This window comes from Schistocerca serialis, chromosome 4, assembly GCF_023864345.2.
Source record: "Schistocerca serialis cubense isolate TAMUIC-IGC-003099 chromosome 4, iqSchSeri2.2, whole genome shotgun sequence".
In the NCBI taxonomy this organism is placed as follows: Eukaryota; Metazoa; Arthropoda; class Insecta; order Orthoptera; family Acrididae; genus Schistocerca; species Schistocerca serialis.
This window is the reverse complement of record NC_064641.1, coordinates 554,241,185-554,385,363: the sequence shown is the minus strand read 5'-3', so window position 1 is coordinate 554,385,363 and position 144,179 is coordinate 554,241,185. Positions and strand designations below refer to the sequence as shown.

At 40.4% G+C, this 144,179-nt stretch overlaps 1 protein-coding gene across 1 annotated transcript; it reads left to right on the top strand.

The window, feature by feature from the left end:
* Positions 1–38,926: 38,926 nt before the first annotated feature.
* On the top strand, positions 38,927–137,654 carry LOC126475285 (alanine--glyoxylate aminotransferase-like). Its single transcript, XM_050103042.1, has 7 exons — positions 38,927–39,199; positions 64,382–64,574; positions 85,559–85,724; positions 93,438–93,593; positions 99,556–99,657; positions 111,565–111,813; positions 137,150–137,654. Exons 1-7 carry the CDS (start codon positions 39,044–39,046, stop codon positions 137,298–137,300), a joined length of 1,173 nt encoding a protein of 390 aa, XP_049958999.1. The 5' UTR covers positions 38,927–39,043; the 3' UTR covers positions 137,301–137,654.
* Positions 137,655–144,179: the final 6,525 nt, after the last annotated feature.

Sequence of the window (144,179 nt, the reverse complement as noted above, 5' to 3'; positions counted from 1 at the left end):
GAAAAATGACTGCCTATATGCCTCTGTACGAGCCCTAATCACTCTTATCTTATCTTTGTGGTCTTTCCCCGAAATGTAAGTTGGCGGCAGTAAAATTGTACTGCGCTCAGCCTCAAATGCTGGATCTCTAAATTTCCTCAGTAGCGATTCACGAAAAGAACGCCTCCTTTCCTCTAGAGACTCCCATCCGAGTTCCTGAAACATTTCCGTAACACTCGCGTGATGATCAAACCTACTAGTAACAAATCTAGCAGCCCGCCCCTGAATTGGTTCTATGTCCTCCCTCAATCCGACCTGATAGGGATCCCAAACGCTCGAGCAGTACCCAAGAACAGGTCGTATTAGTGTTTTATAAGCGGTCTCCTTTACAGATGAACCACGTCTTCCCAAAATTCTACCAATGAATCGAAGACGACTATCCGCCTTCCCCACATCTGCCATTACATGCTTGTCCCACTTCATATCGTTCTGCAATGTTACGCCCAAATATTTAATCGACGTGACTCTGTCAAGCGCTGCACTACTAATGGAGTATTCAAACATTACAGGATTCTTTTTCCTATTCATCTGCATTAATTTACATTTATCTATATTTAGAGTTAGCTGCCATTCTTTACTCCAATCACAAATCCTGTCGAAGTCATCTTGTATCCTCCTACAGTCACTCAACGACGACACCTTCCCGTACACCACAGCATCATCAGCAAACAGCCGGACATTGCTATCCACCCTATCCAAAAGATCATTTATGTAGATAGAAAACAACAGCGGACCTACCACACTTCCCTGGGGCACTCCAGATGATACCCTCTGTGGTGTCACCGCCAGACACCACACTTGCTAGGTGGTAGCCTTTAAATCGGCCGCGGTCCATTAGTATACGTCGGACCCGAGTGTCGCCACTGTCAGTGATAGCAGACCGAGCGCCACCACACGGCAGGTCTAGAGAGACGTACTGGCACTCGTCCCAGTTGTACAGCCGACTTAGCCAGAGATGGGTCACTGACAACTACGCTCTCATTTGCCGAGACGATAGTTAGCATAGTCTTCAGCTACGTCATTTGCTACGACCTAGCAAGGCGCCATAGCATTTGATATTATTTTATATTGTGGTTATAACATGTACCGTCAAGAGAGATGTTCTACAATTGTGGATTAAAGTTAAGTATTACATCAACTACGTACATTATTTGCTACTATTAATTCCTTTAACTGTTCCATACCTCACGCCAATCCGCGTGAGCTTAACGCGTGCCTTTCGGCTTCCTCTCATTGTGACTTGGCTGTCTTGCCAAGTCACAACATTTTTGGCGACGAGTCTCAAAAGAGGATTTAGAGTTCGTATTGCACTAATTTACTTGTGTCATGGCTTCGCCACAATCTCCAGATGTACTGTCCGAATTTTATCGCTTGCAGAATCAGCAGACGCAGGCCTTATTGGATGCCCTTGGAAAGCTCGTCCAGGGTCAACGTGCAATGCAAAACGATGCGGCAGCCGCCGCTCCACCGCTACCGCTGCCACAACATGCAGTTGCACCACCTTTTCGTCATTTTGATGCGGCACTGGAAAGCTGGACGGAGTGGTCACGCCAATTTGGATTCCATCTCGCCGCCTACAGAATTCAAGGTAACGAGCGGCAGCTTTTCTTATTGTCCTGTGTAGGCGTCCACACGTACCGAGTGATAGTGAAATTATTTCCCCGACGCGACGTAGCAACTCTGTCCTAAGACGAAATTTTGTCTGCATTAGATGCATATTTCAAAGAATCAGTCAATGTAGTTGCCAAACGGTATACGTTCTTTCGTACCAAACATACGGCCGGTCAAACTAATCGGGAGTGTGTTGCAACTTTGCAAGGCCTTACTAGGGATTATGCTTTTGAGTGTGAATGTGGACTCCCTTATTCAGATACTACGGTGCGTGATGCAATTGCACAGAACGTTTCTGATGTTCGTATACGGGAGCAAATTTTGAAACTAGTCAATCCCTCCCTTCAACAAGTGATAGACATATTGGATAGGCAAGACACACTTGACTTTGCTCAGGAATCATTTGCAACTTTGCCAGCCGTGTGTCACGTTAACCGGCCCACCGGGCGCGCTGCACGGAACAGTACACAGCCCTCGCGCCCGTCCGCGCAGCTGCCGCCAAGCTCTCCGCTACGCCTGCCACGCAAGCACACAAATGCAGTGCTAAAATCATGCCCACGGTGTGCTACTAGACATTCGCGTAAGAACTGCCTGTCACGCCAAGCTATTTGCTTTTTCTGTAATAAAAAAGGACATGTTCAGAGTGTTTGCCAGAAAAAGCTCAGATCGGACACTCAAAACCATTCCAGGCCCTTTGCTTCGCGCCGGAATCGGAATCGAACCAAGAACACTCAGGCTCGTGAACTTTCGCCCATGGATATTCATGCAGTTAATTCCACTCCGCCCAGTGCCACTCTCTCTAACAGTGACTATGTTCATCCCAGAAATAGTGTGTGTCGACATCGACGGAAATCCCGTCACGTCGCAAGTGCTTCTGTACCAGTGTCAGTTCACGTTGCACGAGACAGTCGCTCTTGTCGTCAGCAGGACAATAAACTTTTTGTAGATTTGGACGTTCATGGCAACGTGATACCATTCCAGCTCGATACCGGAGCTGCAGTTTCACTAATCAATCACGACACGTACAAACAACTGGGCACACCTCGCCGCAGAATTTGAAGCAGCTACAGAGTGTGCTGGGAAATATTAATTATTACAATAAATATGTTCCACATGCCTCTTCTATTTCAGGTCCGCTTCATCGCTTACGCCGTAAAGGTGTTCCGTTCGTCCGGACGACGGAATGCGAACGCGCCTTTCGCCAGTTGAAATCGGCGTTGCTTTCCAATGCTTGCCTTATGCCATTCGATCCCCAGAAGCCCCTTTTGCTGATGGTGGATGCATCGGATTTCGGGATCGGTGCTGTGCTTGCGCACAAAGATGGATCGCACGATCGCCCTATTGCCTTTGCGTCCAAATTGCTCTCGTCTGCGCAAAGAAATTATTCACAGATCGAGAAAGAAGCATTGGCTCTCGTATTTGGTGTTACAAAGTTTCATGATTTCTTGTATGGTCGTCACTTTACCATCATCACAGACCACAAACCTTTGACATCGATTTTTCATCCGAACAAGCCTGTACCTCCACGTACAGCGCAGCAATTCATTCGCTGGTCTATTTTCCTCTCGCAGTACCGCTACGATATCTTGTATCGGTCCACTGCTAAGCACGGAAACGCCGATGCGTTGTCCCGTTGCCTGTTGCTGAGGATAGAGCATTCGATTCTTCCGAACTTGCTTGCCTGTTCATTGATGCGGAAACCGATGACGTGGTCGAATCGTTTCCGACTGATTTTCATCGTGTGGCTACAGCCACAGCTGCTGACCCTGTCCTTGCTACCGTTTTGCGTTTTCTTGCTACGCACTGGCCCTTGTCAAAGTCACGGATCGAGGATACGTTGGTTCGCCGATTTTTTGCTCACAAGGAGACTTTTTGTTCGACGTGGTGTTTTGCTGTTGCGTTCTGATAATGATCAGTCCAGGGTCGTGGTCCCACGTTCGTTACAGTCCTCTGTCTTACGGCTTCTCCACCAAGGACATTGGGGTATAGTGCGAACGAAACAACTTGCTCGTCAGCACTGTACTTGGTTCGGAATCGATGCTGCGATTACGAATATGTGCTCTTCTTGCATGGCGTGTGCCGGACACCAATCCGCACCGCCGCGGAAATTCTTTGCATGGCCGAAAGCCACTTCCCCTTGGCAACGCTTGCACATCGATTTTGCTGGTCCATTCTGGAATGCTCGATGGTTGGTTGTGGTAGATTCATTCAGTAATTTTCCTTTTGTTGTCCGGATGTTTTCCACAACGTCATCTGTCACCATCCACGCGTTATCCGCTATCTTTTGCATAGAAGGTCTTCCACAGACTATTGTTTCCGACAATGGCCCACAATTCATGTCCGCAGAATTTCAGTCATTCTGCAAGGCCAATGGTATTCAACATCTGACATCCGCACCGTTTTCGCCTCAGTCAAACGGTGCCGCTGAACGATTGGTCCGGCCTTTCAAGTCACAGATGTTGAAGTTGAAAGAGTCGCATTTTCGGGAGGACGCGTTATTGCTCTTTTTGTCCTCGTATCGCTATCAGTCCCGAGATGGTCGCTCGCCGGCTGATTTGCTCCACGGTCGTTCTCATCGAACCTTGATGTCTTTGCTGCATCCGCCGCATCAGGTTCCTGTGCTGCGGCAGCCACCTGCTTTTACTCCAGGCGGCGTTGTATACTATCGCAACCATCGAGGTTCACGGCGTTGGCTCGCAGGGCGCATTCTTCGCTGCCTCGGCCGCGCTATGTATCTGGTTTTGGGGGCCTCTGGTGAGGTGCGTCGGCATCTCACTCAGCTGCGCCTCTGTCGTCGCACGGGTTCTGCCGCTCCCCGTCTGCTTTCAGCGACTGTGCCGTCCGGTCAGCGCCCTGGGGACCCATCTACTGGCTCGCCTCATCTCCAGGTGTTACCGACACTGCCTTCCATTTTGCCCCATGGCGACGCGCCGCCGCCGCCGCCGCCTGTTATGCCGCCGGCGACGCCTGCAGTGGACGCTTCGCTGCAGCCGCCAAGCGCCTTCCTGGGTCACGCGCCGCCGATCGCTTCCCGTGACCAGCTGTCCTCCAACATGGAACTCTTGCCCGCTCCGGACCAGATGGCGTATTCGCCCGTCGGGTACCCCGACGCGATGGAGGTCGACCCTACGGCCCCTCCTGTCTCTTTACGGGCGCATACACCGCATGTTGGCGTGCACCCTGGACTAGGTTTTCAGGCGTTTCCTAGCTCCCCTCGGACCGAATGGCCGGGTGCGGGTGGCACAGCCTCGCCTGTTGTTAGGCTCCCCACCTCGTCGCATCGTCAACATGGGGTCCTCCCCACGGCGGGCGGAAGCCTTATAACACAACCGTTCGCCGATTTGCGGGGGAGGAATGTGGTGTCACCGCCAGACACCACACTTGCTAGGTGGTAGCCTTTAAATCGGCCGCGGTCCATTAGTATACGTCGGACCCGCGTGTCGCCACTGTCAGTGATAGCAGACCGAGCGCCACCACACGGCAGGTCTAGAGAGACGTACTGGCACTCGCCCCAGTTGTACAGCCGACTTAGCCAGAGATGGATCACTGACAACTACGCTCTCATTTGCCGAGACGATAGTTAGCATAGTCTTCAGCTACGTCATTTGCTACGACCTGCAAGGCGCCATAGCATTTGATATTATTTTATATTGTGGTTATAACATGTACCGTCAAGAGAGATGTTCTACAATTGTGGATTAAAGTTAAGTATTACATCAACTACGTACTTTATTTGCTACTATTAATTCCTTTAACTGTTCCAGACCTCACGCCAATCTGCGTGAGCCTAACGCGTGCCTTTCGGCTTCCTATCATCGTGACTTGGCTGTCTTGCCAAGTCACAACACCCTCACCTCCGATGAACACTCACCATTGAGGACAAGGTACTGGGTTCTATTAGTTAAGAAGTCTTCGAGACACTCACATATTTGGGAACCAATCCCATATGCTCGTACCTTAGTTAGGAGTCTGCAGTGGGGCACCGAGTCAAACGCTTTCCGGAAGTCAAGGAATATGGCATCCGTCTGATACCCTTCATCAATGGTTCGCAAGATATCATGTGAAATTTAACCATTAATACGCGCTTATTTGGAGACAGTTTGGGTCGAAAGTCGAACGAAGGGTAGCGGTTTGAAGCGCAGAGGAAAAAAAGTGTCAAGACAAGAGCCAAGGGAAAAAAAACCTCTGCGATAGTTAGGTCGGGTGGTAAGAGCAGTAGCGGATGTCTTGCTGCCTGCGACAGGTCATGCAAGGATAGGTTTTGTTAGTAGTGGATTGGTTTCCATTCAAACTGTTTACCGCGTCCCACCGACACGCTTTATACTAGTATACTCTCCACTGTCAGTGCAGCCACCTTCCGTCTGAGTGGTCATTGCCCGTTATCGTCGAACTTAGGCGGTCTTCGCATTAATGTGACAGGACCGTGTCATAACTGTTGTTTTTTTGTCATCCTGTGCTGCCTTATCGAGAATGTAAATATAGTTCCTAAATTTTAATACCATCCAGTGTTTCTTCAGTTGCCTATGTACAAAAGAGTACAAATATCAACCAAGGTAACGTATAAATGCAACAATATACAACAAAAACAAATTTTCAAAGGTGCATGAAGTCAAGTTATTTACCATTATTCTTCTAAGATACGATATCTGTCACTTTAAACAGATGTAAAGTGCCAAAGACTGTGGTCGCTGACGCCCTATGCTTGTACTGAAATGACATTTTTCTCTATCTTTCTTGTTAGTGTTTGAACATCCGCCATGAATTTACATAATGAAGAGCGAACGGCACAGAATAAGCAAGCCAGAGATTGTTGTACCATTTAGAATATTGCTGATGTTAGGCTAATCCGCAAACGATTAGGAAGCCTATCTCGTTTTGTTTTAAAATGGAATTCGAACCAAGTTGCTTAATAGCTCTCTTTTCTCCGCACAATACTATACCTTTTGTGACAAAGTAATTGTGGTAAATGGAATATTGTAGCACTGTGTTGAGAGACAGTAACAGAAATTCAGAAGTATTGTAACATGAAATATTTTAATAACAAGCATCAACAAATTCAAATCAGTCTCAAACAAAATCAAAAGGGTCCAGATGATTTGCTTACGAAATTGTGCTTCTGGAGTTAAAACATACTTGCAGTCAGCAACACAGTGACTGAAGAAACTGTGACTGTCACATGTTAAGATTACATTCAAAAAACGCAAAATAACTGTAAATATTTGCTGATAAAACGCTTTGAAAACAGGTGCAGGATAAGCACGTATCACAATGATGCATGGGCTTTGGGTGCTTTGCGTAGTAACTAGACCTCGCAGCAGACAGATTATTTCAGCAAATAACAGTGCGCACACATTTCTGTCACGAGTGTCTCGATACATAATGATGACTTTTGTGTGATAGTTGCAACCCCTGTTCGTTAGCTACGTTAGTGATTTCAATCACTGATCTTGGTGTTTCATATTTTAGCATGTTATACAATGTACCTCAGTAGCAACAGCAAAATTCTTCTTACAGAAACCGCATATCATTATAGAGCACAATAATTTTTGTTTCTCGTAGTTCCGTTTGACCGTTAGTACGAGCATGTTTGTTAGCTATTGTTCTGTTCTTCAGTTCGCAGAACTACACGATGCAGCTGTCCATATGAATCTATCCTACACAAGTTGCTTCATCTTTGCGTAACTACTACAACCTACATCCGCTTGGACCCTTAGTCTCCCCTAACAATTCTAAAATATTCTTCACCCTCACACTTCATTCCATTCATTACCAAATTGAGTATTCCCTGATGCCTAAGGACGTGGTCTATCAACTTTACCATTCCTTTAGTCAAGTTGTATCATAAAGCTTTTTCCTCGTCAATTTGATTCAGTCCTACTTCGTTATTTATTCGATCTATCCGGCTCTATTACATAGTGTAATTATTTCTTTCTATTTATACTAGTTATATACTACATTTATCCTTGATAGATAAAATGTGACTGAAAGCTATTGTGGCAACATTTCAGCTTTTTGTATCCCTCTTACATATATGAAAGGCATATTCACCCCACCAAAGCTTTTTTCAGCTTTTAAAAAATACTTTTGTTTTATTTCTACATTTCTACCAGGGTACTGAGAGAAGTAATGGAAGTTTTATTTGTATCCATAGATCATTACATTTCTGCTATAGGTTTCCCGTATAACCTCAATGAGCAGGGAAATGGTATCTTTTCTATATTCATAACTGTTAAGTGGTCTTGTGGCTAATTATAAGGTTGAAAATTCTCATTTCCTTGAGTAACAACCAAACGGCTACAGAGAGTGACGTCAGCCGTTTCCTCGTGATTATTTTGCGAGAGGTTATGGTGTATCATTCCTATAAACAAGATTTTTTATTTTATTTTAACGATAGCCTATTTATCAAAGGAAGACAATATGGTGCAGCCTGTAACTACTATGGCTTTCACACATGAAGTAAAGCCACGAAATTAACAATAACACGAATTATGGATAACGAGCAGCGATATATCTCCTTAGACCATCCCAAACATGCCTTATGGGATTCAGATTGGGAGAGCAAATTGTCCGCTCCATACAGCGACTTATTTGTTCCTGAAAATGCCCACCCACAAGGCGACTGTGATCATTCGAGATTTGTATAAAGATATGGACGTCTGTGGTGCCAAACAAAGATATGCTACCGCTGAGAAGACATGTTTCAATTCTTGAAGATATACCAACCCATTCAAAGACATTAGCTAGTTCGATGGCGTCTCTTGGACGGATGTTTGATTGATTTATAAGGGGTTACTACTTCGCAGAAAATTATAGCACTTCTGTCACCCACCACCTATGTACATAAAAACTCATTTTCAAGAGAACAGTCGTCCATTCATCTGCTGTTCAGTGTGCATTTTGACGTGCCAATTCCCAAATATCCCTCCCTGTAGCGAGGATTGGTTTGAGTATGAGCAATCATTTCGAGGCCTGCGAATTGTCGGCAGCCGTCGCTCTCTCGTCTGTGTCAACTGTTCGCGATTCGAAGTGCAACTTGTGTTGCCAGCGTCATCAGATGAGTAGAATGACTTTAGTATCTTTATGAGCCAGTTTTCCTACTAATTTTCGGAAACTTTTAAACAAAAAATTAGGAAAACTAATTCAAAAACAACTATTTTCATCAGCTGAGATAGTGACCTATTGCTAAAAGTAGCTTTTAGATTTCTAAGACTGGATTTCATAACTTCCCAAACAAATGTTAAAATGGAAGTTCTAGTAGTGTAGTAGTCTTGTGCGTAAATATATACAGACGGGCCTAAACTTCTTGACCATCTGCTGAACAGTTTGTTGGTCCACCTTTGGAACACAATACGGCAACTATTCTGCGTGGCTTGGATTAGACAAATCCTTGGTAGATTTCCGAAGGTAACTGCCGCCAGAATCACGAAATTCCCGCAAATTACAGGATGGTGGTTTGTGGGGGCGGAGCTGACGCCTAATAGCGTCCCAGATATATTCCATCGGGTTCAGGTCAGGTAAATTTGGTGGGTTGATTTCATGTTCCTCAGACAACTGTTCTGGCATTGTGATACGAACAGCTATCCTGATCGAAGATGCCTTCCCTGCCGGCGAAGACATCTAGCATAAAAGGATACAGGTCTTCCGCAATGATGTTCACATTGTCTGCAGCTGTTGTGGTGCTTTCGATAAATACAACAGATCCCATGGAAGGTCAGATGAATGTCGTCCTACTATTCCTGTCGGCCTGCGTTCGTGGGGCATGTTTCGAACCGCCATTTGCTTGGATGATGGCGTGCCCAGACACGGATATCGACCTGGTGTAATATGAAACGTGATTCATCCAACCAAGCGATTCGTATCCAATGAGCTACAGTCCAATCTCTATAACCTCGACCCCACTGCAATCACAAGCCCATCGCACAAAAAACACGCACAGATGAATCGTTAAGCCTTAACAGGTGACACACTACCTCTACATGAGCATAAGGAGATAGTGATCAGCGAGACAGCTATATTTCAAACGGACATTGTACGTAAAAATGGGTAGTGTAAGGACGTGACAGAGTGGCAAAAAGGTGCAGTCGTACTTGGCTGTGACGACGGCCACACAGTGTGTGGAGTTTCTGGGTTTGTTGGTGTTTCACGGCAGATTGTTCAGCGTGTCTACAGGCAGTGGTGTAACACACTTGGCCACGAAACGTGAAAGCAGAAGGTGATCTGACGGATCACCTTTTTGCCTATATTCAAATGACGCACGTAGTCGAGCGCACTGAAGGCCAATTGAATCATTGCGAATTGAAAGTATGCAAGGTCAGGTTGAAGCTGAAGGTGGGCCCTTGATGTTCTGAATGACAAGGTGTTGCCTTTCAGGCAACATCAGTATGATGAGTATACTATTGATACCCCTATTTTTCAAGGCGATAAAAGTAGATTTCATAGGACTGGAAGTATATGTGACTGGTTTCCTGAACACTCCCCCATCCTATTACATATTAACTGACCCGTAAAATCACCTAACTTGAATCCCATAAACAGGGGGACATGTCGGAGCAGCGCGTAAAACGCCACCGACATCAGCAACTCCGAATACTGGTGGCACTGCGCGATCAAATTCTCGCCTGAGATCCTGGTTGCTACGGACCTGCACAATCTTGTGTACTCACACACTAACCGTATCCACGCTTTTATCGGTCCTGGGGCGGAGTTACACGGTATTAAGTGATGCATGAAATGATTTCTCTAAGAGCAACTAATTTCATTGTTCGATGAACTTAACTGACCATGTCATTCAGACAACATGGGAACATGTTTGTCGTCTGTTGCGGAGTCCCATGTTCAAGAATATGCGTGAAACTTGTCCTTCGAACACTTGCGTTTGCACCAGTTTCTACTCTGTTGTAAGATGTGTCACTGATCGCCACAGGTCCTGCATTACAGAGACTGCAAACCTCAGAACTCCGCGTCCTGTGCTGAGGGTGACGTCGAACACCTTGTCGCGTACTCTTGGCTTCATCTCCATCGACCATTTTCCAGATCTTCACAACAATAGTACGCGAACACCCGACTGTCTTCGAAGTTTGCAGTATGGTCGTTCACTGGCGCCGGATCATAACAGTCTGCCCAAAGTCGCTTATATCAAACGATTTAACCTGATTCATTGATTGTGATTATGACCATGGCTATATACATTGATGAGCCAGAACATTATGACCACCTACCTGATAGCCCGTATGTCCACCTTTGACACGGATAACATTAGCAACACATCGTGGCATTGAAGCAATGAGGCCTCAGTAGGTCGCTGGAGGGGGGTGGCATCACATCTGTAGACACAAGTCACATAACTACCGTAAATTCCGGGCAGGGGGCGATGATCTCTGACGGCACGTTCAGTCACATCCCAAATGTGTTCGATCGGGTTCAAACCTGTGTTCCTCTAACCATTCCATCATACTCCTGGAATTGTGACATGGCGTGTTGTCTTGTTGAAAAATGCCACTGCCATTGGGAAACGCGAGCGTCATGAAGAGGTATACGTGATCTCCAACTAATGTACTATACTCCTTGGCTGTCATGGTGCTTTGCACGAGCTCCATTTGACCCATGGATGCCCCCGTGAATGTTCCCCAGAGCATAATGGAGCCGCCGCCAGCTTGTCTCTGTCCCACAGTAGAGGTGTTAAGGAGCTGTTCCCCTGGAAGACACCGCATTCGCGCCCTCCCATTGGCATGATGAAGAAAATATTGGGGTTCATCAGACCATGCAACGTTCTGCCACTGCGCCAGTGTCCAACGCCAATGGTCACGCGCTCATTTAAGATGTAGTTGCCGAAGTCGTGGAGTTAACATTGGCACATGCATAAGTCGTCGGCTGTGGGGGCCTGTCGTTATTAAGTGTTCGGGGAACTGTGTGCTCAGATACACTTTTACTCTGCCCACGATTAATGTCTGATGTTAGTTCCGCCGCAGTTCACCGTCTGTCCTGTTTTACCAGTCTACCTAGCCTGCGATGTCCTACTGAGGGTTAGCCACCTAACTCCACGGTGATTGTACATGGTTTACCATGGTTTCACTACGTGTTGAAGACACTCACTACAGACCCCCCTCAAACATCCGGCACGTGCCGAGCCTCTGGGCCATCACAATCCGCCCTCGGTCAAACTCAGATGGATCGTGCCCCTTTCCCATTCTACACATGGACAGCACACTCACTGATTCTACAAGCACCGTGCATGTATCTGACTAGCAGGCTTTCCTGTCCAGATGACGCTGCTATCGCCTTGACGGGTTTATATCGATAGTAGATCGATGGTTATGATATTCTGGCTGATCAGTGTATTCATACAAGAAGAGTGTCGTACAAGAAATATAATCTAATATCTGGCAAGAGAATTGATTTGATAATTAGAATCACTAACTTTCAACGGCATAATTGCTAATCACTTTTATGTGAAAATAAAATTTTATATTTACTAACCAGTTTTGAGTTGTATTTCTAACTGAACCTGTAATATTAAAGCACGCTTTTATTTTGTCGATCAAGGGAGTTATATACGCATCTCTAATGCGGTGTTTATATTAGGTGATCCGATTGCCTACCCAGAGGTCAGATCAAAAAAGTGATTCGCCATTTCCGTGTAACGGCCTGAGATAAAGAGTATTTTAAAACAGTGTCAAATATTCATACAGGAGGGAGTATTGCCCTAGCAGAAAATCCTTGTAACGATATATCCGGAATATCTATTGAAAAATGGGCGCTTTGCTTGTGATGAGTAATGCGTAGTATTTAGTTGTGTAGGCATGATTCTCAAGAGAGGGCACGGCAGATTATCACACTACGCACGTCTTTTCTTGACCAATACTACGTTCTGCAGGAATGTGTGACACTTTGTTTGAAAAAGCACCCTGTATAGTTTGCTGAACACAATTTTCGTGTACACTATCCGGACAACTATTAGTGGACGTTAATGTGGGGTGTGTCCATACTTTGCCTTTATGAGGGCTTGATCTCTGCTAGGGACACTTTCAGTGAGGTGTCCTAATGTCTGTGGAGGAATGACAGCCCATTCTTCTCCAAGACCCGAAGCCAGAGAAGGTAGTGATGTTGAGTGCTAGGGTCTGGAATGAAGTCGACGTATAACGTCATTCCAAAGGTATTCCATTGGGGTCAAGTCAAGAATCCAGGCAGGTCAGTCCATTTTAGGAGTTTTATTGCCTCAAACCATTGTCTTATGGATTGTTTAAGGACAGGGTGTGTTGTCATATTGATAAGAATAATCGTGGTCTCCAAACTGTTTCTCTGCTGTTTGCAGCACACTACACAGTAAAATATGTTCATATGCTCCCGCATTTCACGCAAGAGGATCACACCTTGACCACGAAAAACACCTCCTTATCGTAACACCAACTCCTCTGTATTTCACTGTTGGCATTACAGTCAAGGTTCTCTAGGCATTTGCCAAACCCAAGCCACTCCACAGGATTGCCATAGGGTTTGATTCATCGTTCCAAATCACTTGTTTCCCGTCTTACACTGACCAGTGGCATCGCTCTATACACAAACTCAAGTGTCGCTTAACAATGGCTATAGAAATATGTGGCTTATGAGGAGCTGCTCAACCATTGTACTCTATTCTTTTTAAATCCCTATGCACACTTATTCTGCTAGCTCGACTGCTGGCATCACGACTCAGGAGTGAAGCTTTCCACTGATCATCCTCCACAATGCTCGATGATCCCTCACTCCCAGTGCACAAACTTTCCTTGTCTTTGTTTAGCTGCGGTTGTGCCTTCGCGTTTCCACTTTACAATCACCAGCATTTGACTTGAGGATCCTTAGAACTTTTGATCAAATATTGTATGTCAAATGTTGAACACAAACTGTTGGTGCCACAAATATTCCGATTGACTCCTATCTGTACCCCTTTGAAGTGGAATATTTGCCTGACGTTAGGAAATCTTTATGCTGTTTTTTTTTTTTTTTTTGCATTCCTTGGCACTAATTATGGCTTTAGGAATTTAGGACCGTTTCGAAGGGTCTCCCTAGTTTGGCTGCGCTTGACCCTTTGCAGAGTCGCTTGTCTCTTTGCCCACTGCTACTGAGGGACCAACATTTTTCAATTCATCAAGGTGCATATTTTATTTTAAGATCACCACCACGTTGTCACCAATCAGACATGCATTACAATTATGCCTTTGGCTGACACACGGACTGTACGAACTTTCCTCCACCGATTTGATTCATATTGACAGGATGTGAAGAGAATGACTAGAATTGGAACATGTGTAAACAGGAACACGCGACTCTCAACCGTTATCGAGAAAATCATGTTTGAATGTTTCAGGCGTCGTTGTATGCTTTGTATGGTCCCTAGGACTCAAGGAGTCCGCAGCCGAATGAGGTCGGCACAGTAGCTCAGCATGTTCGGTCAGAGGGTTAGGTGCCCTCTGTAATAATAATAATAATAACAATAATAATAAAACTGAGTCACTGGATGAATGATGAACTTGAACAACCATCATGGGACGTCCGCCCCAAACAAACAGAACGAACAAAATGAGAAAAAAAGAGTAGGTGCTTGGTTTCATAAGTGCGAGCTCTCTGGATCAAAAGTCGCTGCTGGTATATTTTTTTCATTTTCACGTAATGCCAACAACAGATTTATTATTTTCATAATCTTTATCCTGAAAAAATGAGAAAAAAATTTTGTAAGGCTATTGGAAACAAAAAGATGATTTCCAATAACTTTCAATCAAATCAGTATACTCATTTTAATTACACACGTTAAAAAAAGTTTTGCACCACCTCGATTCCGAGAGTTCCAGAACCTGCTCAGAAAACTGGAATAGAGATCAACATAAACATCATTTCCGCCCTTTTTATTACTCATGAAAAACATGTTGTACCACCATACAGCGAGACCTTCAGAGGTGGTGGTCCAGACTGCTGTACACATCGGTACCTCTAATGCCCAGTAGCACGTATTCTTGAATTGATGCGTGCCTGTATTCGTCGTGGCATACTATCCACAAGTTCATCAAGGCACTGTTGGTCCATATTGTCCCACTCCTCAACGGCAATTCGGTGTAGATCCCTCAGAGTGGTTGGTGGGTCACGTCATCCATAAACAGCCCTTTTCAATAAATCCCAGGCATGTTCGATAGGGTTCATGTCTGGAAAACATGCTGGCCACTCTAGTCGAGCGATGTCGTTATCCCGAAGGAAGTCATTCACAAGATGTGCACGATGGTGGCGCTAATTGTCGTCCATGAAGACGAATGCCTCGCCGATATGGTTGCACTATCGGTCAGAACAAGGCATTCACGTGTCGTACAGCTGTTGCGGCGCCTCCTGAACGGCATGGCTGTGTACTTCGTGCGGCTGCCTCGAGTTGAATGAGCATGCTGTTGCCTCACGAGTGAGATATACAGTCCCGTGACGTCATAGCGCTAAGCTTATCAGGGCGTGGCAGGAAGTAAGCCCGCTCAGTAGCGTACGTCGGCCCCACATATTGCCACCCCAAAACAGCAGGGAACCTCCACCTTGCTGTACTCGCCCGCTGGACAGTGTGTCTAATGCGTTCAGCCTATCGGGTTGTCTCCAAACACGTCTCCAACTATTATCTGGTTGAAGGCATATGCGACACTCATCGGTGAAGAGAACGTGATGCCAATCCTGAGCGGTCCATTCGGCATGTTGTTGGGCCCATCTGTACCGCGCTGCATGGTGTCGTAGTTGCAAAGATGGATCTCACCATGGACGTCGGGAATGAAACTGCACATCATGCAACCTATTGTGCACAGTTTGAGTCGTAACACGACGTCCTATGACTGCACAAAAAGCATTCTTCAACATGGTGGCGTTGCTGTCAGGGTTCCTCCGAACCATAATCCTTAGGTAGCGGTCATCCACTGCCGTAGTAGCCCTTGGGCGGCCTGAGCGAGGCATGTCATCGACAATTTCTATCTGTCTTTATCTTCTCCATGTCCGAACAACATCGCTTTGGTTCACTCCGAGACGCCTGGACTCTTCCATTGTTGAGAGACCTTCCTGGCACAAAGTAACAATGCGGACGCGATCGAACCGCGGTATTGACCGTCTAGGCATGGTTGAACTACAGACAACACGAGCCGTGTACCTCCTTCCTGGTGGAATGACTAGAATTGATCGACTGTCGGACCCCCTCCGTCTAATAGGCGCTGCTCATGCATAGTTGTTTACATCTTTGGGCGGGTTTAGTGACATCTCTGAACAGTCAAAGGGACTGTGTGATACAATATCCACAGACAACGTCCCTCTTCAGGAGTTCTGGGAACTGGGGTGATCGAAAACTTTTTTTGATGTATGTATATTGTTGTATCTATATTTGTGATAGCTATAATGTGTAACCTTCAGAGCAGTACACGAATGAGGATGGTACCGTTCGTAGAACATGGAACCTAATATTTACTGCGATAGTGCACATTTAGTGAATGGTGAGTTTTTGCGTGTGCACGGTCCTTTCAATGTGGTTCTTGCAAAACAAATCTTATTTACATTCGTAAACGGTTCTCAGTCATCACAGTATTCTGTGGCGTACCACGCACGTGTGTTGTTAGATTTACGTGAAAAAAAAAAAAAAGTAGCAGCAGCGATATTCGAGCCAGAGAACTCGCCCTTATGAAACTATGCAGCTGCTCGCTCGGCAGTGGACTCCTTGAGCACTAGTGACCATACAAAGCATACAATCATACCAATAATTTTCAAACTAGATTTTCTCGAAAACGGTTGGGACATGCGTCTTCCAGTTTGCATATGTTGAAGTCCTAATTATGCCCTACACACCCTGTCAATATGTATCAGATCGGTGAGGGGACGTTCGCACGGTTCCCTTGTTTGAGAGAGAAGAGGTAGCATATGAGGGCCGGCCGAAGTGGCCGTGCGATTCTAGGCGCTGCAGTCGGGAACCACGAGACCGCTACGGTCGCAGGTTCGAATCCTGCCTCGGGCATGGATGTGTGTGATGTCCTTAGGTTAGTCAGGTTTAACTAGTTCTAAGTTCTAGGGGACTATTGACCTCAGAAGTTGAGTCCCATAGTGCTCAGAACCATTTGAACCATTTGAACCGGAATGAGGCTCATCATACCCACTATTCTTCCTCGTCAACCCATAGTGGTTTTCTTGGTGTCCTTACAATCTCCCCAACCAACTAATCTCACCAAATGCTGCTCAACACATTTCTTCGCTACATGAGCTACATGTAGTAACCACAATCACTGCAAACCTTGCCCCATCGAGCCGTTCTATAACTAACTGTTTCATTCTTTTCAATCGTAATACAAGTTTCATAACTGAAGAGTCAACTGTAAATCAAACTTTTATTGTCGCATCCAAATCACTTATTATTTTCACGGCAGAGTCACAAAAACCGTATAAACACAACACATGGTTGCCGCAGTGTAAGAAACAGCACTGAATATGAAGCAAAGCGGTGGCCCAGGACGTCGTGTTGTACCTCTTTACTATTGTAGTATTTGGCGTAATGCCTGAGAAGAAATGAGAACCTATGTCATTGTAGTAAAGCTGGACTGTCGAAGCGCTCTGTGCAGATCCTGAGAAGAAGGCAGAGAGCTTCATATCTGTAGACAAGTCGAATTAAGCAAAAAAAAAAAATATCGTAATCCAAACTACCTAACGTCCAAGGAATTGCAATTTGAAAAAAAAAGTTGAAAAGAACTTATGTCGCACAGTTAACTTAAGAATTTCAGTGGTAACGAACTCTCATGACTTCGATGACGCCATAATTTACACAATATAAAATCGAGGTATGCACTAGCAATCATCAGTATTTCATCAAGCACTACGATTGTGAACACCGTTCTGCAAACTATGGCTTTACTAGCCTGTAAATGAGGGGAATGTTGTTTCTTTCAGTAGTTCCTGACTACGCACAGGAGGTTAACGTTTATGTTGGTTATTTTTCTTACAAGGGGAAGGCCTCAGACAGGGCCAACCTATTCAGCTCATGTTTGGAAACTCACTTGTGCACAATTTAAAATGAAAGACTTTTTTCCATCAACAGGGTCACACTGAAAGTAGTGAGCCACAATTTTTAAATCTCTTAATATTTACTTTTTAAAGAAACCGAGTACATCATCATCATCTTTACAATTTTCTCTCAATTTTCAACATAGTCACATTTTCTTTACCCACTTTTTTCCATCGTTCTGAAAGTCTGATGACAGAAATCCGTACCAGCTGCTTGAAGACACCGTCGCATTGCTTTCGGAATATTCTCTACAATCTTGTAATGTTATCCTCGCATCTGTACATTTACAGCTTTCATTGCCACACTCGTCAAAATATCGTCACCTTCATTCCGAAGTCTCTGAAGAAGATTTTGGCTGATGGTTCTTCTCTGAAGTTTTGTGGTCATCGGTCAATAAACGTCGGACCCAATTGGCACAAAACATTTCGATCACCTAAGTTTTGAATCAATTCTTGCGCTGTGCTGTGTCCTGCTGCAGGCTTAGCAGTTATTTCATCGCCTGTCTTATCTAATGAGCTCACCAACTCTTTCCTTGTTGCGTTCAGCGGAGACAGCTAGCGGACGATTGCTACCAAGCTCACCTTGGACACTCGTTTTCCCATAATTGAAATGCTACACCAATCTCCTTACACTGCTGATATCTGCTTAGATAACTGCATAGGCACGTTGAAGTCTGAGGTGAATTTAAGCATCAGAGTTTTCCTCTTTAACGATAAATTCAATGATAGCACGTTGTCGATACGAAACAAAGGTTCACAATGAAACATTGGTGTCAGCCGTTTTGGAAGTACTTCCTATGAACACATGAGAGACACTAGTAACGTCACAATATGGCAACATGTGACGTTAAGTCTGTAGGTTACGATAGCCTACTGCAGTCGCTTTTGTTACGTTGCTGGAATTTGAATTTTGACAATGGGTTGCGCATGACTTTCGGTACATGAGCTGCACAAAGGTGTATTTTCCTAGAAATCGAGAAAAGAAACTCCTTCGACCGCCACTTTGTGTACGCGCTGATAAACGGAAGCGGAACTGGCGTAGTGAACAAGGAATCTGTGCTCGATTCCCAGTTGCGTCCTGCAGTTTTTTTCACTTTTTCCCGCATGTAAACTGGTAGGAGGTTAATAAGGACGTAAATCAATAAGGAATAATAACCAAGTAGGCAGGTAAATTTATCAAAAGACTTGGATTAGTAAAGAATTAAATTTTTCTTGCTATAGCTAGTCTGCATTTTATATCCTTTACGTCTGCCACGTGGCTCATTTACCAGCCTAGTTCTAGTACTATCACTTGACTTAATTCGACTGCATTCCATTACGCTCGTTCTACTTTTTTTTATATTCATCTTATGACCTATTTCCGACATCACCCACTCTGTTCAGCTGCTCTCCCAAGTCCTTTGCCGTTTCTGACAATTACCCTACAATCTCATCTTCAAACCTCAAGGTTTTCAATTCTTCTTCCTGAACTTTAATTTCCTTTCCAAATTATTCCTTGGTTTCCTATGCTGCTTGCTAAATGTACAGATTGAATGACATGGGGCAGAGGCCACAGCCATGTCTCACTCACTTCTCAATTACTATACTGCCTCACTTCCATGCCCAGCAACTTTTATAACTGATCAACTTTTTGTATAAACTATACGCAACTTCTTGCTCCACGTACTTTACTTCTGCTGACTTCAGAATTTCAATGTGTATTGCAGTTAAAATTGCCAAAAATGTTCCTTAAATCTACAGATGCTATAAGCATTGTTTACCTTTTTCAGTCTATCATTTAACGTAGGTTGTAGGGTCAGTATTGTCTCACATGTTCCTGCATTTCCTTGAGATCAGATTGTACCAATTTCTCCATTCTTTTGTAAGTAATTTGTGTTCAGAACCAACTACACTACAAATCGACAACCAGAGTGCAATGAAGTTGTCAAAAAATCATGAATATCACAAAAGCACCAAACATATAGAAGTACGCTATCATTTTTTATGTGAAAAAGAGCAGTGTAAAGGGATAGAACTTGTTTATGTGTGTATCAATGAACAACTTGCTGATTTATTGACAAAAGCAATAACCAAAGAAAAATTTGTATATTTGTGCTCAAAGCTCAATGTTGTTAATTGGTAAATACAATCATTAAACAGAGGGAGTCTTGGAAAGATTTTGCACAATTGAATTTCCGTGTGTTCTCAGTTCTTGTTTATGCTTACATTCTGAGAACTAGTGCATAGAGTTTATTTATGTGAGCGCAGCTATTTATCTTTGTCTTCTTTGCAGTAGTAGTATCCTTTGTATTTTTTGTTGCATGTGAAAAGTCAGACATTGTAAAGGAAACCAGTTATTTTCATTCATAAAATAAGTTCATACACATCTTTATTAACCTCTCATAGTAAACCTCCACCATCCGCATCAACTTCAGTTATATTTATGTGTTAATATGACGTGTGTGTTGTGTTACGACTTGGAGAAACCTGTGGCACTGTTTCCAATGGTCGCAGGGTCGTTTCTCTGTCGCAATACATCACATATAAACTGTCACATTTTGTAAACACTATGTAAACATAGAATATTGTTAGCGATTTTTTTTCTAATCAACTAATAAATTTGTTATTTCGCCCTTTTCTTTACTGGCGTGTAAGCTATTAGAAGCTCTGAGTTACTCTCAATACAACTATACAACACTTTTCTTTCTCTCGGAATTATCGCAGTATCAGGAAAGCTTCTGTATGAAGCTTGGATAGAATGAGACAGGTATTTACAGAACAGAAGTTGTGAGTCATGGTTCTATTGCCCAGGCAGCAAGAGTATTGCCTGCCATCAAAGCCTCAGCCCATCTCCCACTTTGACACAATCTATAATTATGTACATTTAGTCCTAAACCCCTCACCTAATATATCTCCTACAAAGGCAATGTCTTATTGTATAGCCCTAACCTTCAGTCTCACACTAAAACTTCATCACATTGTCCTAAGTACGACATCTTCTCGTCGCCTGTACTCCCAAATGAATTCCACTTCAACAGAGGGATTGGAACAGCTCTGACCCAAATATGGAAGGGATCCTCCTCCTCTTCCTCAAACACTTCCCCTCCAGGCATTCAGGAATTCAACACTTTCTATTTAGTCATGGTGACATAAGTATGGTTTCTCCTCATTCACCTGTAACTGTAGCTAGAAATTTCACTTCATTAGAGTGACTGGAACAGTTCTGATCCAAATACGGAAGACATCTGCCTTTTCTTTCCCAAACAATCCATCTCCAGTCATTTCAGGAATTCTTTCAATTCCACCAGTTTTTCCCAAATCTTTCTAAAATATATCTCAGAAACCTGCAACAACGGAGTCCCAAGCAATCTCTGTCTGAAGGCATATTGCCCTATCTTTATTTTACATGGGAACACAGGCTGCACTACTGCTGCACTTGACCTAAGGGAGTTTGTATCAGAGGGGCCTTTCTGCTTCTCAGAAAGCACACGAAACTCTTCTCTTCACCAGCTGCCTTTCAATCAGACCACACTACTCACAAGGTCACAAATCTGTGTTCATGGAACTCCTTGCCGCTTATGATCTGTGCACCCTCTACATACTGTGGTGAACAGTGACCATGATGGAGGGAGAGAGGGGGGTTGGTGGAACAACCCTACTCTTCAGATTATCAGGATGGCGTGCAGCTCTCCCACCGAGTGCTGTGGCTTTGATGGGTTGGCTGAAGGAGACCATCAGAGGATTGATGTGACTGCAGCAAGACAAATGGTACACATCTAAATCCTGTATTGTTTCAACAAGCTTAGTGCAACTAAAGGTAGATGCCCTCATCTGCTGGCACAGCCTGGCATCCGTCCACAGTATCTATGTTCTGTGATGTGGCCAGGTATAATCTCTGTGCCTTCAGAAATGAATGTTGTCGGTAGCTACTATGCTCAGTGCAGCCTGAATGCAGAGTGAGCTTGTGTGCTAAGATACACTTGGTGGTGCTGTGCTGTGTCAGCGGCAGCTGCAGGTCAATGGTGTTGTTCTGCTGCTAGCAAGGTGACCAGTGATGCTGGCTCAATTATGGGACAGAGTGGCATGAACTGGCTCAAGCGCAAGAGAGACTTACTTGTTGGTATTCGACCGGATGTGAGGTGACAAGGGCATCCAGACCATCAAATGGCAGCTGGACTCCATTGGTAGGAGGTCCTGTAGGATGAAAGCAGACCAACAGCAATCTTGTGGTGGAAGCCATCATTATGACTTCAGAACTCAATGACTCATTGATTTAATTAATGACCAGCCTGGCTGGAACGACAGTGTTTATACTTGCCAGAGTGGGTCTGTTGTGGTGTTGTGGCTACTAAAGTCACGTACACCACATCACAAAGTGCCTCTTGGTTTTGGTTTTCATCTGGGCAGGCATCAGCTGAATGTTTTGGAGCAACTGTGGGTCAACATGTTGGCACAACGTCTCCTGATTCATGGCATTGAGCCCATCTACTTATGTTTGTATCTCCACACTCTTCCCCTCTTTGAAGAATTTGGCCCACCAAATTCTACCATTACTGAATGTGGAACTAGTTAATTCTCTACAGTGCACTGTGGGTATGTCTGGTTAATCTTTGGCTCACATCATCTATAAGAGTCCTTCTGTAACATTTTAACAGCTAACCAAGACATATTTGAAATCTCTCCACAGCTCATGTATATGGTTCGACGTCAACGTCCAATAACCTCTCATAGATGGCAGATGGAAACACTAGCGGTGAGGGGTATGTTGGGGAAACATGGAAAACAGCGCAGTCACTGTCAAATGCAGAAATGGAGCAATTTACCTGATGTCCAAAAGAGTACGATCATTGGCTTTTGGGCCAAGGGTGGAAGCATTTCTGAAAGGCTAAGTTTGTAAACTGTTCATGTTCCACAATGGTTTAAGTATACTATATGTGGCAAAATGACATTATCCAAAACGGGTGCCAAGGCACTATGGTGCACCACGGGCCCTAGGCAACAGGGGTGAATGATGGCTGTGGAAATGTGTTTGGGAAACACAGACGTGCAGCTTTTGAGCAACTGACCATCCAGATGAATCAAGGGCTAGCAGCAGCGTCTCTTCAATGGCTTAGCAAAAGTTGCTGCATATGCAAGTGCACCCATGCTGATTCTGTTCATCAATGACGAAGACTAGAATTTACTTGCCAGTGGCGACAGGTGGCCTTTTCAGGTGATTCACGTTTTATGCTCCACCAGGTTGATGGACATTGGCATGTACAGCCCTGCAACAATTATTGTAAGGATCCAGGATGGAGGAGGAAGTGTTGTGGACTGGAGAATGTTTTTATGGCATTCCCTGGGTGGAGTTGTCATTCTGGAACGCATAATGGGTCAACACAAGTGTAGATCTACCCTTGCAGACTATATCCACCCCTACATGCAGTCTGTTTTATCCTCGCATGAAGACATCTACCAGCAGAACAATACATGTTACACAGCTCACAGTGTACATTCGTTGTCTGAAGACACCAGGATGAGTTTACACACGGCCGTCAGATTCTACGGATTTAAGCCCAATCGAGAATCTGGAAGACCACCTTGATCTGGCTGTTCACGCCATGCATCCTCAATCAAGAAATTTAGCGCAACTGGCCACAGAACTGGAGCCAGCATGGCTCCACATCCCTGTCTATACCTTCCAGTACCTAATCGACTCTCTTCCTGCACATCCTTAATGCAAAATATGGTAATTCAGGCTTTTGACAAGAAGTCACATTAATGTGACTGGTCTGTGTAGTTCCAGTCACAAGCACTAGTTATGTGAACAAATAGCGGGGATGTGTTAACAAGCTTGCACTACCAATGTTTAAGATTCCTTACGTGGTTCACTCGCTGCTTCATGCACCACTCTCCGCATCACTGAGGAGTCCACAATTCCCTTTCAGTCTGTGTTGGCAGTTGCATCATAACGTCTAACAGGAACAGCAGTGTGAGTATCCAGGAGGCATCCTACGATAGTATTTCCACTAACATTAAATCCTTCTCAGCCACATTTTTCCTCTTTGATTCTAAGCTTAACATTAAAAAATTTCACTCATCTTCTTCGTTCCAATTACTTCATCTTCACATGACACCCTACCCTAACGACCTTATCACTAGGTCGTAGAAATAAAACACCGAGCTCAGAAAGAACAGCTCATGAACTATTTACAAAAATAAATCCGTGAGAAAGTCACTACAGCCACGTTTATGGTTGTAATGATCGAAAAACTATCAATGATACCCAAACTTCCTCTCATCTCCGAGAGAGCCATCCAGAGTATCGAGCTTCATAAGCTCTGCAATACCACTGACGTATTTACTGAGCCACAAGATCTTGTCTGCGAAACTGATCGATGTTTTACTTTGTCAGAATTGTACCACAATTTATGCCGCTGGAAAGTGAAGGCTAGAGGAAGGGGTGCGGCACAGAAATCGGAAGTATGAAACAAGCTTCACAAGCGACTCAGGCATTCTATGGACGTTAAACGACATATCTACTAGCGTAGATCCCTGGAGAACCATTAAATTCATAATTCACATATCAACACTATTGAGACAAAAACTACGCTTACAATCACCTGCTACCTGCATTGGCCTAACTTTCCTGGTACGCAAGGCCTTCTTTGTCTCAAGCAAGCTCTCTTCCCACTCTGTATTGTGTAATGCCATTTATTCCAGCATATCCAGCGTGCCACATTGTGCGAGTCTGCGCATGGGGCCACAAGGCCTGGTAGGTTGCATTGTGTATTCACAAATGATGTTATTTGTTGATCTCTTGGGTACTTCGAAGGTACCATAACCGAGTCTATATGTGACATAATGATGAACAGGACGGTAGGAAGAGGATAAATGCAAGGAACAGCCATCTGTGGCTATAAAATACTCATGCTGCTACTTATTTGCATTGCCGAAACTGTAATACCTTTGCCAATCCATCTTCTGATACCAAAATATATTAGGTTGGTGAGAAGTGATGGCTATGGGATGGGAGGGGAGGCAGGGGGTGGGGGGAGGGAGAGTGGAGTGGGAGAGCCTTCTTTGAGGTATCAGGATGGCATGCAGAGCTAATATATGGGTTTGACGGGTTGGTGACAGCTACCAAAGACTGTCTGATGAGTGCTGGCCGGGTTGGCGTAGCAGTTCTAGGCGCTACAGTCTGGAACCACACGACCGCTACAGTTGTTGTTTCGAATCCTGCCTCGGGTATGGATGTGTGTGATGTCCTTATGTTGGTTAGGTTTAAGTAGTTCTAATTTCTGGGGGACTGAAAACCTTAGAAGTTAAGTCCCATAGTGCTCAGAGCCATTTGAACCATTTGAACTGTTGGATCTGTGAGGTGGCAGCAGCATGACAGACAGTGTGGGTCTAAACTCTTTATTCTTTCAAAAACCTTAGTGCAACTACAGGGATGTGCACTCATCCTGGTGTCAATCCACAGGGTCTGTGTTCCATGGCACGGCCAGGTTTTGATCGTGGGGCCCTCAGCAATGAGTGTTCTCAGTAGCTGCTATAGTTTGGGTGGTGTGTGTGTGGAGCATTGTTGTGTGCTAAGCATTCCCTGTGGTGCTCTGCTGCATCACAGGCTGCTGCAGGTGACTCATATCATTATGCTGTTTGCAAGATAACCAGTGCAGTGATGCTGGCGCACCTGTGGGGTGGCATTGGGTAACTGAATTTGGCTGATAGTCAGCTGATTGGACACAAAATCTAGACCTGCATCTGGCTGGCGGCAGCTATGATGGTGGATACCTCAATGGACTGGTGGCTGGAAAGCCTCAGTTCGATCCTTGGCCCATTAGGTGGCAGCAGGAACACTTAGTAGGTGTCCTGTCAGGTGATGACAGAGGAGCAGTGCTCTCACAGTGGAAGCCATCATTATGGTGGCTGGCAAATGATGACTACTGATTTAATTAGTGACCAGTTTGGTCAGACAGCCAGTATTTATACATGCCCGAGTTGGTCTGTTGTGTTTTGGGTGCAAAAGTCATGTACCTTAAAAGCCTCCTGGTTTTGGTCATTGTCTGGGTCAGTGCACTGCTGAAAGTGGTCCGCTTTATGACATAAAGCCCAGATCAGCTTGTGTCTCTACAATACTACCCAAAATACACATCCTGACTGTTTCACTGAATCAGAGTTCCAACCAAACATAGCTCAGCTCTGGTAGACAGACTCTGATCTTAGCTAAAACATACCACGCACTTGCTTGTGCAAGTCCATCTCACCCCTCTTCAAACTGAAACCTTACTTGTCACTCTTGATGTAGTTTCTCTGTATACTAAAATTGTACCTCCATTCGACCCTCAGCCACTGAAGAACTGACCATATTGGGGTCAAATGGTTCAAGTCTTATCTCTCTGACAGACAACAGAAAGTACAAATATGTCATGAAGGCAAAGCATATCTTTCAGATTAAAAAAAAAAACTAGCTATGGAGTGCTCCAGGGTTCTGTGTTAGACCCTCAGTTGTTCTTGGTGGACATAAACAATTTGCCAACCCATCTGACAGTTGCAGGAACAGTGATGTTTGCTGATGACACTAGCATTTTTATGAAAGAATACACTGAGGATAATCTACAGCAGAGTGTCTCTAGGACAATAAATTACACAGTAAAATGGTTTAGTGATAATGCTTTGATCATAAATAAAGATAAAACGGTATTGATGAATTTCAGTAATATTAAAAATAAAGCTAGAAGAAGAGTAAAAGCTGAATTAGGGAACTATGTCATTGCACAAGCTCCATACACAACATTCCTCGGTATATGGGTGGATGCGCACTTGAGATGGGAAAAGCATCTAGAAGTTTTGAGTAAAAAATTAAGTAAATGCTGCTATGTGCTAAGAATGCTTCAGGAATGTTGCAACACTGAATCATTGCTGTGTGCCTATTATGCTTACATGAACAGTTTGCTTAGATGTGGTATGATCTTCTGGCGAAATACAGGTATGACAAAACAAGCTTTCAATCTTCAAAAAATGGCTATTAGAATAATGAAAGGGGTTCCCTGCAGAGTGTCATGCAGGGAAATATTTAAAGAATTTAAAATTATAACTCTTCCTAGTTTATACATCTATGAATGTGTATGCTTTCTGAAAACTCACTAGGAATTTTCAACATTAAATAATCAGGTTCATAACCATGAAACAAGGAACAGGAATGATTTTCACAGAGACACCCACAAAGGAACACTCTGGCAAAAAAGTGTAAAGTACCTGCCCAAAATAATTTTTAGTGCATTGCCTTCTACAATAAAGAAAATTAAATAATTTCATAAATTTGAGGTAGATCTTAAACAATTTTTACTAACACAGTTTTTATAACATTGAAGAATATCTGAATATGAAAAAGTAATATTATTTATATATATTAATATAAAATATTTGTATTTATTATCCAAGTTTTTGAAACAAATTAAATATAAGAAACTATATTGTAATTGACTACATCCATACAATGTATATTGTTAACAGATGAATAAAGAGATTGATTGATTGGTTGATGTGCAGTATACTGCTGCTAAGCATGCTATATAGCATGGCTGAGTTGATCTCAGTGCCTGCTATACCACAGAGCTCATTTCAATTGTCTGCCATCCATTACTTGTATCTTGCACCAGTATATCAACTGGTTTGATCTCAGAGTAACACCACATTAGAATTTTGCCATCTACAACCACCTCTAGAATCAAGGAAGTTTGATGTTTCAAAACATGTCCTACCTTCCTATTCCTTCTTCTAATTTGGATTTTCAATACATTCCTTTCCTTGCCAATCCTCAAGCCAACCTCCTCATTTCTTAATTTACCTGCCCACTTAATTTTCAGAGTTCTTCTGTGACACTAAATCTCAAATGATGTGATTCTTTTTTTTTCCATTTTTGCCACAGTCCACAATTCACTTCCAAACATACAAGCTAATGTGCTTCTTACATTCTCCTTGCTTCTTCTGTCATGTCCAAGGTAACACAATTCCTTTACTTGATCTACTATGTGGCCCACAATTTCACATTTATCACTCATTCATTTTTGATACTTCTTAATACTTTGACCTTTCTTTGGTTGCCTCTCATTCCACACTCTAATCTCAACTGACTGTCCATCTCATTTTGTGGGACCTGTGTTTCTTCCTCACTTTAATAGAGGCCAGGAATGTCATCTGTTACTCTTGTCATTGATGTTCATTCACCCTGAAATTTAATCCCACTTCTGAAATTTTCTTTTCACTCCAGAAAAAAAGGAAAGAAAGACTGTTTAAGAATTAACCATGATGTATATGTGAGTTCTCCTACCCTAAGTGTTCGTATTTTCATCTTGGTCCATGTTTGAAAACACATGATGTTGTCACACTGTAGTATTATCATCTAGAAATGATTGCTACCAAATAGATCTCTATTACTAACATAGTTTGTGTCACAGCACTGTGCTTTGTTCACACAGCTGAGAACTACAGAGCTTGCTCATTTTCAGCAAGAGTGTTCTTCCTACTACTGTGCTACTGTATTGTAGTACCTCAAAAGTATATGACTGGGTGCTGAGGCAAATATTCTATTTCTCTAAATGCATCTGATTTTTGTTGACTAAGGACTCAAAGAAGACATGGTGGTGGAGGCAGCAAACAAAAAGTTTGAGTGGGATACATGATTTGCTTGCCCCTCCAACCACAACTTTTGCTGCTCAAGATTTGACTGATATGATCTGCCTGGTAAATTAAAAATAGTTTAAGAATAAGCTTTAAATGCCTGATTAATAATATTACAGGAGTTGTTACTTATTGTGCCTCTAGACAGCTCTGCTCTGTTCATCTATGTTGAATCCTCATGTAAATCTATGGTCTGTCAGTGGTCATTGGCTGCATTTCTCAAGCTTGACTTTGCACTTCAGTGACATAATCAGTGAGTTTGATTCACTCAAAACAAGGGAATCCAACTAAAATTGTAGTAAAAACAAAATTCCTCATAGTTACAGCAGTTTTATTCCTAATTAATAATTTTTGCAGTGTTAATAATTTATGAGAAGTGCATTATAATCTGTTATTTTTTTATCTCATTTATACAATAGTTGCCATAAATAACAAGATATAATATTTGTTTTAATTTCATTTTCCTTAGAAAGTTTGGCCAGTTTGTAATTTAATTAATACAATGCTATGTTTACTACGATGTGTGCAATACTTTTCATCAACATTGTTTCTTTAAGTATTATTTTTTAATAACACTTCATTTTTCTTTAACTTACTTATAAAATTATGATCTTTCTTATATATGCTAACAAATAATTGCAAAAAGGTCATTTTATGGTGGAAGAGCAGCTTTGGCATTTATCATAGTGGCTCAGGATCATCTTGGTAATGCTCTGCCGTATGCCCTTTGTAATGCAAGCACATATTTCTGTGTTCAATATTCCTCCTTGATTCTCATATACACTGCATATTACATGCCCTTTTCTGTAGTGTGTGCCCCTACATATTTTCTGGTTATTTCAAACATCTTTCACCTCTTAATATTGTCATAAGCTTTGTCTAGGACAATATATTCTACAAAAGTGTCTTTATTTTTCTCAAATCTTGCTCCCATTATCAAGTATAACATGAGAACTGCCTCTCTGATGCCCTTACATTTCCCAAAGCTAATTTAATTGTCCTCAAATTTATTTTCTATTCTTCTGTACAGTATTTTTGTCAGCAATTTGAAAGCATGAACTGTCAAGATGTGTGTATGATAATTCTCAAATTTCTCTGCCCTTGTTATCTTTGGATTTTCTATAAGTCATATGGTATGTCTCCAGACCTATAGATCCTACATATTAAATTTAAACATTTGGCTGCCACTTTCCACAATGATTGCTGAAATTCTGAAAGTATGCTATTTATGTATCCTGTATTATTTGACTGTAAGTCTTCCAGGCTCTTTCACTCTCTGACTCTACTCCTGTACATACTCCAAATTGACTCTAATTTCATCTTCTACTGTGCTATTTGATTATGTCTCCTTCTCACTGTAGCTACTCTTTCCACTTATCTTCAAACTCCTTTTTGTTTAAGATGGAAATCACTTTTGCACTCTCGTTGTTGGCATATTTGCCTTTATTCTCTCCAAAAGCTGTAGTTGTAATGATGGAACAAAAATACCCACAGGAATTTCCAGAAGTTAATTTGGCTTTTCTATATCCAGGATTTGTTCTTCTGACAACCATTTCCTTGTCAATTTGACATGTTTTTAGCACTCATTATGCTTTGACAGCCTCACTCTTCCAATTGCTTTTTCTTCCTAAGTGATGTATATTGCTGTATCAGTTTCTTTTCCTTAGTATTTTTGTAATTCCTCCTTTTTCTGATCAGTTGAAGTATTTCTCCTAAGCTCAACTACTTAGTGTGATATTCAGCATTGTGATAAGCACAGCCTCACAGAATTTTATGCACACATCATTACTCAATACCTTAGTTCAACACACAAGCTGCCAAAGTGGCATCAACTAAAAGCACTTGCATCAGGAGACTGACCTACCCAAGGGAGGTTCTAGCCACAAACATGTAAGTATGGCAATATCCCACTTCATCATATATTGATTATTCAGATGATTCTCTTAAACTTCGCCCTACTCTTCATCATTACTAAATTGTTATATGCCCTTGATAAGCCTAACAACTGAGTATCTGGTTTTTTGATCTCTGCCTTACTATGGAGTAAGCCAGCTGGTTTCTTGCAGTGTCACTTGGCCTTTATCAGTTACACTGCTTCCTCTCATAAATTTTGAACACAATATTTTATATTGTAACTGAAATTTATTACAGAACTCAAAGTACCTTATTCCTCTGTCATTCCTGTCACTGAGCCAATATTCTTCTATAACTCTGCTTTCTGTACGTTCCTCTACTACAATGATGCAATCCCTAACAATTATTAGACTTTTATCTCCCTTTATATTTGAAGCACTAGTGTCCCCAAACCATTATAGGAAGATGGCGGAGATGTTGTGTGTACAAGTGAGTAGTATTCCTGCGAAAAACGAAAATAATATCGGTAAAAGTGCAGTGTGTGTGAATTGTAAGGACGAAATTATTAAGTTAAATGAGTGTATTTCTAGCCTTCAGCAAATCGTCAGTGTATTGAGTAGCGAGATGTCAGAACTTCGAAAAGAAATAAGTGAGTCATTAGTCAAACAAACGGCCAGTTCTCTTCCGCAAAAAAACTCTAACGAGTAGACAAATATACCATATAAAAACAGAGGTGTGAATACGAAAGGGAGTAAAAACACCAAGCAGTTGGCTGTTAAAAACAAATTTCAAGTTCTTTCCTTGAGTGAAGAGGCGGATTTAGGCCTAACATCGGTAAGGGAACATGAACTTTTGAACAAACTTTGTAATCAGAATGGTGATACAGGCTCTGAGTTCAGCATTAACGCAAACAATGAAGGTGCGAAATTGAGCATACCATCTATTGTACATAATAATGGGACATCTATTGCACGTAGTAATGAGAAAGACACTATCAATCAAAACGTACAACAGTGCAAAGACGAATGTAATGTATTATTTTTAACGGACAGTCACGGCAGAAAAATGACGAGACTATTCAAAGAAAACACGAAATACGACGCAACAGGTTTTGTAAAGCCAGGAGCAACAGCAAAAAACATTATTGGTGTTGATTTACAAGACAAAATGTCGGGAAAAAATGACTATGTCGTGTGTATAGCGGGTGCAAATGATGTTGCGAAAAACGAAGCAAATAACTGTCTCACTGAACTAAAGAAATTCCTGGAACGCAGTAAACAAAAAAATACGATAGTTGCAACATTACCACACAGATATGATCTAATGTATCACTCGTGTGTAAACAAAGAAATTCGTAAAACTAACATTAAAATAAAACTGATGTGTTCTTTGTTTGGAAAATGTACGGAATGCATCTAAATTATGAAGGAAAAAACTTTGTATGTAAAATGATAAAAGAAATCATTGCGAACAGATAAAGAACGAACAGAAAAATTCCATGTACCGGTGTGGGACCAGTCTCAGCAAAAGAAAAAGAAGCATCCTCAAAAGCAGCAGAATCGTCAGTGGCGGAATCAACAGCTAAAACAACATATTCAGCGGTAACTATTGCCCGTCCTACACGCAACAGAAAACAAACTCAGCGTTTTTTATGGTGAGTAACACGAGAGATGAGGATTCAAAGTTGTGTGAAGCATCTCTCTCGTGTGTTCAATATGAGTTTTCCACACCCCAAGCAATACTATCAACTAATGTACTGAAAAAAGCGGAAATACAGAAGCGTCCGATCTTACCCGTCGGCTTTGACCCATGACGTCACAAATGTAGCGGAAACGACTATAAACGACAATTCCAATATGGCGGATATAAAAACATCGCATACGTATTATCCAATATGGCGGATATAAAAACATCGCATACGTATTATAAACACTGAAATACACAAGTTTCACAAAAAGCCTAATGACTCTAACGGGACAAGCGTGGGAAATTGGGGGTTTTTGGGTGGGGACAAACTAAATATACACAAATGTAGCCACCGACCGCCATACAAAACCACGCAAAATAACGAAATAAATCAACATCACAAAACTGACCAAATACCAAAAAACACATTCCTATCCAGAATCGGACACTTCCCTTGACCTATGTAGCTCAACAGAACCTACCGATCACATCCTCCAATACAAAAAAAAAAAACGAACACTTCCCTTACACCTACATACATCTACAACAGCTCCCAATCACATAAATTACGATCGAACAAAGATAATAATAAACAAGTGGTACTCGAGGCCCGCCAAAAAGAACCTCCCAACCTAACCTCGTATTCAGGGCTACGCTACAGATCAATGTGTAGGTCCCTAACGTCACGGGTCAAAGCCGACGCGTGAGATTGGATGTTTCTGTTGACACAAAACACACATCAAAAACAAAAAAAAACGGAACTTACCTCAAAAAAGTTCCAGCCCCACAAACTAGATTGGCCACCACAATCACACACAAATGTACCCTAACTAACCACTTTCGGCCTATACATTTTACCCACAGCCCTTAAAAAAACCCGAAAAATGCAATAGGCCTCTGGGACACTCTTCCGCCAACAGTACTCATCTAAATGAGACTGAAGGTTGGAAGAGCGCCTCTTCCCCCTCCCAAGAACTGACTTAACCGCCCCCCACATCCCCTCAATTGTGTTAGTGCAAGCCCCAGTATCATAATTCTTAAATTCTAGACTGTGGTTCACTACTAAATGATTAAATCCCCTGTCACCCAACCCCCTATAAAAAGAAAAAGCATCAGAAACTATTGTGGACCCGGGCTCTACATACTCCTCAATTAACCCCACTAATTCAGCCTTCGACCTCCCCTCCACAACCCTAAAAACACATTCAGTACCCCCACCCCCGTGAACAACAGCCCCCCACACCCAAAGACCAGCCACAGACTTCCCCCTCCCATACTTCCTTTTACCAAACTGCGACTCGTCCACCTCCACAAGCACCCCATGCCCACCCAACTTACCCCTGTACTTAATAAATTCCGAGCACACTTCACGACAAAAGGAATACCAGTCTAAAACAGTCCTCTCACTCACACCAGTCTCAAACGCGCAAAAACTCTGTGGGCATCTATAACAAAAATAATATGTAATAAGCACAATCTCACGCATGCCCAATATAGACTTCTCGAACCAGGTACCACGCCTTATAGAACGCCATACGCCATCTTTCCGGCAACACCACATGTATCTGTCGCTGGTCCGAGAGGCCGGAACTTTAACCAATTTCATCGCCTCAAGGCAAAGAGAACACTTAACAACTTCGGCGATTAAACCGAATAGTTGTAAGAACTCGATAAGTTCTAACGCTGTCTCGCCCATCATCGCCCTCAACCGAACACTATTAAGGCGGTCTTTCATATCCATTCCTAAACAAAAAACCACAACCAAATACACTCAATAACAAACTCACCCGACATACAGCAATGAGCATTAAATTAAAACAAACGAAAACCATGAACACACCACCAGAGAGCACCACAAACAAAAACAAGACTAAACTCCGCGCCGTAATGACGTCACACACCACAACACGCTTACGTCACGGGTCAAAGCAGACGAGTAAGATTGGAGGTTTCTGTTGACCCAAAAAAGCCACTCCTAGCAAACATCACGCAAATGCAGAGGTGAGAAAAAATCAAACTTTGTCTTTATTCCAGCAAAGTATATGTTGCCTCAAGAATAAAATAGACCAGTTGCTAATAAATTTAAAAGACGAGTGTGAAAGTGAGCCTGATATACTGTGTTTCTCAGAACATCACGTTATGAATGGGATCCACATGATACAGATTGAGAACTTTAGTTTAGCTACTCATTACTGTAGATCTGTTATGGAAAAGGTGGTGTTGCAATATTTATAAAAAATAATATAGTGTATAAATCAATGATATCAATATAATGGAAGGAAACATTCCACGTGGGAAAAATTATATATAAAAACAAAGATGAGGTGACTTACCAAACAAAAGCGCTGGCAGGTCGATAGACACACAAACAAACACAAACATACACACAAAATTCAAGCTTTCGCAACAAACTGTTGCCTCATCAGGAAAGAGGGAAGGAGAGGGGAAGACGAAAGGAAGTGGGTTTTAAGGGAGAGGGTAAGGAGTCATTCCAATCCCGGGAGCGGAAAGACTTACCTTAGGGGGAAAAAAGGACAGGTATACACTCGCACACACGCACATATCCATCCACACATACAGACACAAGCAGACATATCCATCCACACATACAGACACAAGCAGACATATGTCTGCTTGTGTCTGTATGTGTGGATGGATATGTGCGTGTGTGCGAGTGTATACCTGTCCTTTTTTCCCCCTAAGGTAAGTCTTTCCGCTCCCGGGATTGGAATGACTCCTTACCCTCTCCCTTAAAACCCACTTCCTTTCGTCTTCCCCTCTCCTTCCCTCTTTCCTGATGAGGCAACAGTTTGTTGCGAAAGCTTGAATTTTGTGTGTATGTTTGTGTTTGTTTGTGTGTCTATCGACCTGCCAGCGCTTTTGTTCGGTAAGTCACCTCATCTTTGTTTTTATATATAATAGTGTATAAATCTCTAGATTTAAGCAAATACTGTGATGAACAACATTTTGAGGTGTGTGGCATTGATTTAACAGCAGATAGTGCAACTGTTATTGTTCTGGCTGTTTACAGAGCACCTGCTGGAAATCTAAACGTATTTCTAAGACAAACTGAATCACTTCTGGCCCATCTATGTAGGAAAACTAAATCTATCATTGTTATGGGTGACTTCAATGTGGACCTTTTAACAGAAAATAGAAACAAGGCAGATTTTGAACATTTAATGTACTGTTACAATTTAGTACCAGTGGTGGACACTCCAACTAGTGTAACTGCCAGCTCTAGCACTTTCATAGATAATGTATTTGTAGATAAGGATATTTGCAATAATTTAACCATGAAAAATATTATAAATGGGCTCTCTGATCATGAAGGGCAATTCCTCACTCTAAACCAAATGAATGTACAAAGAAAAGAAAATTTCATTTGGAAAACATTTAGGATTATAAACAGACACACCACTGAAACCTTTAATCAGCAATTACGGCTTGTGGACTGGTCTTCTGTATATGCTACAGTTGATGTTAATTCAAAATTTAATATATTTATCAATGAAGTTACAAGCCTTTTTGAAGAAGCATTTCCTAAAAAAATCAGTGAGAGAAAACCTGTTCAAATCTGGAAACAAGCCTTGGATTACTAAAGGCATCAAAATCTCTTGTAAAACAAGAAGAGAACTATATGCTGCAGCCAGGAGTTCAAATGATAATAGTAGGATTACACACTATAAAATCTACAATAAAGTTCTGAATAAGACAATTCAGGCAGCAAAGAACATGTGCTTGAAGGCAGAAATTGACAACTCGAGCAATAAAGTAAAAACTATCTGGAAATTTGTAAAGAAGGAAACGGCGAAAAATGCAGTTTGTAGTGAAAATATCCAAATCAAAAGTGAGGGTAATCTTGTTAGCGATCGAAAAACAGTTGCAGACACATTCAACTACAATTTTTTAACAGTAACAGAAAAAATAGGTTTACAAGGGTCCATGAAGCAAGCCATCAATCTTTTGAAAGCTAGAGTACCTGGTTTAGTGCAACACATGAAGGTAAAAACAGTCGCTGTTCAAGAAATTGAAAGAGTTATTAAATCCCTGAAAAGTAAAAACTCTGCTGGAATTGACAACATTTCTAACAAATTATTAAAATACTGCTCCAGCCATGTAAGTAAAGTCCTTTGCCACATTTTTGATGCGTCACTTAAGCAAGGAATAGTTCCTGAGAGGCTTAAGTATGCAGTTGTAAAACCGCTGTATAAGAAGGGGGGTAAGACGGATACTGCTAACTATAGGCCAATATCACTACTGACAAGCTTTTCAAAAGTTTTAGAGAAACTAATGATGCCAGGATAGTTAAGCATCTCAGTGAACACAATAGCTTCAGCAAAAGTCAGTTTGGATTTCAGAAAGGTTTGTCAACAGAAGATACAATATTTGCATTTACTGGCAAACTCTTGGAACCTATCAACAAAAACTGAAAGTGATTGGCATGTTTTGTGACCTAACAAAAGCATTTGACTGTGTAAATCACCAAATTCTTTTACAAAAAGCTGCACATCTCGGTATAAGTGGTGCAGCAGGGAAATGGCTCGACTCATATCTGTCAAACAGAAAACAAAAAGTTGTAGTAGATAGTCAGGATGGTGTCCCAATATCTTCAGAATGGGGTACCATCACATGTGGAGTGCTGCAGGGCTCAGTTCTGGGCCCCCTACTTTTTATTATATTTATAAATGATCTTCCTCTCTCTACGGAATATTGTAGATTCACCATTTTCGCGGATGACAGTACACTACTTATTGATAATTCGGAAGATAACCTTGAGGTAACGGCAAATAAGGTTTTAAATGAAACGGTGAACTGGTCTTATTTTAAATTACTGTAAAACAAACTAAATTCAGTTCCACAAAACATCCAAAGATGAGGAAATATTTGTAAAGGTAGGTGAGCAGACAATAACCAGGGTAGATTCCTGAAAATACCTAGGCTTGCATATTGCTAGCAAACTGAATTGGTCCAACCACATCGTGGATCTGTGCAAAAGACTAAGTTCAGCAACATATGCATTGCGCATTGTTTCTTCTTATAGAAATATGGAAACCATGAAGTCAGCGTATTATGGTTACTTTCATGCAATTATGGCATTTGGAATTATATTTTGGGGAAATCAGCCACTGGCTAAAAAAGTACTGTGTGTACAAAAAAGAGCCATAAGGATCATGTGTGGAGTCCATCCTAGAGCCACATGCAGGAATCTTTTTAAGAAGATTGAAATACTTACATCCACTGCGCAATATATATTCTCATTCATGTGCTTCATAAGGAAAGACAAATCCATCTGTAAGCTGAATAGTGCATATCACAGTCACAATACTAGAAGGAAACATGATATCCACTATGAACAGCCAAATCTAAGTATGGTGCAGAAAGGAGTCCATTTCAGTGGCTGTAAGATTTTTAATGCCCTCCCTTCAAGAATTAAGTGTTTGGTAGATGATGATCTCCTGTTTAAAAAAACCTTAAGGCAGTTCCTATTGCAAGGATCATTTTATACATTAGAAGAGTTCCTGAACTACAGTGTTTAACATCTCTTGTATTGTAAATTGCAAATGTATGCCCAAATTTGTATTTGTAATACCGAATATTTTTATTGTAAACATATATTTTGCAATATTTATTTCTCTGTAACACTTATTATTTTGTAATCTTTATCTCTCTCTAAAATGTATTTTTGTAGTGGGACCTAAGTTACTGTTTACTGTTTCTTGTTTTGTAATCTCTATCTATTTCTAAAATGTATTTTTTTTGTAGTGGGACCTAAGTTACTGTTTACTGTTTTTGTTTTGTTTTATGTATTACCATAAATTCTGGCCAAAAGCTTGTAAAATTGACACGTTCCATATCCTGTGATACTGTCACAACATGGATCACAGGAACAAGAGATAAATAAAATAAATAAATAAACTGAGATGTGGACTTTTCCTCCAACATATCCTCTCATTCTGCACTGTCCCTCCTCCTTTCCCAGTTTCTGTTAGCATTTATCCCACCTAACTTTTATGCATGGTACCTATTGAAATGATAACAATTACTTGTTTATATACCTTTCTTTCTACCTTTTTTATGTTTCTCTTCCACTTCTCTTTCTATTCCTTAATTACATTATTTATTTCCACATTTTATTTGCCCTTCCTCTTGAACACTGCTTTACTCCTAACTCTGCCTGTTCTATCACCTGCAAACTGAAGCTGACACAGTGCTTTTATCTCCTTACTCTTACTGATACTTTTTCATTTATTCTTACCTCTCTGCCTCCACATAACCTCCTCTGAATCACGTGACCTCTCATCCCATTGCAATCTCAACCAAACAATACATTGTACCTCTCTGAAGAAAGAAAATACTGTTCTGACATTTGGAGCAGTTCTGTATTTGAAGTGTTTCTACTGGAAGTTGTTCCTACTGAAAACAATTTTTTGCAGGTTTCTAGAAATGTAATTTGCAAGATATGGGCTAGATCTTATCTTCTAAAAATCAGCTGTGTGTAACTGAAATGTCAAGGAAGTCCAAGTATTCTTAACTGTATAATTTTATTTTACTTTGGGAAAATGCAGAAAACAGTTGAAATTTATTGATTAAATATAAAATATGGCTATTTTTAGGGAGCCTTCCATCATTTTCTAAGGAAAACCTATTATGTTACAGTGCTGCTAATGTGAATACAAATGTAGGTTGATAGCCATGCTTTCCCTGTGCAGATTTTATAGTAGACATGTGAATTAATTTGTTTTCTTCCTATGTTGTTTTCATTTTACTATTATGTACACTTGTTTTTCAGTTATACTGGAGGTAAATTTTTACCAGTGTCACAAATTGTTGTTAAAAATGAATTGAAGATACTGAAAACTGAAGTTAGTTCATGAGAGTATGATCTTTAAATACAATCTGTTTTTGTGTTCAGATGGTACTTAACAAAAACTGAGTACTGAGTGTGCATGTACCTATGATAACGTAGAGCTCATCAACAACCATTTGTCAGCATTAAATTTCACATTTTCCTTATCTTAATCTTCTTAGATGCAAGGCAGAAAAGAATGGGTCTTATCTGAAGGACAAATCTGCTGTTACCCTATCAGCAGGCACTATTTCTGCAACTGGGAAGTAGCTGCTCAGCTGTTGTGTAGAGCAGTCAGTTCTGTTGCCAGCACACAGCGATCCACTCCTTCCCACCATGGAATGCACAATACCACCCCCAGACAGGCTCCGCAAACCACTGATTATCCCATACAAGTATATGATGAGTGCTGGCCCTGCAAACTGCACTCCACGTGTTCTTCATGCTCTCTCTCAGGCTACAATTGGTCCTCTTCATAAGGAAGCATATGAGGTAAGTGTAATGTACAAGACAGTAAAATTAGGCAATAGAATTCCTTATTACAGGGTCGAGTTCATGCAAATGGTATATTGTAGCTTTTTGAAATATGTAACTGATAAGCAATTTAAAACTGCATCACTTTTGCTCAGTATGTCTTTTTCCATATGTTTGACTCATTTTTAAAATGATGATAATAATCTTCATTTTCCCATAACAATATATACAATCTTCACTTTATCATCTTTTTTGTATATTTATGTTAGTTAAATGTAAAAAATACCACATTACATACCATTAAATAAATATTTACTACCACTAATGTACTGTAACTGAATAAAATGCCAAAATAGTACTTTAGAAATGAAGTTTAGAAATCTTGGAGCAATTATAAAAATCTATTAATTAATAACTATTTCAATTTGTCCTTAAATACTTCTCTGGTGTTGCTTTGTATCATTAGGCCACCTGTTAAAGAAATGTCTTTGCAGAAACAAATGGGCTGTGATTTCTAGCTTTTTCATAACTCAGATATATTATGATAATCATATCTTGTTCATGTATTGTGATAATTAATGTTACTATTCATTTTTTATGTGATACATTCTCTTTTACAGACATATTTATCCTAAAAACATACAAATAGTACACAGTTTGTAAATTACACTTAATCGAATAGTTCTTAGCAATTGTAACAACCATCTTTTGGGGCTTGAGACAGTTGACTGCCAGTGCCCTTCCTCAAATCTTAGTCTCAAATTGCAAATGTAAGTATGTTCTTTGGCAGTAGATTTGTTTTTGGACAGGAGGAATTATTATGGTTGTCAGACATTTTAATAAGTAAATATTGCAGCTAGTATTTTTACAGGTGCTCTGTTCATTTACTGTATGATGTCAATCATTGCAAGGCATAGAAATGTATGTCAATAATTTTTTTGAAGAGGATGATTTGATATTTACACACACTTGGGAGGGATTATAATGTAAAATTTTATTCATCACAGCTGTTGTATCCTTATTCAATGGGAATTTATTCATGATAAAATATACTGTGATTGGACCAAAGGTTTCTTTACTGTTTTGAATTGCTAATTTTTCAGTACAGTCCTAAGCAAGAAAGAAGATATTATCAGCATAGTTCATTAATTTTGAGTTTTGTGGCTTTGTCACATCACTAATACAAACAAGAAGTGGCAATGGCTTAAGAATGCTCTCATATGGGACTGTATAAATGAAAAACTGAACATTGATTTCACTGTTCAGTTATACTTTTAAGTTTTATAAATATCACATAGGAAGTTCTGGGCAGAATGTAAATAAATTAGCAGTAAATATGACCACTCACCAAATAGCAGAAATGCAAAATTGTGGACATGCACACAAAAAAGAATGAAAACTTCACTAGCTTTCAGATGAATCCTTTTTCAAGCCAGAGGTAGAGGTTACATCCCATTGTATGAGTTATTAGGGTTCCTTCGCATTCCATTCACTTCCATTCACATAAAGAGTGCAGGAGGAATGATTTTTTGAATGTCTGTGTGTGCAACAATTAATCTAATCTTATTCTCATGATCCCTTTGTGAGCAATTAGGGGATTATAGTATATTCCTAGACTCATCATCTTGAAACTTAATTAACAAACTTTTTTGTGAAACTTTATGTCCTATCTTCAAGAGTCTTCCAGTTCAGTTCCACACACTTGAGCAATATTCTAGAACCAGGCACATGAATGATTTCTAACCAATCTACTTTGTGGGAAAAATTATATATAAAAACAAAGATGAGGTGTCTTACCGAACAAAAGCGCTGGCAGGTCGATAGACACACAAACAAACACAAACATAACACAAAATTCAAGCTTTCACAACAAACTGTTGCCTCATCAGGAAAGAGGGAAGGAGAGGGGAAGACGAAAGGAAGTGGGTTTTAAGGGAGAGGGTAAGGAGTCATTCCAATCCCGGGAGCGGAAAGACTTACCTTAGGGGGAAAAAAGGACAGGTATACACTCGCACACACGCACATATCCATCCACACATACAGACACATGCAGACATATTTAAAGACAAAGAGTTTGGGCAGAGATGTCAGTCGAGGCAGAAGTGTAGAGGCAAAGAAGTTGTTGAAAGACAGGTGAGGTATGAGTGGCGGCAACTTGAAATTAGCGGAGATTGAGGCCTGGCGGATGACGAGAAGAGAGGATATACTGAAGGGCAAGTTCCCATCTCCGGAGTTTGGATAGGTTGGTGTTGGTGGGAAGTATCCAGATAACCCGGACGGTGTAACACTGTGCCAAGATGTGCTGGCTGTGCACCAAGGCATGTTTAGCCACAGGGTGATCCTCATTACCAACAAACACTGTCTGCCTGTGTCCATTCATGCGAATGGACAGTTTGTTGCTGGTCATTCCCACATAGAATGCATCACAGTGTAGGCAGGTCAGTTGGTAAATCACGTGGGTGCTTTCACACGTGGCTCTGCCTTTGATCGTGTACACCTTCCGGGTTACAGGACTGGAGTAGGTGGTGGTGGGAGGTTGCATGGGACAGGTTTTGCATCGGGGGCGGTTACAAGGATAGGAGCCAGAGGGTAGGGAAGGTGGTTTGGGGATTTCATAGGGATGAACTAACAGGTTATGAAGGTTAGGTGGATGGCGGAAAGACACTCTTGGCGGAGTGGGGAGGATTTAATGAAGGATGGATCTCATTTCAGTGCAGGATTTGAGGAAGTCGTATCCCTGCTGGAGAGCCACATTCAGAGTCTGGTCCAGTCCCGGAAAGTATCCTGTCACAAGTGGGGCACTTTTGTGGTTCTTCTGTGGGGGATTCTGGGTTTGAGGGGACGAGGAAGTGGCTCTGGTTATTTGCTTCTGTACCAGGTCGGGAGGGTAGTTGCGGGATGCGAAAGCTGTTTTCAGGTTGTTGGTGTAATGATTCAGGGATTCCAGACTGGAGCAGATTCGTTTGCCATGAAGACCTAGGCTGTAGGGAAGGGACTGTTTGATGTGGAATGGGTGGCAGCTGTCATAATGGAGGTACTGTTGCTTGTTGGTGGGTTTGATGTGGACGGACGTGTGAAGTTGGCCATTGGACAGGTGGAGGTCAACGTCAAGGAAAGGCATGGGATTTGGAGTAGGACCAGGTGAATCTGATGGAACCAAAGGAGTTGAGGTTGGAGAGGAAATTCTGGAGTTCTTCTTCACTGTGAGTCCAGATCATGAAGATGTCATCAATAAATCTGTACCAAACTTTGGGTTGGCAGACTTGGGTAACCAAGAAGGCTTCCTCTAAGCGACCCATGAATAGGTTGGCGTACGAGGGGGCCATCCTGGTACCCATGGCTGTTACCTTTAATTGTTGGTATGTCTGGCCTTCAAAAGTGAAGAAGTTGTGGGTCAGGATGAAGCTGGCTAAGGTAATGAGGAAAGAGGTTTTAGGTAGGGTGGCAGGTGATCGGCGTGAAAGGAAATGCTCCATCGCAGCGAGGCCCTGGACGTGCAACAAACTGTCCATTCGCATGAATGGACACAGGCAGACAGTGTTTGTTGGTAATGAGGATCACCCTGTGGCTAAACATGCCTTGGTGCACAGCCAGCACATCTTGTCACAGTGTTACACCGTCCGGGTTATCTGGATACTTCCCACCAACACCAACCTATCCGAACTCCGGAGATGGGAACTTGCCCTTCAGTATATCCTCTCTTCTTGTCATCCGCCAGGCCTCAATCTCCGCTAATTTCAAGTTGCCGCCACTCATACCTCACCTGTCTTTCAACAACTTCTTTGCCTCTACACTTCTGCCTCGACTGACATCTCTGCCCAAACTCTTTGTCTTTAAATATGTTTGCTTGTGTCTGTATGTGTGGATGGATATGTGCGTGTGTGCGAGTGTATACCTGTCCTTTTTTCCCCCTAAGGTAAGTCTTTCCGCTCCCGGGATTGGAATGACTCCTTACCCTCTCCCTTAAAACCCACTTCCTTTCGTCTTCCCCTCTCCTTCCCTCTTTCCTGATGAGGCAACAGCTTGTTGCGAAAGCTTGAATTTTGTGTTATGTTTGTGTTTGTTTGTGTGTCTATCGACCTGCCAGTGCTTTTGTTCGGTAAGACACCTCATCTTTGTTTTTATATATAATTTTTCCCACGTGGAATTTTTCCTTCTATTATATTGATATCATCAATCTACTTTGTGGACGCATTTGCACTTCCCCAGTATTCTACCAATAAACCAAAGTGTGCCACCTGCCTTACCCATGACTTAGCCTATGTGATCAGTCCACTTCATATCCCTACAAACTGTTACACTCATGTATCTGTATGAGTTGGCCGATTCCAACAGTGACTCATTGATATTACAGTCGTCTTCAAGAGTCTACCGGTTCAGTTTCTTCAGCATCTCTGTGAAACTCTCCTACGTGTCAAACAAATCTGTATATATTTGTGCTGCCCTTCTCTGTATTTTATCAATACTCCTTGTTAGTTTATTTGACACATGTCCCAAACACTTGAATAATATCACAGGTTGGGTTGCATGAGTGGTTTTTAGGCACTCTCCTTTGTAGAATGATTGCATTTCCATAGTATCCCACCAACAAACTGAAGTCTTCCACCCAGGTGTTTTTATGAGTTGGCTGATAACAGCTGTGAGTTGTTGACACCAAATTACACATTTTTATGTTTGTGAAAATTTAAAGTAAGTTGCCAATCCTTGTACCACTTCGAAATATTATGAAGATATGAATGAATAAGTATGTAGCTTTTCTTAGATAATAGGCTACTTCATTATAGAAAACTCCTGTATGTTACTATTAGTGTTGTCCACAAAATCACTGATATACAATATGACCAGCAAGAATCCCAGCACACTTCCCTGGGCCACACTGGAAGTTACTTCTCCATCCATTGATGATTTCCCATCCAAGATAACATGCTGCATCGCCCCTGACAAAAAATCCAGTCACCAATTTTGCTTGCTACCTCATATGACCATACTTTCAATAACAAGTGTAGATGGGGGTATTCTGTCAAATGCTGTTTGGAAACTGAGAAATATTGCATCTACTTGATTGTCTTGGTCCATGGTATTCAGGTTGTAATGAGAAAAATATGAGTTGTGTGTCACAAGATCTCTGTTTTTGTAATCTATGCTGGCAGGTATGAAGGAGATCATTTTGTTCAAGACATCTCATGACATTTGACCTCAGAATTTGTTCTAAGATTCTACAACAAATGAATGTCAAGGACAATGTACAGTAGTTTTGTGAATCACTTCTACTACCCTTTTTGTAGACTGGAGTGACTTGTGCTTTCTTCCCACTACTAGGCACAGTTTTTTGTTTGAGGGATCTACAGAGGATTATGGTTAAAAGGAGCGATAACTCAGCTTCAAATCTGATAGTGAGCCAGTCGGATCATGGATATTTGTTTAGTTTTAATGATTTCTACTGTTTCTCAAAACCGTTGACACTAATATCTATGTCATTCAACTTTTTGGAGATGTGTGAATTAAACTGGGGCAATATCCTTGGATTTTCATTTATAAAGAAACACTTGAAAATAGAGTTAGTCATTTCTGCTTTTTATTTTCTACCTTCAGTTTCAGTACCTCTCTTGCCCATGATGTGTCTGGACATCAAATCTGCCACAACGAATAGCTTTTACAAACAACCACAATTTTTTTGGGTTTTGTGAGAGAGATCCTTCAATAATATTCCACTATGGTAGTCATTGAAGGCTTCATGCATTGCTTTCATGGGAGCCAAATGTGTTTCATTCAGCATCTCCCTATGTCATGATTTACGTCTATTCTGTAGTAGCCTCTCCTTCTTTAGAATTTTCTTTGCAGTGTATATCATGAACTATTCTGGTAGGTACATATCAGTCAAGTGCATGTTCAACTACTTTTCTAAATCTGATCCATGGTTCAACTATATGATAAGTGTTGTGATTTTCTTGCTGGCAGATAAACTGGTACTCCTCCCACATCTAGTTTGTTGAAAATATGAGTCCTTCTATTTGTTTTAGCTGCTCTTCATACCTTTGTAATCATTACCGCTACAACTGCATCATGCTCACTGATGCCAGATACACGTGGAAATCCACAAAGAGGTCAGGTCTATGTGTTGCTATTAGATAAAATACATGAACTGTGGCAATTAAATAATGAGACTGATGTCAGGAGATAAAATAAATGAACTGTGGCAATTAAATAATGAGACTGATGTCAGGAATGTGACATATTGCAAACAGATTTACAATTAGCTTTTATCTTCTTTGACATACACCATTGTGCTATCTATAAACTGCTGCATACATCTCTTCCATTGTTCAAAGCAATGCTGCAGGTCATCCATTCTCACTCCCTTTGACAACTCTACTATTTTTGTTTTTGCCTATTCAACAAACTGAAAATGCATTCTCTTCAATGCACTTTTCATTTTTCAGAACAGATAAAAGTCACAGGTGTATCTGGTGGATACAGAGGATGTCTGAGCGCAGGAATACACTTGTCTGCTAAAACATGTTTCACAGATATCACACTATGGGCTGGTGTGTGGTCCTGATTCAGAATCCAAGCCTTATTCTTCCACAAATCTGGACTTTCTACTTCTACATCTACATAGATACTCTGCAAGCCACGGTACAGTATGTAGCAAAGCTTATCCCGTACCCCTACTTTTCATTTCCTTTCCTGTTTCCCTCATGAATAGAGCAAGGGAAAAATGCCTGTCTGTATGCCTCCACATGAGCCCTAATTTCTCAATCTTATCTTCATGGTCCTTACCCACAATGTATGTTGGCAGCAGTAAAATTGTTTGGCAATCAGCTTCAAATGACAGGTCTCTAAACTTTCTCAGTAATGTTTCTCAAAACGTTGTTTACCTTACCTCCAGGGATTCCCATTTGAGTTCCTAAAGCATCTCTATAACACTTACACGTTGTTCAAACCTGCTGGTAACAAATCTAGCTGCGCACTTCTGGACTGTTTCGATGTCTTCCTTCAATCAGACCTGGTATGAGTCCCAAACACTCAAGCAATATTCAAGAATAGGTTGCACCAGTGTTCCATATGTGGTCTCCTTTACAGGTGAACTACTTTCCTAAAATTCTCCCAATAAACCAAAGTTGAGCATTCACCTTCACCTACCATAGTTCTCACATGCTCATTTCATCGCATATCACTTTGCAGTGTTATGCACAGATATTTGAATGATTTGTCTGTGTCAAGCACGTCACTAGTGATACTGTATCCAAACATTATATGTTTAATCTTCCTACTCATCCGCATTAACTTACATTTTCCCACATTTAGGGCTGGCTGCCATTCATCACACCAACTGGAAATTTGGTCTAAGTTATCTTGTACCTTCCCGCAGTCACTCAGCTTCAACACCTGATTGTACACCATGGCATCATCATCAAACAATCCAAGATTGCTGCCCACCCTATCTGCCAAATCATTTATGTATACAGAGAGAACAGCAGTCCCATCACAGTTCCCTGGGGCACTCCTGACAATGCCCTTGTCTCTGTGTTAGGACATCCTAGTAGTGTTTCTGATTAATGGTTTGACCTCAGGCACCCATTCAATCATGATAACTTTCCTGATATAAGAAAAAACTACCAGCATTGCCTTAGTTTCAAGTTGCTCATCTGTACTTTTTTCATTCTTGGCAATGTGGGAGTCTTCCAGTGCAGTGATTGACACTTTGTTTCTGGGACATACTGAAAGAACCATGTTTCATTACACATCATGACATGTGTGAGCATGTCTACTTCTCCATTGAACTATTCTGTGACACCAGAGCAAATATTCTTCTAATAGTAATCTTTATGTTCCTGAGAGAGGTTTTTCAGAACCAGTTTTGTGCAAACTTTTGTCATGTGTAATTCATCATACAAAATTGGTCTTGCTGTCTTTTTGATTTTGTTTAGCAGGTCCATAATCATCTCAATGCTCAGATGTCACTCATTCCACACAATTTCATTAGTTTTATGAACATTTGCTTCAGTTCTTGAACTCTCAGATTGAATGGAATGTTTATCATCTTTCAACCCCTCTGCAACCTTCTGAAAATCATTTGTGCAATTCAAAAACCCAAGGATTATTACCAAACACCTCCTTTAAAATAGAAAACATACTGCTGGTGACTTATAATTTCATCAGGAATTTGAAGTTAATGCACTGTTCAGTTTTTAAGTTCACCATTCTCACGGACTACTACAGAACAACATCCTATACAAACAAGGCTCAAAAGCAAACTAAATCAAATATAAAGATGAAACAGATGGTGATTGATCTTGAAGGTTCAAGGTCAACTGCAATCCAGTACTAACCTACTCCCAGGTGGTTACATTATTGGAAGTGGGCAATTTTGTTATTTAATTGCCGCACCTTGTATTTCCATCAAGAGTGGGCTTTTAACACTTTCTTGACGGAACCCGAGTGTGACTTGGGCTTATTGATATTGCTGAGTGTCCAGAGTCCAAGTGCAACTCGGATGGCAGTCAGCTGTAGAATTTTCACTGTCTTCTAATTTGGTAGGGTTTCCATCACATGTTATTGTGTCCGTTGAGCTTCCTGCATCATGTGCTGCCATCTGTTGAGTGTTTCTTACACTTTTTGCATGCATGTAGGGTGAATTTCGACTTCAAAAATTCCTGCGTTTTTCGCATTTGTATCTACAAATACAAATGCATACAAATGCAAATGTTTTATTCCACCATTGAGCATATTTATGTGCAATTAGTGTCTTCAGTATTAACATAATTATGATAACAATAATAATAATATAAACTTTGACATGACAAATGTTATTAACTGCAATATAATAATCCAAGATGGATGCAATACATATTTGTGCAAATGTCAATAACAACAAGAAGTTTCCTAGTAGATCAATTACAAGATAAATGAATTACGGAGTTCAGTGAATGACAAATAAAAAATAAAACAGATAATTAATAATAAGTACATGAAACAGTAATAAAACAGTTGCGCAGTGTGGCATATGTATAGTTTGCAGTTAATTTATAGTTCATTCTCATAAGGAAAGTGGGTCATTTGTCACATACTCAAGGAACTCTTGAGCAGAGTAAATTACTTTACTTTTGATCCACCTCAAAAAACTACTTTTAAATTTAATTACTGGCACTGTGTAGGCATTTTCAGGTAATTTTTTGAAGTAGACAGGACGAAGATATTTGTAACTGCTATGTGTCTCTGCAAGCCTATCATATGGCATATTAAATGTATGTCCACTTCTTTTGGTCATGAACTGTTCTGCTTAAGTCAAATTTACTCATATTCTCTTTAACAAAGACAAGGCAGTTGTAAATATGCAGGCTAGGCACTGTCATTATATTTAGTTTCTTAAAATAATCTCGACATGATTCATATGGGCTAAGTTCTGCTATGCATCTTATGGCTTCCTTTTGCCTTTTAAACACTAATTTTGAGCCTATGGAATTGCCTCACAATATTATACGAATGGAAGAATGCAAAATATGCATATACCACAACAGAAGTTCTTTACTGACACTGCTCCTCAGCTTGTACAGAATATATATGGCATGTGCCAATTTGCCACATATCTTCCCTGTGTGAGTATCCCAGCTGAGCTTTTGATCTATATGAAAACCTAATAATTTTACTGTTTTGTTATCATGACTGGGAGCATTCAGATTGAATACAATAGTTTCAGTTTTACTATCATTCTTCTGCAGTACATTTGCCTCAAACCAAGTAGTGCACCTCACCATTGCCCCTGCCATTCTGTGTTGCACATTTTCAAGATTTGTATCACATGTGATGAGTGTTGTGTCATCAGCATATAGCATTGCATCACATGGTACAACTGCAGGTGAATCATTTATATAAATAATGAAAAGGAAAGGTCCAAGAACAGATCCTTGAGTTATGCCCTTTACAACTGGGAGACATTCTTACATTTGATTATTTACCTTAACTAACTGTTTTCTGTTGTCCAAGTATGACTGCATTAGGCATAGAGCATTCTCTCTCACTCCATAGTGGTAGAGTTTTTCTACGAGAATATTGTGAGAGACCATTTCAAAAAGCTTTCCCGAGGTTCAACAGTGTTGCACAGATAATATCTTTATTTTCAAAACAATTGTATATTTTTGCTACCATTATCTCAACTGCTTTGACTGTAGAAATGCTGTATCTCAAACCATACTGTGAGGAGGTGAGTATATCATTATGTTCAAAGTATTGACTCGTCTGTTTATGCATACAATATTCTATTATTTTTGATGTCATGGGTATAGGTGATATTGGTCAATAGTTATATGGTGATGCTATATCTCCATTTTTATCTACTGGTTTAACTACAGATATTTTTAAACATTCTAGATAATTACCTTCATTTAAAATTTTGTTGATTATTTTAGTCAGTGGTGTTACAATTTGATTTCTGTAATTTGAGAGACAATAGTAATCCTCTGCTCTAGAATTACTGAGCTTAGCTATTGATTCATTGACCATCTTCTCAGTTACACAAGTCCAGTGAAAGCTGTCTGTCTGCTTACTGTTTATTTCTGGCAGCAGTGCCTCTGCCCTACTCACATTCTCCATTATGCTGTTACCTGATTGAGGACTGACAAAATGAACATTTAGAATATCAGGTTGAATTGATGTCTGGTATACTTTATCATCACAGTTAGTTTTTGTTTTAATAATCTAGTGACAGTTAGTGTGCATGAGTTTTTTCTAAGTGAATTAGGTACATCATGTGTGAAAGACTGAAGGATGAAGGTATTTTAGCTCTCCTAGAAGAAGAAGTTGTAGACGATTCTGGTTCTGAAGGAGATATTGAAGAATGGGAAAGTGTTTCAGATAATAATGAAACATTTACTGTTGGTAAGCTGTTGAAGTTAAAAATATGTGTTTACTGAGGTTTTATTTGGTTTTCTCTTTGTGTGCAATGCTGATGAAATAAGTGAACAAGAGTATTGCCTTAAAATTGCCACTGAATTTGAAACTCCTCTGCCACCCAAAAAGTTACAGCGCTCTCGAAATGAAGACGAAGATACAGTGTGGACAGGAGACAATGTTTTGCTGAATGTTCCTGTTTTTGTGGAACATAGTGGAGCTACTGCACAAATAAATGGAAACTCAAGTGCTTACGATAATTTCAGTGTTTTTATGATAGATGAAATTATGAAAACAATCAAGTATATAATCATAGAATTAGACTGTTTAGCATTTGCTGACAAAATGGCACTGATCACCCAAGACATACCCGATGCACAGAAACAGCTAGAATTATTACAAGAGCAGGTAGCAAAAATAGGATTACAAATTTCATTTGAAAAAACAAAATTTATGACTGACATCAAAGATGCACCTTCTGATCTCAAAATTGGTAATAACCACGTCTCTCGAATAAAAGAATTTAAATATTTAGGTGAATGGATTGCAGAAAATTGTAATGAAAAGAAATCTGTTAGATCAAGAGTCCATAAAATGGAGACGGTGTTTCAGTTAACAAAAAACATTTACAACAAAAGAGTCTCTCATGGACCTGCAAAATACAATACTACACAACAGTAATTGAACCCGAAGCTCTCTACGCATCTGAGACACTAAACCTTCAACACAGAACACTAAAAGGGGAATTAGAAGTGAAATAATGTAAAATAATGAGGAAAATCCTAGGACCAAGAACTAAAGATGGTGTGCATTATCCAAAAACCAATGCAGAAATATATAAAAATATCTCCAAAATAACAGACACAATGTGCATGAGAAGAATCCAATTCATGGGGCATTTAGAAAGAATGGACTCAAAGAAGTCCAAAGAAGTCCAAAGAAGTCAAAATAATCCATATATTTTTAAAGAACAAAACTACAAGACCGAACTGGTACAAACAGATGGAAAAAGACCTGAGAGAATTAGGGTCTCCAAATCTACATGACAGAAATGAAATCAGAAAAATCACAAACATACGGGGTTTTGAGGAAGAAGAGAAAAAAACTAACCGACATATGTTGTCTACACTGTGGTGTCACCGCCAGACACCACACTTGCTAGGTGGTAGCTTAAAATCAGCCGCGGTCCATTAGTACATGTCGGACCCACGTGTCTCCACTGTGTGATCGCAGACCGAGCGCCACCACAAGGCAGGTCTCGAGATACGGAATAGCACTCACCCAGTTGTACGGACGACATTGCTAGCAACTACACGGACGAAGCATCGCTCATTAGCCGAGCAGATAGTTAGAATAGCCTTCAGCTAAGTCCATGGCTACGACCTAGCAAGGCGCCATTAGCCTTACATAGCAATTGATAATTATCGTCTAGAGCATGTCTCAACAAGAACGTTGTATACAACAAGGATAGATTAAAGTTAAGTATTCCAAAAGCAACGTACTTTTCTTTAAAGCATTTATTGAGCGTCCTGTTTCAGACTTCACGATATTCTGTGGGAGATTATAGCTTGCATATCGGCCCCCTCAAAATAACACTGTGTCGGCACTTCTGTCGACACATCATACACAATGAAAGCTAGCCCATTCGTTGCTTATGAAGGAATACTGGGTGAAAAGGAAGACCAACAAATGTTGATTATGCATGGTCCTAAGTGATCCATCTGCGAAGATGAAGGAGAAGAAAACAATCAAAACTGAAACTAATATATATGCAGCAAGTATCTTCAATAAAATGAGAAGGAATAAATCTTTAAATACAAACAGTTTATTTGCTAAGTGGCAGCCTGTGAAGCTGAATGACATTTATTCTTTTCTTGCTATTATTTTACACATGTTTCTTGTGAAAAAGTCATCATTGCATGATTATTGGTCGACAAAGTACATGCTTTCTTCATCGTTTGCTCCTAGCATAATGAGCATGGACAGATTCAAAGCAATTCTGTCAAACTTGCACTTGAACCATAATGAAAATTACAAACCTAAAGGGCAACAGAATTATGACCAACTATTCAAAATTAGAATGTTTTATGACAGTATGGTTTGATCATGTCAGTTATCATATGCTCCCTCCCAACAATTGACTATTGATTAAGGTATGTGTGGGTTCAGAGGAAGAATTCACTTCAGAGTTTATATGAGAAATAAACCTGATAAATATGGTGTGAAATTATTTATGGTATGTGATGCAAAGACTGGCTATTGCTTGAACTTATAAGTGTACATGGGAAAAGGATCTGAAGAGAGTGGTGTTATACCACTCTTAGACAGACTACTTTCAAAATATTTCAGCAAAGGCCATACTGTCTTCAAGGACAGATATTACTCTCCTGCAGTATTTGACCACCTTCCCAAAGATACCATTGTGAAAAAGAAGATAAAGAGAGGGGAAATGATTTTTATGAGGCGAGAACACTTAACTTTGCTTAAAGTGGAAAGATACAAGGGATCTGTTGATGCTTTCAACTTGTCAAGAGGCCACGATGTCAAAAGTGTCAGTGCATACTAAACAGGGCTGCATCAACAAAATGAAACCAGATGTAGTGTTGGACTACAATACTTATAAAACGGAAGTGGATCATTTTGATCAGATGGTTGCTTACTATCCATTTGGCAGGAAGCAGTTCAAATGGTGGAAAGAGTTGTTTTTTCATATGTTTGTGATGTGTCTCACAAATGCATATGTATTGTACAAGCAGACAAGAAACGTTGAAGACAGGAAAAAAAATGTAGTCTGAAGATATTTCTTCTACAGGTTGGCGAGTCTCTTGTGAAAAGAGCACACAAGGAAACTGAGCCTGTAAATAGTCCAATCAATGACAGACTGTAGGGAAGACATTTTGTATAGAAGATCCCAGTGATGGAGAAGAAAGCAAACCCTTCACAGGTTTGTAAAATTTGTTCAGAAGGGATCAAAGCGCAGACTGGCAAGTGAGAAAGGAAAGAGACATGTTGGTGGTGTCAAGCGGGTAATGTCACTTGATGTATACCGTAATGTTTCAGGGAATACCACTCAAAAACAAATTATGTGTCTTACATTCAATGTTTCACATTTTTCAAAATCTGAAAATATATAGTAATATTTTTTGGTATCAATAATTTGTTTCGTTCTTTTGCCAGCCACAACCTATTTCTTCAAAAAGATGACACATTAGTCTGCAAAAAGATAAAAAGTTTTTACCTCTAGCATTACAGCTTAAAAAATTATTGGATTCTAAAAATAATGAAAAATGCTCAGCTTGCTGGGCACACAAGTCAGCATTGGGCTCAGGTGTGAAAGTGTTAAACAATCTGTTCTAGGTAGTTCTCAGAGAAATAATTCAATAATGGTTTACATGACATCTTGCCATTCCCACTACTTACAAAATTGTAATTTTTTCAGTTAATTGTTTGATGATTAAAGTTTCCTCCCATGATTACAGTATGATTGGGGAACTTACTTACTAGTGAACCTAGTTTCCCTCTAAAGTTTTTGGTTAATCTGGGACTGAGTCTGCTGGTCAATAAGAAGTTTTGACTATAAGTTTATGACCACACTCGACGCTAAGTGTGCATACCATTCCAATTTCAGTTTTGGTAGATTTGAGTTTCTCATTTACTGCAACAAAAATACCACCTCCATTTACCATGAGCCTGTCATTTCAATATACACTTAAATTTTCCCCAAAAATCTCGCTGCTTTCAATTTTGGATTCTAAATATCTTTTTGTAATTAGTATAATGTGAGCTTCATAGTTTTTCAGGGCACTTCAAATTCTGACACTTTTGCAAATGCTTAGGCAGTTAATCAGTAGAATTTTAATGCTCTGCCCTGTAGGGGACTTTTCTTTGCACTTTGTACTTATACATCCTGGTCCTCTGCTGAGTTTATTATCTGGACTGGAAGGAGAGTCACCTATTCTAAAAAGCCCTTGTGTACACCTCATGCAAAATGAGCTATCTGGGTAGCATTACTGTCATCTATCACTAAGGAAAGAATATAAGAAACCTAGTGCTATTTCTCTGATGCCATGAGTTTCTTCATTGCATAAGAGTACTGAATGATTCATAGAATCAAAGATTTTAGACAGATCTAAAAAAGTGCCAATAACTTTGTTTACCATACATGATCTGTTCACAAGTAAAAAGTTGCCACTGCTGTTTCTGTAGATCACTGTTTTCGGAAACCATGATACAAGTTGTTTACTATGCAACATTTACAGAATATAGGTTCCATTTGCTCAAGAATTTCGCTTTCAAGTAACCTGCCAAATATTGACTTTAGTTAAATTGGTCTCCAATTCTTTGTGTTCGTAGTTTCTCTCCCTTTATTCACTGGTCACATATTAATGATTTTTAAGAGGTCAAGGAAAGTTCTCTGGGCAATTGAAATGATTGTTAAATGTGTTACTTGTTTTTTTTCTTCATTTACTTATTGTTTAGGAAATGTGAATCACATGCTGTGATGTTGAATCATTCATTTCTTCCCTGCATACCTTGCTAAATGGTTCTATGCATTCATTAATTCACATATAGTGCTCTCTAGAACCCCTAGGAGGGGAAAAAATGATGTCATACATTAACAGACAGAAACAGTCACTGCAGGCTACTTCTGTAAAGAATACAAGAAACAGATTCAGAGTAGTGCTAATCAACTCACTGATAATTATGGGAATTGCTTTACATATGTTTATGTATAATATGTGGAAAACAGATACTGTGAAGAAGAAAAAGACACTGTTCCTCTTCCTTTAACACTCAGCTGCAGTTTTTGTCTAATAATTCAAACAAAATATTAATGTAGCTGTATATAGGACACTATCAACTATCTGTGTTTAGGTCTTCAGTCCAGAGATTGATTTGATGCAGCTATCCATGCTACTCTATACTCTGGAAGAGTCTTAATCTCCAAATAACTACTGCAACCTACATCCTTTTGAATCTGCTTAGTGTATTCATCTCTATGATTTTTACCCTCCATGCTTCCTTCCAATACTAATTTGGTGATCCCTTGATGCCTCAGAATGTGTCCTACCAATCAATCCCTTCTTTTAGTCAGCTTAAGCCACAAATTCCTCTTCTCCCCAATTCTATTCAGTACCGCCTCATTATTTATGTGATCTACCCATCTATTCTTCAGCATTCTTCTGTAGCACCGTATTTCAAAAGCTTCTATTCTCGTCATGTCCAAATGTAGCGGTTATCCAATTGGATATTCCAATATTTATTTTCCTTTTGCGAGATTCTAGCTGTTCATCCAAAATCCCTTGGTTATTTATATTGAGATTCGTAACGGCAGATGTTAAGTCTTCCATATTCAACTTCAATGTGGAAAAAAATGGTTCAAATGGCTCTGAGCACTATGCGACTCAACATCTGAGGTCATCAGTCCCCTAGAACTTACAACTACTTAAACCCAGCTAACCTAAGGACATCACACACATCCATGCCCAAGGCAGGATTCGAACCTGCGACCGTAGCAGTCACGCGATTCCGGCCTGAAGTGCCTAGAACCACTCGGTCACATTGGCCGGCCTTTATTGCAGAATGTGAAGTCCAGTTTATTGACTTGGCTCAAAATTGTTGCATATGCTTGCTTCATATTCATTAGCTCGGACCTGATGTTGGCTAATTCGGTTTTTATTTCATTTTTTTAATTCTTTGTCTCTTTGTTCCTGTTTCTTTTCCCACTGATCGTGTAAAGCTTCCCTCTCTTTTTCCCGCTGATCGCGTTCGCGATCGCGTGATTCCAACTTTTTCAAGAAAATAGTAAGCGGGTCAAGCGCAATACTGTCTTCCGTCATTTCATTAAATTGATCCGCACCCGCTGCAGTTTCATTAATTCCAGTGGTCGGACGACCATTTTCGTTATTTTGTGTGATCTCCGTATTCGCAGTGGACATATTCAAGTCCGGGGTTTGATTTTCTAACTCATCTGCAGTGAAATCTATGAGTGATTCATTTAGATTTACCACTTCATTTTCGAAATCTGATGGTGAAGCCATTGTTTCAGTTGGTAAATTCTCTTTTTTACCGACTTTGACCATAATATTAAATTTCTTCTTGTCTAAACTGTTTATTGTCATGTTTCAATCCCATACATGGCTACACTCCATACAAATACTTTCAGAAACGACTTCCTGACACTTAAATCTATACTCGATGTTAACAAATTTCTCTTCTTCAGAAACGCTTTCCTTGCCATTGCCAGTCTACATTTTATATCTTCTCTACCTCAAACATCATCAGTTAATTTGCTCCCCAAATAGCAAAACTCATTTACTACTTTAAGTGTCTCATTTCCTAATCTAATTCCCTCAGCATCACCTGACTTAATTCGACTACATTCCATTATCCTCATTTTGCTTTTGTTGATGTTCATCTTGTATCCTCCTTTCAAGACACTGTCCATTCCATTCAACTGCTCTTCTCGTCAAGTTGTGCCACAAACTCCTCTTCTCCCCAATCCTATTCAATACTTCCTCATTAGTTATGTGATCTACCCATCTAATCTTCAGCATTCTTCTGTAGCACCACTTTTCAAAAACTTCTATTCTCTTCCTGTCCAAACTATTTATTGTCCATGTTTCACTTTCATACATGGCTACACTCCATACAAATACTTCAGAAAAGACTTCCTGCCACTTAAATCTATACTTGGTGTTAGCAAATTTCTTGTCTTCAGAAACACTTTCCTTGCCATTGCCAGTCTACATTTTATATGCTCTCTATTTCGAACATCATCAGTTATTTTGCTCTGCAAATAGCAAAACTCAAACTTCTACTTTCAGTGTCTCATTTCCTAATCTAATTCCCTAAGCATCATCTGATTTAATTTGACTACATTCCACTATCCTCATTTTTCTTTGGTTGATGTTCATCTTATATCCTCCTTCCAAGACACTGTCCATTCCACTTAGCTGCTCTTCCAGGTCCTCTGCTGTCTCTGACAGAATTAATATGTCATTGGCAAACCTCAAAGTTTTTATTTCTTCTCCATGGGCTTTAATTCCTACTCCAAATTTTTTGTTTGTTTCCTTTACTGCTTGCTCAATGTACAAACTGAATACTATTAGGGATAGGCTACAAGCCTGTCTCACTCCCTTCTCAATCACTACTTCCCTTTTGTACTCCTTGACTCTTATAATTGCCATCTGGTTTCTGTACAAATTGTAAGTAGCCTTTTATTCCCTGTATTTTACCCATGCTACCTTCAAAATTTGAGAGAGAGTATTCCAGTTGACATTGTCCAAAGCTATCTCTAAGTCTACAAATGTGAGAAATGTAGGTTTGCCTTTCCTTAATATATTTTCTAAGATATGTTGTAGGGTCATTATTGCCTCATGTGTACCAACATTTCTACAGAATCCAAACTGATCTTGCATGAGGTCAGCTTCTACCAGTTTTTCCATTTGCCTGTAAAGAATTTGTGTTAGTATCTTGCAGCCATGACTTATCAAGCTTATAGTTCAGTGATGTTCATACCTACTGACACCTGCTTTCTTTAGGATTGGAATTATTATATTCTTCTTGAAGTCTGAAGGTATTTTGCCTGCCTCATACATCTTGCTCATCAGATGGTAGAGTTTTGTTGTAGCAGGCTTTCTCAAGGCTATCAGTTGTTCTAAAGAGATGTTGTATACTCCCCGGGCCTCGTTTTGACTTAGGTCTTTCAGTGCTCTATCAAACTCTTCACGGTTTATAATATCTCCCATTTTATCTTCATCTACGTCCTCTTCCATAGTATTGCCCTCAAGTACATCACCCTTGTATAGAATCTCTATATACTCCTTCCACCTTTCTGCTTTCCTTCTTTGCTCAGGACTGGTTTTCCATCTGAGCTCTTGATATTCATAAAGGTTTTCTCCGAAGGTCTCTATAATTTTCCTGTAGGCAGTATCTATCTTACCCATAATGATATATGCCTCTACATCTTTACATTTGTCCTCGAGCCATCCTTGCCTAGCCATTTTGCACATCCTGTCTATCTCATTTTTAAGACTTTGTCTTTTCACCTGCTTCATTTACTGCATTTTTATGTTTTCTCCTTTCATCAATTAAATTCAATGTCTCTTCTGACCCAAGGGTTTCTACTAGCCCTTTTCTTTTTACCTACTTGATCCTCTGCTGCCTTCACTATTGCGTCTCTCAAAGCTATCCATTCTTCTTCTACTGTATTTCTTTCCCCTGTATTTGTCAATCATTCACTTATGCTCTCTCTGAAACTTTCTACAACCACTGGTTCTTTCAGTTTATCAAGGTCCATCTCCTTAAATTCCTAGATTTTTGTAGTTTCTTCAGTTTTAATCTACAGTTCATAACCAATAGATTGTGGTTGAGTCCACATCTTGTTCCTAAATCTCTGTATTACCATTATATAATCTATCTGAAACCTGTCAGTATCTCCAGGCTTCTTCCATGTATACAACCTTCTTTTATGATTCTTGAACCAAGTGTTAGCTATGCACAAAATTCTCCCAGACAGTTTCCTCTTTCATTCCTTACCCCCCAGCCCGCATTCACCTACTACTTTTCCTTCTTTTCCTTTTCCTACTATAAAATTCTAGTCCCTCATTACTATTAACTATCTGAATAATTTTTTTATCACATCATACATTTCTTCAATCTCTTCATCATCTGCAGAGCTAGTTGGCATATATACCTGTACTGCTGTGGTAGGCGTGGGCTTCATGTCTATCTTGACTGCAATAATGCGTTCACTATGCTGTTCATAGTAGCTTATACGCACTCCTATTTGTTTATTCATTATTAAATCTACTCCTGTGGCCGGCCGGTGTGGCCGTGCGGTTCTAGGCGCTTCAGTCTGGAACCGTGTGACCGCTACGGTAGCAGGTTTGAATCCTGCCTCGGGCATGGGTGTGTGTGATGTCCTTAGGTTAGTTAGGTTTAAGTAGTTCTCAGTTCTACGGGACTGATGACCACAGATGTTAAGTCCCATAGTGCTCAGAGCCATTCGAACTATTTTTTTTCTAGTCCTGCATTACCCCTATTGGATTTTGTATTTGTAATCCTGTATTCCCCTGACCAGAGGTTTGTTCCTCCTGCCACTAAACTTCACTAATTCCCACTATATCTAATTTTAACCTGTCCATTTCCCTTTTTAAATTTTCTAACCTACCTGCCCGATTAAGGGATCTGACATGCACATTCCAATCTGAAGAATGCCAGTTTTGTTTCTCCTGATAATGATGTTCTCCGGAGTAATCCCCACCCAGAGGTCCGAATGAGGGACTATTTTACCTCTGGAATATTTTACTCAAGAAGATGCCATCATCATTTAACATACAGTAAAGCTGCATGCCCTTGGGAAAAATTATGGCTGTAGTTTTCCTTGCTTTCAGCTGTTTGCAATACCAGCATAGCAAAACTGTTTTGGTTAATGTTACAAGGCCAGATCAGTCAAACATCCAGACTATTGCCCCTGCAACTGCTGAAAAGGCTGCTGTCCCTCTTCAGGAACCACATGTTTGTCTGGTGTCTCAACAGGTACCCTTCAATTGTAGTTGCACCTACGGTACTGTTATCTGTATCATTCCACTTGGGACCTGTGGAAGGTAAATTAGCTTATTTGTTTCAGTTGTAAGTATTTGTCATGTATTATTATTTTTCTGACATATTCTAAATCACAGAGGACCTCCTCACGATGGATCAATTGGAATGAAAGTAAATCTAATTTAATCTAATCTAGTCCTTTGTACACTAGTAAACTCTGCTGCCAGAACCGCATCATAGTCACTGATACCATTTTCATTGTGGATGTCCTCAAAGAGATCAGATCTTTCTGTTGCCATTAGATCTAATGTATTTCCATCATGAGTGGGGTTCATAACTGTTCTAGGTAGTTTTCAGAGAAGGTGTTTAGTAAAGTTTCACATCATGTCTTATCACGCCTGCCACTAACAAAACTGATTTCCCCCATTAAATGTTGGATGGTTAAAGTCTCTACCAATGATTACAGTATGATTGGGAAACTTTCATACAAATGAACTGAGGTTTTCTCTAGAGTTTTTGGTTACATCAGGAGATCAGTCTGGTGGGCGATAGAAAGATCAAATTATCATTTTATGCCCACCCCTGATACTGAGTTTTGCCAAAACAATCTCATATGCAGCTTCAATCTATACCTTGGTGGATCTGAGTTTCTTGTCTACTGTGACAAATGCACCCATTTGCCTGTCCTTTCGATATACACTTAAATTTTCCCCAAGAAGGTCACTTGTATCAATTTCAGGTTTCAGTCAGCTTTCTATACCTAGATTTATGTGTATACTTTAAAGTATGATAACAACCAATCACAAATAGTGCTAATCTACTCGCTTTGATAATTATATATCTTTCTTGCAGATTACTTTATTAACATACGAATTACTTCAAACTAAGCATTTATGTAATTTTACATAAAACACAATCACTGTTAAACACTAACATTACTTTTAATCAGAATTTACATCCCTGAGTCCAAATATTCTGATACATTACAAAAGGAATGATATAAAGATACTCTTTTACTTTAGTTTTGAATGTCTGGTGATTTCCCACTTCCTGTTTGATTTCATGTAGCAGCTTCTTAATGACTTTTGTGTCAGAATATAGAATTTCCTTCTGGATCCTAGAGAAGAATGCATAGTTCATATGGAAATCATTTTTATTTCTAGAATATGGCAGTTTATCTTAAATTCACCCTTAATGTTAACTACTGATTCCATTAGGGAGTAAATTATTGATATATTAGCATAAGATTAAAAAGTTCCTATAAAAGGCTTCTGCAAGATGTTCCTGCCTTGCACTTTTGTAGAATAAACACTACTATGACCTGCATTGCATCAGAAGTTCATGCCTTAACACTGTACTGAGTGAAAAAAGTTCAAATTACGCCAACAATTCTGCCTGTAACTTAACATTTAGATTGCTAACTAGTGCAAAGCAGGCAGAACTGAGCTGTTCGGTTAACTTATCTACCTTCTCTGCCCCTCAGTATGTTAACTATCCATGTAAATGACTAGAAACTTCACATGTGAAATCTCATAAAATATTTGCTCATTGACTGCTTGTGATACCTATAAGTTAATTTGGTTTGTTTGGAATTGCATACTACGAGTCGTTATAAGAAGAATAAGAGTTAAGCTGTTTTGGTGTGAACCTATTTCTGTCTGTCCCTGACCATATTTGATGTGAATTCATTTTGGTCCTTTACCAATATATTTCTAGAATTAGAAACTATCACTGTCTTTTAGAGAATTCTTCAATACATTTGGTAAAACATTTGTGTAGTTTGTAAGATAATGTGGATGCTGGCCAATATATTTCTAGAATTAGAAAGTATCACTGTCTTTTGGAGAATTTTCAATACATTTGATAATCATATGTGTAGTTTATAAGATAATGTGGATGCTGGTGAGTTGTCAGCTGAAGCAGAATTATTGAAATACAAGTGTCACCATGGCTGGGGTTGAGATGAGGCAGACTATACTGGAAATTATACAAGGGCTGGGCAGCTGCAGTTGCTGGTGAGAGGCAAGTGGAAATGAATGGTCTGAAAGCTCAGATAGAGTGAGAAAATATATGTTGTATTTGTGAACTGTATATATTTTTAATGGTGGTCCATTTTCTATATTTTGTGATCTTTCTAAAAATGTGATGGCATACAAGGGTGTGCAAATGGCAGCTCCTGATAATTCTGCTCCAGGCTGTCATTCTATTCCAGGCAGTCATTGGGGAAATTTGAATGTTGGAGAAGGACTTGGAACTTGTAAAGTGATAGGTTCTAGGTAGCAAGCGACCATGCAAATACTTTAACTTTTGTTCTAACTTAGGAGAAAAGCAAGCTAAGTTGAACTTATAATCCGTGAGCTTGTTGGGGCTTTAACATTTCAAAAGTGTCTGGTGACATGCAGCTTTGTACAGTGAGTTTTTTTTTCTTTTTGGTTGCATTTTAGTATCGTTACTGGTTAGACTATTAGAATATATGTATGATTACATGCATTTAGATATGTTAGTTGCTATATTGAAATCTAATTATTTCTGGCTCATGAACTGTTTAGTGAAATGGGTCTTAGTATTTAAATACATAACTTGTACAAGAAGACAATGAGGACAATGAGTCGTAACTCTCATACTGTGAGAAATAGAATATACTTAACTTCACCATGGAAATAAATACTTCAGTCCTTTTGTGGTGTTGAGCAGGATACTGCGGCCTCTTGTGAGATTTTGCTACTGATGGATGGTTTAGCAGCTTTTACAAAGTGGCTTCGAAGTTGTAATTCCTATCGTAATATTTGGCCAGTGCAGTGGGTAATGCTGCAATATAATGTCTGCCTCCTTCCCAGCAAACAATTACTTCCCTCCAGCCCTTGTAATAACATTGCCACATCTATATCTTGCTTTGTTGACAAATAGCTGCATAATAATGTAGAATTAAGTGTAGCAATAATATCCCATCCATACGAGGCTGTTTAACAATGATCTTGCTCATTATAATCACCACACAATACAGTATGTGGGCATTGCACCACACACTACTTCACCACCCTTCTGACTCACAAAGAGAACTGTTCTGGAACTTCCTGTTGCAATGTTTCTTCCACCCTATCCCCCCCCCCTCCCGTCCCCTATGCGGAAGACCCTTTACATTTTAACTTAAGCCTAAAGCCATGACTCCTTACAGCTTTAATTATAAAGGTTCATAATACTTTTAAAACTAAGATCTGCTTAACAATATATATAGATTAATACAAAAAACATTATTTACCGCAATACATTTAAAATACAGTTACAGATTATTGGTGGCATACTTCACAGCATGATGTCAGCACCTTACAGTTGCAAGCTGTCTTACTTTACCCTGTTGCTGTTAGATGGCATATGTGCCCCCAGTGTTCTATCGTCTCACTCCTTGCTTCATACAGGTTCTTTATAGCTACCCTGCTACTGATCATGTTTTTTAAATTATGAGAGAGAGTAATGAAGTAACTTCTATGAAATGAAATAGAACAATTCCTACACTGTGTGATGTATACTTGTGTTGTCACAAGGACCATATCATCTGCAAAGCCTAGACAATTGGCTTTGATGCCTTTGTCTTTTGGTCTCAACCAGATTCCACAACAGATCTTCATGTTCCACTCTCTGACTACTTTTTCTAGGGCACAGTTAAATAGCAGTGGAGGGAATCCATCACCTCCATATACACTAGTTTTTATCTCAAAAGGTTTGAGAATTCTCCTGTGAATATGACTTTGGAGGAGCATTTGTGCTACAGCAGCACACTGGCAAAATATTATTTTTTTATTGAACATGTAATTTTCATGGCCATTAAAGAATGAAAACCCCCTGGGGGAGACTGTAAGTAGTTATAAGACCGTATGAAGCTATGGCATAGCCATTTCACAGAGCTTAGAGTCACTAATGAGTAAATACAATATCTCCTTCCTTGGCATGCTCTACACCATAACAGAAATGATCTTGGTGTCTGCTTCAGTGCACTGGTGTGGCAGATTCTCATAGGTGGGCCATTTGCACTTTTTTGCCACCACTAATATGGTCTTAACTTATATTTATCACCACTGTTGCTATCTAAATTCTTTTCACTCTCCTCCCTTCCTTTCATTTCTCACATAATTTTACTTTCTACTGTTCATTTGTTTATTCGGTGCTCTCTTTTACCTTTTCTTACCTTGGAAGCATATTCACCAGTATCTTATTCTTTCATTTTTCTCTGATACTGCTCGTTTTCCATCATTTTTGCATCTATTTCCCATATGGTCTAATTTATGCCTGACTTGTTTACTAAGCTCTGCTTCATTTCTTGTTTCTCTTCTCTCTTCAAATTGTGCTTTTTCACTCTTTTCAATATTGACTCTGCTCTATTATGATCTGTTGTATCTTCCCTGCCATAATATCCTGCATGACTATCCTACTTATTTTCTGAACAGACTTATTTATTTCAGATACTTTCTCTCTTTTGTCTGGTATATGAAAACTTGTTCTGAAGTTAATGGTTGTGTCAACTTTTGCATGTGATTCTACCCTCAATGACTTTATTTTATTATAGTGGTCATTTCTTTACAGGCATTTTAACAAAAATGCAGACAGTATATTTACTGTAATTTATCCTCATTTTAGTATGAACAGTACCCACAATACTACAATAATTTTTCACCATCTCAAAGAGCAGATTTTTTTTAGTATAGAATTACGTACATTTCTGAGCATGACATATAATTTAATAGATCTGTTGATGTTCTGATTTAGGTGCTGGATGATATAAAGGCTGGTTTGCAGTATGTCTTCCAGACAAAAAATGAGATGACTTTTGCAATGTGTGGGTCAGGTACTCTGGGAATGGAGGCAGCTTTATTAAATTTGTATGAACCAGGAGATACAGTTCTTGTTGCCTGTAATGGTATATGGAGTGAAAGGGCAGCACAAGCTTCTGAAAGACATGGTAAGAATAATAATTATTCCTAGCTTATAAAATACTTCTCAAAATATTCCTTCAATCTGCTCATTGCCTTCCCAATGGTAAATCATTTTTGCTAAACTAAATGACTCTGATTTCCCCTTTAGTAGAAACAGAAAAGTCCAGTTTATTACAGCAGTAATTTTTTGAGAAGTTACTGAAAGATTTGGCAATTAAAAACCCCATTCAGTATTCTCTACCATATCCTCATTAATTTCTTGATTAAATGAGTGCTGATATTCACTTGTAGTCATAATAACCCCTTTCTACAGGTTTTAATGTTAGTAACTAACATTTTTAACTCTAGTCTCAAAAGCTTAAATATTACATGCACATAAAATTACCTGGTTAGCTATAGAGAGGAAGCCTTACATGATTAAAACAGATTCCAAGAATAGTCAGTCATGTGAGAGTGTTCTAAATAGATTTTTCTGAAAATGGCCTTGAGCAATTATCAAGGGAACCAACTCATGAGAGTAAAGTCTGGTGATTAACAGACCCAAAGGGAATCTGTAGTCATAAAGCTGTTATAAAATCAATAATCTCAAGCCACAACTGGAATGTTAAGGAAGATAGGCAAATATCCTCCTTAAGAAATGTGATAGGAAACAGACTGTAGATTACCTGAGTAGTAAACATTTAACATTCATCTCCAGGGATGAAGATATAGAGTATCAATGGACACACTTCAGGACGATTGTGCAGTACACCTTAAACATAAAGGAACTCAGATAAGGATGGGTGTAGGATACACAATAGACAAACCATATGTAGATTAATAAAAAATTTATTGACACAAAAATTGTACAAATCATCTGGACATGATAAAGGCACAACAAGCATTGAACAGTCAGAGTCTGCACAGTCACTCCAGCTGATCAGCAATGTTGTTGATCCCACAGACATGTATCATGCTGAGCAATGTGGTGTGTCACTGGAAAGCTCCACCATGCTACAAAAACAAAAAGGGATTCTTCACAGATTTAAATAAAGTAAAGACCTTATTGACAAACAAAAACTGGTTGAGAGCAAAATGAACATAATAAGCGCAATGCAAAAAGCAGTTCAATAAATTCCATAAAAAAATTTACCCTACAAACCTAATGGAAAATCCTAATTAGTTTGGTTTTACATAAGCACACAACAGATCAGAACCACCTACACAGTCACGCAATGAGATGACAATGAAATGATTAATAGACAAAAGGCTGAAATATTGAATTACATTTTTCAAAATATTTTCACCATAGAAGATCATAACATAGATCCTCCTTACAATCAATGCATGAATTTTAAATAGATAGATATTGAGATAAATGATTGTGGAACAGAAGATTAACTAAATTCACTCAATACAGGAAATGTAATTGCACATGATGAGGCATGTGAATGTGGTATATAGATTATGTTTAAGAATGTGTTTCACTTCCAGCAATAGTTTATCATAGGCTGCTGGAGCAATAATGTACTAAACTGATGTCTGTTTTGTCCCATTTAACTACAGTATGTGCAATGTATGTACTTGTACTATACAACAAGTCAACTGAATCTAACAGCTTAATATTTAGTCTATATGTGACAATTTCAAGCCAAAAATTGGGAATATTGTAAAATTATTTTCACACTAAATAATCTGTAAGGACTTTTTGGATTGTCTCCTCTCTCACACTGCCTCACAGGCTCTTTGGCAGCCACTTCAGTAACTGTACACCTGAGTATTGCAGACCTTCTTCAACACCTATCTGTGTGGTTGCAACTGATTTTTACTTCTTATATCTTGTTTATGGACATTAAAATTTTTACTAGTAATGTCCTACCTTTTACTAATGAAGCTATTGTTCTGTATATCAGTATAGATAGAAATATCATTCCTTTTGGGTTTAGGAAGAGAGCACTGCATGAATCAGTCTGTTTTTTATTCAGAATGATTATAAAGTCCTGGTGATTCAAAAATTATTTTTCTATTGTTGCTGTTGGTGTTTCCTTACTCTGTAGTTTCATACTGTCAGTATGATTCAAGCACCCAGCACACTGGACACTTAATATGTTTGTTGGCATAATGTACAAGCTGTTTCATAATAAATAACACAGTGTTTAACATTGTCTATATGTTGTCTCCTTTGCAGCTTATTTTCAAACACAATTCCCAAAAAATTTACTGATTCAGCTCCTTCCAGTCTTCTTTCTTTTTTAAATATACCTATGTGTTCTTTCTTTTCTTAGTTAGTTAACACCATGAAGATCATCATTTTTTGACTTATAATTAAGTTTCTTTGTATGAACCACTGCGTACTGTTATTTGTTGAAATAATTTCACTTCTTTTAAGAGTTTCCAGACTTTTTTCTATATTTAATAATGTCCCATTATCAGCAAAGAGCATTTTTTTGCTCCTTCTCATCGACTTTGATATTATCTATAAAGAAGTTGAATAAATACAGATCCCTGAGATACACCACATTTAATGATTTTGATTTCAGATCTGTCTCCAGTTACTGTAGTCACATATTGCCTTTTGTTGCCAATGTATCATATGATTTTATCCATTCCACAGCATGTCTCCTTAGGGCACTCCTTTGAAGTTTTTTTTTCCATTAGAGCTGCATAGGTGATTGTGTCAGAAGCTTTAAACAGATCCAGAAACATAGTGATGCCAAATTTCTTTTGCCTAATGCATCTATAACAGATTCTGTTGGATTAGAGATAGAAGCATACTATGTTATGCTGGACTCAAAATACTTCAGTTCTCTGCTGTTTAAATCAGTCTGTTGTGAATTAGCATCTGTAATATTTTTGATACAGCAGATACTACTTTTGAATTATTTACATGACATTTGTCACTTTTATTGCACATGTGCATTGCTTTCTTTATTTTTAATTTTCTGGAAATACTTCTCCTCTAAATGAGGTATTTCCTATATCCAACAGTGGTTCAGTAATTTCCTAAATCACATGCTTTATTAGTTGATTTTATATTGCATCATACCCTGAAGATATCTTGGATTTTTTACTTTAAATGATTTTTATGAGCTTCTTTTTGTGTCCCTAGTTCCAGGAACATTAAATGGGATTATTGTCCATGTGTTCTAGGACGCTTAGGCCCCTGATTATTCCTTTCAATATATTCAATTTTGCGTGAATTAATCTACAGTACTTACGAAACTGTTGTTGAGTATATTAGCAGTCTTAAGTCTGTGTGTGAGTATGGTGTTCTCTGTTTCCATTGACTTAGTAATGTTTCTGATATTTGCACTCTTTTTGCTATATCTTTCAGTGCTGTTTCACTTATATATTTTGAATTTCTTATGACTCCATTTATTTATCTGGCCTTTGCATCTCTTATAAATTTCTTGTATTTCTTCAGGTACTGTTTATATGTCCCCAAATTTTCTGTTTGTATGACATCCCATAGTCCAGTCCAGCATTTCATTATTCATTTGGTAACCTATTTCCTGTCGTGACCTTTCTTTTTCCAACAGGTCATTTTGGGGAAGATTACATGAAAATAGTGCATTTATGCATTAAGAAATGCATTTTTTTCATTTGTTACTTGTCTTGCACAGTTTTACTCCAAAATTCCTTCCTTGACGTAATTTTCAAAATATTCATGTTTTATTGATTGATAATCCTAACTGCTTTCTTCTCTTACATTATTCTCATTTTAGAGCTTCTATTTTTGTAGATGTAATGTATTAACCCATGATAAATCAGAGCTAGCTGTTTTCAAAATTTTAGCTCCACCACCTCTGTTATCAGTGTTGGTGACAATGGCATCAATGATTGTCCAGCTTTTACCAGTCACTCTCATGGTTATATTTATTATTATTTTTGTCTTGCAATGCTTAATCCATCTTTAAATTGTTGTTTTTATTTTGATTCTATGCCCAAATTTACAACTTCCATTCTAAATTTTAGTAATTATTTTGTTAGCTTTTTCATAGGGTTGTACTACTACCACTTGAATACCTGTAAATGCGGAAAATTCTTAGTTCTTCATTCATTATGCCAGACATTTCAAAGCCTTTTTCTACGTTTATTAGCAAGTTTAGGTAGATATTTGCAGAACTCAGTCATCTATCTTACAGACTACCAATTTTCTTTTTGTATATAGCAGCACCCGTACCTTTACATTTTGATCTGCAGAAATAATTAACCAGATCAGAGTCTCTTACTATCAGACTGCAAAGTTATGCTTCATTTAGCCCATGCATAATACATCTGGTTGTGTTCATTCAGGAGCACATGTACTTCTAGCTTTTGTTGTCTAGTTATTGAATGTTTCACTGGATGATAATGTTTTTTTCTTAATGACTTCTTGATGCCGATCAGTATCAGAGAGTTCATAATGTGTATAAGGCTTCAGTCCATCACACAAGTGGCAGAAAAAAAGGACAAGAAAAAAAAACCTATACAGCATCATAATTTATTATATACAATGAGTTGCTCATATAATTAATTCCATTATAGTCAATAATTATTTCCATTACAGTTTGATGTGTGCCTCAGTTACCTTCATTATTCTTATCTTGTCCCTCTGCCTACCTTTATTATTCTTATCTTTTCCCTCTCCTCTTTCATTTGCTGTGGCACTATTTTTTAATCTTTTGTTTCTTTACAAGAAAGGTCATTGGACAGATATGAACTCTATTACCATCTCTATTATAAAATCTTTTTGTTATTAAAAAAACTGAAATGTACACAGAAAGCTCAAAACATAAACAACTCCAGAAATAAAACAAAAACAATGTGGAACATTACTAAATAAGATACAAACATAAATAGTAATGTGTATGAAATTGAGGTTCCAGAAGATAACTGCAGTGCAGTGTCTGGGACACTGCGTTGTTGATCAACAGTCACATTCAATTAAGAGTCAACTTGCAAATTGTGATTATGTTTCCACATCAGCTTAGAATATTTCAGAAAAAATGAAAATTTGTGCCAGACTGGGGCTTATAGCATTTTGCCTACTTTTTTCCTTCATTTGTTCTCCTTGGTGTTGACGTACTGGTTGAAAAATTAGTCTACAAATGCTAGAAATGTAGGTTTGCCTTTCCTTAATTTAGCTACTAAAATAAGTCGTAGGGTCAGTATTGCCTCACGTGTTCCAATATTTCTACGGAATCCAAACTGATCTTCCCTGAGGTCGGCTTCTACTAGTTTTTACATTTGTCTGTAAAGAATTCACGTTAATATTTTGCAGCCGCGACTTATTAAACTGATAGTTCGGTAATTTTCACATCTGTCAACTCCTGCTTTCTTTGGGATTGGAATTATTATATTCTTCTTGAAGTCTGAGGGTATTTCGCCTGTCTCATACATCTTGCTCACCAGATGGTAGAGTTTTGTCAAGACTGGCTCTCCCAAGGCTGTCAGTAGTTCTAATGGAATGTTGTCTACTCTCGGGGCCTTGTTTTGACTCAGGTCTTTCACGCAGTATCATATCTCCAGTTTCATCTTCATCTACATCCTCTTCCATTTCCATAATATTGTCCTCAAGCACATCACCCTTGTATAGACTCTCTATATACTCTTTCCACCTTTCTGCTTTCCCTTCTTTGCTTAGAACTGGGTTTCCATCTGAGCTCTTGAGATTCATACAAGTGGTTCTCTTTTCTCCAAAAGTCTCTTTAATTTTCCTGTAGGCAGTATCTATCTTACCCCTAGTGAGATAAGCCTCTACATCCTTACATTTGTCCTCTAGTCATCCCTGCTTAGCCATTTTGCACTTCCTGTCGATCTCATTTTTGAGACGTTGGTATTCCTTTTTGCCTGCTTCATTTACTGCATTTTTATATTTTCTCCTTTCATAAGTTAAATTCAGTATTTCTTCTGTTACCCAAGGATTTCTACTGGCCCTTATCTTTTTACCTGCTTGATTCTCTGCTGCCTTCACTACTTCATCCCTCAAAGCTACCCATTCTTCTTCTACTGTATTTCTTTCCCCCATTCCTGTCAATCGTTCCCTAATGCTCTCCCTGAAGCTCTCTACAACCTCTGGTTCTTTCAGTTTATCCAGGTCCCATCTCTTTAAATTCCCACCTTTTTGCAGTTTCTTCAGTTTTAATCTACAGTTCATAACCAATAGATTGTGGTCAGAGTCCACATCTGCCCCTGGAAAAGTCTCACAATTTAAAACCTGGTTGTTCCTAAATCTCGTGTCTTACCATTATATAATCTATCTGAAACCTGTTAGTATCTCCAGGCTTCTTCCATGTATACAACTTTCTTTTATGATTCTGGAACCAAGTGTTAGCTATGATTAAGTTGTGCTCTATGCAAAATTCTACCAGGCGGCTTCCTCTTTTATTTCTTACCCCCAATCCATATTCACCTACTATGTTTCCTTCTCTCCCTTTTCGTACTATCAAATTCCAGTCACCCACAACTGTTAAATTTTTGTCTCCCTCCACTTTCTGGATAATTTCTTTTATTTCATCATACATTTCTTCAATTTCTTCATCATCTGCAGAGCTAGTTGGCATATGAACTTGTACTACTGTATTAGGTGTGGGTTTGTTTTGTATCAGTGATTAATAAATGCGTGATCGATACTTAGTGTGTGCTACCTCCAACCAATCCTATGTGATAATCACAGTGGTGACCCCAACATGGTCACTGTCTCAGCCCAAGTTATTTTATGCTTGTTTTCATCATTTACGAACTTCGTGTGCCAGCCCGCATTGTTTCCGCCACAATGGATCTAACAGTGTATTTTGTTGCAAGTGTAGCTGACCCCATTAACTATGCTTGTGACCACGAATGAACAAGTGTACCTACTTCGAATTTGGTTAAAAGTGAACAATAATTTATGCTTGGCCTCACTGGCAGCCACCTAACCTCACCTGGCACAACATGCTACCGCCTAGTGTGGCAGCACAACAACAGCAACAACATGGAAAGCGCACACTGCCTAATGACTCTACCACCTTGGTTGCACCATGACTGCCTTCCACTCACTTTTGTAATGGCGCCGGCCGTTCCACCCATGCTGGTTACACGGTCAGCCCCACCGTGGCTTCACCACGACTGCCTCCTGCCCACTTTTGCAACAGCACCTGCCATTACACCCGCACTGTGTTCTTCGCCAGGCCTGCAGATTGGACACACTGTGCTGACTTATACACCTGCTCCCTCCGCACCATGTGCTGCATGCAGCCACTGCCCCTGCCCCAAGCAAACCTCGGGTGATGCACCATTCACCACTACTGCACTTCCAGTGTTGGAGGCCTCCTGATCTGCTCACACCAATCTCCATCTGCCGGTGTTTCCTCAATGTGTGCTACCTGGCAAGCTTCCTAAGCTACCTGCTTAGTAAAAAGATAACCCAAAGACTTGGTTCGCCTTAGTGGATCACCTACTGGATGTCCACGGCATTTTGGATGACAATGCCCATTTTGTCTGCCTTGTGAGCCACCTCCATGCTCGTACAGACCTCATCAGCAACTTGCGTCTCTCACCACTTGCCTCACACAAATACTCGATGGCAAAAGCACTGCTTATCAAGTGCCTTTCTTGCTCTGTGGCAGAGGCTATCCACTACATTATTCATGAAGGGCACCACGACGACCACATCCCTTCGCAGCTTTGGCAGCACCTACATGCATTAACTGATGATCAAGGATTACCTGACACCGCACTTTGGACACTGTGGGTAGTCAAGATGCCTTTGTATCTGCAACTTCATCTACTGTCTCATGTCACTGAACCACTACAGGTTCATTTATGCATGGCAGATCAGGCTTATGCTATCATTTGTCACCGACACTACTTGTCATGAACGACATCTCCATCACCCAAAGTTGGCACTCCTGCACCTCCGGATACATGCCCTGCTGCAGAGGTCAGCATGCTCACCTCGGCGTCTCAGCTGCCAGTCAGGAGCTGCCACCTAGTGGCCTACAGGAGGTACTGACTGTGGGCTCCCAACAGCCACTGACCTTGCCCGAGCAGCAATTTGATCAGCTACCAGCCTTCCACTGTGCTGGTTCCACGCTACTTATGGTGAAGCTGCCTGCAACTGCCACACGCCTTGCACCAAGTATGTTTAGGCACCACGTCCCGCCACTTTCCTTCATGGCACCTATCGTCTGATGCTGCACCACTTGCTTCAGTGATGCGACACCTCTATGCCACAGACATGTCAAAGGGCATCCGCTTTCTCATCAACACGGGCACCAATTTTAATGTAATCCTGGCCAAGCACACTGCCAATACACTATCATCTTCTACCCTCACCTTGATTGCTGCCAATTGTTCTCTTATTGTGGTCCATGGCTCCATCCAGATGTCGCTTCGCCTATCACTGGTTCACACTTACCTTAGACTTTCCATGTTGCCGACGTGGATGAACCTATGATTGGGTTAGATTTTCTATACCATTAAGAACTTTCACCAAACCTACAGGCCACCACACTCCACTACAGTTCTGTGCTCACACAAATTCACCACAACTTTTTTCTCCGACAACTTTTCTATGCTCTCCAGATGTGCGTCCCTTGTCAAGCACATTAGTACATGACTCTCTGACCTGTCGGACATGCACTCACAAATCGAAGAACTCCGCACCCAGAACAATGCCTTATTCAACTGATTCACCTCTACATCTGCTGAATGGCCACAGACATGGCGCACCATACATAGCCTATCAGCAGACCCACTACAAGGCAGTCCATCACAAGCCTCTACAGTGTTTTCCCACAGATCTGCTCCTGTGTTGAGCATTCCACTACCTGCTGTTGTTTTTTCATGTCTGTGGATGAATATACAAGATGCATCTGCATGCCCTGCTCCTGCATCATGTTTTCCATTGCCGACTTCAGCTGATGTGCCGCCTACGCCGCCCTGGTTCACCCAGGTCAGTGAACCAACATTGCCTTTGGATAGATTCTTGATCCCTATTGCAGGCCCTCCTATGCAAGTATCAGCCATCATTAACAGCACTTGTCATAGGATTTGCACCACTGATGGCCCACCTGTTTGTTATAAAGTCAGGCGCCTCAACGCTTCCATACTTGTGCATGCCAAGGAGATTGTTCAGGATCTGTTGGCTTCGGACGGCCTCTGCTCCTCTGATAGCAACTGGTCTTCATCTATTCATCTTGTTCCCAAAATGGATGACACCTTATGCATGTGTGGGGACTACAGGTCTCTTAATGCTCTCACCATTATCAATAAATACCCCATCCCACAAAGCCAGGATTTCATGCAATTACTCCATGGTTCTAACTTTTTATTCATTTTAGATTGTTCCAAGGCATATCATCAGATCCCTAAGCATCCACTGGATATTCCAAAGATGGCATCATCACACCCTTTGGCCTATTTGAATACTGTTACATGCCTTATGGAGTGAAAAATGCTGCACAGACATGGTGCCGGTTCATTGATTCCATTTTTCTCCCTCTGCCATTTGCTTATGTTTACTTGGATCATGTACTGATCTTTCCCTCCTCCACTGAGGAGCATCAAGTTCACCTTGACACATTCCATTTGGCCCTCACTGACAATGGCATGGTGATCAACCATGATAAATCTCAACTGTGCTCCACATCATTTACCTTCCTAGGCCATACTGTCTCTGCCAGAGGCCTCCGACTGATGAGTTCTCGTGTTGAAACCATACTTGATCTTCCTCTCCCTGAGGATTATGCTCAGCTGCATCATTTTCTGGGTATGGCAAACTTTTGCCACCGCCATATTCCTCAAGCTGCTTCTGTCCAAATGGCCTTCACTGATGCTCTCTCCGACAAAAACACCACTGGGAAACGAAAGGTGGAGTGGACCAAACCCCTGCTTCATGCTTTTGGTAACCTTAAAACTACCCTCACCAAAGCCATCACACTTGCCCACCCTGACCCTGAGGCCCGTGTCTCGATCACGGCTGATGCCAGTGACTAAACTGTGGGTGCTGTTTTGCAGTAGCACACCACTGACTCCACCCAACCCCTCCACTTCTTTTCCCAGAATCTGACTAAGAGCCAGTGCAAGTGGTCAGCTTTCGACCATGAGCTCCTCGCTGTATGCAAGGCAATTAAACACTTCTGTAGTGACTTCAAGGGGCAACCTATCAGTATCTATGCAGATCACAAGCCACTTGTGGATGCTATTCATAATCTGGCTAAGGACATTCCACCGAGAGATTTCCATCATATGGACTACATCTATCAGCACTCTTCCGATGTGTGCTATATCCGCAGCATGGAGAACATTCTGGCAGACTACCTTTTCTGCATCTGCATGCTAACTGCATTGCTGAATCTGGAGGAGCTCGCCCAACTACAGGCCAACAATGATGATGTACAGCGAATAATATCAGACAATGAATCATCGCTCTCTGTCCAGCCCCATATGCTACCTGGGTCAACAATCCCTGTCCTTTGTGACATCTCTATGGGTAGACTCCACCACCTTGTCCCTACCACCCTTCATCATAGGATCTTTACAGCCTTGTATGGTTTAGCCCACCCTGGAATGTGAGTCATGATGTGGCTGGTTACAGAGCACTTTGTCAGGCCGGTGTGAAGCATGACTGTCGCACTTGGAGCCATGCATGCATTCTGAGCCAGCACAGCAAGGTTGGCAGGCACACTCAATCTCCATTGGGCAAGTTTGACAATCCAAAGGGGAATTTTTGGTATGTCCATATTGGCATCGTTGGTCCCCTCCCCCATTCCAAAGGTTACAGATACATCTTATCGATCATTGACCGTGTGATCTGATGGGTCGAGGCAGTCCCACTTATTGACATCACTGCCGAGACCGTTGCCCATTCTTATGCCTCGGTGTGGGTTGCTCACTTTGGCTGTCCTCTGTCTCTCATGACCAACCAGGGACGCCATTTTGAGTCCACCCTCTTTGCATGACTCTGCAAACTCAGTGGCATAGCCAAGTTTCACACCATGGCCTCCAGAGGAAGACTCTGCAGGAGAGACACTCAGTAGCTCGGTAGGGGCATTTGTTAAAGTTTCGAGAACATACCTTCACCGAAGAGTCAAGCAGTATATTGCTCCCTCCTACGTATATCTCCCGAAGAGACCATGAGGATAAAATCAGGGAGATTAGAGCCCACACAGAAGCATATCGACAATCCTTCTTTCCACGAACAATACGAGACTGGAATAGAAGGGAGAACCAATAGAGGTACTGAAGGTACCCTCCGCCACACACCATCAGGTGGCTTGCGGAGTATGGATGTAGATGTAGATGTAGATGGCTTACCACCTGAAGGCAAATCGCCTGGTTAAGCAGTGGCACCGCACACTCAAGGCCGCACTAATGTGGCAAGGCGGCCTGTGGTCAGAGGCCCTCCTGTGGATCCTGCTGGGTATTCAATCAGCCCATAAAGAATATTTGAATGCTCGCTCACTGAGATTCTACATGGGGAACCCCTCCTTCTTCCCGCTGAGTGCATTGAGGATTCACCGTCACCTGCAACCGAGGATCTTCCCACCCTGGTCGAGCGGGTTTGTACCCACATCACACATCTCTGCACCCGCCTTCCCTGCCCCCACACCATCCCACCTGTGTTCATCCACAAGGACCTTGCTTCGTGTGACTTTGTGATGCTGTGGGACGACACTGTGCGAGCAGCCCTACAGCCACTTTATTCAGGACCTCACTGCATGCTATGTTGCAGTATGAACACAGTCATCATCCACCTACATGGATGGCTGTGGGCAGTGTCTGTTAAATGACTGAAACCGGCATGGTCACTCACCAAGCTGCCCCCCAATGCTGCCAACCTGTCTTCAGTTGATGTGTCTCTGCCTGTGCAGCCACTGGAACCAAGGGACTCCTGCACTGCTGACACTGATGCCCCCGACTTCCCACCCCAGCCACCGCCAAAGCAACTGAGCTGGCACCAAGATTATGAATTCATGTAATGAAGCTTCCCTCTGCTGTGCTCCACACTACCGGGTGGGGACTCTGTGGCATCTCTGGCACAGAGCGCCCTATCTTTGTGGCTTTTGCTTCTTTGGTCTGCTTTGTTCTAGTGTTTGCATTTGGCACATAACTTGTTCTACTGCCTTATTTGTTACGTATCAGTGTAGTGCTGGGATGGGAACAGGGAGGGGGCTGGATGGGTGAGGACAGTGACTAACTCTCCATGAGTGCACCAACTCACTGACATTAAACTTCAAAAAGACTCACTATATGCAATTCAGAACCTGTAAGAGGTTTCCACCCAGCATATGCATAAAATATGAAGAAGAGCAGATAGAAGAGGTTGACAGTCTTAAATTCCTGGGATTACAACTTGATAATAAATTCAGTTGGGAAGAGCACACCACAGAACTACAGAAATGCCTTAACAAATCTGTATTTGCAGTTCGAGTGTTAGCAGACATAGGTGACATAAAAATGAAAAAGCTTGCATACTTTGCCTATTTTCATTCCATAATATCATACGGTATAATATTTTGGGGTAACTCTTCAAGTCAAACAAAAGTTTTCAGAGTCCAAAAGCGTGTAATACGTATTATTTGTGGAGTAAATTCATGGACGTCCTGTAGAAACCTCTTCAAAGAACTGGGTATACTAACTACTGCCTCTCAGTATATTTGCTCATTAATGAAATTTGTCCTAAATAATATATCTCTTTTTCCAACAAACAGCTCAGTTCATACATACAATACCAGGAACAAAAATGATCTGCACAAGGACTTAAAAGCACTTACTTTAGTTCAAAAAGGGGTCCACTACTCGGGAACACTCATCTTCAGTAATTTGCCAGTAAAAATAAAAAATTTAGTTACAAATAAAGATCAGTTTAAAAGGAGCCCGAAAGACTTACTAGTGGCCAACTCCTTCTACTCCATTGACAAATTTTTTAATAGAAACAAATGATGTATTGTGTATATTCATACTATTAGTATTGTTACTTCAGCTTAAAAAAAAAAAAAAAAAAAAAAAAAAGATTGACATGTTCCACATCCACGAGGATCTCCTCAGCACGGATCTATGGAACGAAAACTAATCTAATCTAAACTGGTTGACCTGCATCATGCTGACTGTTGCCACCTGTGCGGCTAAGTCCTGAACTAGGTGGGGCAGGTAGGAGTCCATGCTGGTGCCTGCCAGAGATGCATGTTGCTGTGAGGTCAAGTTTGTCGACATGGTCACAACATTGTAAGCTGCTGCAGCAGGAGTATTGGGCTCCACTGCCAACACATCTTGCACCCTATCCGCAAGTCCTTGACTGCATCCAGCTGCTTTTCTGTTTGTGTGGCAATGACCGCCTGCACTTGTGCTGGAAGACTATACATCCAGATGGCAAGCAGCAGCGAGTCCAGGAACATGTCAAACTGTGCAAGGCTCCACAAATGGCGCAAGAACTGAGATGGCCTCTTGTCACTGCAGTCCTCTTGGCACAGCAGCTGATGTACCTGTTGTTACTGTGATGATGAAATTCATCAGATTAACTTTTCTTTAAGTCACTTACAAAAAGACCGCATTGATGGGATGGTGATGATGTCCCACACTTCAGCTGCATAGTCTTGATCTAACTGTCTACTGTGTTTTGTTTACTGTCTACTGTCTTTCACAGTTCTTCCAAAGTTGTCACTTTGCTTCAGCTCGTAGTACATGACGGTTTTTTCACATACTCACTCTTTGTACATGAGGACATAAGTGGTAGATCAGTCACTGTTCTGTGTCATTCACATCAATGAATGTTTGTCACCACATACTTTGCATAGTGATCATGTTGAGGTCAGCAGTGAAGTAGAAATGTGTGGGTATCACCGGTTACATGACAGTTGTGCAGTGAGCTAACTTTACTTTTGTACCCAGGCACTTTGTTCAGGATGTAGGCTATGGTGATGGTGTGGTAATGGGAACTGATCAGTACACTTGCAAAAATGTATTTATTCTGCCAGATGAGTAAATTAACAAGTGATAAAAAAGGAAATCAGATCACAATGTCCACTAACTGGCGATTGCAATAATTGTGTTTTCATAACGGTTCCACTTGAACATTGATCCCAGAGGGTGTATTCTCCTCAGTGATGAGCTCATCATCCAACCATGTGACCGCAGGAGAACAGGTGGATGCATGTCCAGAATGAAATGAACATCGTTCTCGGGGTGCCGTTTATTTCAAAGATGCAATGAAGAGAAGGCGGAAATGGATGGATAGTATCAAACAAACTTCTGTAAGGGTCTGTGGGGAGCTTGCATTAAGCTCAACTCATGTAGTCCATGGATTGAAGTTACAGACTCTCAAAAAATGTGTCTGTACTGAACGGTGGTTCATTTTGCACTGCCATTGCTTTTTTTTGCTGACCTGCATCCATGCAAGCCAAATGCTGCCAGAATTTTGGTTATTGCTAGGTTTACATGTCAATGGATATCTGACATAGCTAACTTAGGCTGTCCATGAATGGCTCTGGCCCATTCATACATTTTTGTGGCTCAGCTGCCACAACTCTTAAGCTACCATTGTAATCAGTCAATGATTCAGGGTATATTTCCTGGCAGATTTAAATATGACAAAATTGCAAATAGTTAAACTGCCTCTATCTTCAGGCCCACTTGACTCCTTCCATAATTTTTCAAAAGTTTTGAGATAGTAATCTACTATAGAACACAGACTCATTCATCTGGCAGAGTTTCTTAACTGGAAACGTTTAGATTTTTGAAGGATTCTCCACAGAGAAAGCAATACAGGACTTCAGAACTGAAATCTTACTATAACTAAACAAAATAAGTTAGCATTATGGTGCCGGCCGGAGTGGCCGAGCGGTTAAAGGCGCTACAGTCTGGAACCGCGCGACCGCTACGGTCGCAGGTTCGAATCCTGCCTCGGGCATGGATGTTTGTGATGTCCTTAGGTTAGTTAGGTTTAAGTAGTTCTAAGTTCTAGGGGACTTATGACCACAGTAGTTGAGTCCCATAGTGCTCAGAGCCATTTGCCAAGCATTATGGTGTATTTTGTACCTTGCAAAAGCCTTTTACTAGGTGGGTCACAAAATTATAGTTGTAAACAATAGTAAGTAGAGAGTCACATTGACAAAATGTAAATCCAACAAGGGACCAGTACAGAGCCTGCTCTTGTTCTTAACCTAAATAAATGATTTACCAATGACTTTAAAGGGTGGTTCAAAAACTGTCATGTTTGATGGACACACAACCCAATAATCAATGATCCAAACTCAACCTTACTAGATACATCTCAGATGATACATAACAGGTTTAAAAATATTGTAATCTAAGACTGATTTAAAGCAAGTGGTTTAAAGTTTAATCTCAAAAAGAGATCAACATTCTCATAAGTGTCATTATTTTCCTAAAGGATGGTATTTGTATACTCTAAGAGCTTTAAATTTTTATTACATTAAAAAATACTTCCAATAGTTGTTAAATGAACAAAGTGTTTCCTAAGAAAGCCCTTTTCAAAGACTTTTCTGGTCTGTTAAGAAGCCTCTTCACCATGTTTTTTCACTTTTTTGTACACTGAGGTACCTTCTTCTGCCAGCTTGTCTACTAGTAGACTGATAGAACAGTGGTTTTGATCTTCTTCTTGTACACTTTCAACCACTTTCTACCTGTGGATCACATCTGTCATCTGTCCTATATCTAGTGCATATTTATCTTATCAATACTGATGGTTAAGTAATTTTTATTTGATTTGACCTTTAGACTGCTTTGTCTTGTGATAAATTTTATACTGTGAATATTTCTAATCTTACATTTGAGTGTTGCCAATTTTATACTGCTAGATAATTTGCTGTAGTCTTCAGATACAACAATCACAGCACAAATATGTTTATATTATAAGCATCTCTCTGGGACTGTTCAAAGAGTTACTATGTAATATATTCAAGTACATATAGTTGTATATACATGTAAATTTTATTTATGATTTCAGTTTCTGATGTTTTACTATCCTCCTTTTCTCTTCTTTGTAAGCATTGTATCTGATGACGCACTGGTAATAAGTTGCAGCCCACTATAACACCGTTTGTGTGAGCTGACTTTATTAGTTAATTAGTTTCATGGTCCATGGGTCATTTGCATGAAAATTGTAATGATATGGAATGAGTCATATTGCATTCAAACAACAAATTAATTTGTAGTTATGGCTACATGCTGCATATTTATAAGTTTTTTTAATATATAATAAAAAATTACATTATGGTCACTGTGTTTCCAAGGCAGTACACCGTGCCTACCTGATTGCTTTAGAAAAATTAGCACATGAACCTTCTCTTCTTGCAGCATATATTTTTTTACACCACCAGTGCCCAGAAGTAAATATATGTGATGATCACAAGCTCCATGTCATTGAACATTACAAAGAAAACTGTTTGAATCATTACACTGTACACAGTCCCATGTGTATGTGTCTCATTAAGTAACCCTCATTGATTGACGTGTTAGATGACAATCAATTTGGCTTTAGCAAAGGTGAAGGGGCCAGAGAGACGATTCTGACATTGTGGTTGATAGTGGAAGCAAGACTAAAGAAAAATCAAGATTGTTCTTAGGTTTTGCTGACCTGGAAAAACATTTGACAATGTCAAATGATGCATGATGTTCAAAATTCTGAAGAAAGTAGGGTTAAGCTATAGGGAGAGATGGCTGATATACACATGTACAAGAGCCAAGAGGAATAATAAGAGTAGAAGACCCAGAATGAAGTGCTCAGATTAAAATGTGTGTAAAACAGGGATGTAGTCTTTAGCCCCTATCCTCCAATCTATACACTGAAGAAGCAATGATGGAAATAAATGAAGGTTCAGGAGTGGAATTAAAATTTGAGGCGAAATGATATCAATGATATGATTCGCTGATGACATTGCTAACCTGAGTAAAAGGGAAGAAGAATTACATGACCTGCTGAATGGAATGAAGAATCTAATGAGCACACAATATGGATTGGGAGTAAATTGAAGAAAGATGAAAGTAATGAGAAGTAACAGAAATGAGAAAAGCAAGAAACTTAACATCAGGATTGATAGTCACAAAGTAGATGAAGTTAGGAATTCTACAGCCTATTCAGCAAAATAACCAATGACAGATGGAGCAAGAGGGACATGAAAATCAGACTAGCACTGGCAGAAAGGGCGTTGCTGGCTGAGATAAATTTGTTAGTATCAAACATAGGCATCAATTTGAGGAAGAAATTTCTGAAAATGTGCATTTGTTGCACAGTATTATATGATAGTGAAACACAGACTGTAGGAAAACCGAGACAGAAGAGAATTGAAGCATTTGAGATGTGGTGCTACATGTGAATGTTGAAAATTAGGTGGACTGATAAGGCAAGGAATGAGGAGGTTCTGTGCAGAATCAGAGAGGAAAGGAATATGTGGGAAATGCTGACAAGAAGAAGGGACAGAATGATATGACATCTTTTAAGACATCAGGGAATAACTTCCATGGTACTAGAGGGAGCTGTAGAGAGTAAAACCTGTAGAGGAAGATAGAGACTGGGTTACATCCAGCAAATAACTGAGGAAGTAGGTTGCAAGTGCTACGCTGAGATGATGTGGTTGAAAAATCATACCAGTCAAAAGACCGATTGGGGGGGGGGGGGGGGGAGGGGGGAACAACAACCTCTTCATCCAACTCCCTCATAACTCTGTTCACAAGATCTCATTGCAAACAATTTACTTAATGTAATAATTGCAGATATTTTCTGTAGGATATTGAATCATTTGAACAAACATATTTATTAGCTTATTGCATACAAAATACAAGTATTAAAATGATAACACAACTTTTGAAATAGGAAAGTCACTGCTCTGGGAAATAGCCATTAGGGCAGTACCTTTACAAAAGGTGGCTGCTGCCTGGGAAGGAGAGGCACCAAGTGAATGAGATAGAAATGTTGCACCGATGAGGTCACTCTGACAGTGGCAAGGGATGTTGCATGTGGCACGTGGCACACACTAGAGGGATTGAGCAGGGTGGGGGCAATAGAACAGAGTAGGAGGATGATTTTGGAGAACAGAGTATAAGAGTAGAATGAGTGAAGTGGTGGCACCAGTACAGAAGTGGAGGTGAGTGTGGGACAGTGGAGACTGAGGCTGGGAGGCTTTCAGGAGGGAGAGGTATGTTGCAATGACAATTTTTGCCTGTTTCATTCAGACACTGTCACTGTGGAAGGGGGAGGATCCAGATGGCATAGGTTGTGAAGCAGCCCTGAAGTTGAGCATGTTTTGCTCAGTATTGTGTTCCGCTAATGGGTGGACAAATCTGCTTATAACAACACTCTGACATTGGCCATTCACTAGGGCAGACAATTTGTTGGTGATCATGCACACAGAAAAGGTTGTTCAAAAGTTACATCAGATTTGGAAATAAGTATCTTATGTGCAATCCTTCCTCTCACAAAGTGGCATGTCACTGCTGACCCAATGTACAAAATTCCCATGTCCGTCTGTACACCCAACTCCCGCATTCTCTCAATCCCCAACCATGTGTGCCATACACCCGTGGAAGCTCAGATGCAGTACCTGTCCTATGCATCCACCAGCTCATCCTATTCCAGCCCATCAAAAAGAGCTACATGTGAAAGCAATAATGTTGTGTACCTGAACCTCTGTACTTGATCTATAATTTATTGCAATTTTGGGACACAGAGTTGTGAATTGTGCTTAATACTAATGTTCATTAAACTGGTGTTTAACTTTTCCTGGATGTAGACAAATGCTAATGGTTTCTGAAATAAGTTAATTTACAAAAATGCTTAATAAAAACAGCAGCAGCATGTTGTAACAGAAGAAGCAGCAGCTTACTTGAAAATATGTGATTTTCTTCTTTTGCACATATACACATCAGTCTACAAGTAATCCCTATAATTATCAACTTGATTAGCACTAATCATAACCCTTTGTTAGTATGCCTTAAAGAAGTAATTTCCTCTGGCTGCTTCCATGTGCTGATGTACAATGTGGATACTTTAAGAAGAGTAAAGGAGAAGACTCACCAAGTAGCAAAAGTATTGAGTCATCGACAAGCACCCAAAAAGGACAAAGAATATTTGCTAGCTTTCAGAAGAAATCCTTTGTCAAGTTAGAGTACAAATATACATATACACACACACACACACACACACACACACACACACACACACACACACACACACACACACACACACACACACCTGTGCCCTACGTTGTCATATTCTCGATACACCATGCTGGAACTACATTTTGGCAGATGTGTGGGGTATGTTGGGCAGAGGAAGAGAGAGGCAGAAGGCAGGAAATGGGGTTGGGAGTGTGTAGCTATCAGCTCAGAGGAGGGAGCAGGTTTGCTGAGTAGGAATGAAGGACAGGGGGATGGTAGGTGCACAGGCTGGCATGTGATGCATGGGTCCCACAGCCAGTGGGGTGTGGTACACTATGAAAGTGAGATGGAGATGTGGACTGAGAGGAAGTGGCAGGGCAGAAGATGGAGAACCTGTTGTGTGGAGAATGTAGGGTGAATGAGTTAATGGAGACTGAAGCCAGAATGGTTACAGGAGTCAAGGATGTATTGCAAGGATAACCCCTGTTTGTTTAGTCAGAAAAGTTGCTTGGAGGGAAGAATACAGATGGCCTGGGTTGTGAAGCAACCATTGAAATTGAGGATGTTGTGCCATGGGTTGGTCAACTCTGTTATTGGCCACTGTTTGGTGGTGGTCATTCATTCTGCTAGAAAGCTGATTATTTGTCGTACTGACATAAAAAGCTGAGCAGTGATTGCAGCAGAGTTGGTTTATGACACGACTGTTTTCACAGGTGGCCTTGCTTCTGATGGTGTAGGATAAATCTGTGACAGGAAAGGACTAGGAAGTGCTGGGTGGATGAACTGGGCAGGTCTTCCTTGTAGGTCTTCCACAGGGATATGATTTACAGCGGGCGGACAATAGAATACTACTTTAGATTGGGTGGGAAGGATTTTAGGTAGGGTGTCCCTCATTTCTGAGCATGATAATAGATAATCAAAGCCCTGGTGAAGGGTATGGTTCACTTTTCCAGTCCAGTGTGACATCGGATGATAAGGCAGCACACCTTTGTAACTGATTCTTGTAGGTAGTGGGAGGATTAAGTTTGTGAGGATATGGCACAGAAAATCTGTTTGTGACCTAGGTTTGTCTATGAAGGCCTTTGCGAGACCTTCAGCATTCTGGGCCATGAAGTTCTTGTCATGGCAGATAAACTGATCATGGGTGGCCAGGCTGTATGGGAGCTACTTTTTTGGTGTGGAAGGAATGACAGCTTTTGAAATGCAGGTACTGTTGGTGGTTAGTGGTTAAAGAGGTGTACATCAAAATTCAAGAAGATGGCACATTTGGTTGAGGAGGGCCAGGCAAAGAAGGTGGGGGAGAAGAAGACGAGGTTGTGGCAGAATGAGGATAGGGCGTCTGGGCCTTGGGTCTGCATTGTGAAGATACCATCATTGAACCTGAACCAGACAAAGATTTGAGATTTTGAGAGATTAGGAATGTTTTTCTACTGGCCCATAAAAAGGCTGGCATATGAGGGTAGCATGTGGGTGTCCATGTTGTTTATATACCTTTCTCTTAAAGGAGAAGTAGGTGCATGCCAGGAGCTTGATTCATTCCTCATCCTTTAAGGCTCTTCTTTATGGTGAGATTTACAGAACACAATGTGTAAATTATTAAAATGAATTAATTAATTAATGCTAGCACATAGTGGCTGTATTATTACTCTGATTGACCCACTTTACATTGCCTGGCAAGTTTTAATTTGTATTCAGTATCTTAAAAATTTTCTTGGTTTCCTGTAAAATGTTTCTGTTGGTCACAGTTGTGATTCATCATTTACGAATGAGTGAACATGACTGTAGTTTCAGCAAGGTTACTCATTTCTGATTCAACATAGTTCGTAGACTTAAAGTTTCAAATTCATTTAGAATTTTCAGTGTTTTTAAATATAATTTTAACTGTAAAATTATTATAATTATTTTAAGTTTTTCCATTTTAAAAAGAATTGTTACTGGCTATATTTTGCAGGGGCAACTGTACATATAATAGAAACAACTCATGGGAAGACATTCACTTTGAATGAGATTGAGGAAGCATTACAAAAGTATAAACCACAGATATTTTTCATAGTACAGGCAGAGAGCTCAATTGGAGTTCTACAGGATGTGCAGCATATTGGACCACTGTGTCATAAGTATGTGCTTGATACATCCATTTCTTTCAGTTAAATGAAATACACAAGAAGCTAAAAACAAGAGTAATGGTGAATACTACAATAAATATTTATTACTCCTGTTCCACTGCAGTTGTATCATTTCCATTGCTAACTGTGGCATATATGTTTTGAAGACTGCTGTTAATTTATTTTAATATGCAATTGCTATTCAGAGTGTGGTGTCACCGCCAGACACCACACTTGCTAGGTGGTAGCCTTTAAATCGGCCGCGGTCCGTTAGTATACGTCGGATCCGCGTGTCGCCACTATCAGTGATTGCAGACCGAGCGCCGCCACACGGCAGGTCTAGAGAGACTTCCTAGCACTCGCCCCAGTTGTACAACAGACTTTGCTAGCAGTGGTTCACTGACAAAATACGCTCTCATTTGCCGAGACGATAGTTAGCACAGCCTTCAGCTACGTCATTTGCTACGACCTAGCAAGGCACCATGTTCAGTTACTATTGATATTGTAAATAATGTACAGCAAAGAGCTGCATTCAACATTATGGATTAAAGTTAAGTATTCCACCATCTGCGTCCGTTTTTCTAATTTCTAATTTCCTTGTCCTGTTCCAGACCTCACACCAGCCTGCGTGAGCTTAAACGCGTGCCTTTCGGCTTCCTCTGACATTAGTGGGTTGGCTGTCCTGCCAATCCACAACACAGAGAATGTGTAACAATCATGTTGACATACACACTTTTACACATTACTTGGTCTGTGGTAACAGTACAGGAAAACCGGACAGAAGGATGGAGTGTATTCTCTAAATGGTAGTTGATAATTAAAATAAATTTACAGTAGTCTTTGAGAAAGTTACAGAAATGTATGATAAGGTACACAACTTGATATTATCCTATAACTTCAAGATGCCACAAATAATACATTTCATCATAGAGACATAACAGTGACATTTCTCTGTGCCCTGTTTTCATTTGGTGGAACACATATGGAAAAACAAGGATACAACCATTTTGTTTGAATTTGGCAAACATTGTATGTTTTCTGGTCTTCTGAGGTGTAGACTACAATTTCAATGTTTTTTCTGACATTGCATACATTTTCAGTTTATACACTGCATCACTTAATTCTCATCTTGCATCCTGCACAATCTCATAAAAAAAGCTTCATTAGAGGACATCTGATTTTGGGAGTCACTCATTTACACCCTCTCAGAGCTACTTTGCATCAGCAATATTGTGTCCTCAGTTCTGTACTAACTCATGACTTTACTAACAATCCTACGCTCCTCAGTAAGATGGAATGGGTTGACAAGGACGAGGTAACAACAGTGCCACCATTCTCAGCCTCATCACACTTGTGGCATTGTAGTGGTTAAGAAGGAGGCCAGTATAGCACTGGCATAAAAGTGGCTCCTTGATTTCAAATGTATGCAAACCTCAGACATGACTCACACTTGCTCCATTTCTGATCTCTAATGTCTGCTCTTTTCTTCCATCATCCCTTTAACTAAGGCTACAGTTTTCAGCAAGCACTTGTGATATTATATATGTCCTATCCTTCTTTCTCTTTGATACATAATGTTCTTTATTAGGCACTGTTTTTTGTTGACCTGTTGCAGAACGCATTCATTCCTGTTGCAGAACGCATTCATTTCTTACACACTCAACCCACCTGACCATTAAGGGTCTCTGGTAAAACCACATTTTGAAGGTACTAATTGTGTCATTTCTGTCCACTTTATGCACACACAATCATGCTACAAAAACAGCTTTTCATTGATCTTTTCCTGATGTCTTAGATTATGTTTCATTTTACAGAAAGCCTTTATTCTTATGCCTCTGTGCTGCTACAATTTTCTTGGATCTTATTTCTTTATCTATTCAATTTCCAAGACAACACTATTCAAACTCCTCTTTTACAGCCTCTAGCCTAAGTTCAATATTTGGCCATCCACCACACCCATCTGCAGCACACTCTGTTACCTTAATTTTTTTGAAATTTATACACATATTACACCCATAAGGTAGCACACATTTCATTTAATAAAATAATTCACTCAGTTCCTGTCCATTAGCAACAGCTACTGTGTTATCGGCAGACCATATCATGCTGATTTCCTGTCTGTGACAAACAGCTCCTGCTATGAGATAAACCGTTACATCCCTCACAGGCTCTTCAAATGCCAATCAAATACTAATGGTGACACTGGGAAAACATACCCCACAACTTTCCTGGTTTTGACATCATTTGTCATTCTGTCGGTGCTGACTACTCCAGTTTCCTATGCTTGAAGAAAATATATTACTATTCTATCCTTGTGGTTGATTCCTCATTTACAAACAATGAAAAACATTTTGAGAAGGCATTTGTTAATGTGGATGAAACAGATTCCATTCACATTAACAAAAACCTTCTCAAAATCCATGAATGCATTGTACGCCCTATCCTTCCTTTTTTTTAATATACATTTTTCCTTCTGTTTTCAGCCACAAAGGTAAATTTCTCCCATCGGTCTCCCATCGTTGCTGAAACAAAAATGTTCCTCTCCTATTGTATTTACAATTCTCCCTATTGTTCTTCAATAAATTAGTTGTATGATTGTTTTTGAAGACACATAATAGTAGACTGATTGTGCATTAATTTTCTCACGCGTTAATCCTTGCTTGCCTTGAAAGTAAAAAAGCTACATTCTTTTCAAAATTTCATGAAACTTTCCTAATTTCTTTTATTTCACTCTTTGATCTGATGGCATTAGAGTTTTGTGCCTTATTTTCAACTACCTCATTTCTATAGAGGTTCTCCAAGTATTGTTCCCATCTGCTTCTTATTTATGCTGCCCAGTCACCTTCATCTCTTATCACTGAGCCCATCGAGCAGTACTTCCAAAGTTATTTTTTGTTAGCCTGTGTGCAGGATTTAAATTACTGTGTACAGTTTTGTGTCCATTCTTCTCTAAATGTCCTACATTCTTGGTTACTTTTACGTAGAATAGAATTGAATAGAAACTTTATTGTCACATAACATGTCATATACAAACAGATGATTGGGACATAGGTGACTTGTCAGTTTAAAGCTATTTCTAATTGTAAGTATACAGAATAATTACAGGTATTTTGTAATTTTAAGTACCACAAAATGATTTAAAATAATCATGTTGAAAATAAAGTAAAATTAAGAATGAGTATGTACTTAAAGTACTTTTTTAGCATGGCAGAATAAAATGTAACATCAGGCACAGTTACTTGTGACAGTCAGTCATAACTTCTTCTACACTGTAATAATATTTACTTGCTAGGTATTTTTTAAATGATGTCCAAATTCTTCTGGTTCATAATTTTTAAATTTTTCACAGACTTTAATTCCCAGCCTCATGTTGTTGTTGTTGTGGTCTTCAGTCCTGAGACTGGTTTGATGCAGCTCTCCATGCTACTCTATCCTGTGCAAGCTTCTTCATCTCCCAATACGTACTGCAGCCTACTTCCTTCTGAATCTGTTTAGTGTATTCATCTCTTGGCCTCCCTCTACGATTTTTACCCTCCACGTTGCCCTCCAATACTAAGTTGGTGATCCCTTGATGGCTCAGAACATGTCCTACCAACTGATCCATTCTTCTTGTCAAGTTGTGCCACAATCTCCTCTTCTCTCCAATCCTATTCAATACTTCCTCATTAGTTACGTGATCTACCCATCTAATCTTCAGCATTCTTCTGTAGCACCACATTTCAAAGGCTTCTATTCTCTTCTTGTCCAAACTATTTATTGTCCATGTTTCACTTCCATACATGGCTACACTCCATACAAATACTTTCAGAAACGACTTCCTGACATTTAAATCTATACTCGATGTTAACAAATTTCTCTTCTTCAGAAACGCTTTCCTAGCCATTGCCAGTCTACATTTTATATCCTCTCTACTTCGACCAACATCAGTTACTTTGCTCCCCAAATAGCAAAACTCATTTACTACTTTAAGTGTCTCATTTCCTAATCTAATTCCCTCAGCATCGCCCGACTTAATTTGACTACGTTCCATTATCCTTGTTTCGCTTTTGTTGATGTTCATCTTATATCCTCCCTTCAAGACACTGCACATTCTGTTCAACTGCTCTTCCAAGTCCTTTGCTGTCTCTGACAGAATTACAATGTCATCGGCGAACCTTAAAGTTTTTATTTCTTCTCCATGGATTTTAATACCTACTCCGAATTTTTCTTTTGTTTCCTTTACTGTTTGCTCAATATACAGATTGAATAAAATCGGGGAGAGGCTACAACCCTGTCTCACTCCTTTCCCAACCACTGCTTCCCTTTCATGTCCCTCGACTCTTATAACTGCCATCTGGTTTCTGTACAAATTCTAAATAGCCTTTCGCTCCCTGTATTTTACCTCTGCCACCTTCAGAATTTGAAAGAGATTATTCCAATCAACATTGTCAAAAGCTTTCTCCAAGTCTGCAAATGCTAGAAATGTAGGTTTGCCTTTTCTTAATCTAGCTTCTAAGATAAATCATAGGGTCAGTATTGCCTCACGTGTTCCCATATTTCTACGGAATCCAAACTGATCTTCCCCGAGGTCGGCTTCTACCAGTTTTTCCATTCGTCTGTAAAGAATTCGCGTTAATATTTTGCAGCTGTGACTTATTAAACTGACAGTTCGGTAATTTTCACATCTGTCAACGCTTGCTTTCTTTGGGATTGGAATTATTATATTCTTCTTGAAGTCTGAGGGTATTTCGCCTGTCTCATACATTTTGCTCACCAGATGGTAGAGTTTTGTCAGGACTGGCTCTCCCAAGGCTGTCAGTAGTTCTAATGGAATGTTGTCTACTCCTGGGGCCCTGTTTCGACTTAGGTCTTTCAGTGCTCTTATCAAATTCTTCACACAGTATCATATCTCCCATTTCATCTTCATCTACATCCTCTTCCATTTCCATAATATTGTCCTTGAGAACATCGCCCTTGTATAGTCCCTCTATATACTCCTTCCACCTTTCTGCTTTCCCTTCTTTGCTTAGAACTGGGTTTCCATCTGAGCCCTTGATATTCATACAAGTGGTTCTCTTTTCTCCAAAGGTCTCTTTAATTTTCCTGTAGGCAGTATCTATCTTACCCCTAGTGAGGTAAGCCTCTACATCCATACATTTGCCCTCTAGCCATGCCTGCTTAGCCATTTTGCACTTCCTGTCAATCTCATTTTTGAGACGTTTGTATTCCTTTTTGCCTGCTTCATTTACTGCATTTTTATATTTTCTCCTTTCATAAGTTAAATTCAGTATTTCTTCTGTCACCCAAGAATTTATACTAGCCCTCGTCTTTTTACCTACTTTATCCTCTGCTGCCTTCACCACTTCATCCCTCAAAGCTACCCATTCTTCTTCTACTGTATTTCTTTCCCGCATTCTTGTCAACTGTTCCTTTATGCTCTTCCTGAAACTCTCCACAACCTCTGGTTCTTTCAGTTTATCCAGGTCTCATCTCCTCAAATTCCCACCTTTTTGCAGTTTCTTCAGTTTTAATCTACAGTTCATAACCAATAGATTGTGGTCAGAGTCCACATCTGCCCCTGGAAATGTCTTACAATTTAAAACCTGGTTCCTAAATCTCTGTCTTACCATTATATAATCTGTCTGATATCTTCTAGTATCTCCAGGGTTCTTCCATGTATACAACCTTCTTTCATGATTCTTGAACCAAGTGTTAGCTATGATTAAGTTATGCTCCACGCAAAATTCTACCAGGCGGCTTCCTCTTTCATTTCTTAGCCCCAATCCATATTCACCTACTATGTTTCCTTCTCTCCCTTTTCCTACTCTCAAATTCCAATCACCCATGACTATTAAATTTTCGTCTCCCTTCACTACCTGAATAATTTCTTTTACCTCATCATACATTTCATCAATTTATTCATAATCTGCAGAGCTAGTTGGCATATAAACTTGTACTCCTGTTGCAGGCGTGGGCTTTGTGTCTATCTTGCCCACAATAATGCATTCACTATGTTGTTTGTAGTAGCTTACCCACACTCATATTTTTTTATTCGTTATTTAAGCTACTCCTGAATTACCCCTATTTGATTTTGTATTTATAACCCTGTATTCACGTGACCAAAAGTCTTGTTCCTCCTGCCACCGAACTTCACTAATTCCCACTATATCTAACTTTAGCCTGTCCATTTCCCTTTTTAAATTTTCTAATCTATCTGCCCGATTAAGGGATCTGACATTCCACACTCCGATCCATAGCACACCAGTTTTCTTTCTCCTGATAACAACGTCTTCCTGAGTAGTCCCCGCCCAGAGATCCGAATGGGGGACTATTTTACCTCCGGAATACTTTACCCAAGAGGACGCCATCATCATTTATGCATACAGTAAAGCTACATGCCCTCAGGAAAAATTACGGCCGTAGTTTCCCCTTGCTTTCAGCCGTTCGCAGTACCAGCACAGCAAGGCCGTTTTGGTTAATGTTACAAGACCTGATCAGTCAATCATCCAGACTGGTGCCCCTGCAACTATTGAAAAGGCTGCTGCCCCTCTTCAGGAACCATACGTTTGTCTGGCCTCTCAACAGATACCCCTCCATTGTGGTTGCACCTACAGTACGGCTATCTGTGTCGCTGAGGCACGCAAGCCTCCCCACCAACTGCAAGCCTCATACCCATATAGTATGTTTTAGCAATTTTAGCCTACGAGTTGGTAACTTATACTGATATTTGTTTCTTGTTTCATAATCATGCTTAAACAGGATATCCTCAAAAAGTTGTGCTTTGTTTAGAAAACTTAATTGTCTCATAGCTATAGAGGCCAGGAGCAGTCATAAGATCAAGGGTCTTGAACAGAGGTCTGCACGATTGTATTTTTTCTGCACCTGCCATGGCTCTAATGATTTTTTTCTGTAGCCTAAAGAATCTCTGCAAATTTGTTTTCTCTAGCTCAAAACAAGCTATACAGGATATATTAGAAATACCATGTGAGGACAATCATGGTAAGCGAATGATTTGTGTCTTTCTTAGATTTAATTTCAGGCCATTATTTCTCACCCAGGTCTCTATTTCAGCCAGAGACTGCTGAAGATGACTAATTAAATTTTATATGGATGAGCCTTATTTCTGCTGTTCACTTTCAACAGTTTTACGTGTTTGATGTTGCTTTATGATTTCAGTGTATCATCTATTATCCATCCCTGTCACTTTTCTGCTACTTTCAGTCCTATTATTTTTCTGCTGCCTGTACTACATCTCTTTTAAAGTCATTACATTGCTTTTCCATACAAGTGACTATATTAAGTAACAATATTTTTTTGTCATATACTCTTTCAAGGCAGTCTGAGTTTTTAGTTTCTTCACTTTTTAGGTTACAATGTTTCAGTTGATTTCACTGTAATTTCTTGGTTTTCAGTTGGCATTTCATATGACCATTAACAATAAATTATAGGTATATGGAACTTGAAACTTCCTGGCAGATTAAAACTGTGTGCTGGACTGAGACTTGAACTCGGGACCTTTGCCTTTCGCGGGCAAGTGCTCTACCAACTGAGCTACCCAAGCATGACTCACGCCCCGTCCACACAGCTTTACATCTGCCAGTACCTCGTCTCCTACTTCTTTGTCCAACTAATATATATGTTTCTGCAATCTGTTATCCACATAATTACTTGTCAACTACTTTCTCAGATTCCATTTTTCACTGTGTTTATGAAGCAATGCACATTACACATTGATCTAATTTTCAGATACAACTGCCTTCTGATTGTGGATGCAGTAGTAGGATTAGGTGGAGTTCCAATATTTGTTGACAATTGGGACATTGATGTTGCTTTTGCTGGGTCGCAGAAAGCACTTGGAGCACCAACTGGTACTGCACCAATTACTTTTGGTCCTCGTGCAGTGTGAGTGATTACTGTATTTTCTTTATATTTAATTTTCCTTTTTATTTCAGTAGACATGTACAATGAATGCAGAAAACCTCATCTGGAAGCTTAAAATCAACATTGTTGGAGATTGACATAAACTGTTCTTCTTGTATGAGAATGCAAGGGAAACTGGCTGTTGTCACGAAACAGCTAAAAGTTGTGTTGGCCACTCCCAGCCTCATAACATGCATGGCAACTGCAATGAGGGGAGGGGGCACCTACATTTAAAGATGTGGCACCTCTGGTATCTTGTACTTATAGCTTAAAATATGAAAGTCACTAGAAATGAGACTGGTGACAGTTGTACTCACACTTTGTTATGTAGTATCTGCTGCTGTTTAGGGGCAACATACCAAAAATCCTTGAGCACCATGGGTCTTCTGCAACTTGCAGGTCTTCCTTTTGGCTGTGTTGTAGTGCTCTCCACAGCAGCTATTGGTGAGGCTGGATCACCAGCTGCCAGCAAAGGGTCTCCTACTACTGCTGGTGACTGATCTCCGACTTCCAGTGCAAGGCTCTCAGCTGTCGGTGAAGAGTCTCTCACTGCCAGCGAACTGAGCCCTCACAAGTGGTGAAGTATTCTCTGTTGATGGTGAGATGTCCTCCAAAGCAGATACAAGATCCTCCACTGCCAATGTAAAGTGCATTGATGCAAATGGCTTTGATGATGAAAGCAAAGGAAAAAATTACTCCTTGATCAGGCCCAAATGCCCACATGATGCTGACCAGCAGAGATGCCATCCTCTGCCTTATGGTGGTGTTTTGATGTTGAAGGGAGAGGCCTGAGATCAGTATACCACTCTTTCAGTTATTGTCAGGGTTTCAGATCTTGGAGTCACTAGTTTTCATTCATGTAGCACCTCACATGGTCTCATGAGGTTGAGTACACATAATTTCACTCTGCCCACTAAGAAAACATCTCATGCAGTACCGTAACTGAACGTAAGTCCCCCACATGGCAGCCAGACATGATGACTACTAAGCTTTGGAGGTGGAGTAATGGCGAGAGCAATTTCAGTATTGATAAGAGGTGTTCTTGGAGTCCATTCAGCAACTGAACTATGAACTTTTTGGCTGCAGACATTGTTTAATCATGAACATTAAACTCAATAAAGTCTAAATACAATTTTCAAAAGACAGAGAAAATGATATATTTAAACAGAGGAAAACCTCCATTTCTACAGTTCATTCTATTTATTCTGAAATTACATCTTATTTCTTCAATTTTATGTTCCCCTTATGGACTCTGCAGTGTTTGTTAAATGTACATGGATAGTGACATAATCTGTTTGTTCATTTCAGGTATTAAGGACCTGCAGTGCCCTTTGTCTCTTAGGTCTCCCATCTAAATAATGGAAACAATGAACTACTATGCAAATTCTGCATGTACACATAACAATGGATCCTGAATAGGGTTGCATCAGCTATGATTGCCTTGGGGTCAGCCTCGCAAACCTACGCAAATAATCTATATCAGTAATTCATCAATGATAGTTACCTTTGTCATTGGTACCACGATTCTATCAGTGCCCCCAACCTACAGACTGCATGTTTCCATTATACAGCTGATGCTTCCAGTGTTTTACCCTTGTGATGGTCAACTACAGCTACCTCATCCCCTGCACTATTCTGCCCCAATGCTCTGCCAGTTATTATTTGTTGATGACTTCCCCTCTTCGCCGGCCACAGTGGTCTAGCGGTTCTAGGCGCTCAGTCCGGAACCGCGGGACTGCTACAGTCGCAGGTTCGAATCCTGCCTCGGGCATGGATGTGTGTGATGTCCTTAGGTTATTTAGGTTTAAGTAGTTCTAAGTTCTAGGGGACTGATGACCTCAGAAGTTAAGTCCCATAGTGTTCAGAGCCATTTGAACCATTTGAACCTTCCCCTCTTCATGGGGATGGATTCTGTGACTACAGGCACTGGGGGCATCTTCATGTGACGCTACTAACCATCTGAAGATGCTGCTTTAATGCAGTGAAAGCAGTCATTAACAAACCATCACTTAACAGCTATTTGCAATTTATTCAAGTTCAGTTTACCATGAATTTCAATGGCTGTGACTTTCCATATTATAAAATTGTATGTTTTCATTATAAATATGAGCTGAAATCAATTGAGGAGTGGATGTCTATACCACATTCAGAACTGTAAAAATTGGATGTTTGAACCCTTGAAAAAAAGAAAATAGGCTGGTATCTATGGGGCAACTCTGTGCATTACAATACTGAGAACTCACAAGTATTTCAGAGTACATTATTTGTCACATGTCATCATTGTAACTTTATGAGAATGTATCGTTCAGATCAATACTAAAGTTCAGTCTGCATCCACAGAAAACAGCGGGTCCCTCTAGTAGAGAGTGTGCAGCGACTGATTTGATAGTATTCTTTTTCTTGTTGTAGCATGTTACGTCATCTCTCTGAGCGCTTGACCTTTGACCCCGCCTATAAGGCGGCGCTACGTCATCTTGGCAGCGCGCCAGCCGCGGACTTAGCGCACAGCGGACAGGAGCACCTAGTACGGCTAGTGCTCCCGTCCAGCATAACGCGCGGCTGGCACCGTGAAATATTCTAAGTCCGAATCAAGGTCACATACTATCGCGCGTCTATAAAAGCGAGCGAGCGCCGCACAGCGGCTCACTCGCACTGCTGCTGCTGCACAGGCAACTGCATTGAACGCTGCCAAGATGCCTTACAGAAGGTACCGTCGACGTTGTCGTCAAACAATCTACAAAACAATTGAAGACGTTGAAATGACAACATCCGCCGCCGACAAGAAAAAGAATACTATCAAATCAGTCGCTGCACACTCTCTACTAGATGGACCCGCTGTTTTCTGTGGATGCAGACTGAACTTTAGTATTGATCTGAACGATACATTCTCGCATGGGAATGGTTGGTTAACAGTCGCTATTGTACGAGGTGGTACAGGCGTACGCAATGTATCAGGACTGGAAAGCTTCGTCGATCGTGACGTCATTGCCTACCGTACATATCATGTGACCGAACATGCAAATAAAAACAATTGAAGACGTTGAAATGACAACATCCGCCGCCGACAAGAAAAAGAATACTATCAAATCAGTCGCTGCACACTCTCTACTAGATGGACCCGCTGTTTTCTGTGGATGCAGACTGAACTTTAGTATTGACCTGAACGATACATTCTCGCATGGGAATGGTTGGTTAACAGGAAATTTGGAATACATTTCACATAAATTTTCTCAGCATGTTATAGTCTTAGGTGGAGATTTCAATTTACCAGATATAGACTGGGACACTCAGATGTTTAGGATGGGTGGTAGGGACAGAGCATCGAGTGACATTATACTGAGTGCACTATCCGAAAATTACCTCGAGCAATTAAACAGAGAACCGACTCGTGGAGATAACATCTTGGACCTACTGATAACAAACAGACCTGAACTTTTCGACTCTGTATGTACAGAACAGGGAATCAGTGATCATAAGGCCGTTGCAGCATCCCTGAATATGGAAGTTAGTAGGAATATAAAAAAAGGGAGGAAGGTTTATCTGTTTAGCAAGAGTAATAGAAGGCAGATTTCAGACTACCTAACAGATCAAAACGAAAATTTCTGTTCCGACACTGACAATGTTGAGTGTTTATGGAAAAAGTTCAAGGCAACCGTAAAATGCGTTTTAGACAGGTACGTGCCGAGTAAAACTGTGAGGGACGGGAAAAACCCACCGTGGTACAACAACAAAGTTAGGAAACTACTGCGAAAGCAAAGAGAGCTTCACTCCAAGTTTAAACGCAGCCAAAACCTCTCAGACAAACAGAAGCTAAACGATGTCAAAGTTAGCGTAAGGAGGGCTATGCGTGAAGCGTTCAGTGAATTCGAAAGTAAAATTCTATGTACCGACTTGACAGAAAATTCTAGGAAGTTCTGGTCTTACGTTAAATCAGTAAGTGGCTCGAAACAGCATATCCAGACACTCCGGGATGATGATGGCATTGAAATAGAGGATGACACGCGTAAAGCTGAAATACTAAACACCTTTTTCCAAAGCTGTTTCACAGAGGAAGACCGCACTGCAGTTCCTTCTCTAAATTCTCGCACAAACGAAAAAATGGCTGACATCGAAATAAGTGTCCAAGGAATAGAAAAGCAACTGGAATCACTCAATAGAGGAAAGCCCACTGGACCTGACAGGATACCAATTCGATTCTACACAGAGTATGCGAAAGAACTTGCCCCCCTTCTAACAGCCGTGTACCGCAAGTCTCTAGAGGAACGGAGGGTTCCAAATGATTGGAAAAGAGCACAGGTAGTCCCAGTCTTCAAGAAGGGTCGTCGAGCAGATGCGCAAAACTATAGACCTATATCTCTGACGTCGATCTGTTGTAGAATTTTAGAACATGTTTTTTGCTCGAGTATCATGTCGTTTTTGGAAACCCAGAATCTACTATGTAGGAATCAACATGGATTCCGGAAACAGCAATCGTGTGAGACCCAACTCGCTTTATTTGTTCATGAGACCCAGAAAATATTAGATACAGGCTCCCAGGTAGATGCTATTTTTCTTGACTTCCGGAAGGCGTTTGATACAGTTCCGCACTGTCGCCTGATAAACAAAGTAAGAGCCTACGGAATATCAGACCAGCTGTGTGGCTGGATTGAAGAGTTTTTAGCAAACAGAACACAGCATGTTGTTATCAATGGAGAGACGTCTACAGACATTAAAGTAACCTCTGGCGTGCCACAGGGGAGTGTTATGGGACCATTGCTTTTCACAATATATATAAATGACCTAGTAGATAGTGTCGGAAGTTCCATGCGGCTTTTCGCGGATGATGCTGTAGTATACAGAGAAGTTGCAGCATTAGAAAATTGTAGCGAAATGCAGGAAGATCTGCAGCGGATAGGCACTTGGTGCAGGGAGTGGCAACTGTCCCTTAACATAGACAAATGTAATGTATTGCGAATACATAGGAAGAAGGATCCTTTATTGTATGATTATATGATAGCGGAACAAACACTGGTAGCAGTTACTTTTGTAAAATATCTGGGAGTATGCGTGCTGAACGATTTGAAGTGGAATGATCATATAAAATTAATTGTTGGTAAGGCGGGTACCAGCTTGAGTTTCATTGGGAGAGTGCTTAGAAAATGTAGTCCATCAACAAAGGAGGTGGCTTACAAAACACTCGTTCGACCTATACTTGAGTATTGCTCATCAGTGTGGGATCCGTACCAGATCGGTTTGACGGAGGAGATAGAGAAGATCCAAAGAAAAGCGGCGCGTTTCATCACAGGGTTATTTGGTAACCGTGATAGCGTTACGGAGATGTTTAATAAACTCAAGTGGCAGACTCTGCAAGAGAGGCGCTCTGCATCGCGGTGTAGATTGCTCGCCAGGTTTCGAGAGGGTGTGTTTCTGGATGATGTATCGAATATATTGCTTCCCCCTACTTATACCTCCTGAGGAGATCACGAATGTAAAATTAGAGAGATTAGAGCGCGCACAGAGGCTTTCAGACAGTCGTTCTTCCCGCGAACCATACGCGACTGGAACAGGAAAGGGAGGTAATGACAGTGGCACGTAAAGTGCCCTCCGCCACACACCGTTGGTTGGCTTGCGGATTATAAATGTAAATGTAAATGTAAATGTAAATGATACATGATTAATCAGTGTACCTCTGAGTCAATAACATGAGTAAAAATGAGAAGAGTGCTTGTCTGTACAGAAAATGAAACTTTTTTCCACTTTTAAAAGAAAGTTCTCTTTGCAGTTTACATTAATTACAGCAAAAACTCCAAAAAAGTTTCAATGTGTAAAGTTCCAGCACTCTACTAACACATTTCTTGTGAGACATGAAAAACATAAATTTGTAATTTGACAATAATTCAAACACACCCAACTGCGGGTGCATACCATATGAAAAGTGCTAAAAGACTGTATGTTTCTTTTTCAGAAAGAAGATGATGAATCGTAAGACCAAAGTCCAGTGCTTCTATATGGATGCATTGGAGCATGCTAGGAACTGGAAGAGCTTGGGGCCTGATGTTCCCAGGGGGTATATACTTAATGAAATATTTTAGTTTTATTTTATTCCAACTTGTTAAGGTTTTACTCAAGAATGTTTTGAACAATGAAATGCAATTACTTCATGATTGTGTCACAGACATACATTATGTGTATTCAGCCTAAAAAATTCCCTTTTTTCGCTACTTTCTGACACATGTTCATTGTTGACAAGTGTCTTGGAATGACATTTCAATGTAATATATTTCTACACAAATGATTAGTAAATTCAATGAAAGCACCGTTTTTCACACAGAGTTCTCAGCAGAAACGACAATTATTCCCCCTCCTTCACTCTCCCTCCACCCCGACCCTCCCCCTCCCCCCACCCCCATCTCTCTCTTACAATTACTGAGTATGGTACCTCTTTCGGCAACATGAAAACACTTTCCAAAGTTTTTAATGTTGTGATTTGAGAGAGTTACTTGCTCGTAAGAGCTACAGCCCATGAGCTTACAGATATCAGATTTAAAGAACGCCACTAAGTATAAAAAAAATTCCCCTTGTTAAAGAATGAACTGCTGACTGCCTAAAAGTTCAGTTCCTCAAAAGTATGTACTGTACAGTGAGGTCTACTTGATATTACTTGCAGTTTGTTTTCAAAACTTGTTCCTATGAGAGCATCCATGTCAACTAAAATACAACAGAAATTTTATAGTGAATATATGGCTAAGATGCTACAATTAAATGAGTACAAACACACCCCTTTCCCACTTATAGCCTGTCCTTTCTTGCAGTCACAAAAAGGTGGGTATTAACAAGTTGAGTGTACAGAAAGCTTCATGAAAGTGGTGAATATTTAAGGTAACCACCCACATGTGTACTCAACATTTGCAGTGAAAACGTGTACACTGTGCTGTAGATCAATGGAGAAGTCATAGCTTAGCTTGAAAAGTGACAGCAGATATGTAATGATTCATTAATAAGCCAGAACTGAAAGGAACATCAATGGCAACAAATGATATATTTGTGTGTGAGGTGCACATGTAAATCACCATGTCATTCACTGTGTTGTGTGGAGGTGACATTCTTAATGAGTTTATTTATTTATTGATCATTTATTGATCATCCATTTTATCATGCACAATGATATAGGACTTGTCATATGTTAACACAAAAAAAACCTAAATAATAGTGTCTGTTTACAACTCATGCAGGTAATTATGAGGGGCGTTTGAGAAGTCTGTTCAAAGTTCGAGAGACTGCACCACTGGTGCATATCAAGGTCATGTTTAGTTGGTCTTTGGAAAGAATGCACACCAAAAATTTCAGCAATATTGGTCTATTTCTTTGTGTTTGCATTTGTGTGTATCAAGGAAGTTGAATGACTGTCAAAAAATGGACAAAAAAGAATTTCATGTAATGATTAAACATTACTTTACGAAAAGCAAAATGCCTCAAGAGACTAAAGAGAAGTTTGATAAACATTACAGTGACTCTCCACCTTTGATTTCAAAATTTTTGGAGTGTCCATATGGGCACAAGTGATCTGAATGTTCTAGATGCCCTGTGGAGATTACGACTCCAGAAATCATTGATAAATCCATGGTATGGCGATGGATGACAGAAGAGTTAAGGTGCATGAGATTGCTAGTGCTGTGGGCATCTCGAATGAATAGGTACATAATATTTTGCATAAACATTTGGACATGAGAAAGCTATCCACAAGATGGGTTCTGCAATTGCTCATGCTTGACCAAAAACGGAATCTTGTGAAGTGTTGCAAGGATGGTTTGCAGCTGTTCAGGAAGAATCCACAGGACTTGAAGCATCACCATTTGCACCAGAAAAGGCGAAGACCATTTCTTCATCAGGAAAGGTTATGGTGACTGTCTTTTGGGATTCGCAAGGGATAGTCCTCATCGACTGTCAGGAAAAGGGTAAAACTATTACAGGTGCATATTATTAATTGTTATTGGACCATTTGAAAATTGAGCTGCAAGAAAACTACCAGTGATTGGACCCCAAAAAAGTCCTTTTCCGTCATGACAATGCACCAGCACACACCTCAGCAGTTGTGGTCGCAAAATTAACTGAAATAGGATTCCAACTCATTTCGCATCCCCCCCATTCTCCAGACTTGGCTCCCTCAGACTACTATTTGTTCCCCAATTTGAAGAAATGACTGGCAGGACAAAGATTTTATTCAAAAGAGGATGTGATTGCAACAACTAATAGCTATTTTGCAGACTTGGACAATTCCTATTATTCGGAAGGGATCAACAAATTAGAACAGCTTTGGATGAAGTGTATAAGTCTAAAAGGAGACTATGTTGAAAAACAAAAAAGGTTCACCCCAAACACGTACGTAGTTTTTATTTTTGCATGGACTTTTCAAATGCCCCTCGTAAGTACATAAACAAAAGCAAGTCATACAGATACATATAAAATCATACAGATAATGAAATACATAAACCAAATACATAAAAGAAACCATGGTGACACATGGCTATGTGTAACTTAATTTATGGATGTCCTCAAATTCATAAAATTTATGTACTCATCAACACTGTAAAAGCTTTCATTTATAAATATTTTCTTAAGCTCATGTTTAAAAATGTGCAGCACTGGTATCTTTTTGTCTCTTAAGGGAAGGACACTAAAAAGAATTTTGGGATGATATATTACACTTTTTTGATACAAGGCTTTCGTATGTACTTCTCTATGGAAGTCAGTTCTGTGTCTAGTTTCATAGTCATGGTTTATTTATTTAGCATATGGCTGATACAGACATATCATAAAATTAAATTGCATGTACGTATGTACATATTTACACAAAAGAAACTTAAGTTTGGCTTTACAACTGAATACCCAGTCCTTCAATCCAGTGCACTGCATCTGGAATTGCTAGCAGGAAGTCCTCTTCAGCACCTTGATAGGATTGAATCCTGCATTCACTGACAATGTGGTGAACAGTCTGACATGGAGCTCTGTAGTCACAGGCTTGAATAGGCAGCTTCTTCCACTTAAAGACAGTATCCCTGCATTGGCCATGTCCAGTACAGATTCTGTTGAGAGTAGTCCAGGTCTTGCGTGGTAGGTTGAATCCACTTGGAAGTTTAGCGCCTGAGATGTTATGCAGGCTCACATCTGTCACTGCTTCCCACCGACCTTCAAGGGGTTTGAAATCCTATGCAACCATGTCAGCAGCATCGCACAGAGTTGGATGGCGTGATTTCAGTCTCCTACGATTTAAAAGTGGCAGGTTGCTATGCACAGGTAGATTAGAATTCCTGGAGATCTTGTGGAATTCCCTCATAAGGGCAGTGCATCTGCATAGATCAAGAGGCATTATACCGGTTAACAGTGGAAGCCAATAAACTGGAGTAGACCTGACTGCGCCAGATATTATGCACATTGTCGTATTCATCTGGGTGTCAGCAAGCCTTGTGTGATGACTGTTCATCCAAACAGGTGCACAGTACTCAGCACTTGAGTACACAAAGCCCAGAGCTGAAGTTCGTAGGGTGGTTGCTGAAGATCGGCAGGTAGTTCCGCATAGCTTATGGAGGATGTTGTTTCAAGTCCTCAACTTTTGAACCAAGTTAAGAAGGTGTTATTTGAAGCAAGGTCCAGGATGACACCAAGATAATTTGGGTTCCAATTATGATGAAGAATTCTGTCTCTGAAATTTACTTCCAGTTTAACATTCACCAACCGATTATTTAAATGGAAGCAACACACTTCTGTTTTACTCACACTGGGTTGGAGTCTCCAGATTTTGAAGTAATTATCTAATACAGACAGGTCATTGGTTAGAATCTCTTCTGTTGTCTTCATTTCCTGGTGTTGTACAGCTAGAGCCAGGTCATTGGTATAGCAGAATTTTCTGGATGAAGTGTCAGGTAGATCAGATAGATATAGATTGAACAGTAATGGTGAGAGTACTGCCCCTTGTTGCAATCTATTGTTTAGCTTCCTCTCCTTACTTATGTTGCTTCCAGTGATTACCTAGAACTTCCAATTGCTTAGCATGCTGTTAATCAGCCCAGCCATTGTTCTGCAGGGTATGATGCAGAGAAATTTGTAGATAAGGCCTTCCCGCCACACAGTGTCGAAGGCGGCAGTTAGATCAACAAACACCACAGATGTTTTCTGCTTCATTTGGTATCCTGACTCTATGAAGGATGTGAGGACAATACTTGGTTGCAGCAGTTACACCCTGGTCTGAAGCCTGCTTGATCAACTGGAACATTCTCTAGGATAGCACTACTTATTCTGTTATATACTAGCGTTTCAAAAAGCTTATAGCAGCAGCTAAGTAGGGCAATGGGGCGATAGCTTTCTACCATGTTGCTGGGTTTCCCAGCTTTCAGAACAGATATTATCTTTGCCTTTTTAAACTCCACTGGAAGTTGACCAGTCAGCATAATGTCAGTGAAGAATTCATAGTCATGGTAATCACCGTTCAAAGAAAAGAGCTGGGGATGGGATCTAAAAAAGCCAACTATTAAGTGGAGCATGAATTTTTGATGCTTAGGACTACCACAAGGCATGTTTACAAATACATATGGAACAGAGTGACATACCAAAAACAGCCTTGATCACCTCCTTTGGTGGTGTCAATTGCTGGCCACAGACAGTTTCACTTCAGGGCATTAAACCAGAGAATGATCAAAGAATACATCCCACAACCTCTCGAGTTGAGTTCTCCACCATCATGGGATGACCCTAGACATACACATACCACACCTCCACCTGTGCACCAACCAGATCTTGTGTGCTTTGAACATATGCACATCAGTCACTAATTGGTTGTGTGTGACGACCCCCCTCCCTTGTCTCACTCAAGCTCTGTGTGTGATGATCTCCTGCCTCAGGTTGAGCCACACATTGCTTGTGACATTACAGCATTGCAAGTGCTGTTACCTGCTGTTCCCCCAGTGTGTACTTGTGTTTCTCCTAAACTACAATATCCCCCTCCCCCCATCTCCTACAATGCCAGTTATGACTACTATTGATGAGCTCAACTTTTCTATCAACACTTCTGGGCATCCTTGCAATGAGCTTTCCTTCACTCTTTGTCCTTCATGTGAGGAAGGTTCTGCACAAGGCTACATCCACTTCACATATAACCATCCTGGGCACAGCCCCCATTCGAGATGAGATGGATGCAGCTGGAATAACAGTGACACTCGGCATCAACGGTATGCTCAAGATGCGTGTCCCCCTCTTCCGCCATACCCCCAACATTGACACCTTCTGTGCTGGTCCTGTTCACACATGTAGGTTGACCCATCCATCCTCCTTACTAGATGGTGGACTATATCTTCTCTAGCCAATCGTGCATGAACCTCCCTGACTCTGTGAGAAATTGTCCTCCCATGCCTTCCATTTGGACCAGCCATGTTTGGACCAGCCATGTCATGGTCAACTGCCACCTGTTGAGCAGCCTACATTACACTTGTATTCGACAATGCCCCTTTCCTCTCCCCATTGCTGCACATTCCCGGGGAGGGGAAGGGGGGGGGGTGGCTGAGCTTTGGTAAACATTGTGACTTTTGTTGTTTCAGATTATGTTCTATATTTTCATGTGATCATGCATGAATAAAGAGTAGTTTACTGTAAATTTTGGTTACTTCTGTCCAGTGACTTAACAAGCATCAATAGAAAACTCACAATGCTAATACATCAGTTTTCCACTTTAAAACATTGTTTGTATCAAATTGTGTTTCCATCTCTTATTTTACTCACTTTAGAAAACATTCTACACACAGTGAGTTATTATTTTTGTAAGTCTTACTTGATTCCCCCCCCCCCCCCCCCCCCCCCCCCCCATGAACCATGGACCTTGCCGTTGGTGGGGAGGCTTGCGTGCCTCAACGATACAGATAGCCGTGCAACCACAATGGAGGGTTAGGGTTATCTGTTGAGAGGCCAGACAAACATGTGGTTCCCAAAGAGGGGCAGCAGCCTTTTCAGTAGTTGCAGGGGCAACAGTCTGGATGATTGACTGATCTGACCCTGTAACAATAAGCAAAACGGCCTTGCTGTGCTGGTACTGTGAACAGCTGAAAGCAAGGGGAAACTACAGCCTCAATTTTTCCTGAGGGCATGCAGCTTTACTGTATGGTTAAATGATGATGGCATGCTCTTTTGTAAAATATTCTGGAGGTAAAATAATCCCCCATTTGGATCTTTGGGCGAGGACTACTCAAGAGGACGTTGTTATCAGGAGAAAGAAAACTGGCGTTCTATGGATCGGAGCATGGAATGTCAGATCCCTTAATCGAGCAGGTAGGCTAGAAAATTTAAAAAGGGAAATGGATAGGTTAAAGTTAGATATAGTGGGAATTAGTGAAGTTCGGTGGCAGGAGGAACAAGACTTTTGGTCAGGTGGATATAGGGTTATAAATGCAAAATCAAATAGGGGTAATGCAGGAGTAGCTTTAATAATGAAAAAAAAAAATAGGAGTGCGGGTAAGCTACTACAAACAGCATAGTGAACACATTATTGTGGCCAAGATAAACACGAAGCCCACACCTACTACAGTAGCACAAGTTTATATGCCAACTAGCTCTGCAGATGATGAAGAAATTGATGAAAAGTATTATGAGATAAAAGAAGTTATTCAGGTAGTGATGGGCGGCGAAAATTTAATAGTCATGGGTGACTGGAATTTGAGAGTAGTAAAAGGGAGAGAAGGAAACATAGTAGGTGAATAAGGATTGGGGCTAAGAAATGAAAGAAGAAGCCGTCTGGTAGAATTTTGCACAGAGCATAACTTAATCATAGGTAACACTTGGTTCAAGAATCATAAAAGAAGGTTGTATACATGGAAGAATCCTGGAGATACTAAAAGGTATCAGATAGATTATATAATGGTAAGACAGAGATTTAGGAACCAGGTTTTAAATTGTAAGACATTTCCAGGGGCAGATGTGGACTCTGACCACAATATATTGGTTATGAACTGCAGATTAAAATTGAAGAAACTGCAAAAAGGTGGGAATTTAAGGAGATGGGACCTGGATAAACTGACTAAACCAGAGGTTGTACAGAATTTCAGGGAGAGCATAAGGGAACAATTGACAGCAATGGGGGAAAGAAGTACAGTAGAAGAAGAATGGGTAGCTCTGAGGGATGAAGTAGTGAAGGTAGCAGAGGATCAAGTAGGTAAAAATACGAGGATTAGTAGAAATCCTTGGGTAACAGAAAATATATTGAATTTAATAGATGAAAGGAGAAAATATAAAAATGCAGTAAATGAAGCAGGCAAAAAGGAATACAATCTGAAAAATGAGATCGACAGGAAGTGCAAAAAGGCAAAGCAGGGATGGCTAGAGGACAAACATAAGGATGTAGAGGCTTATCTCACTAGGGGCAAGATAGATACTGCCTACAGGAAAATTAAAGAGACCTTTGGATAAAAGAGAAACACTTGTATGAATATCAAGAGCTCAGATGGAAACCCAATTCTAACCAAAGAAGGGAAAGCAGAAAGGTGGAAGGAGTATATGGAGGGTCTATACAAGGGCGATGTACTTGAGGACAATATTATAGAAATGGAAGAGAATGTAGATGAAGATGAAATGGGAGATATGATACTGTGTGAAGACTTTGACAGAGCACTGAAAGACCTGAGCCGAAACAAGGCCCCGGCAGTAGATAACATTCCATTAGAACTACTGATGGCCTTGGGAGAGCCAGTCCTGACAAAAGATGTATGAGACAGGCGAAGTACCCTCAGACTTCAAGAAGAATATTTAAATTCCAATCCCAAAGAAAGCAGGTGTTGACAGATGTGAAATTTACTGAACTATCAGTTTAATAAGTCACAGCTGCAAAATACTAACACGAATTCTTTACAGATGAATGGAAAAACTGGTAAAAGCTGACCTCGGGGAAGATCAATTTGGATTCCATAGAAATATTGGAACACGTGAGGCAATACTGACTTTACGTCTTATCTTAGAATGAAGATTAAGGAAAGGCAAACCTATGTTTCTAGCATTTGCAGACTTAGAGAAAGCTTTTGACAATGTTGACTGGAATACTCTCTTCCAAATTCTAAAGGTGGCAGGGGTAAAATACAAGGAGCGAAAGGCTATTTACAATTTGTACAGAAACCAGATGGCAGTTATAAGAGTTGAGGGGCATGAAAGGGAAGCAGTGGTTGGGAAGGGAGTGAGACAGGGTTGTAGCCTCTCCCCAATGTTATTCAATCTGTATATTGAGCAAGCAGTAAAGGAAGCAAAAGACAAATTCGGAGTAGGTATTAAAATCCATGGAGAAGAAATAAATACATTGAGGTTCACCGATGACATTGTAATTCTGTCAGAGACAGCAAAGGACTTGGAAGAGCAGTTGAATGGAATGGACAGTGTCTTGAAAGGAGGATATAAGATGAACATCAACAAAAGCAAAACGAGGATAATGGAATGTAGTCAAATTAAGTCGGGTGATGCTGAGGGAATTAGATTAGGAAATGAGACTCTTAAAGTAGTAAATGAGTTTTGCTATTTGGGGAGCAAAATAACTGATGATGTTTGAAGGAGAGAAGATATAAAATGTAGACTGGCAATGGCAAGGAAAGCGTTTCTGAAGAAGAGAAATTTGTTAACATCGAGTATAGATTTAAGTGTCAGGAAGTCGTTTCTGAAAGTGTTTGTATGGAGTGTAGCCATGTATGGAAGTGAAACATGGACGATAAATAGTTTGGAAAGGAAGAGAATAGAAGCTTTCTAAATGTGGTGCTACAGAAGAATGCTGAAGATTGGATGGGTAGATCACATAACTAATGAGGAGGTAGGTATTGAATAGAATTGGGGAGAAGAGGAGATTGTGGCACAACTTGATGAGAAGAAGGTACCAGTTGGTTGGACATGTTCTGAGGCATCAAGGGATCACAAATTTAGCATTGGAGGGCAGCATGGAGGGTAAAAATCGTGGAGGGAGACCAAGAGATGAATATACTAAGCAGATTCAGAAGGATGTAGGTTGCAGTAGGTACTGGGAGGTGAAGAAACTTGCACAGGATAGGGTAGCATTGAGAGCTGCATCAAACCAGTCTCAGAACTGAAGACCACAACAACAACAACAACAACAACAACATACTTGATTTATTAAATCAGTTAATAAATGGGATACTAGCACACTTTGCTGCAACATGCAGAAAGGTACAGCATTTTGTATTTGAATATTTGCTTTTAACCCTAGGACGCCTAAAGGGGAGGTTCGTTGAACCCACAATTTTTTTATGTCCCCTGATTTTGCCCAAGTAACTTTCATACTACATATTGCCTTTGAGTTATTGTTTGTCGGCTATTTTATGAAATGTTAGTATCAATATATTTTGTAGAAAGAAAAAATAAATAAAAGTATTATGGGTCCAACAACCCCCTCCCTCCCCTCCTTTGGCCTTCTATGCTATAGAAAATTTCCCTTAGTAGGATTTCGTATTTCTCATCCCTAGAACAATGTGAGTTAGTTCTTTGTGGGTTGATATTCTTGATATTCACAACAATTGGTTTACTTTCAGAGGAAGTGATTGTTGATGTCAGTCAGCTGTTATTTTTCTTGTAAACTAGCAGTGAGTTAGTGCAGTTCGCTACTGTTCACACCCAGACTTAGAAATGACTAAAAGAATACGTGACTCATGTTTAGAAAGAGTTCTGAATGAAATTTTAGATGACGATTCTGACTCGGGGAGTGAAAGTGAATATGAGGATGGTGTTATGGAGTATGATTCAGATCGGGAAAGTGATGTGGATGTTAGAGAAGATGAAGATAGCACAACTTCAGGGAGTGACCATCAGGATGTTATTGTGGCCAAGTCTGGAAGAAGGTATGTAACCACACAGCCTAGAATTCCTCGGATGTCTGTTGCTAATATAGTAAGAGTGCAGGCAGGAGTAACTCCAGCTGGTGTTTGCCATTCACCTGGGGAAGCCTTGAAGTTACTTCTTATGCCTGACATCATGGGTGTTATAGTAAAACATTCAATCGAAGAGGCAGTTAGGCGAAATGTTACTTTGACTAATGAGAAAGAATTGTATGCCTTTATAGGAATCCTGATACTTATAGGGGCAAATAAGGACAATTCTGTCAGTGTACATGATCTTTGGTCAGCCCTAATGGGTCGGCCAGTTTACAAGGGTATTATGGCAAGAGAACGTTTCAAGGTACTTATTGCAATCATTAGGTTTGATGACAAAAGTAACTGCCAGCTAAGAAGGGAAGCAGACAAGTTCACAGCAATCCGTGATGTTTTCAACAAAGTGAATGATAGGTTTCCACTATTGTATAAGCCAGGGGTCTGCCTCACCATTGATGAGATGCTCAGCTTGTTTAGAGGGCGCTGCCCCTTCAAAGTATTTATGAAGGATAAACCGGGCAAGTACGGCATTCTTATACACATGATGTCCGATGCAGTTGACAGATACATCTTGAATATGGAACCCTATGCAGGTAATGTTCAGAATTTGCCGAAAGAAGAATGGGGGTCTGCAGCAGTCGTCAAACGTCTGGTAGCACCTGTGAAAAATACTGGTCGAAATATTACTACAGACCAATACTACACATTGGTGGATTTGGTGGAAGAGTTATACTAAGACTACAAAGATACTACAGTAGGAACTCTCCAGTCAAACAGGAAGCATATTCCAGACATAATGAAGAACACGTCAAATCGAGAGCTATATTCATCAATGTTCTTGTTCACAGACCCATCAACAGGTAGGCCTCCAGTAACTTTAGTGTCCTACACAGCAAAAACGAAACCAAGTAAAAACTTACTGATATTGTCTACAATGCATCAAGATAAATGCACTGTTGGAGGAGAGAAGAATAAAACCGAGATAAATGCATATTATAATTCCACTAAAGGTGGAATTATACCATTGATCAAATGGCGCGTATGTACACCTGCAAGAGGGGAATAAAGAGATGGCCTCTATCTGTATTTTACTCTCTCATCGACATTTGCGCTATCAATGCAACCACCATATTCATCCAGCAACATCCAAGATGGAATGAAAAGAAACACAACAAACGGAAACTTTATCTTCTACAAGCTGGGATGGAACTAGTGAAATTGTAGGTAGAAGAAAGAAGTGCCAATGCAAGAGGGTTATCTAACCAAATTGTTCAATCGATGGAGACTATTCTACAAAAGAAAATCAAAGAAGTGACAACAGAAGCACGTCAGCCTCCTGCAGGGAAAGGTTGGTGCCATATTTGTGTAAGAGAAGCTAAAACAAAGAAGCAGAAGTACAACAATCTAAGTAAACCAAAACAGTATTGTGGACAGTGTCATAAACATGCATGTAACACACATTCAGAAAAAATTGTGAAGTGTGTCTCTTGCCTTGTAGTTGAGGACTCAGAGTAGTCTATTGTATATGAACACATCTGTATTTTGTATTGTAATATGTCAATTTTTTATTCACTCAATCCAATATTTATAACAATCAACAACATTTATAAACCGATGCCTTAGTTAAAATACGTAAACCATTTTGAAAGTTGTAATTTTTCGTCAGTAAACTTATTTAATACCTGTGGGCTTGCCGAACCTCCCCCTTAGGCACCCAAGTTAGAAAAAAAGGCTTGGGCATCCTAGGGTTAATATCACAATATAAAGAAGTGGAATATGGGAACTGTTTTTCTTTGTATATATGTTTATAATTTGATGTTGTGTTTCAGAAGGTATGAGGTTCAGGAGAAGGAGGGAGTTAGACCCTCTGGATCTGTAGCAATTTTTGGTTAAATATATGAAAACTGTAGCTGTATGGATGATATGGGACTTTCATCAGGAGCACTAAAATAAGATAATTGATCTCTGACAGATCAAGTTGATGTGAACCTGACATTTTGTGTATTTCATTCTGAAATTTCATTTGGTCCAGTCTTTTGCTGTTTATATTTGGTAAATATTCACTCTTGTTTTTGTTTCAGGTATCACTATACTTTGGCTATGAATCTTCTTTTTGGATTACGTGAAGCTCTAGCTGAAATTGTAGAGGAAGGGTTAGAAAACAGATGGAAGAGGCATCATGAAAATGCTGAGAGAGTCCGTGCTGGTGTTCGTAAGCTTGGTCTTGAATTTTTTCCTTGTGAGGGAGAAACGCTCCTAGACTGTGTGACAACAGTCCGTGCAAAGCCAGGAATTGACTGGAGGAAAGTAAGACACTATGCAATGGATGTGTGAGTACTCATTTTCTTTTCTAGCATTATTATCAGAAAGGGAAGAGGAACTGTGATTATTACCATTAAAGATAATATGTAAAATGTTTCCCTGTACCCACACACCTGATTACACATATTGAAATATTAGATCATTAGAGGGTTCCAGTCTAATACTGACAACTAATAATTCTCCATTTAAATTTCATTAATTAATATATATTTGAGAACAATCTTCAAGCTTAGGCTTAATTGAAGGAAAACTAGCTTTATTGAAAATGAAGCAAGTGAAGATACTTTTCTCCTTTCCTCAGACTTTCTAAGTGATTCATAGCTGGAAGGATTTCTTGTATTATGTGAAACTGAGACATGATGCATACCTATGAGCATTGCCAAGTGTGAACTTGACACCAGTGGAATTTATGATCCTCTTCTTTCATCCTGATGGCATGACTGTATTAGCCACCCACATGTTATTTACATTTCTATAGCCCACAATACTCATTACATGGTTGATTGACTCTGGCATTATCATTACTGACAAGATGTTAAAACCTAACTTCTTTAAACTGTCATTTGGTTTTCATCTTACAAACTTGCCACTTGTTTTATTTTACAAATATTCACATCGCCAAGTGCAAATTATCTTCAGAAGTTCCTGAAACTGCTATTAGATTAATTTTTTCTATGTATGTAAATGTAATAATAATTACTGGGGAACTTAAATGGAAAGCATTGCAAGAAAGACAATGTAGCTCTCACAAAACTCTGTTGGGTAAATTTAGAGAATCTGTATTTGAAGAAGACTATGCTATCATTATGCTGCCACTAATGAATATATGGGATAGGATCATAAGTATAAAATAGAAGAAATTAAGGCACATGTGGATGTTTGTAGATGAACATTATTCCCCCCACCCCCCCACCCCCACCCCCCAAATATCTAAAGAGGATGGGATAGAAAATTGATAATTTTGGTGTGAAGTACCCACCACCATGCATTGTACAGTGGCTTGTGGATTATATATAGATGTCCTACTCTAAAAGTCTACATAATGTCAACAGCTAATTTTCATGAAAAAAAAGTTACTAGATATCAACAGTGTAGGAAAAGACAGATTGATACTTACTATAAAGAAGACATGTCAAGCTGCAGATAGGCACAATTAGAAGACACGTACATAAACCTCTTGGCCACAGCTGCCATCAGTAAAAGAAAGACATACACCATTCACACACACAAGCAAGCACACCTCATGCACACACAACTGCCAACTCCAGCTCCAACTCCAGCATCTCGGACCAGAATGCAAATATCACATCGGATGTAAGCAGCAATCTGGAGGGAGCAGAAAAGGGAAGGGATAGTAGAGTATGAGTGGGAATAGGGGCCAATGCTTTCTGGTGTAATGTACAGGGACTAGACAGCCAACAGGCATAATGTTAGGAGGTTATGGGAAAGGGAGGTGAGGAAAAAGGAGCAAAAAGGAGAGGAGCTGGGAAAGATGGGTGAGGGCTGTGGGGACAGTATGTTAATGTAGGTTTAGGCCAGGATAATTATGGCAGTGCAGAATGTGTTTAAAGGACGATTTTCATCTGTGCAGTTCAGAAAAGCTGCATTTTGACAGCTGTCATCCCTTTCACACCAAAGAATCCCTGCCATACTGCCTGGCCACCTCGGGGCAGCATAGCAGTGACAAAAACTCCCTTACACAGTATGCTGAGGATCTCACCAAGGCCTTCAAAGACAGGCACAACCCTCCAGATGTAGTCCACAACAGATCTCCCATGCCATTTCCACTCAAATCCCCAATCTTCCCGCCACCCCGAAGAACCAGCCGCAAAGGAGTGTCCCCTTCATCACCCAGTAGCTTTCTGGACTGGGACATCTGAACCATATCCTTTGCCAGGCTTTGATTACCTATCATGGTGCCCTGAAATCAGGGACATCCTACCAAAGATACTTCCCACCCCTCCCAAAATGGTGTTCCATTGCCCACCCAACCTCCACAACATCCAAGTCCATCACTATGTCACTCTCAGTCCCAGCCCCTTGCCACAAGGGTCATATCCCTGTGGAAGACCCAGGTGCATAACCTGCTCAATCCACCCACACAGCACTTCCTATTCCAGTCTTGTCACAGGTTTATCCTACCCCATCAGGGGACGGGCCACGTGTGAAGACAATCATGTCATTTACTAACTCTGCTGCAATCATTGCACAGCTTTTTATATTAGTACTAGTGACAACCAGCTGTCCACCAGGATGAATGCCACCAAACTGTGACCCAGAACAAAGTAGACCACCTTGTGGCACAACATTAAGCTGAACATAACACACTTTATTTCAAAGGCTGCTTCACTACCTGAGCCATGTCGATCCTTCCTTCCACCACCAGCTTTCCTGAACTGCACAGGTGTGAGTTATCCTTACAACACATTCTCTGCTCACATAGTTATCCTGGCCTAAACCTATGGTAATATACTGCCCCCACACTCTCCACCCAACAGTTTCCACCCCCTCTGTCCTATCATTTCCTCACTATTCTCAACTCCCAACCTGTCTTTTTTGCAGCCCTCTGCCAACACATCCACCTGTCTTCTCTTGTCCTCTCCTTTTTTGCTAACCTCCCTGCCCCCGACACTGCTCCTGTTGACAGTCTAGTCCCTCCACACTTCACCAGACAGTGTTCATCTCTCTTCCCATCTGTACACTACTATCCCTTTCCCTTCCCCAACCCCTCCAGATTGCTTGCATCCCATGTGATAGTTGCATTGCAGGTGGAGATGCTAGAGTTGGCAGTCGTGTGTGCATGAGGCGTGCTTGCTTGTGTGTGTGTGAATGGTGTATGTCTCTCTTTTACTGATGGAGGCTGTGGCAGAAAGCTTTATGTAAGTGTCTTTTAATTTCATCTGTCTGCAGCCTGATGTGTCTTCTTTATGGTAAGAAGCAATCTGTCTTTTCTTACATTGTTGATATTCCTACCTGTTGTTGACATTGTTTGGTTACCAGATATATATCACTTGAATTATTTTCAATCTCGTTTACTTCCATCTCTGCTAAAATAAGTGCTGGAAATCAGAGTGAAGAAATGATTTTAGTATAAGAGATGTACTCACATGAATAAGTTTCTTTAAGTGAGATGTAACACAACTGGGCTACATAGGGATAAAGCAGATACAAGAGGTAGGATACAAAACCCCCATTCAGCTAATATTTGAATATTGTCTCTGTCTGAGATCAATACTAGATGCAGGAAGTAGAGAGTATCTGAAGAAGAGCAGCACATTTTTTCACAGGTTCATTTAACACACATTGAAGTGTCACTGACATGCTCAGCCAACTCATGTAGTGGGTGCTATGACAGAGGCATTATGCATCATGGTGTAGTTTAGTGTTAAAATTCTGAGAGCATACATTCCTAGCAGAATCAACCAGTATATCTCAGAATGAATTTGTCACATTGCAGCAGAGTGTGTGCAGATATGGAATTTCCTGGTAGACTAAAACTGCATGTCGAACCAGGACTCGAATCTGATACCTTTGCCTTCTGTGGGCACATGCTCTACCAACCGAGTTACCTAAGTGTGGCTCACTACCTGCCTTCACTGCTGGGGAGATGAGTACTAGCAGAAGTAAAACTGTAAGAATGAGTTAGGAGTCATGCTTGGGTAGCTCAATTAGTAGAGTACTTGACTACAAAGCAAGGATCCCAGTTTTGAGCATTGGTCTTGCACACAGTTTTAATCTGCCGGGAAGTTTCCATCAATATATTGATTTCCTCTATGTAAATCTCCTGAAAATTACATGAAGGTAAAATTTAGGACATTTGAGCACACATGGAGGCTTACCAACAATTGATCCTACTCCTGACTACTCATAACTGGAACAGGAAAAGTGGGAAATGGCAGTGGTAGACAAAGTACCCTTATTACTCACCATACGATGGCTTGCAGAGTATAGATGTAGATATAGATGTGGTCTACTCAATTTCAGATAACCTATAGTGTCTTTCCTAAAACTATATGCAAATTCATGCCCCAAAATGACTCAGGTGTAGTATAATAGTTTTATGGACCTGGGAAATAAAGGAACCTCAGATTTCAGTTCTCACCCATATTAATCAAACAAGCCAAAGTTTTCTGAGCCCAAAAATAAGTATATGAAATATTTGTAACATAAACTCAAGAACAGACTGCATAGGCCTGATCAAGAAAATGAGGATACTAAAATCTGCTTCCCAATACATTTATTCCTTAATGAAATAAATAATATATCTCTTTTTCAGACAGATAACTGAGCATTGATACTAGGAATAAGAACATAGTACTTGGAGATTTGAAGTCACTTTCACTGGTCCAGATCTATGTTCATTACTCAGAAACACATTTTCATTAACTTCTCAATAGTCGCAAGAAGTTTAGCTTCTAAAAAGTTCCGTTTAAGAGGAAAATACAGGATTTATTAGTGACCAATGCCTATTCCATTGACAAATTTCTTAGCAGAACTAGTTAATTTGTATATTATTAATAATATCACATAAAATGGCGTATAAAATCAGATTTCTCCATGTCTTCTGTATAATAATGTGATAAATATCAGTAAGTAATAAACTGCTTTCTATTTAATGATACATGGCTACAACAGCCTAAGAATTATTTTATGTACTTCAGTGTATATACATTTACATGTTTATTAGTATTACTACTTAAATGAAAATATATTTCAGATTTAATTACATATGCTCTGTCCATGAACATGTCTGTCTGAAATAACATCTACCCATTCTTTTTGGTGATATTACTGATTTGAAATCGAGCGTGACAAACTCAAAGCAATGTACACTAGTTCAACAGATGTGTATAGTGTTGCAGAACTTTTTAACAAACATTTTATAACTGTTACTGAAAAGATGGGGTTGTCAGGTTCGGTAGATGCTGCTATGGATTACCTTAGACCAGACATTTCAAGTAACTTCCATAATATGAATTTGACCCTCACTACCCCAACAGAAATAATGTCCATCATAAAATCTTTAAAATCAAAAACATCTAGTGGGTATGATGAAATATCAACAAAGTTAATTAAAGAATGTGATTCTGAGCTAAGTAACATATTAAGCTATCTGTGTAACCAGTCGTTTATCAGTGGAATATTTCCCGAATGGCTGAAATATGCTGAAGTTAAGCCACTGTTTAAGAAGGGAGATAAAGAAATAGCATCAAATTTCCGTCCAATTTCACTGTTGCCAGCATTCTCAAAAATTTTCGAAAAAGTAATGTACAGTCGTCTTTATAACCATCTTATCTCAAATAACATACTGTCAAAGTCACAGTTTGGATTTCTAAAAGGTTCTGATATTGAGAAGGCTATCTACACTTACAGTGAAAATGTACTTAATTCATTAGACAAAAAATTGCAGGCAACTGGTATATTTTGTGATCTGTCAAAGGCATTTGACTGTGTAAATCACAATATCCTTTTAAGTAAACTAGAATATTATAGTGTAACAGGAAATGCTGCAAAATGGTTCAAATCTTATATCTCTGGCAGGAAACAAAGGGTGTTATTAGGAAAGAGACATGTATCAAGCTATCAGGCATCATCCAACTGGGAACTAATTACATGTGGGGTCCCACAAGGTTCCATTTTGGGGCCCTTACTTTTTCTTGTGTATATCAATGACCTTTCATCAGTAACATTACCAGATGCCAAGTTCGTTTTGTTTGCTGATGATACAAACATTGCAATAAATAGCAAATCAAGTGTAGTCTTAGAAAGATCAGCCAATAAAATATTTGTAGACATTAATCACTGGTTCCTAGCCAATTCCTTGTCACTAAACTTTGAAAAAACACACTACATGCAGTTCAGAACTTGTAAGGGGTGTCCCAAGAGTATATGTCTAACATATGATGACAAGAAGATAGAAGAAGTGGACGGTGTTAAATTCTTGGGATTACAGCTTGATAATAAATTCAACTGGGAGGAGCACACCACAGAACTGCTGAAGCGTCTTAACAAATCTCTGTTTGCAATGCGAATTTTGTCAGACATAGGGGATATAAAAATGAAAAAGCTGGCATACTATGCTTACTTTCATTCCATAATATCATATGGGATTATTTTCTGGGGTAATTCATCAAGCCAAGCTAAAGTTTTCCGGGCACAAAAACGTGCAGTAAGAATTATATGTGGTGTGAACTCAAGAACATCCTGCAGAAGCCTGTTTAGGGAACTAGGGATACTAACTACAGCTTCCCAGTATATTTATTCCTTAATGAAATTTGTCATTAAAAATATATCACTTTTTCAAACCAATAGCTCAATTCATGGAATCAATACTAGAAATAAGAATAATCTTCACAAGGATTTAAAGTCACTTAGTCTTGTACAAAAAGGTGTGCATTATTCAGGAACACACATTTTCAATAACTTGCCAGCAGCCATAAAAAGCTTAACAACCAATGAAATTCAGTTTAAGAGAAGCCTAAAGGATTTATTGGTGGCCAACTCCTTCTACTCCATTGATGAATTTCTGAGGAAAACCAACTGATTTGTATATAAGTACAACATATCTTCTGCACAATTTCAGTGCAGTAATGTGTTCACTGAAAATTTGTGTGTGTGTGTGTGTGTGTGTGTGTGTGTGTGTGTGTGTGTGTGTAAGTATAATCTAACTTCTGCACCATTTCAGTGCAGTAATGTGTTCATTGTAAATAAGTATTACAGTAGTTGTATTACATGTTTCTTACCTTATAAATAAATAAAAAACTTTTTTATTTTAAATTCAGTGCAATAGTATTTGTAAAATGACTCTTAGTGTTCATTAAAAAATGACGATCATTCCACTTGGGACGTGTGGAATGGTACATTAGCTTATTTGTTTTAGTTTAAATATTTGTCATGTATTGTTGTTTTTCTGACATGTTCCACATCCTGGAGGACCTCCTCACTACGGATCAATTGGAATGAAAGTAAATCTAATCTAATCTAATCAACTGTTATATGAAAAACTTTGCCTCCATTGTAGACCAAAATTTAATACACAGTAACCCAACAGGTGTCAGTCCATGCACCTTCTTAGCATCGTAGCTTGTGGAAGCAAACACAATCAAGCAGCTAAGCATGCCTGAAGAAATCTATATCATGACTTTGAATCCATGAAAATAGTAGTTATACACAAGCAGGTTACTTTTCAGTACTGGCACTTACAATAAATTTGAAAAAGTGTGTGCCAATTATGCTTCCCATTCAACAAATGCAACATACGATAACCATGTTCATCTCTCCTTCACCCGTAATAATAATAGAAAACTGCATAAATTCCTGCAAAACAGGCAGCACGGTGAACATAGGGCCCAAGAAAGTAAACATGTATAAGGTTGTCAATTACCCAATAGCAAAGCCCTACTTGCATCTTGTAATGTAGCCCCCTCCATCCTATTTCCAACTGTTGTCCACAATAAGCAAAGTTTTTTCTGAAGATTTGAGACAAGTAAGATTACAATAAACTTTTTAGTTTACTTATCTTTTCGTGTAGAGTTGGTTCCCATTCTTCTTGTCTAGGGGCCTGATTCTTGAAGCTGAAATTCTCACATTTTAGCTCATGGTTGAAAAGATCTAAATAATTGTGAAGATTGTTGTTGTAGAATTTTTGTTTTTAAGTTTGTATATTGTGTCACATTTTATTATATCATACAATCTTTTGAATTTTCACATTAACAAAGCCAAAATTACATTGTTCACTCAAAATACAAAAATACATCTGATCACATCAGAGGTACGCTTACTACTCCTTCACTCTGTGGTAATAACAATATTCCAGAGGTTTACAATTTTTCTTGACAAATGAATTTGTATTAAGTTCAATTACTATTTCATAAATGAGTCCCAAAATAAACACAATAAATAGTACTAGATTGCATAATTAATAACAGAAATTTTCACTGTGTCAAATAATTCATAATTTCAAATGTTTCTAAAAACAATAATTTTAACTGTACATTCAGAGCTAGTTCTTATCCAGTGCAACATAAAAAATAAAGTGTTTCCTTTCCAAAATTCAAAAAATAGTTCTGGTATCAACAACTACTGTTGAGGAAAAGTAATGCTATAAGAGGATGTCTCATTACAATATCCCCTCATATAACTTGCAAACAATGTGTTTACAATATTTTGTGTCCTATTATAAGGTTTGCCAAATGGAATACAAAATGATGTCAAAAGATACAATACAGATGTATAGAAGTATTCCATACACAACATATTACAAAAAACACAAGAAAAATGTCTACTATTCAAGCCATGTTGTTGTTGTGGTCTTCTGTCCAGAGACTGGTTTGATGCAGCTCTCCAAGCTACTCTATCCTGTGCAAGCTTCTTCATCCCCCAGTACCTACTGCAACTTCCATCCTTCTGAATCTGTTTAGAGTATTCATCTCTTGGTCTCCCTCTATGATTTTTACCCTTCATGCTGCCCTCCAATACTAAATATTGGTGATCCCTTGATGCCTCAGAATACATCCTACCAAGTGATCCCTTCTCCTAGTCAAGTTGTGCCACAAATATCTCTTCACCCCAAATCTATTCAATACCTCCTCATTAGTTATGCGATCTACACATCTAATCTTCAGCATTCTTCTGTAGTACCACATTTCAAAAGCTTCTGTTCTCTTCTTGTCTAAACTATTTATCATGCATGTTTCACTTCCATACACGGCTACACTCCATACAAATACTTTCAGAAACGACTTCCTGACACTTAAATCTATACTCGATGTTAACAAATTTCTCTTCTTCAGAAACACTTTCCTTGCCATTGTCAGTCTGCATTTTATATTCTCTCTATTTCGACCATCATCAGTTATTTTGCTCCCCAAATAGCAAAACTCCTTATTACTTTAAGTGTCTCATTTCCTAATCTAATTTCCTCAGCATCACCCGTCTTAATTCGACTACATTCCATTATCCTCATTTTGCTTTTGTTGATGTTCTACTTATATCCTCCTTTCAAGACACTGTCCATTCCATTCAACTGCTCTTCCAGCTCCTTTGCCTCCTCTGACAAAAGTACGATGTCACCGGCAAACCTCTAAGTTTTTATTACTTCTCCATGGATTTTAATTCCTAGTCCGAATTTTTCTTTTGTTTCCTTTACTGCTTGCTCAATATACAGATTGAATAACATCAGGGATAGGCTACAGACCTGTCTCACTGCCTTCCCAACCACTGCTTCCCTTCCATGCCTCTTGACTATTATACTGCCATCTGGTTTCTGTACAAATTGTAAATAGCCTTTGGCTCCCTGTATTTTACCCCTGCTACCTTCAGAATTTGAAAGAGAGTATTCCAGTCAACATTGTCAAAAGCTTTCTCTAAGTCTACAAATGCTAGAAACGTAGGTTTGCCTTTCTTTAATCTATTTTTTAAGATAAGACTTAGGGTCAGTATTGCAGCACAGGTTCCAATATTTCTATGGAATCCAAACTGACCTTCTGGAAGGTCAGCTTCTACCAGTTTTTCCACTTGTCTGTAAAGAATTCATCTTAGTATTTTGGAGCCATGGCTTAACAAACTGATAGTTCAGTAATTTTCACACCTGTCAACGCCTGCTTTCTATGGGGCTGGAATTATTACATTCTTCTAGAAGTCTGAGGGTATTTTGCCTGTCTCATACATCTTGCTCACCAGAAGGTGGAGTTTCGTCATGGCTGGCTCTCCCAAGGCTATCAGTAGTTCTAATGGAATGTTGTCTACTCCTGGGGCCTTGTTTCAACTTAGGTCTTTCAGTGCTCTGTCAAACTCTTCACACAGTATCATATCTTCCATTTCATCTTCATCTACATCCTCTTCCATTTCTATAATATTGTCCTCAAGAACATCGCTCTTGTATAGACCCTGTATATACTCCTTCCACCTTTCTGCTTTCCCTTCTTTGCTTGAACTGGGTTTCCATCTGAGCTCTTGATATTCATGCAAGTGGTTCTCTTTTCTCCAAAGGTCTCTTTAATTTTGCTGTAGGCAGCTAGTGATATACGCATCTACGTCCTTACATTTGTCCTCTAGCCACCCATGCTTAGGCATTTTGCACTTTCTGTCGATCTCATTTTTGAGATGTTTGTATTCCTTTTTGGCTGCTTCATTTACTTCATTTTTGTATGCACTCCTTTCGTCAATTAAATTTTATATCTCTTCTATTACCCAAGGGTTTCTATTAGCTCTTGTCTTTTTACCTACTTCTGCCTTCAGTATTTCATTTCTCAAAGCTACCCATTCTTCTTCTACTGTATTTGTTTCCTCCATTCTTGTCGATTGTTCCCTAATGCTCTCCCTGAAACTCTCCACAACCTCTGGTTTTGTCAGTTTATCCAAGTCCCATCTCCTTAAATTCCCACATTTTTGCAGTTTCTTCAGTTTTAATCTACAGTTCATAACCAATAGATTGTGGTCAGAGTCCACATCTGCCCCTGGAAATGTCTTACAATTTAAAACCTGGTTCCTAAATCTCTGTCTTATCATTATATAATCTATCTGAAAGCTTCTAGTATCTCCAGGCTTCTTCCATGTATACACCCTTCTTTCACTATTTTTGAACCAAGTGTTAGCTATGATTAAGTTATGCTCTGTGCAAAAGTCTACCAGGCAGCTTCCTCTTTCATTCTTTACCCACTTTTCATATTCACTTACTACATTTCCTTCTCTTCCTTTTCCTACTATTGAATTCCAGTCTCCCATGACTATTAAATTTTCGTCTCCCTTCACTATCTGAATAATTTCTTTTATCTCATCATACATTTCATCAATCTCTTCATCATCTGCGGAGCTAGTTGGCATATAAACTTGTACTACTGTGATGGGCATGGGCTTCGTATCTATCTTGGCTGCAATAATGTGTTCACTAAGCTGCTTGTAGTAGCTTACCCACATTCCTATTTTTTTATTTATTATTAAACCTACTTCTGCATTACCCCTATTTGATTTTGTACGTATAACCCTGTATTCACCTGAGAAGTCTTGTTCCTCCTGCCACCAAACTTCACTAATTCCCACTATATCTAACTTTAACCTATCCATTTCCCTTTTTAAATTTTCTAACCTACCTGCCCGATTAAGGGATCTGACATTCCACACCCTGACCCATTGAATGCCAGTTTTCTTTCGCCTGATAAAACGCCCCCTTGAGTAGTCCCCACCCAAAGATCCAAATGGGGGACTATTTTACCTCCAGAATATTTCACCCAAGAGGATGCCACTGCTTTCAGCCTTTTGCAGTATCAGCACAGGAAGGCCATTTAGGTTAGTGTTACAAGGCCAGATCAGTCAATCATCCAGACTGTTGCCAGTGCAGCTACTGAAAATGCTGGTGCCCCTCTTCAGGAGCCACGCTTTTGTCTGGCCTCTCAACAGATACCCCTCCATTGTGGTTGCACCTATGGTATGGCTATCCATATCACTGAGGTACGTAAGCCTCCCCACCAACGGCAAGGTCCATGGTCCATGGGGGGGAATCCAAGTCATAATTTATACATATATGAGGACATGGCAGTCAGATTTCCAGATATATGTAACATTCTGTTCGAGAGAAGTGATACAAAGTCAAAACTACAATATTACAACACTAAACTATAGAGATAAGTGAAGAAGCAATGTAAATTACTAGAATTACAAATTGCCTGTTTACATCTATAAAGTCGCACCTTCAAAATCATTAAAAGAGAAGGAAAACTATTCAGAGCCTAAGTGTGCAATGATGAGTGAAAAGACTCAAGAAACTCACAATGACGGGCACTGACCAAAAGAATTGATGTAGTTGACAGATGTTTGAGTACATTACGCAGCACCTATGTGATCTCGTAAGTCGACTGGACCATCAAGGGTGCAGCCATACAGGAATGTGGAAGTGGATCCACCCACATCTTTCAGTTTCCTCCCTAGATTTCTCATCACACGCTCCAACAAAAAGGTAACTTTCTCCCTAGCTTTCACATTGAATACTGAAACATTGTTTTGTGTACTAAGTATGCTGTTCAACACCTCCCTCACATCACACAGCATTTGTTTTGCCTGTCTATATTGCAAAATAAGTACATAGGATTCATGCCAGAATGGATTAAAAAGTGTTCACATATATGGTATGTGGCCTCGATAGGTCACATCGACCATGAAAAACATGAGATCGGACATTCGAACCTCCATGTATTTTCTAAGAGTCTGCATTGATGTCTCTTGCTGTGTATTGTGTACGGCTACTGTGGAAATGTGTATTTATGTGCAGATATTTGTGGGACAGTTTGTTCAGTATACCTCTACATGCACCTCGTTTCCATACTTGTGACTCTGAAGTTTGCACGTCTTCTGCAACTACTGCACCAGGTGTTGTAGCATCAACAGGTTATGTGCACACCACCATGCACCAAACGCTTTGTTCGAAGATTTGGAAGCTCAACAACGATCGCTGAACCTCTTCATTCCTTCACCAATGACCAGTTTTACATTAATTCACAGCAATTTGTGATCTTCAGCCATGTTAACTTCAAACTTTGTCGCTTTACAATGGTCAAGTGCTCCACCATTAACACAAACAATGGACTCAGGTTTCGTGTCGCCAGACTGTGCTCACCAACATGTTAAGTTTGAAGTGAACAATATTCAGGACTATGTACCTACTGATCGATTGTATAATGCTCAAAGTGATCTGCACCTGTACATGTACTTTGACTCTCAATGGGCTGCAACGACAGTTACTGTGGTGCCATGTGCAGCTTCGCCATTACCGCAAAATGCACCTGGCCACTATCAACCATGACCTGGTCCAGTATTGCCTCATTTGCAAACTAATCAAGGACATTTTAGTGCACATAACTCTCCATACTCACCCCCCAGACTGGTCGCTCAAGTTTTCGACCATGTTGGGTCGAGTGCATCATTGGTGTTTTGCCTTCCAATGGCGTCATACCACACTGAAGTGACTTTCCACAAGTTCCACCAGTCATTTACAGTCTGACCTCACGGGGTGTATCTTCAACATGCGCAGAGAACTCAAACTTTTGTCATACAAGTAACCAACGCACACCCTCCGGCCCCCCCCCCCCCCCCTCCCCCTCTTCCCCCAGCACTCGCAGGGGGCCCCAGTCCCGGCCGCTCAGCTGCTGGCCAGTCCCACAGCACCGCCTATGTCTGCTGTGCTGGCGTCCCATGTTATTTTCGAGGTGGGTCAATTCAAATCAGTGCCTGTAGCCTACAGCCCAGTTTACGGGATCCCAACACCTACTGCACAGCTGCCCGTTCCCACAGTACCAATCGTGTCAGCAGTGTGGTGTTTTCACGACACATCAAGGACAATGCAGCCCACGGCTGGTACGGACATTTTTGCCAAAAACACACCCGCGCCTACCATGCCAGCCTGCTGTATAGCCTCTCCTGTCACAGACCAGATGGTTTTCCAAGAGACACCAAAGCCGCCTTTGTCCCCACCTCCAACTCGTCTGCCAAAGCTGCCGCCCTTATACGAGTACAACCCGGTGTCATTGTTTGTGCTTGTCGAGCATCTTTTCGAGTTGCATCACCTACCCGACTACAACTCTAAATTCCTGTGACTCATCATGCACCTCTTTGATCTTTCAGACTTAACTTGTGATCTACTCCTCTCGCCACTGCTTCCACCAAAATACAAGTTCATGAAGAAGATGATCATTGAATGACTTGCCTGCTCACCACAAGAGTTAATCATCAAGATCTTATATGAGGAACACCTGGGGAACCGAACTCCATCACAATTCTGGCTTCACCTTCGGTTACTTGTGAGTGAGCATACCGTGCCGGATGTCACTCTGTGGGCAGTGTGGTCTGCCAAGCCGCCTACTGACCTACAGATCCACCTGCTACCACACTCCTTCGAATCAATTGGCTCTCGTATCTCCATCACAGACCAACTGTATTCATTGCTATGACAACACCAGCCAGCTCATCACTCACCGTCAGTTGGCACAACTGCTCCCACTTACTGGTCATCTGCTGGCAGAGACAGGGCTCGCTCTGCCTCCATGCCTTCTACATCACCTGGGAGCATCCACTTGCTCTCCACCATCCGAGCACTCCAGGATTGCCCACACACCATATGTGCTGGTATACATGCCAGAACAAATCGACGAGGACAAGCCTCCTCTGCTGCCGCAGTCGCCGCCACCACCACATCCAGCTCATCCATACAGCTGGTACCACAAGGTTTTTGGCAAGGATGCTAAGAAGTGCTGGTTACCTTGCCAGCACCCAAACGCCAAACTGCAGGACCTAAAAGACTCTGAATCCTGTGGGGAACTTCACGGGTGTCCTCATACATTGCACTCTGTCCACTCGTCTGCCCTGCTGAGTGGTCGTTTGTGTGTGACTGACATTTCGTCATGGATCACTTTCCTAGTCAACAGTGGTTCTGATGTGTCCATCATACCTACATCGATGGCTGTCCCGTTTTCCCACCAATGAGGTCACTTCTACGAGCTGTCAACACATCAACATTACAATACTCAGGTGCTGTCAAAGCTGCAGTGCACCTATCTCATTCTCTGTGTTTTCCGTGGACTTTCTACACTGCTGACATTGATGAACAAGTTCTCAGTATGGATTTTTTGTCCCATTACAAGCTCTCTCCGAACGTAGTTCAGGGCTCAGTATTACACCATCCCACTAACACTCAGGTACTGTGCTCCCACACTTATGTTCCCACTCTGCTTCTCTCACGACATGTGAGATAGTATGTGAGTGCTTCACCTTCACAGATGACATTGTGACCTGTGTAACTAATCTGCTGTCAGAATATGACTCGGAGGCACAACTCTGCCGGGACAATGATGAGCTGAAACAAATCACACACACCTACAACGAGCTCGTCACAGCTCGTAACTCACTGCTAAAACTGCAGTCCACAGTTCCGCCACGTAAGCGAGCTTCTCCGGCTGACACCAGCCATGGCACTCATCAGGTTAGTCCAAACACATTAATCATGTGTGACGATTCGCATCCGGTAGACTCCGCACCCCTGACATGCTCACTATTTTCAGTGCCTTGTGTTTCAAACAGTGCTTCTAAGGACAGTCACATGCATGACATGACCATGCGCACTGCGCAAGCAATTGCCCTGCGTGTTGATAAACATTCCCCCTCTCTCGCGTGCCAGCCATGTGACTCAGAGACCATCACTGTTCCACGCACGATGCCAATGCCGCTCTCATCTGTGCCGGTTATCAAGTGCAAGGTTGACAGCAGACACTCACTGCTCTCTCTGACACACTCTGTGCTGCGCACACAGGTGCCCTCTCCACACAAGCACACAGTGCACTCAGGTACTAGGCATGTGACTTTCGGGCTGCCCTTTCCCACTCGCGCTAATGGCTATGCCTCATAGTGCCCTACTTGTCCAAAAACTTCACGTCAGGATGATGATCAGTCTCATGTGCAGTTCTCAGTTTCTTCTGTCGCTGACAGAATGATGCACAAGATAGTTACCACTGCCAGCTCTCCTATTAGGCACAAGGTTAGATGCCTCAACCCTATTAAGTTGCCCTCGGTCCGGCAGCAAATTAATGAACTTTTGGAGGCAGGTATTCTGCAACCATCAGACAGCAACTGGTCTTCACCGATTCACCTCGCCCTCAAACACGATGGTTCTTTCCACATGTGCAGTGATTACAGACGTCTAAATGCTTGTACCCTCATGGACAATTACCTCGTGCCTAACACACATGATGTCACTCATATGTTATCAGCTTCTACAATCTTCAGTGTTATTGACTGTAAAAGTGCCACGAGACTCCCGGAGCACCGGAAGACATCCCTAAAACAGCTATTATCACACCGCTTGGTTTGTTCCAATACAACTTCATGCCATTCAGCCTGAAAAATGCGGCGCAAACATGGCAGTGGTTAATTGACTCCATCTTACGGCAGTTCGAGATTTGCTTTGCATATCTGGATGACACACTCATTTTCAGCAAGTCAGCTGAAGAACATAAAAATCATTTATCCATGGTCCTCCAATGGCGTCGAGGTCAACAAAGACATATTCCAATTGCACCAGCCTTCCGTCACTTTCCTGGGTTACACCGTCTCCACTGACAGAATACAGCCCCCCAAATCTTGCGTGCAGCCCATCACATCAATGCCGCCCCCTTCTACTTACAAAGAACTCTGACATTTCCTGGGCACAATAAATTACTACCGCCAGCACCTGCCCTGTTCCACCGCCGTGTGGGCCACACTGAAAGATTCACTGTCTGGTAAAGAGCCTTCAGGACTCAACCCATTCAATGGACTGCACCTATGCTGGAGGCCTTCAGTGCACTAAAGACTTTTTTAGCTCTGCAACCCCCCCCCCCCCCCTCTCCAGGACCCACCCCCTCGGCATTTCCACCACTTTGATCTAGTCTCCCAATTCACAACCGACGTTTGCTACATCAAAGGCATGGATAAAATTGCCACAGATTTTTTCTCGTGGATCAATGCTATTTTGTGCATCATAGACCTACCCAACCTGGCCACCCTACAAGCCTCCGATGAAGAGTGTCAAGCTCTCCTCACGGACCCTCAAACATCCCTTGTGTTTACCAAAGCTAAATTCCCCAGCATTGTGGACGATGTGTGGTGCGACTCTTCTACCGGTACCCTATGCCCGTTGCTCCTGCCCCCTCCCCCCCCCCCCCCTCCCCCTGCACCAGTAGGCCTTCGACATGTTGCATAATCTTGGTCACCCTGGTGTCCACACCAGTACACAGCTCGTCTCCAAGCATTTCGTTTGGAAAAATATAAAACGGGACTGTCAGACCTGGGCACACAGATGCATCCCCTGTCAATGCAAAAATATTGGACACCACACTGGGCAGCTTCAACATTCCCCCAGGACAATTTCGCCACGTACATATCGATATTATCAGTCCTTTTCTACCGTCGGAGGGCCACAGATACATTCTATCCACAATTGACCACATGTCCTGCTGGGTAGAGGCAGTTCCTTTACCGAACATCATGGCTGAGACTGTGACCAAGGGTTTCATCTACTCTTGGATTGCAAGGTTCGGATGTCTGACCACCATCACCACTGACCAGGGTCTGACATGGCTCAGCAGTTTGAGTCTTCCCTGTGTACCATTTTACGTGACATCTGTGGCATAAAGAAAATTCATACCACAGCCTACCACCCACAAAGCAACGGGCTGGTAGAACAATGGAACTGCACTCTGAAAACGACCCTCTGGTGCCACAACTGCCTCTGGTTTGAAGCCCTTCCATGGGTGCTCCTCAGCCTCTGCTCAACTTTCAAGCCTGTCTTACAGTGAACTATATCAGAATTAACTTTTGGGGAGAACCCTGTCCTACCAGGGAAACTCATTCAGCCTCAGGTACCTGAAGATTTCCTCCCCCACCCGGATTTTGTAAGTCGCATGCACACTCACTTCAAACATGCGTGCCTATACCCAGCTATCAGCCACTGCCCGCTGGACACTTACATGCCAACCGCTCTCAACACTTGCTTCCATGTGATGCTGAGAGACGATTCAGTCTGACAACCTCTGCAACCACCTTACCTTGGCCACTTTAAAGTCCTTCGGCAGGGCGACATCATCATTAAAGACTCTCCGAAAACTGTTTCATTACACTGACTCAAATCAGCATTTATGGACCCCGACGGCCCCCTGCTGGCTCATTCAGATTCTTCTAACGACTCTCCTGCCAGTCTCTCTCCCACTGTGGAGTCCCACAATGTTTCTCCTTGGGCCACCATGCTGATTTTTTCACCTGACGCTTCCCCGTCACCATTTGCGGGTTTCTCGGATACTTCAACCTCCACCCCATGTGCGGGTTTCGGCGCTACCTCACCTGCTACAGAGACACCCTCTCCCATAGTCACCCTGCTCTGCAACGTACCCCCACACTGCGTGAGCGACATTTCAATCATAACTCTCAACGACCAAGTTCTCATTATACTCACAGACACTGTGACCTTGCCACCCAACGACCAGCTAAACTTCAGTGTTGCGCATAGCCTCACCCTCCCTTGCGAGTGCGATGCGATGACAATCAACACCTTCATCTCACCGGATGGCTTGGTTACCATCAGAGCTGGCCACACCTACACTCCACCATCCACTGTTCTGCCTGCCTGCTCATGGGCCAGCCGCCACATCATCCACTCTCACTGGCTCAACAACTTCGAGGTGGATCTGCCTCCCGTTGCTCTGCCTCCACACCCTGCCGCGGTTGAGGTGGAGGTCCTGGTCATGCGTCTACCATCTCGTACTTCCACCAACAGCATCAATGCCCACACTGTCTCCAGACAAGACTCACCTTTGGTACCCCGTAATGTGGGGGGGGGGGGGGGGAGGGGGGGGGGGGGCTGTGTGTCGTCAATAGGTCATATCGACGATGAACAACATAATCTTTGACTGAGATTGGACATTCAAGCCGCCATGTATTTTCTAAGAGTCTGCATTGATGTCTCTTGCTGTGTACATGTGTACGCCTACTGTGGAAATACATATTTATGTGCAGATATTTGTGGGACAGTTTGTTCAGTATACCTCTACATGCATCTTGTTCCCATAGTTACATTAATAAACAGAACTAAATACAATGAAAAAATGAACTAGTAAGGTAATATACACAGATATATTAAAAATGTCTCAAAGTAACATTTTCTTAGCAATTAGCACATTAGAAAAAATTATGTACACAAGCAAGAGAAGTTGTACTGTCCTGATGCAGCGTCCAATAAATGCCTACAAAATGAGGCATGGACCATAGTCCACAATGTACCAACATAAGAATTCTGTGTTTGACATACATATGTGTTTGGTTTGACCATATGAAACTTTAAGAAACTATTCCTCATATTTACAATACACATGAATAAAACGAGTCTTCTTCACTCGCTTTATCACAACACCCATGACTTTACCCAAAAGAGTTCATGACAATTAAATTTAATTATTTTCTGCAGAGTACACAGGAATAATAATAATATTGACCACTAACAGCATTCTAAAATAAGAAATTTATTACTAGGTATTTAATGGCATTTTCCTATTTCAAAACTGTGAATGAATCTACCCATTTAGTCACAAGGTATATATGTATAAAATTATAAAGCACAAATCTATTATAAAACAGAATTACATTGTTGTATGTACTTGCAAATGTAGTGTGGCATAGATTTAAACTCAGCCTGTAGATAAGACAGAACTTAAGAAATCACACCATCTTACACACTACAACCCTGACAAGAGAGAAAGGAAAAAAAAAAAAAAAATATGAATCATGTCTATAAGCATTCAATTCAGTGATATTGTGTAATCCAGCCAACTTCTTAAATTTAGAATACACGAATCTGTATGCATTAGGATGCAGAGATTCAAGAATTTCAAATAGTCCTATATAAATATTGAAAAATTTATTTATCTCAGATATCTACACTTAGATTTTTTTTGGTGTTCACCATTGCAAGATCTGCCTTTATCATCATGTCTCTGCTTTCTCCTAACACCCTGCTTGTTCATCATCTCCCTGACACACTCTTCTCTCTCTTGTGGTGATAGAATTTTACATGGTGGAAACTCAACATTCTAAGAAATAAAGTTAGTTGGTCGTGATTTCAAATGGTGAAAAACCTGTTGAAGAATGTTGTAAGCTGTTCATAATATCCTCAAAATCACTGACATCATCTATGCAACTGGTATGATTCTTACTAAAATAAGTTCTAAACAGTCTTCCAATTTCTCTCATATATCTTGCTGCAGGATTACTCAATGGATGGTACACAGAGATTAGAACATACCTTATTTTTGCTTGATCAACAAAATCTTTCCAAAGTTCTGATGTAAATTGAGGACCATTGTCAGATAAAATTGTTTTACGAATACCACCTGATGAAAAAATGTGTTCTCAAACTTAGAAATGATTTACTTACTGGTAGATTTCTTAAGAGGAAACAGCCTTATGAACTTAAAAAATATACCAATGACCACAAAAATATAACAAAATCCATTGCTAGACTTAGGCAAAGGTCCATAAATGTCCACAGACACAAAATCTATGTTACTATTAGGCAGTATGTTTTGCATTTAACCTCTACTTGTTTGATTACTTACCTTCACTCTTTGAAATCTGTCACAGCTGGCATTCTTCTTCTTGACTCTCCTTCCTGTATTATAAAAATAGATGTTTTTCTGAATCTTTTGTGTACAGCTGGTTGATCCTCAATGACCAAAACTCTCATGTGTATAAGTAATTAAAGTATCAATACATTGTTCCGACCAACATAGTTTCCAGTCATCTGAGTCAGTCTTGTGCTCCTGAATAAAATACCTTTGTGTATCTTACAAATTGTTCTGTCTTTTCTCTTCCTTTCTTAACCAACAGATCTTAACCAATTGCCAGTTTTGATCATGATTTTGATACTTATGCATGCCTTCACAAATTTTCAAGTTCTCTTTTTCCTCTTTCACTCCTCTCAAATACATAATTTTAAACTCTTTCTCTCCTTCTCCAAAGTTGTTTGATGATTCACTCCCTAAAGGTAGCCTAGACAAAGCATCGGCAACTGCATTGTGCCCTTAGTGTATCTGATTTCATAATTGAACTGCTGTAAAAACAATGCCCAGCAAGTAATTCTATTGTGGTACAGCTTACACACCTGGAGATAACATAATGCTTTGTGATCAGTACAGATGAAGACTATGCGGGCTAGTAAATAATTCTGAAACTTGAACGCACAGTGTACAGTGAAAAGTACTTTCACAGTTACAGTGTATGTCTTTTCATGTTTCTGCAAAACTCAACTAGCCAATGCAAGAGATCTATGCTCAAAAACACCTTCAACTTCAACCTCCTGAAATAATGAGTAGCCAAACCAACATCACTGCTGTCCGTCATAACACAAAAAGGAAGGGATAAATCTGGTCTGAACAATATCTGACTGACATAACTGTCCTTTGATCTCATCAAGAGCATCCTGCCATTGCTGATTCCAATCCCAAACAGTATTCTTCTTCAAAAGTTCACACAGGCATGAAGCATTCAAAGCTTGGCTGCTACAAAATTTTCTGTAGGATCCCTTTAACCAAAAACTAGATTGTGTAATTAATAATAGAAATTTTAAGCATGCTAAATAATTTTTAGTTTCAAATGTTACTACAAAAAAAAAAATTAACAGTACATTCAGTTATCGATTGTAACATCAAAAATAAATTTGTTCTTTTTCATAAATTTTAGCTTGAAATATAACATGTTGTGTAAAAAATTATATGAAATTTTTCAGAAAAGCAGCTGAGATAATATTGACCTGTCCAAAATTCTAAAAATAATACTGGCATTAACAATTACTGTTGAGGAAAAGTAATGCTAGAGGAGGGTGTCTCATTAGACTCTGCAGCATAGGTCACCAACAAATGCCTGTGTTGCAGTGCTCAGCTCAGAAATAAACTCGTTTGAATCCTGGTGGTAGATGAAGTTTTCACTGCCAGTATTTGGCTGGCGGAGGGGGAGAGGTGGTGACGTAAAGTTCCTGATCACCAGTCTTTTCACCAATATCCTGGATTAAATTCCAAACTTCTCTGCAGTGTCTCATGAAGTGAGAGCTTGTCTACAACCACTTGACTACTCTGCAATTCCCAATCAATTGTCTGGCAGACAGTCTGATGTGATCTGTTGATGTGATGAGGTTGTTAAGTTTGGCAGCGCTGTTGGTGCTATTCAAGAGGTGTAGGCTATGTGCTGGCACCAGGTTTCACTCTCTCCCCTCTCTCATCTCCATCATACAACACAAACATAATACTGCACTATCACACATCCATTAAATTCACATACACTCTATGGTTATGTACACAATGCAGCTCTCACATATCCACAAGGAAAGGGGCCAATGTGCGCAGGGAAGAAAACTCTTTCTGACAGTTGGCTGAACACACCTCATGTGATATCCCAGGCTACAATGTCATATGACATATAATACGTTTACACATGTACCTTTTGTTAACCCAATGATGCAAACATTTGCAGCTATATGTTAACTTTCAGAAAAATGCATGAAATTATTAACTTTCATTAGACAGATGTAACATTTAATTTTTTAGATGGGAAATTAGTAACTGTCTTCATCATAATCTTGTCACATATCTGATTGCAATAGTAGTGTTTGGAGCTTAGTCTAATGCATTTTGGTATTTGTTGTTCTTTCTTAACTGTGTGGTTCCATAAGTAAAGAAGTAGTTGTACCCCTGACATTTCACTGCTTAACCATCTTAGACCTGGATTTTTTCTGAAGGAAAGAAAATTTTTCTTTATGTGGTAATGCTCTTAGGCTAATTTTTAATGATTTTAGATGCAGATTTATACACAAATATGTACCCGTTTTCAAAACATACTTTGTTCACTTGGCTTCATTTTATGGTCTAAAATAACTAATTATGAAATATTTTCCATTATAGTAAACAGTAAAATGATCATTAAATTAATTATCATGCAAAAAACAACAACAATATAAAAATATACAATGGAATGTAGTGAACCAAACACATCCGCGTATTCTGGTGGTCACAAGCTGCTGCGCACTGCTGCACTGACTTGCTGATATTTCCATAGTGATGTCCAACAGTTGGCTACACTTGCACATGATGAGAAGGCTGAACATTCACAAATGTGTACTTCAGGTTTCCATTTGGAAAAAATACTTATGTAACAGCTACGACACGGTAAAAGTTAATGTACACAGTTGTATCCAGAGGGTCTGAAAATGTTAACATGGATAGCATATTCTTGATCATTTTGCATCATATTGGTATAATTTAGTTTCTTGTCCAACATACCTGAAATTTGCAATGTTGCTGTTGTTACTGATAAAGGCAGCAAGGATATTTTGCAGTTTACTACAGCACACACTCCTCGTAACGACAACTTAAACCGAGTTAACAGAATATACAAAGGCACTTTTAAATAATTTGGTTAACACTGCATAGCTTACTGGTAACTTAATACTGACGTGCCCCAATGGAGTAAGCTATTCCATCTTTGTTGCAGCTTGACAACCAGAAGGTTTCTTGATGTTGTGAAGTATTGTTTTTGATTGTTAGCTCTAGGATACAGTGGAACTTATTGTTTGAACCGAGTCCTGATTTGCATTGTTGCAGCTATCTATGTTTATAAATATAACTGTTTCATCCTTCTTTTTTAAGAGCTACTTTGGATAAGGTTCTGTCCTTGCCAGGAAGTGAACTAAGTGATAGATGATAGATGGGAAAAAGAAGTGCAACTTGATATAATGCAAATTGTGGAAAACTATTTATCCTTTTTTTTTTTTTTTTTTTTTTTTTTTTTTTTCCATGGTTGCTGTGGTGATCTAGTGGGTAGTGCACTGGACCTAGACTCTGGAGGTTCTGGGAATACAGGGTATATGTGGCCATTTTTCCTCATTCCAATCCCTACACAATAGTCCCAGGTTCACTCAGCCTGCTGTCCATATGACTACCAAATATCATCAACACCATCAACCTTTGTCTTCAAATAACAGCCACAGTCTCCAACGATGTCATCATATGACAAAATCATTTCTGGGGCTAATAGGCTGCTGTGCTGAAGGATTCATCACCTCTCTCCTCCTAGTGCTACAGTGAATAGTCAGGACAAAGTCCAGTCATGGGCTTTTGCCACAGATTTTACCTTTATTACTGTTTCAAAGAATTTCTCATTTACATTGCCACAGTCATTGGCAATGGGTTGCACCTTCTGTACTAGGAAGAGATGAGCCACATGCTCTATCATATATCAAGGGTTCAGACAGTTTTGAAGGATTAACTCTAGACTGGAATGTTCTCTGTATAACTCAACATTTTAAATCAAATACGAAAGAAAATTTTGTTATAATACTGAAACAAGGACAAGAAACTTACTGTCTTTGGAACGATCCTTGGCCTTAATCGACCTAGCATTCACACTCTTCTGCTATCTCACATTTAAGGATTTTCCTTATATAGACACACGCTGAAGTGGAAAAGAAACTGGTATAGGCATGCATATTCAACTACAGAGAGATGTAAACAGGCAGAATATAGCACTGTGGTTGGCAACACCTATATAAGACAACAAGTGTCTGGCGCAGTTGTTAGATCGGTTACTGCTAGGTCATCAAGATTTAAGTGAGTTTGAATGTGGTGCTTTAGTCGGTACCCAGGCTATGGAACACAGCATCTCTGAGGTAGTGATGAAGTTGGGATTTTCCCATGTGACCGTTTCACGAGCATACCGTGAATATTAGGAATCCAATAAAACATCAAACCTCTGAAATCGCTGCTGGTGGAGAAAGATCCTGCAAGAACAGGGCCAATGACAATTGAAGATAATCATTCAAAATGGTAAGAGTGCAACCCTTTAGCAAATTGCTGCAGATTTCAATGCTGGGCCATCAACAAGTGTCAGCATGTGAACCATTCAACGGAAAATCATTGATAAGGGCTTCCTGAGCTGAAGGCCTACTTGTGTGCCGTTGATGACACAAAGCTTTATGCCTCGCCTGGGCCCGTCAACACCAACATTGGACTATTGATGACTGGAAACACATTGCCTGTTTGGACAAGTCTCGATTCAAATTACGTCGAGCGGATGGGCGCATATGGGTATGGAGACAACCTCATAAATCTATGGATCCTGCATGTCAGCAGGGGACTGTTGAGGCTGGTGGAGGCTCCGTAATGGTGAGGGACTTGTGCAGTTGTAGTGATATGGGACCCCTGATATGTCTAGAAATGACTCTGACAGGTGACTTGTACTTTAGCATCCTGTTTGATCACCTGCATCCATTCATGTTCATTGTGCATTCCGAAGGACTTGGGCAATTCCAGTAGGGCAATGCTCCAGGAGCACTCTTCTGAGTTTAGACACTTCTGCTGGCCATCAAACTCCCCAGACATGAACATTATTGAGCATATTTGGGATGCCTTGCAACATGCTGTTCAGGAGAGATCTCCACCCTCTCATACCCTTACGGATTTATGGACAGCCCTGCAGGATTCATGGTGTCAGTTCCCTACAGCACTACTTCAGACATTAGTTGAGTCCATGCCATGTCATGTTGTGGCACTTCTGCATGCTGTGGGGGTCCCTACACGATATTAGGCAGGTGTACCCATTTCTTTGGTTCTTCGGTGTGTGTGTGTGTGTGTGTGCGTGTGTGTGTGTGTGTGTGTGTGTGTGTGTGTGTGTGTGCGCACACACGCATGTGTGAGTGTACACCTTTCTTTTTGTTCCCTTAGTAGTAACAGTCATCCATATTTATAGGAATGTAAAAGTCTTACATAATTTTTTGTTATGTTACAGTTATAAAATGGATCTGCCTGGAGGAGCTGGCAAAACTGCAAGACAGCTACACAGAATTGGTCATATGGGAAGCAATGCAAACTCATACACTGCTGATTTCACCCTGGAAGTCCTGAAGGATGCAATAGAACATTGCAAAATAAATGAATGATTTCAACAACAAAAGCCTTCTTGGGGGCAAGAGCCTTTTCACATGCCAGTTTCAAATGATATCAGTGCAACAGCATGCCTTTTTGCCCATACTTTGCATCCATCTTCCTGACAGTAAAATAATGCAAATACGAACCCACTGTTCCAAGCAGCAATTGATGAGTGCCAAAATCGAAGAGAGATCTGTCTAGCACGTTTAATGTTTAGATGCAAAAATGAATGAAAGTGGACTCATTCAAGTAAATTATTTTGGAAAGCATTTACTTAACTTTTCCCTAGCTATTTACATCAAAAAATGTGTAAAAAAGCTGTGTGCTACCAAAGGAAAGACAGCCAGAACACTAAAATTATTTGATTCCCATCATAATGTTGTGGAGCAATTTTCAATCTTCGAGATTATTCCTCATTTATTTTGGCGTGATATTAAAATAGAATGCTGTAGTTAAAAATTAAGAAAATCAAATAAATCATTTTACAAAAATATTCATCTCTTTGAAATACAAAAAATCCTCTACTGCCCCTACCATGATATAATTGCAGAGTTGGATCAGTGAAATGATGTAACTTTAAAAAAAATGAACATATTAATTGTAATTGACATTTAATGAAACTATTTATATTACTAGCATGATGGCTGGACTAGATAACTTGTGCAAGCTAGATCATGCCACCTGTTTCAAAAAGTATTTACTGTTGCCATGTTGTAAACATGATAGTCGTATTCATATCTGCACTGGAAGACAATGAGTTAGTTACCTGTTAAAAAATGGAAACTCCAGGATGAAATAACAAGTATATGAATAGGATATGTTGCAACTCATCTCTTAGTGTAGGTTATGAGTGGCAGATAGGTACACTGAAAAAGACTACTAGATGTTATAAAACAAAACTGACACACACTCACAGATGCACAATTCATGACAACAATATGAGAGGATAGATTGCTAATCCCCACATAGAGGAAGGCTGAATGGCAGATAAGCAAAACAACAATGTGAGGAAGATGCCTGTGCTTGTGTGAATGTGTGTGAGTTTTGTTCTCTGTATGTCTGATGAAGGATTTTGTCTGATAGCTAAATAATATTACCATAACCTGTGGTTATGTTTTTTAGCATAGTGGTCAACATGACTGGCTGTTGTGCAGTGGATCACTGTATCATATCCAGCAAACAGAAATTATTTGTTATTTACAATTTATGATTTCTAGAATGTTCTTAACACATCCTTTGCTTCTAAAGTTTGTATATTCTGGAATATTCAATGTCTGCATAAATAATGACATTCTCAAATATTCAGAGATTGTATAAGTAGCTGTATTCTCCACCCAGGAGGTCAGTCTTGTTGTGGCTCTACAATGGTGTCAGTAACAAACATGCTTTCAGTATTAAGTGCTGAACTTCACTTATGACCCTGCCTTCAGATTTGGACTTGATTGTGGTTTACATATGACATTGGTGGAGACACTGCGTATTTCAAAACCACGAACATCTCGATCTACACAGTGTAGGTTAAAACAGTCTCCAACTAACACTGCATGATCAGGGTGTTTCTACACTACTGTGAGTAGACTTTCTTTGAATGATTTTAAAACTTGCTGGCAGCAACTTCAACAGTGCCAATTGAAACAGCTGAGATGAAATGCTATAATGGAAATGATTGTTCATGGGGGATTGGGGGGGGGGGGGGGGGAGCTAATAAGTGACTCCGAAGTGTTTTAAAAATGGTTCAGATGGCTCTAAGCACTAGCACTACGGGACTTAACATCTGATTTCGTCAGTCCCCTAGACTTAGAACTACTTAAACCTAACTAACCTAAGCTCATCATACACATCCATGCCCGAGGCAGGATTCGAACCTGCGACCGTAGCAGCAGTTCGGTTCCGGACTGAAGCCCCAAGAAACGCTCGGCCACAGCAGCCGGCTCCAATTTAATTCCAGTGATCTTCTAGGTATGTACTTAGGCTGATTTTTTTCCCCATGATTTTGTCTACTCATCGTAGCTTTCATCTTACCAATAATTTGTTAACTCTTATTCTTCCTCTGTTGTGGATGTGATCAATGTGTGCAGACTCAGGGCTACGCCTGCAACAACCACACCGCAATCTGACAAGATTATAATACGTTTGTCTAGCCCTACACCTGCAAACATCATCATAGTCTGGTCCGTCATCATTTCTGTGGTATGGGCTGATGACACCTGCTCGTTTACTGACGCAGCTGCACGCTGGATTGTCTCACAATTGTCACCATATGACACCGCTTTGACACCACTCTGGACCTAACAGCAGCAGTACCCCTGTCCGCTGTTACTGTGGTTGCTAATACTTTTGGGGACAGGATTTCACCAGCCCTTATTGACACCATGAATGTGAGCTGCCAAGATCCTGTCACTTTCCTCGATACGCCATGGTGTTTTGGGGAGGGTGCTCCACAGAATCGTTACCAACTAGCAGTATTAAGTGTAACACACCTCTATATTGTGATCTCCCGTGCCCCTTCCCCACCCCTGCCCCCAAAACAAGACAGTGACCCTGGCAAAGAAAAGAGCATCGTCGAAAGTTGAGGGATACCTGGTGCGACATCGCAGGGCGATTCAATCGTGGAGTGGCGTGGAAATTTTGTCAAAAGTGTCATATTCGGCCATTTTTCCGACATGCAGGAAAGTGAGTTGGTTAAGGCCCTCAGCTGTTTATTCCACCTTGATGTGCACTCACATGTCTACGATTCACTTAATGAGTGTCCAGTTTCATCTTTCTGTCAAAAGATATTGCCACTAGATTGTCACGTACTAATGTCTGGAATCTCTATGAGAAGATTTATATGGCACTGCATCATCACTTTTGGCTAGGGATAGAATTACCCAAAACATGGCCAGTGTACAAGTAAATACGAAACATCTGATGTCCATGGGCATTACAATTTCCAAGGCATCTCGTTCCCCATAAACTCCAAGACCTACAAAAATCCGAGAGGCAGAACCCTGATTATTTAGTTCCTGTATACACGCTGGATGATGATTGTAGCAAACCAGAAGAAGATAACCTAGAGCACATTGTGCGGATCAAAGAAGTTACACATAAAGTAGATGGACACCTCCGCTTTTCAAAATTAGCGAGTCACCATCCGAAACAGGTAGATCTGTTTGCTATCCTCCAAGGGTGAGAAGCACCATTACTTGTGGATCAAAAGAATGTCCCACTTATTTTCCGCTCAATCAAAAAAAGTCATTTAAGTTTAAGAATGCCCACCACCAGAAGCGATGTCCCTTCCTCGTATACGCCGACTTCGAGTACCACCTAGCTCCTGTGGAGCATTGTGAAGACTACCCCCAGTGCCTCCCTTTCATAGACAATATGCACTGTATGTGGCAGCGCAGCAACTTCTACGCCCATGTGACTCCAGTCACCATAAATTCGAATATATGTTTGGGATAACCCTACGAGATGGTCGCTTTCTGAGCTCGAAAAACATATTTGGGAAGTTGATCGGATTTGTCACAACAACACCCCCATGACCATCCGGCAAGAGAATGGTGCATTTTGATCAAATTTGTGGACTCCCGTTCAATAGAAAAGCGGAAACCCCACATAAAGACTATTTTCATCCGACAGGGAGGTTCTGTGGCGCAGCTTACAACGCTTGCTACTTGAAGTACCAACAGCCACAGCGATAATCCACCTTCTTTAACAATTTGAAAGGGTGTGGTGCCCACTTTCGTTTTGAGAATGTGGGTGATTTTGGCTTGAAATATGATACGGTCAGTGTCATTCCTGATACCACTGTAAAGCACATTTCTTTTTCCTAGTGAATCACATTAAAAATACTGTTCCGCTTTCCGGCATCACTACATTTTGTGCACACATCTCTTCAGAAGCTTGCTGAGAGAATGCATCAGCAGGACATGTATATCACCAGAGCCGCATATCCTGAGTTTCAACTCATGATGACGAAGAGGGTCTTTCCAGATGAATACCTGGATTTGATGGAGAGACTCAATAAAACAACACTGCCTGACATAACCGAATTCTCCAGTAAACTGACACGCACTGGCGTAATGGAAGCTGAGTATGAGAACACGGCGAATTTTTGACAGGAGTTCGACGTCTCTGATTTAGGAGAATGTGTTAAGATTATGGAGGAAGACTGATGTGCACTTCCTCGCAGACATCGTTTTTGAGAAATTCAGGATACTTCCTGGATCCTGCCTACTATTACAGCATGTCAGGGGATTCGTGGGACAGGAAAATGTTAGTTTCAGGAAAGGGTTTCGGTAATCGGTGGCAGGAAGAGGGAAAGGGGGGTGGGACTAAGTCGACAGGTAGATGTGTGTGTTCTTAATGTTGACGTGATTTTCAAATTCTTGCTATCCGTGTAAACTGTAACTGAGGTAGAAATGCTTATCCAGCCCACCAGTGGCTAGAAAAGCATGGGTAACCTCCTGAATATCACACTGACACAGTGATGCTGACTGACAGAAGCAACTTTGAATGGCCTGGTTCGAATAAAGACAGTATTCGCCTTCATGTTCTGGATTTTGACACGTTGCAACATAGGAATTTTATGAGGTTAACAATGTTCTTATTGCGAGGGATCACTAAGTTCGAGATGTCATCACTTTATTACGCCAAAAACTAAAAACCAAACTCTGTCCGAACAGGTCATGGAAGGTCCAAACTACCGACCGTCCGCCGTGTCATCCTCAGCCCACAGGTGTCAGCGGATGCGGATATGGAGGGGCATGTGGTCAGCACACCGTTCTCCAGGCCGTATTCGGTTCACAAGACCGGAGCCACTATTTCTGTCATGTGGCTCCTCAGTTTGCCTCACAAGGGCTGAGTGCATCCCCCTGGCCAACAGCGCTCGGCAGACCAGATGGTCACCCATCCAAGTGCTAGCCCATCCCGACAGTGCTTAACTTCGTTGGTTTGACGAGAATTTACTGGGCCAAGTAAGTGTCAAAGGAGTGTAAAAGAGCAATTGTGATGGGTAGTTTTAATGACCGATATAACATTTATTACGTTAGTCAGGCAACAGTTAAAAATATATAGTTGCTGTAAGTGCTTAAATCAGTAAAATAAAATATTATAAGACATTGTCTTCACATATTACATGGAAGAAAAAAATCGTAAATATAAAAAACTACTTTTACATGTTGCTGAATGAGCTTCGCCTGAGACACTAAGGTTTTATAGGACAAGACCAAAACTTTATGAAGAAATGTACGAACACTATTTAAGTAATCAGTGAGGTATATGCATAATATGTATATGCATAATATCTGTGTTTTTAATATTCTAAATTTCCACATAAGCATGTGAGCTTCCAAAACCTCCTCACTATACTAAACCGATATAACAGTTTCTCAGTTTAGTCGCAATGCCGTAGAAAGCGTACAGGTCACGTACAGTATAATTGGAAATGCCTTCCCAACCGAGACTGCGCTAATTTCGCTAATCCTTTCGTGGATTATCTTAAGGGATCGGTGCATAGGATTTTCTCCAAGTTGTTTTCTGTTAACCTCTCTTAGATGTAGGGCCTTGAAGCAGCTCTTGTAAGGTGCTGGATTCTTCAGAAGATGCAAGCAGGCTGCCTGTGATTATAAATGGACGAGCAGGTAAATAATATACTTGAAATAAGTCCTGGATGCCATTTTGATAGTTGTATTAACAAATATCAACAAACAGTAACAATTTAATATTTTGAAAGGAGTCCTCTCAAAAAGTTAATACTCGTAAAATTCAAGAGGATCGTGTGACCACTATTACACAAGAACAGGCTCTGAGTACACCCTGTCGCCGACTGGCGAGGTTGGTGTGCAGCTGAAATTTCTTGCTTACATGGTAACACTTCGTAGCTCTTTGTACATCTTCGTTAAGTTAACAATATTCATTTGTCTACTGAATCAACTGGTAACTGCATACTGACGTTATGGCATTAAAGCCCTGATGACCTATACGCTATTCCTAGAATTTGCTATGTCAAAAATATTAAATAATAATCCCTATATATAAAAGGCAATGTCCTGACTGACTCACTCACTCATCATCGCTCAGCCCAACCCGCTAAGGACAGAAACCTGAAATTTGGAGAAGATGTAGATTTTGTACTGCGGGCGTCGTTTAAGTAGGGATTTTTTGAAATTCCAACCGTAAGGGGGTGAAATAGGAGGTGAAGGGCTCTTTGAAAAATGTTTCTATGAAGGCAGTTTTGAGGGTAGACCTACGAAAATTGCTATTTTTTTCTCGGTCAGAAATAAAGAAATATAGGTTTCAACATTTTTGGAAATTTAACGCTGTGGGAGTGAAGTAGTGGGTGAAAGACTTTTTTTAAAATTATATTATTATTAAAGGACTGATACGGTATCTTTAAAGCTACATCTATGAACAGTGGTATTTGACAAATAAAAAAAGATACGTGTTTCAATGTTTTTGGAAATTAGGAGTGAAATAATGGATGAGGTTTTTATGAAATATTTTATTATCAAAGCTTTTTTAAGCTAAATCTATGAAAATTTAAATTTGGCTTCTCAGTTAGAAATAAAAAAATACATATTTCACTGTTTTTGGAAATTCACCACCAAGGGGAGTGAAATGGGGGACGAAAGTTTTTATGGAAATATTTCATTGTGCAAGCGTTTTTGAAGCTAAATGTATAAAAATTTGCATTTGACTTTTCTATTAGAAATGAAACGTACAAATGTCACTGTTTTTGGAAATTCATCTCCTAAGAGGGTGAAACACGGAGTGAAATGATTTATGAAAATATTTCATTTTGAAAGAATTTTTAAAGCTAAATCTCTGCAAATTGGTGTTTGGCTTCTCGGTTAGAGACGATGAAATACGTGTTTCACTGTTTTTAGAAATTCAACCCCTAAGCGGTG

Excerpts from the sequence above, each read along its gene's own strand:
- LOC126475285 (XM_050103042.1), top strand. The coding sequence starts at position 39,044 with ATGGAATGCACAATACCACCCCCAGACAGGCTCCGCAAACCACTGATT. Across the intron at positions 39,200-64,381 it reads TTCATAAGGAAGCATATGAG|GTGCTGGATGATATAAAGGC; the intron begins GTAAGTGTAATG and ends GTTCTGATTTAG. Across the intron at positions 111,814-137,149 it reads AGACACTATGCAATGGATGT|TTATAAAATGGATCTGCCTG; the intron begins GTGAGTACTCAT and ends GTTATGTTACAG.